Source organism: Callospermophilus lateralis, chromosome X (genome assembly GCF_048772815.1).
Source record: "Callospermophilus lateralis isolate mCalLat2 chromosome X, mCalLat2.hap1, whole genome shotgun sequence".
In the NCBI taxonomy this organism is placed as follows: Eukaryota; Metazoa; Chordata; class Mammalia; order Rodentia; family Sciuridae; genus Callospermophilus; species Callospermophilus lateralis.
The window spans coordinates 110,600,419-110,730,646 of record NC_135325.1 but is presented as its reverse complement, the minus strand read 5'-3'; the positions used below and the strand labels follow the sequence as shown (position 1 = coordinate 110,730,646).

Genomic DNA, 130,228 nt, shown 5'->3' with positions numbered 1-130,228 from the left:
TTGGAGAGGGAGGGCAGACAAGAGTGAAAAGAAAGCTATAACTGGAAAAGCTGTAGCAGTCACTCATATTAGCCAGGAGAGGTAAAATGTTTGGCATCTATGGGCTGCACAGTGGCTTTGTTTTTCTCTGCTTAGACAAACTTATAAACTGGACTTGTTTTGTTTTACTTTACCACCATCTTAGAGTAATCTTGTCTGATACAATTATCTGAGATTATGTCCCACAGAAGAATAACATGTTCTAACTATGACCACCAGGCCAGCTTACACCAATAAATTCAGATCTAGCTATGAGCATGAGACCAGCTCCTATGTGACAGATTGCTTTTCTATCTCTTCTGGCCAAGGAGAGATGAAGTCAGTCAGCAGGGTGTTGCTCCATGATATCCAAATTCTCCCCATTGCTGATCAGGAAGTTGTTTAGAGATAGTATGGACTTGAAATCTGTCCTGCTTGCTGCAAGATGAGTTGTTGTACTCTCTGATATAAAAATGACTGCATGATACGAATTCAATATAAAAAGACTTTGGAAAGATTTCATCAGCCTACTGTAAGATAAGCAATGATCAGAAGCTTACATCATAACATGCCTCAAAGTCAAGAGCCTAGATTATGAAACCCAGGCAATGAAACCAACTAGGTCTGCTTGAGACAACCAGGTGTTTTTGTTTTTTTCTCAGCATACTCACAAACTATTATACTTTCCCTGTAGTATTTGCAAAGATGTAACAAGCAATATTTCACCCTTGGCTGGCTAAGAGGAAATCCAGAGCTACATGATTATCCATAACCACTCCACCTAATGAGTTTTGACTAGTTTCTTCAACTTTCAGAGCAGAAATTTTGCTTTTACTTGTTGGAGACAAGTTTCAGAACACCTTTCCAGTTGTATTATGTCCACTGTGGGAACTACAGATCATGGCGTAAGCATAAAGAGGAAATAGATTATCCCTCTTAAAAGTTCTCTTGAATAACCTGTGTTTGCCTGATTTTGGAGACTACTGGTATTATTCTTAAGAACTATGATCCGCTATAAAGATTGTGATTTTTAAATCCTAAAAATTACCCCCGATATGCAGGACATAGTAGTGTATGACAAAAGGTGCATACAGAGATATGTAAGAAGTAGTACCATTAGTGAAGCATAGAATTTATTAGGGGTGCATAATCATCATTCACTATAATAGAAGTGAGCTCATTGTGTCTCTCAAAATGGAAAAATCCTTTTAGTAGGGTTAAACAGTTCTTCCAATGAAAGTTGAAGAGAGAAAACTGACCACCACAACCAGGATGTCCCCAAAATGACATCATGTTCACTCGTGATTGATTAGATCTTTCTGATAAGATTATAATGACTTCAAGCAGAAACATTTTTGTTGATGTGAGTTCTAGTTTTTACTAGACTAAAGGTTAGGGTTAATGCTGTGAGGAAAAAAAGTACCAGAAGAGACCTGTAAAAGGGAATCTACCTCCTGAAGTGTTTAAAGGAACAGCTATTACATTTTTGTCAGCAGGGCAAGGCAGGGGGTGACATGTTCAGCAATCAGTTAACTTCAGAGTTGTGGTTATGGGAAAAACATATAAGACAGTTTTATTTTTTTTCTTAAATTATAGATAGCAAGGCAAAAATAATAGGATAGAGATAAAAGATGTCACATTAGTATTCTAGAAGGCATATAAGTGGAATAATAGGCAAAATTAGAAAAGTAAAGGAACTGAAAAGGGAGTTTTTATAGAGTCAGAAAATTAATGTTGTTCCTGTCAACTTGGGTGGAAATTGTCCACCTCTAAAAGCAGTAGCTTCTGGAGGGTTCCTAAGAATCTAAAATCCAAGGTCCACAGATGGAATGGATGGATATGCAGTAATGAGCATGAAGTTATGTATGTCTTGAATTGAGAATCACGAATCCAAGTATCACCATGTTGGAGTTTTAAGGCTGTGTCAGTTGGTAACAGTAATAAGGTCTTTTCAATTGGTGTTCAAAAGCATTGTTTCTCTAATGTCTTTGCTAGAAGACCAACCCTCCAGGTTGCAAATCATGCAGTGGCTGTTTAGTTAGAAATTCTGGAAATGCACTTTGTACCTATTAGTGATAAAGTTAGAGGTATTTATGAGTCCATTGTATTAATAAATCATGTTGGCTTATAATAGGGTATAATCTAAGATTGGGGGTGAAATTCACAAATAGATAGGATAGTCTACTATTAATTCATAACTTGTAGATCCCAGAGAAGAATGATCTTGTAGACATGAAAGTTAATGGTAATACTTTAGGCCACAGAAGTTTTAGGGTTTCTGTCAGCTTTGCTAATTTTAGTTTTAGAATTCCATTAATTTCCTCTACTTTTTATGAGGACTGTATACAATAAGGATAGTGATGCTTTGGGATAAAAGATAGAACTTTACAGAACTCCTTAGCAACAGTGCCAGTAAAATGAGTTCTGTTTTGTGGAAGATAATTTGGAATTCCCCGGAATAGGAAAAATGATATCAAAATATTAATTTTTCCACACTTAGGGCCTATTGTATGTTGCATTTTGTTCCCCCCAAATTTATATGCTGAAGCCTAACCTCTATACCTCAGGATGTGACCTTGTTTAGAACTAGGTTCTTGGCAAAGGTAATTACTTAAGCTAAAATGAAGCCATTACAGTGGGCCCTAATCCTCACAAAAAAGGCAAAATTTGGACTCAGGCACACATAAAGGCAAATTGATATAAAGAAACTCAGGAAAAGGCAGCCATCTACAAGTCAAAGAGAGAGGTCTTGAACAGATTCCTCCTTCCGCAGCCCTTTAGAGAAAGCAACTCTGTTGCCATCTTTATTTCAGACTTCTAGCAATATATTTCTGTTTACCACCCACTCCCCAATTTGTGATCCTATCCTACAGCAGTCCTAGCAAACAAATACAGAATTGTAGTCCTCTGGACATAAATAATAACAAGATATATTTATAGCTATTAAGGAGGCATTTGTATGAAGTTCATTTGTTCAAAGTGCCCTTGAGGCTTTGGTTCCTGTCTATGAGCCACTTTTCCTATTTAAACAAGATTGCTGGCAGGTAGGAAATATTCTGGAAATATCTTCAACAATACCTTTAAAAATTACTCCCATCAATGTTGGTTTAATATCATAACAAATTTATTTCCACTATTGTGGATAATATCATGGACAATTTTTTGAATTCCATTTTAAAGCACTTGGTGCTGCCAGTCAGCCATCCAGGCAGTACCAAATATTATTCTTATGCAATAAATCTTCAGGTTTTCCCAATAATTTTTTTCCCAATTAGAGGCTTATCTCTGACAGTACCATAATCTCATTTAATTCCTCTAAGGTTTTTCCCTTCTAAGTGATTATAGGAGCAATTGCCTTGGCAGAAGCTGCTTGTTTAACCTAGTGGTCAACTAAGGCTATATCCTGAGATTCTGGGGCCTTGTGCTTTGAACTATGCTCCACTTTCATTTTAGCTATTTTCCTCAGTTAACAGCATCTCAAAGTTCTTTAATGTATCCATCTTTATAGGTGTTTCTGTTGAGGTCAAAAAATCTCTTTATTTTGAAGTCAGACTAACTAAAGCCACATACTTACTATCACTATAAATATTTATCCTTTTCTTTTGGGGGGGAGGAGTACCAGGATTGAATTCAGGGGCACCCGACCACTGAGCCACATCCCCAGCCCCATTTTGTATTTTATTTAGAGACAGGGTCTCACTGAGATGCTTAGCATCTCACTTTTGCTGAGGCTGACTTTGAACTTGCAATCCTCCTGCCTCAGCCTCCTGGGCCACTGGGATTACAGGCATGCACCACCCAGAAACCCTTTTCTTTTTTTGTCATTTGGTAACTCTACATGATGATCACTAATGAATCCATCTGAACTGATTTAATTTCTGAGTGTATCTTTGAAAAGTGAGTTTAAGTGTATAATAGCATATCCTATTTGTCATTTTTTATTTGGCTCTTTATGTGTAAACAATTAACAAACAATTACATTCAGATTTCTCAAGGGAGTTCCTATAGAAAATCTATGCAATATGTGGATACTTTTTTATTTGTTTTGCTTTTAACAGAGGTGAGCAATTAGGAATTTTTTCCTTTGTTAGGTTAAAGAAAGAAATTAGGTTTATAATGTTTTAGCAATGGACAACATTGTGTCCTCTGATTTGTGAAAGAGAAAGCAACAATGATTGACAGAAAGTTGGGTAACAAGCTAAAAATCAGTGAGTGTTTTGTTTTTGGTTTTGTTTTGTTTGTAGTGGTGGGGTTTGAACCCAAGGCCTTGTGCATGTTAGACACATGCTGTACCACTGAGCTACATCCGTAGCAAAAGGGTTGATTTTCTAATACATGGGTTATCACAGCTTAGAGAACCACTAAACTTAGTCAGAACTAAACTAACTGAAATCTTCATATATTTTGCTATTGCTATTATGACACTTAAATAAAGGTTATGTCTTGCTACTGATTCTAATGAAAGACCAAAATAAGCAATTAGTCTCTGATGATTCCCATGTAACCGAGTCAGTATTTCTAGTGCCTCTTTTTTGTGCTTTATGAACAAAAATGGCAGTGGATCCATGAATCTACAATCTTGGGGGAATTTTGTGATTTTCAGTCTTTGTGTTTATACATGAATATGGGTCTTTTACCTTTTGAAAAGTGTTCAATCATTGACATATACTCATATATAACCTGTCCCTAGTCCAGGTATGTCATAACTTAGCCTAGATCATAGTAAGTTTATTACAGTGCAATAATGCAGTCTGGAAGAGGCCAGGGTGTAAATACAGTCTCACTCCCTGGGACAGTTCAGATACTGCAGGAAAGCCTGAATGAAGATATTGTAACCTACATTCATAAAAAGGCTCATTCCAGAGAATGGCCAACATCTACTCACCTACAAGCATGCAATTACTTGGACATCAATCAAGGCATGTAAAAAGAAATAGATCTGGCCAAAATGAGGTACAAATGAATGGAGTGCACAGAATAAGTAACAAAGAGGAGTCCCCAAGCCAGGGTTTAGGGCTAGAATTATCCAAGAAAGACTATTTATTTACTAATTATGTATGGATTGATTACTTTTCTTTCCAAGAGAATTGGAGAGAGTGTAGAAGAATTCATTCAATGCTGCAATAGAAACAAGTTTCAAATAAACAAAGCAATATAGGATAAAGTGATAAAGGTATTTAAGCAGATAAACTGGTCCAGAAGTACACAAAAATTCAGATCTAGTGTTGCAATTCACTCAAGTAACAAAGGGGGACCATTTAAACTAGGGGGTGGAAGAAGATTTCAATGATCCAGCATGAAACTGGACTTTGAAAGGTAAGTGATACTTTCATAGGTAGAGATAAAGTAGTAATCACTTCGGTTAGAGGGAGAGCACTAGTTCTTACACCAAAGCCTGAGTAAAGCCTCTGAAGCAGAGACAATGGGGAGGAGCCATGGGAAGTGGATAAGACCAATGGAAGAGGCACAGGGACAAGAAACAAGTGGTACAGGATCCTGAACATCTGATACAGAACTGTTCTGGACTCCTTTGCAATCAAAGGAGTTTTGAAGAATGTAAAACTTAGAGAAAAGACTTAGGAAAATATGCTGTACAACAGGGCAAATGTTGTGTTTCAGTGTGACTGTACATGAACGCCTAGGTCTGGAAAGGGGTGCAGGGATGGGTGTTACATGGTAACATTGGTTGCTGTGATGTAAGGAGTCCATGACACCATAAGATTAAGAGGGATGATTGAAGTGGGGACAATTGGGTGGGGACAATTGAGGATGAGGGAGAGAAATGGAATTAAGAGAGACTTCAGTGATCTACTTAAAACAGACTTCTGAGTTGATTTCTATGCCTGTATTAGTATGTCAGGATGAACCCAACTACTATGTATAATTGTAAAGCTCTAATTTAAAAAAAAAATAAGCTTCTGAAAAAAACACTTCCTTCCTAAGGGAAGCTGTTCAGAGGGAGGCACACATTCTTTGGCTGCTCACATGTCATCATAAGGTTCTCTCTAAATGGGAGAAGGGAATCCATGTGAAGGAGGAGCCATAATGCATCCATTATGAGGGGTTGATTGTTCCTTAAATTCAGGTTTCCCATTAGCAAAACGTGAGTCAGTGGCAACCCTCCTACCTTATCAAGCCAATGTGCTGACTTCCATGGAAATACCTGGTATCATGGAACTTGGCTGTTAAAAGAAATACAGGTTCAGAAGAAGCCAGTACTCATCCAATGATACCTCCAACAATACAAACTGTACCATCCCCCCAAGGAAAGGACTTGATATGGTTTCAAAAAAACACCATATCTATTAACAGCACATATCCACAAACATTTCAGAAAAAGATTATCTCTACCTGACTGAAGGACAAAAAGAAGGGAGGATTTGCTACACCTCCATTGGGAAGATTGATGGTCTTTCCATTAAGGTTTCCCATTAGTGGAAGTAAGCCAATAACTGACCTTCTACTTAATCAAGGTCACTGTATGATTAGCGAGTGTTCATGTCTCCTCTACCAGAATGTGAAGTCATAGGGTTGCACCATAAAAATTGATAGGGGTGGTAGGAAGAAGTAATGCTTCCTCTATGATGATATCTGAACCTCCATGTGTGGCACTCCTAAGAGACAGAATTTAGAGGGCCACAGATGTCATCACTTCCATAACCAATACATGCATATGTCCCTCATATTTCAGCACAAGTTTCTTTCATTGGATGAGGAGACCCATAAAAGAGAAGGATCATGATGCCTCCCTTGTGAGCCGTAATATTGTTTCTAAACACTGTTTCCCATTCAGTGTCATGTCAGCCAATAGCTGCCCTCCTTCTTAGTGACATCATCAGTCACTACACCACAATGTGCTTGTCAAACACCCCATATGTCTAAAGCATAGGATCTGGTTATTAAGACAAATATGAGTGGTCTATTAAAGTAGTGTTCCCCACAACACACAGTTACACCCATACCCTGCACTCTACCCCAGGAGGAGATTAGAGGGATTCAGAAAACATCACACACTTTACTTTTCACACATCTGCATAAGGTGATCAGGTGGTCTCTGATTGGCTGAAAGGCCCTTACCAGGAAGAAGCCAAGATGCCTCCTTTATGAGGTATTGATGGCCTCTCCACTAATGTTTCCAATTGGTGGAAGGTGGCCAATGGCTGTCCTCCTCCTTAATCAAGGGCACTTTGTGGCCAGCCAATGTGCTCTCTTCTCACCTCAGAGCTCCAAATTATTGGTGTGTACCATGAAAATTGATAGTAGTGGCTCCAGAAAGAAATGTTTCCTTTATGACATCTGCACCTCTGCACATGGTACAGTCATTAAGGTTCAGAATTTAGTCTTGCATATGCTTTCCTTTCTATTGCTAATATCATTAGTAATACATTACTAATATACTACTATTTGATTTTCAGTGCAAGTTTCTCTCTAATGGGCTATAAGTCTATTCAAGGCACATGTGTCATTAATCCCTTATTCTGAGGCATCAATGGCCCCTTGAACTGAAGTTTTCCATTAATGGAAGGTGGTCAATGGCTTCCCTATTTCTTAGTCACTACCTCAGTATCAGTACCAGTGTGCTTATTTATTATCTCAGAACTCCAAATCATAGGGCCACATCAGTAAGAAGAATACAGGACCTAGGATTCTATGCTCCCCCATGAGGCCTTCATAACCAAATACTGCAATCTATCCAAGGAAAGAGATCAAACGGTTATTTAAATCATCCTCTGACATTACTCTTCACATCTCTGTAAAAATCTTTCTCAGGGTGCCTGAAGAGACACTTAGGAGGGAGGACCCATGTTACCTCCATTGTGAGACATCAATGTCCTTTCTGCTGACTTCTCATTTGTGGGAACTGGCCAATGGCTGCCTTCCTATTTAATCACAGTCTCTATATCACTAGCCATTGTGCTTGATTCCCACCCTAGCACTTGGTGTTACAGACTCAGGTAGCCCCCCTGAAAGGTTTAGGCTTCTATATACAATATCCACTTCAACATAGTGCTTCCTTCCTGGGGAAGGAATTCATTGGGTTGCAGAAGTCATTTCCTAGTATACTATTCACATATCTTAACAAAGCCCTCTATAAAGACTGAAGGACTCATGGTTGGAAGATCCATGGTTTTCTTATGGTGCCAAGTGGCCTCATAATCTACAGACTTCCACTGGTGGAATCTGAGCCAATGGCTGACCTTCTACTTAATAATAGTCTTCTCTTTGCTAACCATGGGTGGGGTTTGTGTCAGATATAAAGGTGAAAAGGTCTCTCTCCCATTACCACTCTCCTGAGTATACAAAAAGCACATACAGGTTTTATGAAGAGATTAGTTAAAAGCTCATAGTCTTGAGACATTAAGTGCAAAATGTCACTGAGAGTTTGTGGAATAGGATAGACGTATTACACAAAATGAGAAAGATATTTTAGAATCTTTCAACCTAATTATATGTAAATGTATATATTATAGGATCTATAGGATTTGCATATTATACAAACCATACAATTTTGATTAATTAATGATGGTGTTGCCAGTTAGAAAATGTATGGGCCTTTTCCTGACCCCTTTTGAATCTTTTGAAATTGATTTTAATTTGCTTTTGGGATATATATGAATTGGGCCATGGTTGCTATGGAGATCTCAAAGCTCATCCAAACTTCTCTGTGGTTATGTCTGAAATTATGTCTTTTGGGAGATTCAAATTATGAGAATGAGGACTGTGGGTGTCTGCCTCTCAAGGTGCCACTTGTTATCAGCTACCATCATCTACTAAACTAGAAAGACTCATAGATTCCCAATCTTAATAGATGATTACATTTCATAGTAGATCTTTTATCCTGTCAACCATCCTGAATAACACACCAAATTAATTTGGGGGCATAAATGGATGTGCTTTTTAGGAGAATTTGGCTCTATTTTCAGCTGTGAATTATGCATTAGTAAGAATTATTTGGACAGCATTCATCATCATTTCCGAAGTTAATGAAATTCCATTACACTTCGGTACATTTTCATTTCACCCAGTGGTAAATTAATTCTCCCTCACTCTTTCTGTCTCTGTCTCTTGCTCCTCTTTTGCATCATTTACAGTAGTTACAGAAAGGGAACATGGAAAGGCTTCACAAGAAGAATAAGTTAAATAAGGGCTAGGAAAGACAGATGTTACTGATTCCATCTATAATGATGATGTGCTTTGTAACTCAATGCCAGGATGAAGGCTGCTTGTTTTCTGAGTTGCCACTGTTGTTTCCACTGATCCAGAATTTAGGGCAGGGCAAGGAGCTTATCTGGGCTACAACTTAGTAGTGTGGTTGCTCATTCCCTTGATACATGGCTCACACTAGTGAGCCATCAGCAGCAGGTCGAACATGCCACCCAGCCACAAAGACTGATGAAAAGACTACTTGACTTGGCGGGCAGAGTTCCTTGAACAAATGAGAGCACCAATGGCATTGCAAAGTCCAGGTTTACCAAGCTGAGAAGCAAGCCTAGAACTCTCCTCGATGCTGGATATTTCTATTACCAGTCTGGTCCTTCCCTGGTTGGCACCCTGTTGACACACCGAATCATGGTGGAATCCTGCTCCCACAGGTCCCCTGCCCAATAAGCAAACAAATGTCTTCTGTCTACTTCCCTAGAAACAGACCAAAGTGCATCCTGGAAGCAACTTTGACCCCTCTGTCACAGTTGTCTCTGTATCTTTCTAGACTTTTCTTCCAGCTAATAGTGTAGGGTTAAAAGGGAGTTCTGACTGTGAACACAGAAAAGACTGGAGTTTGAGTTCCTTGGACTACTGTGGGGACATTGGCAAGTTCTATACCAACTTCATCTATAGTTTCTACAACATAAATACTCTCTCTCACAGACAAATTTTGAGGAAGAAATGAGATAATTTATGCAAAAATATCAAGCACAAAGGCTGCAACTTAGGAAATGTCAGGTATTATTATTACTTGCTCATTCTAATGATGTTTACTGATCATTCCCTGATCCTCTGCTCCTTTTCGCTTCTATTTTCTGCTGTTTACATCTTCCTGCCCATCCTCCATGAGGCTTAGAGAGTTAACTAAAGCATGATACATGCAGCCCCAAACATTACACAGAAAATATGGGAAGTTGGGGTTTCCTTGTATTCTCTTTAACCAAATCATTCATTCCATCACTGAGTCCCATGAGATACTGTGTTAGACAAATGTGTTCGTGGTGTGTGTGTGTGTGTGTGTGTGTAGAGTGAGAGAAGGGTGGGAGAGAACCTGTTCTATTCCAGGTAAAACTAAAAGCCTCTCATTTGAACAGTCCCCTGTATGTGCTGGGAAATGCTAGAGTCATGGAATGTTTTAGGTGGAAAAGGATATAGACACTAAAGTCATCCCATAGATGAAGGAGAACTTGAAATTAAGAGGAAGTTTATTTTCAAAATGTTCAGTGATTCCATTATAGAAGTAATAGAGGACATAGTATAAATTTTCTGCCTTCAGCTGCCTTCTCCTTTATTTACAAAGGAGAATTGAACCTTGAATCATTTAAAGAGGGATGAAGCTTCCAAATTCAAAAACATACAAAACATATCAGTTTCTACAGCTTAAAATGTCCTCAATCAATTGTATCACAATGTTTAGAAATGACCATAGTCAGATGTATTGTTTTCTGGTTTTCAACCAAACGGACCAGAATGAAATCAACGGATGGCAATACAATTGATTGTACAATCACTGGTCATTTTCTAGGCCCCCAAAATGGCTTCCCAATGAGCAATTCAAACTCCTGCTTATATACAGTAGTCATCACTTTAGATTGCTTTTCAGCTTAATCTAGTTGCTATGTGTAATAAAATATATGTTTATTCAGATTATTTAATGTTCCTTATTTCAATTAACTCCAGACAGGTCCCCTCCAGAAGCAAAAGGCAGAGAGTACAAGTTTATTTGCCTATATTAACCAAATTAGCAGGTACTCTAGGCAAACACAACCATAGCAACGTCTGTATAGTAAGCTGCCTGGAGCTCCTAAGCCAGGAGAGTGATTTGAGTCAGGTGGAGATAACAGGGGACCTTGACTGTAATTTATAGTTGTTGGGGAAATGACAGACTTGGGGAAGTGCCCTGCTCTTGCTGAAAGCAGAAGCCATAAATGAGGGGAAGTCATCAATATTGATTGTGAAATGTACAGTGAATCCTGTGACCACATGCATCCCCTTATCAGGAGATGGTCTCGAAGAGTCACCAATCCTGGGAATCTGTACATAAACCTGATAGCTAAAAAGCAGCATGATATAGACACTGCATTAGATTGGGCACCATGGAGCCCAAGTTGCTGGTCTTGGCTACAGGCTGTGTAACTTTAGTTAGGCAAGATATCACTCGCTCTTTCTCTCCACCCCCACCCCTGTCTCTTTCCCTCCCCCTCTTCGCCCCCCCCATCCCTCACCAGGTCCACCTGCAAAAAGGAGACAAACTACACTAGATATCTATCTACCCCTCATTCTACAAACTCTCAACTAAGAGGGAAGTAAAGAAATAAAAATATCCTACATTTGGAAGGAGTAAGTATTCTGTCAATGGTGAAAGTATTTTCCAGAAGTGTGCAATTTTAATAACAATAATGGTAGCTAAACTCTTCTCTTTGCGCAAGGTTTCAGGTTGAGATCATGAACTCAAGTCTTTCAAGTTCCTCATTTTGACTGATTTAGTCACCACACAACACATGGACACTACTATTTTTAGTTCCTGGCCCTGTCAAGACCACTTTATACCTTTTTTTTTTAAGTCCCTGGCAAAGAAAGTTCCACCCAAGAGAAAGATACCAAACTATCCCATATTTTCATTCCACTTTGGTGGAACATTTCTCATCTCACTAAAATATATGAGTGGTTCAAATACTCTGAGTCCTTGCTGACATTTGATATTGTCTTTGTCATTCTAATAGGTATGCAATGGTCTCTCACTGTGGTGATTACTTGTTTGTTTTGTGTGTGTGTGTGTGTGTGTGTGTGTGTGTGGTACTGGGGATTGAACCCAGGGATGCTTAACCACTGAACCACATCCCCAGCCCTTTTTAATATCTTATTTTGAGACAGGGCCTCTCTAAGTTGCTGAGGATGGCTTTGAACTTTTGATCCTCCTGCCTCACTCTCCCACTCCCAAGCTGCTGGGATTACAGGCATGTACTACCATGCTTGGCTCTCATTGTGATTTTAATCTGCATTTTCCTGATAACTAATGATGGTGAGCATCTTTAATGTGCTTATTTGCTAGCACTACGCCTGGTACATAATATATGTGCCTCTATAAGGTTTCAGCTAGTTTTTTCCCTCTTCTTCCCCAAAACATGACTTCAGCAAAATCCACTTAGAGACAATAACCCCAGGATTTTAAGTAGCAGTCACATGCTTGGAGAAAAAGGCATGGGGGAGCTAGGGAGAAAACTTGTCACACACCACATCACAGAACAAACTACAGACTTCTGATAGAAAGAAATACACTAATTCTAAAATTCATTTTCAATACTAACTTTTCTGAATTAACACACATACATACACAGAGGGAGCTTTTTAAAATATTATTTTAGAGTAATTTGTACAGTAAAGGTAGACAGATAGATTGTCAAGGAGCTGTGGCAAGTCACCGAAAAACTGCCCATATGTGCTGCATTATCACAGTTATGACTCATGTAAAATGAGATGAGAACATTTACTATCTTTACAATCTTCCCTTCACACTCTGAAATGAAGTCTCCATAGTTTCTCATGTGTTTTGTTATTTAAAAAAAAACACAATTTGATTCTCAAAGCCTGATACCTGATTACAAAGCTCCTTTTCACTTACCAAATATATATTGAGAACCTAAAACATACCAAGTGCTACACTACACAACATGGAAGAAACTAATGATAAATGAGACATTCTCTCAATTCTTGGAGGGAAAATTGTAGCCTTCTTGTACCCCAGGTATATTTTAGGAAACAACTTAAAATTCTGCTTGTCATCTAGTCTGAACACATGGAGTCTAGGCATAAAATGAGTCTTCTATTTTTTCTTTAACTGGGCCTTTTCCCTTCTGATAACCCTCTGAACATAAAACTTCCTTTAGTCCTGGACTCACTTCCTCTTTTTTTAACAGCTTCTCAGCTTGCATTCAAGTATTTCCTGTTTGCATATTCTAAATGTCCTTGTTTATTATTCTATGCATTTAAAAAAACCACAGAGAGCCAGGTGCAGTGGCTCACAATGGTAACATCAGGAATTCAAGAGGCTGAGGCAGGAGGATCAGGATCCCAAGTTCAAGGCTAGTCTCAGCAACTTAGCAAGACCCTGCCTCAAAATAAAAAATGAACAGGACTGGGGATGTAGCTCAGTGGTAAAGCAGTCATGGATTCTACCCCCCAGTACCTCCAAAATATTACAAAGAAAAAATATAAAATGTTAAATTTGTCTCCGCTTATATTTGTAGCCTAAGGAACCCAAAAAAGTCAAGGAGGAGTGGAATAGGGGCAAGAGTAAAATCACTGTGGTGCATATTTGCTTCATAATAGATTAGATAGATACATACATAGATATATAGATACATCGAAAAATACTGCTTTAAGGAACCTCTTCATCTAATTATAATTCAATAGGAGGAAGAGGAAGAGGGGGTTGTATTTAACAACAAACACCAGAAGGAAGTCCATTCCTTTCAGTGAATGATTCTTTACATGCTTATTTACTATTGAAGAGAATTTTGAGTGTGAAAGAGAAAAATTTGGGTTACTTAACTACACAGTTAATTCTTAATAATCCATGTGAACAGAGAGAAGCAATTGCTCTGATAAACTGAGACAACAGGTAATCAAAAATTATTTTCACTAATTAGTCACCTATCCTCCTACAGTCTGTCTCCTGCTCCACCCACCCCACTCCCCAGACAGCAAAATTTTTTTTGCACATTAGAGAAAATATTTTCCCGAGGTAATCTCTCCCCCTACAGGCAACTAGCCTACCAAGCCCATCTATCATTCCCTGAGAAGAGGCTGTAATGTTGGACTACCTATGCACTCATTTACATCAGGGTCTGGAGATAACAAGGAGGAATCTCCTCCTAGAGACAGAAAGATGCATATTTTAACCAGAAAATACACTCACTTCCTGCTTCTTGGTATTAGGACACCCAGGAAGATTAAGAGCTGACATGATCAGAGAGAGCCATGTGATTTCAGGGAAACTGCTCTGAGCCTCAGTTTACCCCACTGTAAAATGGGTATCACAAAAATCATTACTTCATCAGGCTATTGTCAGATATATGAGATAATGATTGCAAAGCACTAGATACAATGGATGTCCTTGATGATAACAGCCATTATTATTAACTAGGGTTATTGACTGTAAAAGTCAGGATTATGTGGATTATCTTAACTAGGGGCAGCCAGTTTGTTGTTTGGGGTTTTTTTTTGTTTTGTTTTGTTTTGTTTTGTTTTGTTTATTTGGTTTTGGTTTTGGTTTTTGTGAGTTTTGTTTCTTTGTTTTTATTTTGGAAGAGAGTCTCTCATAGGGCCTTGCTAGGTTGCTGAGGCTGGCTTTGAACTCACAATCCTCCCGCTTCAGCCTCCTGAGCTGCTAGGACTGCCAGTTTGTTGTAATTGATCTATTATAATTACAATAAAAGCTTTGTTTTTTAAAAAAATAATTTTTTCTAGAAGAATCTAGAAGAGTCATGTTATTTCACAAAAACGTTTACTTTTTTCATTCTCACTTCTGATATTCTTTCCTTGAAGCAAAGAAAATGGTCAGATTGCACCTGGTGCAATGAGAACCCTGGGAACTCCCTCAGAGGTAAAAATGTATTGCATGAAGTTTGAGACATGCTAACTGCAGCCTTGACATGCGGCCCCAAGCTGCTATAAGTCCAGATGAGCATGAGCAAGCAAGCCCTTCTTCCAGCCAGGCACAGAGTCTTTTAGTACCTGAAGCTCTGCTCATCTTCACTTTCTCCAGCTTTCTAGGCTGACCACACATTCCTCCCTACCAGCACAACATGGCTTCCTTCAAACATGTTCACATCATTGATATATTTCCTAATCATGTCACAGACCCAAGAGCTATATTCTCTTGTGAAAATGATTCGGCAAATATCCAACCTCATTCATTCTAGGCAGATTTTATCAGACCAGTCTTCATTCTGGAAGCAGTCTACAGGCAACTTTGCCTGCATTAACTTTCTGCACAACCTCGGTCAAATCCGTTTTCCTCTGTCATATGATGAAAACTACCCTAGAAATTCCCTGAGGGTGATTCCTTCCTTCTTGGACTCCATAGGGTTCTGGGATTCTAAATAGGAGAGAGAAAGGACCAGTGAGAAAGGACACAGTATAAACAGACGTTTGGAAAAGGCCAAAGATGGATCATGTCTATTTACACTGCCCAGAGTGAGTCTTCTCCCAACCCTGTTAGCTCAAAGGAAAACGTATTGGCTTGAATATGATGAATAAATCAAACACTGCGGTATTTAATGTATCAGTGAAATCCCATAAGTTATCTGCTTAACTAGATGATTTATGGTATTTTTCAATGGGCCTCCACAGAAGGATCTGACCTTGCATGAATGCAATGCTCCTTTTACACACTAGGTGGCAGCAACATTCAGCTTTGCCAACTAGTAGAACGTGGCCTTTCTGTTGTCATTTCTGTGATTTGGGAACACCTCCATTCTTTGTATTTCTATTTTTATTTTTTCTGAGCAACTAAGCACGTCTAATCCCACTTATGAGTGATCACAAATAATTGCAGAATTAGAATGGAAATTAGAATAATTAGAATATAAATCCAGGAAAGAATGAGAGTAGTAATTGCATATGACCCTTTAATTTACAGAGGATGAAACAGAACTAGACTGACTTGCCAAGGTCATACAGGTAGTTAGTGACTCAAAACTTAACTCTCAGTCCCAATATCTTCCCATTTTCTTCTTTTGGGAGGTGAAAAGTCCCAGTAGTTTCACTTAAAGTAACTGCAAGTGTACCCTGTGGTGATTAGTTACCCTCTCTAGGCCTCGAGTTCCTCATTTTTAGTATAGAGATAAGCATAGTATCTACATCATGGGATTTTTACCAGAATTAAATGAGGCCATCCACAAAAGGGTCAGAGAGGTATGTCACACTCAAAAAGGCATTTCACAGGGCTGGGGATGTGGCTCAAGTGGTAGCACGCTCGCCTGGCATGCGTGTGGCCCGGGTTCGATCCTCAGCACCACATACAAACAAAGATGCTGTGTCCGCCGAGAACTAAAAAATAAATATTAAAAAAATTCTCTCTCTCTCTCTCTCTCTCAAAAAAAAAGGCATTTCACATACAGGGATGCCTTATAGCATTTCATAACCCAATTTCCTGCAACACACTACATATGGTTTTCCTTCTTTTCCCCATATTGCACAGTGTATGCATTTAAAAAAAAAAAACATGGTGTCATGTTTAATACCTTTATTTTGTTTGTTTATTTATTTATTTTTATGTGGTACTGGGGATCGAACCCAGTGCCTCATGTGCACTAGGCTAAGCACTCTGCTACTGAGCCACAACTCCAGCCCGCGTATGCATTTCTAACAAACTATATTCAAGAAATAAGAAATGTCCCATAAGAGATTGTCTAAGGCCTCTTCCAATGCAAATTGTGTCTGATTCTCATCCAACAATTAAATTTGCCTAACTCCAGTTTTCTTTACTTAGAAGAGGAAGTCAGAGGGACAGTGGTTCCTTCAGTTAATACCCTGTTTCATCAGTCTCTCACCTACACCAAGATCTGAGGTGGAATAATTGAGTTCCCCCTGACAGTCTCTGAGGGCCACTTCTGGTTCATATGACCCTTTTGAAGGCATGAACAGGACCCCTCATGTACAAAAACATCAATACATGTGAGCCTCATACATGTGGGAACATCACACTTGTAAATATCATAGTGTAACTATTATCAGAGACCCAACAGTCAGAAATTGTTCTTAGGACAGGGTCCTTTCCAGCCACGTAATTACTGGGCCACATTATGTGGCTGGTAGCATTATATAGAATAGCTGTAACTAAATTAAATTCAAGTCACTATATTGCTTTATATTTACAAAATGCTTATACATTTAAATAATATTTTGTTTGTTCTTTACAAGGCACTTTGGGATTTTTATCTCATTAGATCCTTGAAACAACACTGGAATCAGTATGGAAGATAGACACCATCTCAAAAATGAGGAGAGTATGAGAGGCAGGACAAGATCAAGAACAAAGAGGAGCCAGGCACGGTGGTCTGTACCTGTAGTCCCAGCTAATCAGCAGGTGAGGTAGGAGGACTGCTTAAGCCCAGGAGTTCAGGGCCAAGCTGGACAACACAGCAAGAGAGTCAAAAAAAGAAAAGAAAAGAAAAGAAAGAAGGGGCGAGGGAGGGAGGGAGGGAGGAGGGAAGGAGGAAGAAAAGAAAAGAAAGCAGGCCCTCAACTCAGAAGAATTTGAGTTGATATCACAGCTCTGACACTTCTTTTTTAAAATTATTTATTTATTTTAGTTGTAGTTGGACACAATACCTTTATTTATATGTGGTGCTGAGGATCAAACCCAGGGCCTCTCACATGCTAGACAAGCACTCTACCACTGAGCCTCAACTACAGACCCTCTGCCACTTCTTAGCTGTGTAACTCTGGGCAAGATAAATGATCTTTCTAAACCTCAGTTTCCTCCTTGGTAAAATAGGGATAAGAGAGTATTTCCAATAATTGTTATAAGGATTAAATAAGAGTGCATAAAAATAATGTGCTCATCATTTTAAAATGTTTCTTCTTATTATTAACTGATTGACAGTTTGTGACAGAAGTCAGAACAGGCAACTCAAATCCAGTGGGCTAAATGCTCAAATTCAAGGAAATGGTTACACAGATCCAGAGGCAGACTTTTCTTTCTAATTAAAAAGAGCAGACTCATCAGCTGATCTTTGAAACCAAAATACCCTGTTTGTCCCAGGTGGAAATTCACAAACAAATCTCTAACATTTGATTTGGTGAAATACTTTAGACGTTCAAACTTCCATGTGTGTTGCTTTCATTAAATTTTGTCTAGTATGGGTGCAGAAACTGTTCATTCTGTTCTATAATCAGCAGGACCACTTCTGCTCCAAGATTCTCTACAGAAAGAGGAAGTTAGAAAAAGTCCAAGAAAGCATTAACAGTGTAGGATGGGTGGGGGTGCAGAAGGAGGTTTCAGCCAAGAACCCTCAAGTTCCTTTTCTATGCCTGGAGAGAAGCGTTAAGACACTTTTTCCCCAAAACATATAACTCCCCATCACTGATGACACAAAGATGCAATAAACTGGTGTTATTTCCCTGGAAAGTAATTTGATTTGAAAGCTTTTTACATCTCTTCCTGAATTCCTGAGACCATATTCCAAAGATGCAATCCCCCAAGGAGCAGGGAGTGAGATCGTGTAAGATTGCAAAAGGTCATTCCAAGCCATACTATTTATAATGGTGAAAAACTGGGAACAATCAATAATGGTGTCTAAAAAAATTGACCAGATGGAATGCTATTTAGGCATTAAAAGGATAAGTATGTGGGAAGTGTTAAATAAAAACAGCAGACTATAACATGACATAGACAAAAACATTATAGCTATGTAAAACTAAAATATATGTGGACATTAATATGAAAGAAAGAAAGCAGGTGTAATGGGTAGAACTTTTTTTTTTTTTTTTTTTTTTGTAGAGGGAATTGAACCCAGGTGCACTTAACCACTGAGCCACATCCCAGCCCTTTTTTTTAAAATTTTTTTTTTTAGTTGTGGATGAACACAATACATTTTTTATGTATCTTTATTTTTATTTGTTTATTTTTATGTGGTGCTGGGGATTGAACCCAGGGCCTCACATGTGTGAGGCAAGCACTATACTACTGAGCCACAACCCCAGCCCTGGACACAATACTTTTATTTTTTTTATATGGTGCTGAGGATTGAACTTAATTCCTCACATAGGCTAGGCAAGCGCTCTACCACTCAGCAACAACCCTAGCCCCTTATTTTTATTTAGAGACAGGGTGTCGCTGAGTTGCTTAGGGCTTTGCTAAATTTCTGAGGCTGGCTTTGAACTTGTGATCATCCTCAGCCTCCAGAGCTGCTGGGATTATAGGCATGAGCCATCATGCCTAGCATGGGTAGAACACTGTAATTGAGTTTGATTTAGCTACTATGCATGCCATTTTACAAACATTATCTCATTTAATAATCATGTCAACTAACCATCTTGCTAATTCATGCATCAAAAAAAAAAAAAAAAACCCAAAACTTGCCTGGAATATAATTTGGATTGCACATACAGCATTTTGAAAAGGGGACTTTAAAATGAATGCCTTGACCATTAACTAGCTATGTGACCTTGGACAAGTCACTTCATCTATATTGTTTTCTTCATAAAATGAGGGAGAAGTTGGTTAAATGTTCAATCTGGGTGTCTTCAAGCTATCAAGTGAGCCATACTTTTAGCTTTTGTGTCTCTGGTGTTCCTGAGAATGACAACTTAGACTGCCTAGCATACAGGTTTTGAAAAGTAAGGCACAAAATGGCACTAGAGAAAAATATAACTGACCTTCCTATTTTAAAGCAATACAGAATTTGAAACTTTCTATTACTGCCATTTATATTTCCATGAATTCTGGAGACCAGACTGAAAATATTTCCTTTCTACCACACCCAGAGAGTTGGCAGTCACTGCGGTGGAAGGGGAGCAACATATCCAGAAATAATTTGAAACTATGCATAAAGAGTTGCAGTGAAAAATGTTGAAATTCTGTGCCATGGCATCCCCAAAGCCAGAGAAAAACTGGGTTGTTTAGGAAGCATTTAAATATCTTTGTCCTCTAGAAGGCACTATTTCCCCCAGGGCAAGTACCTCCTGAGGTGCATGAAGTGGTTTTAAACACATGATCTGATCTGGTTAGCCCCTCCTTAACCTGATCTTCCAGGCCTACATGCCTCCCTCTTCACCATAAACTGCTGAGGCTATGGCCTCCTAGCTCAGATTCTCACTAAATGCTGATTTGTATGTTTGTTTATTTATTTATTTATTTTTGGTACTAGTAATTGAACTCAAGGCCCACCACTGAACTACATTCCAAGCCCCTTTTAAATATTTTTTTTTCTATTTTGAGACAAGGTTTGGCTAAGTTGCTGACATTGGCTTCAAATTTGCAAATCCTGTGGCCTCTTCAGCCACTGGAGTCGCTGGGGTTACAGGCTGCAGCACCACGCCTGGCTGATGCTGCTTACTCTTGAAAGAAGTTTTCATTTCTTGCAAATCTATCTTCCAATAAGGCTGTTGGCATTTGTAAAACAAAAAAAAAAAAATGAAGGAAGGGTTCAAGCACTGTAGTGGTAGCTATGATCTGCTGGTTTGGAATGTATTTGCTCTGCTTTCTGGAGGGGAAGGATGTGCCTGGGGGAGGGGGCAGATGGGTCTGTGACTGTACAGTGTGCTTTGCCACTACCTTGAGGGAACAGACCCTACCTTGTCCCCTTCTGAGGCAGGCCTTCTTCTCCTCAACAGCTGAGGAAAGTGGAGGAAGGAAGGAAGGGGGTGGGGCAGGAATACAAAGGGTACTGGCCTCTGTGAAGTTCCAGTATTCTGGTTTTTAAAAAGATTTCAAGTATATGAATGACTCCTGTGTTTATTTCCCCCCAAACAAGGTTCTTTGTTAAATAATTACACACAATTATTATCCCTTGCCTGAAAACTTAATGTCTTTCAGGCTGCAAACCCCTCTGCTAACACTTTGCTTACAAAATGCTTGTTCTCTTGACCTCTTGTCTTTATAGGCTGACCATCTGGTGAAACATATTCATCTCTCTGTTCACAAATGAAGACATTTAGGAGCAAGGTGCAGGGGAGGAATATGAGGCTTTCCAGTAACTGTAGTTAGGGCAGGATTAGCAGGTGAGGAATTACCTACTCCAATCTGAGCTATGTGGTATATCATCATTAGTAGTAGTATTAGCATTTTAGGGGATAATTCTACTGACTCTCATAGCATTATTGTCAAAGGTAAGTGAGGTCATGTGAACGAAGTGTCTAATTCAGTAGCTGCCACATACTGCCTCCTCATATTAGCTATTATTACTACTAGCTATGTCATATGGAATCTGTACTATATATTGGATGCTATATCTGATCTTTTATATCAACTGATTTGAGTATCAATAAAGCATTTAGTTGTTACCAACTGTCATTATCCTCATTTTACAGAGGAAGAAAGTAAGGCCTGAGACTGCACAGTCAGTGGCACCCAGGCCCAAATGTATTAAATTTCAAAACCCACATTCTTCTCACCACACTACAGAGGATAAAGAACACATTTGGGGGCCATACAATTTAGCCAGTCGGTTACTCTCTTAGCTAGTCTGTAACTAAAATTCAAATGCTTATATAATGACAGCATTTCTCCCTAACCAATTTCCTCCAAATGTCATTTCCTCCTTCTATAAACAGACTGAACACATCCCTGACTCACATTTGAACAAAGTCATTTCACATTTCAGATTTTCTTTCCCCTGCAGTCATCCCTATGGCAATTCCACAGGCCCAGGGCCAAATTCCAGCTCATAGTGGAAGATGTGTGAATACCATAGGCTAAGAAATTAGCATGAGACCAACTGACAGAGTTCCCCTAAGAGCTCCTTACCCGGCTATTTCCCAGCAGGCTGTGGATTAAGATATAAATGAAACATATGGAGATGGGAGAAAGCATATGTCAGGCATGCTGTGGCCCATGTTCCTGTCAAGCATATTCACTGGGTCATTTTTAATCATGAAAACACCACCAAGCAGTCTACCCAAATATTTCTACAGAACCAAAATTAAAGTTACTGCTTTATTTCTCACACCTTCCTTCTTAAATCACTCTCATCAGCACTATGCCAGTGTACACACATCCAGAAGAAACCAGAATTCGATACACCCACCCCTTCCCCCATACAAAGCAAAGAACCGTTAGTTCCAAAAGACTGAGCAGTTCCTCCTGGATCTGTTTCCATTGAATTAATTATCCCCAGGCATCATGGTAAATGTCATCATCATCAACAAAAACTGTTGAATATAAACCCTCTGCAGAGCACCAGGATGAACTCTGGAGATTACACATACAAGAACTTGCTATAGGGGTTGTGTCTCAGTGGTAGAGCATTCCATTAGCACATGCGAGGGCTGGGTTCAAGTCTCAGCACCACATAAAAAAATAAATAAAATAAAGGTGTTGTGTCCAACTACACCTAAAAAAATATTTTTAAAGGAACTTGTTATCCAGTAGGGTGCAGTGGGGAGTGCCTGCAGTCACAACTACTTGTGGGACAGGAGGATCACTTGAGCCCACAAATTCAAGATCGGCCTGGGCAACATAGCGAGGCCCTCATCTCATAAAAAAAAGTCCTTGCCAGCCAATAGACAGCAACCGCTTACAAAATTCAGTTGGAAGAGCTATTTCTTCCATGAAACCTCCAGGTACTCTTGTGCTTGGCCATGTCTGCATTTCCCACCCTCACTCCCAGATTTGGCACTTGTTGAGCCCTTGGCCTAGGCTGCCAAGCACTGTTTTTACTTGTCCTCTCTTCCTCTGACTCCTCAATCTGCTGGAAAACTCCTGAGCTCCTGACTTTGAATCATGCCTCTGGGAGGCAGGGCGGCGGGGAGGACTGTAAAGATGAAGAGGCAGAGGCTCATGGGCTAAGATGATTGCCTGGGAGGAAGCAGTGAGGAATGTGTGTGGACCAGAAGGCAGAGGCCACCTCACAAGAGCCCTACAGAAAGGACAGTTGCTAAACTGTCTTGCAGTATGCCTTTCACAACTTTGCCACATCTCCATTCGTTTCCCTCTCATCTCTTTTTCAGATTCATCTGAAGGAAGGATATAGGTCAAATTCCAGCTGGATTACATAATGGTCCCCAGCACTAGTTCAGCGATGCTCACTTTATTTTTCTTCCAAAAGATTGTTTGGATGGCCTTTCACATGTTTGTGTAGAGCAAAGAGCATTAGATAGGGCCTCAGGCGACCTGGGTTCCCACAATGGGGACTTGAGTCAACTCCTGCCTCTGAGTCTAGTTTAGACTGCTGGTATTCTGTGATCTGTCCTCAACAGTAACAACTGGAAACTAAAGATGAGCATGTGTCTTTCACCAGAGCAGAGAAATATGATCTTAAATTTATCCACTGCCTTACAGATCACCTTCACTTTTTCTCTTTTCCCTCCCCTTCTTCCCCCAGTCTTCCTCAACACTCTCCTTTGGGGCTTGGAAAGGTTCAGGGGGTAACCTGAGCATTAGAAGTTTTACTGTGTTTTTGTTGAGTCCTTCACCCCAGCTGTGTGCAGAGACAATGAGAACCCATTGATAAAACCTGCTTCGGCTCTAGGCTGCCCAGGAGAGTGTGCCCTAGAGAGTGCACACACAGTTTGCTTTATACTCTTTGGCTCTTTTTTTTTTTTTCCAGAGTACACATTCTCTAAATAAATCTTCAAGCTGGCCATGAAACAAGATGGTTTATAGTGCAGCCTTTTGACTACACAACTCTTTTAGCCCATTCACAACTGAGTTTTGCAAATGGAAATTCTCAAGAAAAATAAACTAAAGTCAGATTTGTACCCACTGAAAATTGTTTCAGTTTGGGTCTCAAAGTCTTAAAGATGGAAAACTTTTTAGAACAATAGGACTTGATGATTCATGAAGAAAAAAATACGAATACAAATGAAATTCCTTCCATCTCCACAGCTTTCAAACATCTAAATCAATACTCAAAGCAACAAACCATTCCCTCTTCCATGGAGGCATCTGAATTTGAAGCAGAATAAACTGGCGATTGAGTGTCATGGGTCAGGGAATGGGGTCTACTCTCAGTCTGGTTCAAATTCCCTGGGAAGGGGCTGGGGGTTGTGGCTCATTGGCAGAGCTCTTGCCTAGCATGTGTGAGGCACTGTGTTCAATTTTCAGCACTGCATATAAATAAATAAATAAATAAATAAAGGTATTGTGTCCATCTACAACTAAAAAATATTTTTTAAAAATTCCCTGAGAAACCTCTCAGGAGTTTCTTCTGCCTTTTGCTTCCTGTGTGCCATCTGAATGGCTGTACTTTCCCCTTGCTCAGATAACTAGCTCATACTAAAATGTAGTTGGGTTTGTGCATGCACTATCCTATGTGAGGAAAAGAAGAGGGAAACCATGTATGTTCTGTATTGTTACAGATGATACTGCAGGAAATATGGTTACAAAATGCCATTAGGCACCTCTGCTACCCCTCCATGTACTGTGATGCTCCTTTCACCTGCCTCTGTGTCGTTTAAGGGCATTCCTTGATATTTTGTGCTTTTTGGCATCCTATGAAGCTTCTTATATTGCAGGCCCATATTTAGAATGAGAAGTCACAGCCCATGTTTGCTCTACTTTATTTGATGTCAAGAAAAAAAGGGACATTTTCTTGCCCTTTAATGATTTAAAATCTGAGCTTTTTCAACACCCTGGAGACCATTCAAAATATTTTCATTTCTTCCTCCTTCAGTACCCAGGGAAGCTTTCAGTACTCTCTTTCATTTATTCAACAAATATTCTTTGTTGGATAAACAGTGTGATAAATGTGGCACACTTTCCTTTTGCACATGTATTTTTTTAATTTGTTCTAATTAGTTATATATTATAGTAGAATGCATTTTAACACATCACACATAAATGGAGTATAACTTCTCATTCTTCTGGTTGTACATAATGTAGAATCCACCAGTCATGTAGTTATTTGGCACATAGGGTAATAACGTCTGATTCATGCCACTGTCCTTCCTACCCCCATTCCCCATCCCCTCCCTTCACTCCCCTCTGTCTAATCCAAATCCCCACCTTATTGTGAATTAGCATCTGAATATCAGAGAAAACATTGGGCTTTTGGTTCTTTGTGATTGTCTTATTTCACTTTGTGATTGTCTTATTTCACTGTAGCTCCATCCATTTACCAGCAAATGCCAGAATTTCATTCTTCTTTAAGGCTGAGTAATATTCAATTGTTACACATGAATTTTTAAAAATTTCTTTTGTGGTTATAGATGAACAGCATGACTTTATTTTATTTTTTTATTTTTATGTGGTGCTGAGGATCGAACCCAGTGCCTCACACATGTGAGGCAAGCGTTCTGCCACTGAGCTACAGCCCCATTCCTACACATGTATTTTTGAAATCAATAATTCGGGAGCTGAGTCTTTCTAGAAAGAACTACTTAAGAGGAATCATATCTATGTCTACTGCCAGACATGTATTAAACTGCCATTTTAAATGGTGTCTTATCCAAAAGTTTGAGTTAATTCCATTAAAGGCATTAGAGGCAGCTATGCTGATACTTAGGTTGGGCAATATAGTTGTGATAAAACTTTACCAATGAGAAAGTACAACTATGTAAAGGCTCCATCATCAGGGTGTGAGGATTGGATCAAGGAAGAAGTGATGACATGGGTTGTAAATTAAGAGTGTACTACAGCTTATCAAATAGGAAACTGAGAGGTAACAGGAAGAGGATATGAGCCCTAGAGTCAAATGTACTCACTCTGCTCCTTCCTGACTCTGTACTAACCTTCAGCAAGTTACTTATCCCCCTGTGCCTGCTTTCTCATCTGTAAAATGGGAATGATCATAGAAGCTAGCTCATAAAGAAACAATCCCAGTCAGACCTTCAGCACTGTATCTGTCATTGAGTCATCTTTGACAAATGACAGCTCTCACTATCTACCAGTAAGGATCCAAGACTTACCTACCACTGCAAGCAAGTCACCACCACTGCCCCATTCTCCCTCCAAGAGCTTTTTATGAATATCCGGTTTGAACGGAAATTGTCTCTTCTTTTTTTCTTTTTTTTTGGCGGGGGTGGGGGTGGTACCTGAGATTGGACTCAAGGGCACTTGGACACTGAGCCACATCCCCAGTCCTATTTTGTATTTTATTTAGAGACAAAGTCTCAATGAGTCGTTTAGCATCTCACTTTTGCTGAAGCTGGCTTTGAACTCGGGATCTTCCTGTGTCAGCCTCCCAAGCCACTAGGATGCCACCATACCCAGCATGTTCTTCATCCCCTCAGAAGCTCACACCTCCTACCTTGGTGAGCCCAGACAATGAAAATCAGGCCCCTACCCCAGGAAAGACCAAAGGCTCCCTAAAAGAAGATGGCACAGGACAGCCTGTGGAAGTTCAAGAGTGAGGTGTCCTGTTCTATCCTTTTTATCATCCCCACCCTCTCAATCTCTGAAAAAAGAAAGAGGGATGCCAAAGTGTCATTTGGGAGGAGTTGCTGCAGTTGTGGTAAGAATTATACATCTGAGAAGGCTTCCATGAGCAAATTGAGAAATGAACTGGCCCTGAGGTAGGTCTGTTCCTTAAGAGGCAATAGATTCAGGGCAAGAGTCGAGATGAAAGCAGAAAAAATTACAAAACCAGAGCTCTGTCTAAACTGGGTGTAATGGATGAATCTGACAGGTAGCTCAGGACAGGGGAAAAAGAGCTCCCACATAGCTGGGAAGCTTACAACTCAGTACAGTGCTGAGGTGGTGGCAGCTTTAATACAACAAATGTGTTGGACTGGAAAGTTCTCGGAATTTTTATTAGATGTAAATTAATTTTTTATAAATTTTATCTTTTAATAGAAAAATATTTGACAATCCCTACACCTGTTATGACTGTGGTTTCTGAATATTTTTCCTGTTGGTGTAAAGTTTTTGGTTTTTTGTTTTTTATTTTTTTTTTCGTTGTAGATGATCTTTATTTTATTTATTTATATATGATGCTGAGAATCAAACCTAGTGCCTCACACATGCCTGGCAAGCACTCTACTACTAAGCCACAACCCCAGCCCTGGTGTAAGTTCTAAAGGGGAAAATGAGCCAAGTAGGAGAGAAATAAGTGAACTGGATTCTTGTTCTCTTCTGCCCTCCCTAGGGAACACTTCTCAGATACCAGGAGGAGACTAGAGGAGAGGAGAGGGAGAGGAGGAGCTGCCTATATTCTTTCCCAGCTCTGAATCTGTTTTAGCTCCTGAATAGATGCCACTCTCCCCAAGCTGGGAGCCTTACCTTCCATGTTATTCTGAGAAATGTACAGACAGTCTGGCAGGGGGTCCTTAGGGAGCTGCTCTAGGCCCAAGGAAATATCTAAAGATACTCAGATATGAATCATTAGCTTAGAAGTCAATGAGATGTGTAGGCCAGGTGCAGGACTTCCTTTTCTGTCTTTTGATCTGTGCCAGACACAGAGTAGGTGGGCAGTAAACGTTTAATTGGATGACTTACCAACAGAATGAAACGAAATCCATCAAAGATGTTAGAGAGAAAGAAGGGTTACCTATACATTAAAATGTGCTTAAAAGGCATATCAATTAAGGCAATTTATGGACTTAATTTGGATTTTTAAAAAAATTAGTTGTTGATTGACCTTTATTTTATTTATTTAGTTTTATGTGGTGCTGAGGATCAAACCCAGTACCTCACACATACTAGGCAAGTACTCTACCACTAAGCCACAACCCCAGCCCCTGATTTGGATTTTTATTCAAGCAGCAAAGAGTGAAATAATTGGGAAATGTGAACACTGGCTAGATATTTGATATTTTTGTTAACCTGAAGAGTGTTTTTTTTTAACTTTAAATGTTGTCATCATTTTAAAGTAAGAGATTTTACATTAAAATCCAGATTCCAAGCTTATTTTTTAAAAATAGGGAGCTCTGATTCCAAATGGACCCATCTCCCCACTCAGTAACTGTGTGCTGTGGTGAAGGCATACTGATCTTTTGAAAGTAAAACAAGGATTATCTGGTTCCCTAGGCCCCCATCTCAAGTCCAAAATAAGTGCTACTTCTTCCCTTGACATCTCAAACAGGACTGATGTCTCATCCTTCTCAACTCTTAGAACCTATCATAATTAGTTAACCAGCTCCTTGTACTTTTGTTTGTGGATGTCTTATCTCCCCTCCCTTTCTCACACCCAGGCTAAAGTTTTAACAGACTCTGAATACCGAAAAGATTGTGTAGGGTGCTTCCTCATATGTAGTTCCCAATCAATTTTATGTTTTCAAGTAAGCTGAAGACAAACTTTCAAGATTAAAAAATGAAAAAGAAAAACCTATAGAATAGTTGAAAGAATGGCAAAATGAACTCATGTGACTGTCCAGATTTTTAATATTTTTTGGTATTTGCTCTTATCTGGTTTTCTCCCAGAACTCCTCCTCTTCAGTGTGTTTCAAATATTATGAGGCTTCACCTCCAAATTCTTTTTTTAAAAAATATTGTTTAGTTGTCAATGGACCTTTGTGTTATTTATTTTTATGTGGTGCTGAGAATCAAACCCAGTGCCTCACACATGCTGGGCAAGCACTCTACCACTGAGCCACAACCCCAGCCACACACCCAAGAAATTTGACTTTTATGCAGTATTATCTATTATACCGTTTATACTCAAAATTTCCAACTATCCCAATAATGAATGTCATTTAGAGTTATTTTTAAATCCAGATTCTATTCAAGGATCATGTGCTGCATTTGGTCTCTTTAGACTCTTCCAAACTAGAACACTTTCTTGATGTTTCAGTCTTTCATGACACTAACATTTTGAAGTATCTAGGACCATTGTTTTGTAGACTAAATTACAGCCTCACTTTGTCCAAATATTCTATCATTTCTAGATTTGAGTTCCAAATTTTTGCAAGAAACCACAATGGTGATGTTGTTTTCTAGATTTTCGATTTGTGAAGTTTCCAATGAATTAAAACCCAATTCATCAAAGTTGAATTTGGGTTTGTGTATGTGTATGTACTTTGCTGGTGTTCTAATCACAGGTGTGTCATAATAATAATCATGGCATCATGATCACTGTGTTTACTTAGAAGCAGGGCTTCTAGTGTTGTTGATTACTTCCTCACCAATACTTACTGTTCAGTCTTTAATTTGTGCCAAATCTGTAGGTGTAACATGATATTTTTTGATGCTTTTTATTTGTATTGACTACTAAAGACTTTGAGCATTTTTCAATATGTATTGGCTATTTGTGTTTTCTATTGAGAGGTGTGTTTATGCCTTTTGCCAATTTTTTGGAAGTTGTTTTATCTTACATACATTTAGATCTTTGAATTCTGAATACTAATCATTTATACATTTTCTATGTCTCAATTCTCATGAACCAGTATCACAGAAGGCATAAGCACATGAATATTGTAATGAAATATTTTGTTCAGATTCCAGTTTTGTCACTTATGTGTGACTCTGGACAAAAGGTTTAACATCTCTCTGCTTTATGTAAAAATGAGGTTGATAATGGTACATATGTCATAGGTTAGGAGGGGGACTAAAAGTTAATACATGTAGTGAAGTAAGAACAGTACATGGATCTGGGTGTAGTGGCACACATCTGTAATCCCAGTGGCTCAGGAGGCTGAAACAGGAGGATCCCAAATTCCAAGCCAGCCTCAGCAACTTAACAAGGCCCTGAGCAACTTAGTACGACTCTGTGTCTAAATAAAATATAAAAAGGGCTAGGGATGTGCTTAGAGTTTAAGTAACCCTGGATTCAATTCCTGGTACCAAAAAAAAAAAAAAAAAAGGAAAGAAAGAAAAAGAACAGTACATGGCACATAATAACAATAAGTGTTTGGTATTTTAGCTTCTTTCATTTTATAGCTTCCATTTCCATTTTTTTTATTTGTTCTTATTAGCTATACATCATAGTAGAATATATTTTGACATATTATACATATATGGAGTATAACTTATTCTTCTGGTTATACAGGATGTAGACTTACATTGGTTGTGTAATCATATATATACACACAAGATAGTAATGTGCCATGTCATTTTGATGTCTGATTCATTCCGAGACTCAGTGGGCTTATTCAAGTGCTGTCCTATAAGTGATCTCCTGCTCCATTTTGAGGGTCTCCTGCAGCCCCAACCATAAACCCTTTCCTTTCAACTATGTGTCATAACACACAGTAATAATACATTAATGCCAGGGGTGAATGCATCTTGTATAGGCAAGTGTCCATGAAGTCATGTTCTTCAAGCCAACTTAGTTTGTCCTGTGAGTGGGAAAAATATTCTGCAACCTCAAAAGCCTCCCTCCAAATCTGGAGATTCATGCCAATAAGTGCTCTGTTTTACTTTAAAGGTACACACATATCCCAGTGATTTTTCACTCAACTTTGAGGCCCAATGGCGTCATCATTTGGTCTGTAACCAGGTAAGATAATCTCTCCTCACAATGGAGCCCCTAGCACCTCACAGCAACGTATCCTCCCATCCTGTCCCTAGGCCTCTTCCCTGTGGTTCAAAGATTAGTAAACTGGTGATACAAATGTTAGTTGGAGGCACTCCGTAAATGTACCCTAACTAAATGAATGGATGGGGAAGGATGGAATGTTAATGCGTTGCTAGTTTGAGATGAAAAAAGGAGAACAGGAATGTTGGATGGGCAAGTAGGCTACTGATTGGCTAGCACCCAGGATGCGCAGGAGTACAGCACGAAAATAGGAGAGGGTTTCTTCAGATAAATTAGTCACTGCCCTGTCGGTGAGGCGACCCGATGTGTGAAGAGCCGCGCTGCCTAGATTGAGGGTTCCACGGCGGCCCGGTGGCTCTCCGGGCCCCGCCCCGCCCCGCCCCCCCGGGGTCCAGGCCGCGGTCCCCTCGGAGGCTACGGCAGCGCCTGCGCATTGCCGTTCCAGAGTCACCAGTGGGTCCCACCTCGCCTCCGAAGATGGCGGACCACACTGTCGCCGGCCCCAGCGGCAGCACATCCTTGCGGGGACTTCGAGAACGTATGGGTGAGCTGGCCGGTGGCTCTCAGGTTAACTCGGGCCATCACGGGAGGTGGGCTTCCCAGGGCCCTAGAGGCCGAAGGAGCGGCGGCGCGAGTTCCACAAAACTTTTCTCCGGAGTCGCCACGCGCGGTCCGGTCCTTCCTTCACCCCCGTGGGAATCCCCTGGGATGGAACTCGGGGAGTCCTGAGCAGGGGGCGGGAGGGGAAACGACTGTCCAGACCTGCCAATGGTTGAAGTCCCGCTGCCAGCGGCCAAACTGTCGCTGCCAACGGCCAAAGTCCCGCGGGCTGGGCGCGAGTGAGCTAACGGGCACTGCCCAGGCGGGTGGGGCCCGCGCGGCTGGAACCCCGGACTCCGCCGTTGGCCGTGAGCCCCGCCGTTGGAGGACGGAGGACACCCGTGCGACCGGCCGAACGGATGCTCAGCTACCGGGGATGTGCGGGAGACCCAGACCCCGAGCACCCGCGCCGCCACTGCGGCTGGGGCAGCGCTTCCAGCCTTGGAAAGTTTTTTCCAGCCCGAGGCGTTCACACCCTTCTGGTCAAAGTCCAGGAAGGAAGGAGCTGTGGGTGGGGGGTTTAAAGTTGGGAAGAAACTTGGCTCTCCGTACCTCCTGATTTGCCTTGCTGTAGCACATGACTTCGACAAGATGTCACCTTCCTGGGACATTTTGCAGTCCCTAGGCTGAGCAGTACTTAAGAGTGCTTTCATCTCAACAGATCCCATCGTCAGAAAGTTTTTCCCTCCTAAAAAAAAAAAAAAAAAAAAAAAAAACGAACAAACAACAAAAACACATTAATCAAACGTGGCAGTGCGTTGTTTGATTCGGGATAGTGTGCTCCTACCTGAGCCAGAGTGTTTCTTGCTCACAGGAGGGTGTTTTAAGCCTGTCCTCAGTAATTATCTCTGCTATGAGCATGAATAAAATGGTTTTATTGTTTTTTTAAAAAAAATCTTTTTTTCATTTGCAATTAAGAAGTTAATTTAGATTGAGATTGGGAGGCTATATGATACTAAACAAGACTTTGAATCAACTTTCCAAAGAATATATCAGAAAGAAATACACTTTCATTGTTCCATAGGGAAAAAAGACTATACCTTCTGCGTCTAGGTTTGGTTCACTCAGAGTTTGCAGTAACTTGTAGTGCTTATTGACACCTTAGGCCCTCTGATAGTAGATTATCAAGGATTGAAATTAACCAGCATGTATTCCAATATGTTGGAAAGAGCATGTGTTCTAATATGTTGTCTGTATGCCCACTAAAAACATTTGTATATTGAGTTTTGGGAAATGTTTTAAAATTATGGAAAGTTGTCTTAATTTACAGCATTCCAAACTTCAAAAATATCATTCAAAAAAACCTTAACCCTTCTAGAACCCTAGTTTACAGCATAGTTTACATCCTTGCTGCCCCTTTCATATTCACAATCAAAAAAATCACATGTTAGACTTCCACAAAGCACTAGCTTGACTAGAAATACCCTCATGGTGTCAGCATTTTCCTGAAGGGGTCAATGAGACAATGGAATGTTTTTGCTAAAAGGTCAATTTCATCTCCTACTGGGAGCCTAGCTGCATGAATTAAAATAGAACAAATAACTTATGTAGGTGCACAGTAAACTCTACACATATTTATTTTATACATTTATACATGTATGCATTAATATATACATTATATAAATGTACATGTATATACACTATATAAATGTGTGTGTATATGTACATTTACTGAGTTACGTTTCTCTATGTAGCACTATGCTAAGGTTGTAGTATTATATTGACAAGAGACATGTTTCACATTTTTATACAGAATTATTTTAAAATAAAGTTTATTTGAATATTTCAGCCAGATGAGCATAAGAAACTTTGCTCCTGACATGTCACCTTTTCCTTCTTATTTTTTAAATCTGCACATGATTTCTCAGTGTGGAGTTTATTATTCCAAGAAACAAATGCAGAAAAAGCCACTGAGACTGAAAGCCACATTATCATAGAATTTGAGAGCTGGAGTAATCTTAAATTTAGTTCAGGAGTCAGTATCCCAGCTAGAAAATTCTGGGCAGGTTCTACAACTGGACCATACACTGTAATGGGGAATTTGCTGTTTTTCCACATAGCCATTCTATTCTAGACAGCTCTAAATGGTAGAAAATTGTCCCTGATTTTTATTGTCTTTAAGATATTGGTTTGGCTTTGTGTGTGTTTGTGTGTGTCGGGGGATGTCTTCTGAAAGTACTTATCCTTAGGACTTTGGCTGTTGGGGTTTTAGGCAAAATTCTGCGATCTACCTTTGTGTGTGTGTGTGGTTCCCTGATTGCAAATTTGTGTTCCTATTAGTTTTTTCTTAATACTTTAATATTTCAAAATTAGTTGCTTTTTAATGTACAGTTAATTCCTGGCTTTATCACTTACTATTTTTCTCTGTGATCTGGGAAAGTTATATTTAGCTTCAGTTTATTCATTGGTGAATATAAAAATGTGTACTTCATAGGATTGCTAAATGAAGTAATACAAATGAACTTTGTAGATTGCAAAGTGATATGTATTATTTGGTATGGCAGTTCTATAAATATTAAGACTCATAATTCAGTTATTTAATTTTTTTAGTTTTAGATGGACACAATATCTTTATTTTGTTTATTTTTATGTGGTGCTGAGGATCGAACCCAGCACATCACATGTGCGAGGCAAGCGCTTTGCCACTGAGCCACAACCCCAACCTTATTTAAATTTTTTTTTACCTCATTCAATTTTAGTAATATTCTTCAATTTCCAGGCAAAAGGTTGCTTGGTCCCTTACTTTGAGTTTAGAGTTGGGATAACAAGTATAGAAATAATACAGTGTTGTATACTTACTGTACCTTGCCATTACTTTTTCTTTCTCCCTTCAGGGCTGGGAATGGACCCCAGGGCCTCATATGCTAGGCAAGCACTCTGAGCTATCATCCATTGCCCTTGCTGTTACACACACACACACACACATACACATATGTGTGTGTGTATATTTATATACATATATATATATACATATATATGTATATATACATATATATGTATATATATACATACATACACATGTATGCATTAATACTTCAAATGAATGTTAAACAAATTATCTCATTCACTGAAGCTGAATGAAGTGAATCTGGAAGGAATTGAATCTGGACATAATCTCTCATTACCTGGACATTTAAAATAATTTTTAAAGCCTGTCTTTTTGTGAACATATTTCTTGCCAGTAGGAATTTGTATACAATGTTCTAAAAATCGGGTTTAATATTATTACTACATTAGCCTTTATATGATTTAGTTCATTAATCCCACCGCAAGTACTTCTAAGGTTATGTGGTATAATATTTTTATGGGCTGAGGTTGTGTGGCTCATGGCAGAGAGCTTGCCTAGCATGTGTGAGGCATTGGTTTCCATCCTCACACCACATTAAAAATAATAAATAAAATAGTTATTATGTCCATTTACAACCAAAAATTTTAAAAAAGATCTTTAGAACCTGGTAAAATTGTACCTTTTGAATGAAATTGTCTTATGGTCAGCTAAATTGTAAAATTCAGAGTCCAATTCTTAAGACTTCTAAGTAGGAGAATTGAATGTGCAGAAACAATACTGTGTTCACAAAAACGTGAGTGGGGAAGTATGTAGGAGGGTTCAATTTATAGACTATTTGTAAAAATTACTGTCTCCACATAATTGCCAGTAGTTGAATTATCAAGAAAGAGGAGAAGAGTCTCATCTTCAAATTTAGCCAGGTCCTAGATTATCTGAGCTGTTAGGTCCATGGGTCAAAAAATATCCTTTTTCTCTCTTGAAATAGTGATCCCTATGGCAGCCTTTGTGATGTCACTTTCAAAGTTACCCTGTAAAACAACTCCCATGTAGCTTAAGTGCAAGGAAAGCACCTCTTTTCCCTTATTTTTAATATTTTTTAAACTTTTACTTATTTTATATTGTGCTGAGGATTGAACCTAGTGCCTCACATGTGCCAGGCAAGTGTTCTACCATTGAGCCACAACCTCAGCCCCCTTTTCCCTTATTTGTTTTGATTGCCCATCTTTGTTATATTTTTCCTATACCTAACAATCAGACTTGTGTGCAGTTTCAAAGGTGCATATTTTCTGTGCTTTTATACAGAAGTAAAACAGTTTTCAGTGTTATTCTCCATACCCTTCCTAAAGAAGTCCAGGATTGTGGAGTATTTTAGATACAACCATCATGGAATTAAAGGGTTCAGAGATCCCCTATAATAACTCTCATATGTATCATTTTATAGTCTTTCTTACTTTCTCTCAAGTTGCAGTTTCCTCATCTTGCACATAGTCCTTACTGAAGTTTATTTTCTCTCTTTTCTGCCTGTTGATATATGTTAGCAACTTTGCACAATTTGTATTGCTTTGCTTGACGTTTTGCTACCTAGAATGATATGTCACTGGAAATTCCTTCTACACATTGCTGTTGCCTCCACCTTCCTTGTAAATTAGAATAGACTTTGGGAGGCCTGGAGGTGTAGCTCGAGTGCTAAGAATACTGGAAAGCCTGGATTAAATCCCTAGCACACACCAAAAAGAAGAAAACAAGAAAGAGAATCAAGCTTTTTACGATTGCAGATGCTTGTGCCCCACCTGGGGCTGGATTAGGCATTGCTGATATTTTTAAATTGACTCAGGTGATTCTAGTGTGCAGCCACGATAGAAAGCCCCTATTCTAAATGACTTACAAATGTACTTCTTGATATTGGGCCTAAGCACTGAGGATTTCACTGTTCATACTCTGCTTCCAGATTCAGATCCATAAATTTATATACATATATATACATATATGTGTGTGTGTGTGTGTATGTGTGTGTGTGTTTGTGTGTGTGTGTGTGTTGTATTTGGACACAATAACCTGTATTTTATTTTTATGTGGTGCTGAGGATTGAACCTAGCACCTCACACGTGCTAGGCGAGCACTGTACCCTCAGATCCATTCCCAAATTATGGTGAAACATATTTTTTCCCAGTTCTTGGTCAGCTCAGTTTTTTCCTACTACTTGGTGTAATGTCCTTCTCACACATTTTGAAGAGCTATCAATCACTGGTCCCCCATTGATCCATAAACTTGTGCTGCCACATACAATACAGTTGTCTTTATGTCCACAAATACTTTGGCACATCCATAGTAAACACTTTTAACTCTTTAATCAGGTATTGTTGAACAATATAGGTATTCAGTACATCTTTATTGTTGACCCAGATTAAGCAGTCACAATTTTACCTTGAAGAGTGACCCAGTTCTTTATCATCACATAAAATTGACTGTGGTGATCCCTCTATTTCCTGTTTGTGTTTTGATATCTAATCCCTTTCCTTTATCTCCTAATATTTTAGTTGCTGCCGCTCAAGCAGTTGCAAAAGAAAGGCGAGATCAAAGCGGAGTTAGCTCTTTTTCAAGTCAGTCTCCAACTATAAGATCAGCATTTAAGCCAGGTATAATTTCTTTAATGCTTCAAGAACAGCAAAGTGTTGTATCTTTAAGATTTGATAGCATATTAATGTCTATATTCTTTTTTTAAAGTAATAGATGGGTCGGTTCTAAAAAATGACTTAAAACAAAAATTAGCAAAGGAGCGCAGAGAAGAAAGAAAAAGACAACAAGAAGGTATATTTCAGACTTTTATTTATATTAAAATGAATAAATTTTATGTAAAGTTCATATTGGTTTTACTTGCTTTTTCTCTGTGTTTATATGATAGATAATAACTTTTGTTATATAAAAGATTATTATATTGGATTAAATCAGTTACCAAATCAGATAAAAAATCTTTGACTAAATTATTCAATGTCTCAAGATGTAGTTTCTGTTGTCTGTAATTTTCTGAAAAGTAAGGTATGAACATTTCTTCAACATCTGTAAAAACAAGCAGAATGGGATTTTAGTAAAAATGATTTTAAGCCAGGTGTGGTGGCACATGCCTATAATCTCAGTATTTTGGGAGATCGAGGCAGGAGGATTTCTAGTTCAAAGCCAGCCTCAGCAATTTAGCGAGGCCCTGAGCAGCTAATCCCTGTAATCCAGGGTTTACAGGTGTGGGCCACCATGCCCAGCTGATTTGTTTTATTTTTGCTTTTGTTTTAGGTGTTGGGGATGGAACCTAGGGCCTTGTGCATGCTAGGCAAGAGCTATATCTGCTGAGCTATATCCTCAACCCCCTTAATTTGAAATTACCATTTGGACAGGATGACGGTCATCTGGCTCAGACACTCCAAATCACCAGAGTTAAATGAGCACCCAGTGAAAAATGGTTCTTTAGTGTTCACCTTTATCTACTTGTTACATAAATCTTTAGTTTCTAGCTAGGTTATGTTGTTTTGAGAAAGACAATGAGTAATATTAGCTGTTTTCTTTGTGTGTAATGTAGAAAACAAATTTTTTTCTTGGCTCTTAACACCTTGAAATTGTGTTTGGACTATTTCAGCCAGTAAAGAAACACAACTACTTGAAAAAGAAAGAAAGGCCAAGCTCCAATATGAAAAACATCTGGAAGAAAAGCAACGAAAACTAAGAGAACAAAAAGAAAAAGATGAGCGGCGAAGAATATCTGCAGAAGAAAAAAGAAAACAAAAATTCGAGGAAGAAAGGGTATCTTAATTTTATAGCCTATTCATCAGATGGTACCATATGTTGCCTGAATCTGAAATATGTTTATTCTTAGCCCTTGTCTGCTTTACTCCCTGTGGAAAACGACTCAGTCCCAGCTCTTTCCTCTCTTCTTCCCTTTTCCTTCCCTCAGCAGTAGAGGCTCTTGCCCTGTCCTGATAAGGTCCTAGGAGCTCAGACCCTAACCTCAGAAAGGAGTAGCCTTGCAGATGTAGGAACAAAGGATATGGGATATGGCTCATAGGATACCTGTGATTTGGGTTGTGCTCTGAGCAGTTCTATCTATCATCAAAAACCATTCACTATTGTCCCATTGCCTAGAGACTGAGGACAGACCCCAGTGCCTCAGCTCCCTGACCTGCCCCTATCTGACTAGATGGTTTCTCTAGATTCCTAATTGTGTGACTCTCCAGTCAAATCTAAGCACTTTCTCTCCCCTTCCGTGTACGCTGGCTCTCTTGTGTGTGTGCCTACTCTCTCCCTCCCTGTCCCTGTCCCTTCTGTGCTTCACAGTCCCTTTTCTGACTTGGCCCCTATGGACCTGTGGTTCATGGTCAGCATTCTTCATTTTTTCTCTTGTCTTGTGGCACTCTTCCTTTCTGGGCTCTTTTTGGTGTGTGACATGTTAGTGTGAGCCGGTGGCTTCCTTATGCCCCCTTTCTTCCTCATGTGTGCCTCTGCAATCAGTTTGTCTTTTGTTATTTATACTGTGCATCTGGCTACCTGTCATTCTCTATGATTTTCCTTTTTTTTAATCTTAAATTTTTGTCTCATAGGTCATTTCACTGCTTGACTCCTTCTGAATCTGGCATGTTCTCTGTGACATAGTCTGTTTGTTCCACTGACTATTCAGTGTCTCTAAATATGTTTTAGACTCTCTGACCCTGACTTTTTCTTCCTGAGACCACTCACTTTTCTTTTTATTTTCTTTGTCTTAGAGTCTCCATGCTTTTCCCCATCTTCTAGCTCTCTGCCTGTCATTCTCTCGGTGTGTATGCATCTTTAATCTCCCTCCTTATTTTCGGTTGCTCTGATTTTTGTATTTCTTTTTTTCTCCTTGTCTCTTTGGTTCCATTTCTCCCTGTGAAACTTCTTTTGTCTTTCTCTGTGGTACATACTTGTCCTCCTTTCTGGTGGATGCAGGTGCTCTCACATGTGCTTCATGCGCAGCCCTGCACCCCATCTGGAGATCTTCAGTATTTTTTTGTGCCTTTTGTTCCCCATCCATGGTCTGTTACCTTTTCCTCTCTGCCTTACTGAACGTTTTTTTTTTAGTAGTGGGGATTGAACTCAGGTGTGCTCTACCACTGAGCTCTATTTCCAGCCCACACTTCTTTTTTAATTTTGAGATAAGTTCTCACTAAGTTGCCCTGGCTGGCCTCAAACTTACAATCCTCCTGCCTGAGCCTTCAGAGTAGCTGAGATTATAGATGTGTACCACCATACCCAACCTGAACCTTTTTCTTTTTTCTTTTCTTTTTTATTTTTTGGTACCAGGTATTGAATCCAGTGGTGCTTAACCACTGAGCCACATCCCCAGCCTAACCTGAACTTTTTTCTTTGGATGTTTGTGATCTGCAGGTTTCATGTTCCAGTATTTAGTATAATATCTTTCATAATTTCTTGTCACTTCCCATTGTCTTCTGTGAAACATGTCCTCATGAAAGCCAGAGAAAATAGTAGGAACTAAGGAAAGACAGTTCAAGAACCAAAGAATGTAAAATAGAAAACTGTGTTCAGATTGAAGGAGGGTCCTTGGAGAAGAGACAGTCCCAGGGAGAGAGAGATAGAGAAAGGACCATCTAAGTAAAAAAAAAAAAAAAAAAAAAAAAAAAAAAAAAGCTGAAAGACAGAACACAGAGAAGAGAATATAACAAAATGACACTGCAGACAAAAGGGGAGCCAAAGGCTAGGTGTGGTAGTGCATGCCTGTAATCCTAGTGGCACAGGAGGCTGAGGTAGGAGGATCATGAGTTCAAATCCAGCCTCAGCAAAAGTAAGGCCCTAAGCAACTCAGTGAGACCCTGTCTTTAAATAAAACATAAAATAATCCTGGGGATGCGACTCAGTGGTCAAGTGCCCCTGAGTTTAATCCCTGGTACCATAAAAGAAAAACGAAACAAAATAAAAAGAACAAAAGAAAGAAAGGGAGCCAGAGACATAACCAAAGGGACAGGAAGGAAGAGAGAACTCCAGGGAGCTAGTGTGAGGGAGTCCCAGACAGAGTAGGGGACATGGGGCACTTTAAGTAGGCTTGGCTATAGGAAATGAGAATATAATTTTGAAGAGTAGAGAAGGAGAGGTGAGTATAGAGAGGAAATATATATGACACAAGATGAAAACTACACATAAGCTATGGGCAGCCACAGATTTGAGAAGGAACCTGAAAGACAGCACAGAGGGTCAGTACATTTAAAAACAGTGGGATACAATTCTTATGGATCAGAAATATTTTCATAAGGCAAGGTTCTTCTCTGGTTTTAGTCTATTATAGTTCCAGGGTTTCTAAGCAATTTAGAATAACTTTACTTTCTGTTAGAAAATGTGATTTTCAAATATTGCCATTACATAAATTCTCTTTCATTTTCCTGGCATGTTTATCTTTGCCCTCAGAAATGGTGGGGACATTAGAAGGATGATGTTGCTATGAAACGGTTGTTAAGGAAGAACAAAAAACCTCTGGCCCTGAGGTTGATTTGCTTACTCAAGTATAGTACATGGTATTTTACACACAGAAATGAGAAATATCTGAGTAAAGATCTCCTTTCTGGAGTGCAGATCTTCTGCCACAGCATGGCAATTGTGAGTGGTGATTTGACTAGTTTAATGAACAGTTGAGGTCAAGACAAAGACATCACTTATCTTTTTTAGAACACTATTAGTTGACACCAGAATTAAGCTGCTATAGGTGTGGGTATAATAGATGACTGTAGCATAGATTTACTGATATTCATGCTGTTATTTTCTTGCTTCATTTCACAAAAATTTAAGGAAATTTAAAAAATACATACCACACCAGATATTAAAATTAATGGTTGAGAAAGTAATGATTGAGGGAATCAAGCTGAGGGGAGAATTTAGGTAGATAAAGGTATTGAGATAGGTAAGATATGATTAGCACTCAGTCTTTGCAATTGCTAAAAATAGACCACAAACTAGGCGTGTAGCACATGCCTGTAATCCCTCCAGCTTAGGAGGCTGAGACAGGAGGATCTTTTGAGTTCAAAGCCAGCCTCAGCTATTTAGCGAGGTCCAGAGCAACTTGGCAAGACCCTGTCTCAAAATTAAAAATAAAAAAAGGGCTGGGGATATGGCTCAGTGGTTAAGCACCCTTTGGTTCAATCCCTAGTACCGAAAGAGAGAGAGAGAGAGAGAGAGAGAGAGAGAAATAAACCACAAGTTTGACTCTAAATTTCCTAAGGATATAAGCAAAGAGGAAAGCATGGTCAGTTCATTGATGCAGGGTTCATAAAACAAAAAAGAAACTATTCAGAAGAAGCACTGGTATTGATTGGTACCTGAAACATGTCTCCAATTATTTTAAACTTTTATTTAATAAAAACTTAACTTCTGATAATGAAATTTGGTGATGAGGTTTGCTTTGTAAACCACAAATCAAAATTTTACTAATATAGTGAATGTAGAAAAATGTGTTGGCATTTATTTTAAATAGGAAAGATACAGAGCTGTTCTTTCTCGCACTTTGGAACGGACTAACCGTGTTGATCAACGGCAAAAGAGATGGTCGTGGGAAGGCTCCGCCATGGCAAATTCTGAAAACAAACCTGGTAATGAACACAACTATCAAATTTTAAGTTCACTAATGTTCATATTTAAATGTTGGCTATTACTATAAGGTTGTATTTATAGCAAGATTGTAATCTCTATCCTAAACAAAAATGCTATACACAGTAAATTTATATTTAAATTTGTGTCATATGCCAGTGTAGAAGAAACAGGTAAGTTTTTATAATATATTTTAATTCAGTATACCCCAAATCTTAATTAAATTTATAACTAGCATGAAATTATAACTACACACTACTTGTTTTAAAAAATAAACTATTTTCTTTACTATTTACTCACCATAAGTTTTTTATATGTAGGTGTAATTTTACGCAGTTTCATTAAATAAAATATTAAGTTTATATAGTTTGGAAGGAATGACTGACAATAAATATTATATTCCTAATTAATGTAAATCTGTCCTCCATAGAACTACATCTATGAAAACTCATTTTTTCAGCTAATATTATCTTGTAAAAATATGATTACAGTAAATATATCTTTTCTCAGTTGATAAATGATCTATATTTACTGAAAATCTTCAGCAGGGCTTATCTGCTTTAATTAAATAGATTCCTATGTCATTTACAGGTCTTAAATTCTATTGCTAAGAATAAGTAGTTATGTCATGAATTCTGCTGATTTTCAACTTAAGGAAATCAGTTATTTTTATGTATTTACACAGTGCCACTTGTTTAGATTGTAGAACATTTTAGATTTATTTCAGAAAAACACCACATTATTTTACAGTAGAATAAGATGGCCATTGCCATTTTGTATTTTCATCAATATAAATCCTTGTTTCATGATTTTTGTGTTAATCATATTAGATGGAATTTTGGGGCTCAAATTTGAAATGTTTGAAACATATTTTGCCAAAAGACATTGGCATTAAGTGGCATAATAATTTATTTTACTTTTAAATTAATTCACATTCTAGTCAATTTCTAGAATGTAAATTAATTTAATTTACTTTTAAATTAATTCACATTCTAGAAATTTTGTTTTCTAAAGTCTGGTTAGACTAGTCATTCAGTTTACACTGTCATTTAAAGAAAATAATAGCATAAATATAGTGGTGGACAGATTGATCTGCTTTACAAATATCATATTTGTTATCTACAGTGAACTTGTGAAATAGATCGGCAAGTACAATTGCCTTCCTTGTTTCATAATTAAGACATCAAGAAATTCAATGATTTCTACCTTAACATGCTTTATTTTTATTTTTTATTTTTTGGTACCAGGAGTTGAACCCAGGGGTGCCTACCAATTGAGCCATATCCCCAGCTATTTGTTTTACATTTTATTTAGAAACAAGGTCCCCCTAAACACTTTAATGATAAGAATATTTCCAAGTTCACTTTACAAATCTTCATAAATAAAATGAAGTTATCTGTTATGAATATTTTAAATACCTTTTTTGTTCCTGGTGTTTTCCCTTTTCATTACTATTTTCTGTTTTTATACTTTGTACCTTATGCTTGCTAGGCAAGTGCTTTGTCACTGAGCTACACCCCAGCCTAGTATTACTTATTTTTTAAAAAAATCTTTACTTCAGTGTGTGTTGGTGACCATTTCTGACTTTTTGCACATGTGTTTCTCACTGAAACACCATGTATTGAAATATATTAAGCAACCATATCTATCAATCTAAGAGGAAAAATACCTTTATCTTTCCAGAGGAAGCAGTAGGAATGATCTTGGCAAGAAAAACATTGGGAAACAGATTCTGCATCATTCCCTCAAACTTGGCCATTAAAAAAAGATAAAGATAGCTGGGCATGGTGACATGTGCCTGTAATCCCAGCTACTCAGAAGGCTGAAATGGGAGGATCACTTGAGCCCAGGAGGTTCTAGGCAATATTTTGAGACCCTGTCTTAATAATAAGGACAAAAAAAGATGAAACAATATCATTTTTATGCCTGGAATAAGACATCATAATAGTTTGAATTTATAATGTGTCCTTGTTGGGCTAGGGATGTGGCTTAAGCGGTAGCGCATTCGCCTGGCATGTGAGGGCGCTGGATTTGTCCTCAGCACCACATAAAAATAAAATAAAGATATTGTGTCCACCAAAAACTAAAAAATAAATATTAAAGAATTCTCTCTCTCTCTCTCTCTTTAAAAAAAAATGTGTCCTTGTGTTATTAGGTGCTTTGACATTTTTTGAGCAATGCTGATGACTTTAAAATTCTAGTACAGCAAAAGATTCTGGGTGGTACCATTTAAAGAATAGTGAATTGTAGCAGTGACTAATCTAGTGGATAGGATTTCTGTTTTTTGTCCAAAGCAATATTATACTTGTGATAGGTTCAGGGGGAAAAAGGATTTTTATTTTGTTAAAACTCACCTGTTATTTGTCTTAGAACTATAATTTCAACTATGAGCTTTCATTTTGTCTTTTGTTTACTTTTGTTGACAGTCTTAGTCTAGCACATTTTCTCTTACAATAGACTGGGAAAAGTTGGATCCACATACCACCTCCTCCCTCATTGTTCTTTTCCAAAGCACTTTTATGTGTAGCCTGGGTTCATTCATACACTAATGTAGGAAGACTTTTTTTTAGCACCTTGCTTATCTCATGGTAAAATTAATGTATTATTTACCAACTAAATCTATTAGAAAAATTAGAAAGCAATAATTGCAATAGCATATTTGTGTCCCACAAACATTGTTCTACAAGTGTTGGCTATGTTTTATTACCTATTTACTTCAAGAATTAGCAGAGATTAAATATAATATTATATAAAACTATGCTTTCATTGATATGTCCACTTGCCATATTCATGAAACATGTAAAGAGAAGGGACAGGTGATGACTTAAAAGGTAAGGTAATAACTAGTTAAACTACACTGAAGGAGCAATACCAAGTTAACTTTTTAAATGATTTCTTTACTAGTTTTTAATAGAAGGTATGTATGGAAGATACTTTGTGAAGTAACCTACTTAAAGGTACAGTATGATATATACTCCAAAGTGATGAATGCTGTAATTGATTCCAGAAAATCTCTTTAAATTGAAATGAGACCTATTCAATCCAGAGAGATCAATATTTCAAACTCAAATGAAGTTCACAATTTAATATGTAATATTTTAAATAATCTTGTTTTAAATCTTGGTTGATTCAAATAGTCTTATTTTTCTTCCACTCATTGCTGACTCATAACTATTCTCAGTATTTTGTCATTTCTTGCAGTCTACTAATGAGGAATTATGTAACTTAATCATTGAGTTGCTTACAACTTTGTAGTTCATGCTATACAATCACATTATCAATTCAAGAAATTTTCAAATGATGCTAGATTGTCAATATGTACTTTAATTTACAGATCTCCAAAAGAGAAATTGTTTTTTTCAAACAGACATTCCTCAGTATTCTGAACTAGAATATTTGAAGCAAAATGAAAAAAGTGTCTATTGGAAACAGATTGTTTTCCCTTGTGAATGGTTGGGTTGCTTAAGTTGTGACATCTATTCTAAACATTAATACTTTTGTTTAAAAATACTAGTTATAACTAATATATAAATCACTTTTACTATTAGACATCATGGATTGTACCTAAAATCAAAGGTTGTATACTCCTAATTTGGGAATTTTGATGTTGTGGATAGTATCAGACATTTTACCTCTTAAATTTTAACATTTTCTAAATTACCTTATTTTCATTTCAGTAACAGAGTAAATTAGTTTTAAGTTTGGGGAGTAGAATCTCTGTATTGTATTTGAAATTAAATTCGTATAAGCAAGGGTAGACAAGATAAACAAAAATATGTAAACATGAGTGGCTCCTAAAATAATATATTTATGTCATTTATGAAAAGTAATATTTTTTTGCTTTTTACCTCTAGGAAAAACAGAAAATAAAAGAAGCTCATCTTTGAATAGAAGAGAAAACAAAGTACATTCATCTACTGACATAGAACACATGGAGGACAAGCCAGGTGATTAGTTAGTGGTTAAAACAGGCATATTTATGTCAACATTATTGGTTAAAAATCATTTCTGAAACTGAAAAGTGAAGCATCCTTTTTTTTCCTCCTTGAAGTTCTATGGATGGACCTTTTCATATGTGTTTTGTTGCTTTTTGTTTCTCACCATTCACTTATGGAAGACTTTGTACTTAATTGATTCAGGTTCAACCCTATTGGAACAAATGCCATTTCATAGGAATCTTTAAGAATACAAATACTTATTGGAGCAAGATATTTATATACAACAATGGTCATTTTGGTAGGAGGTACTGGGGATTGAAATCAGGGGCACTCGACCACTGAGCCACATCCCCAGCCCTATTTTGTATTTTATTTAGAGACAGGGTCTCACTGAGTTGCTTAGTGCCTCACTTTTGCTGAGGCTGGCTTTGAACTCATGATCCTCATGTCTTAGCCTCCTGAGCTGCTGGGATCACAGGCATGCACCAGCATGCCTGGCACAAAGCTCATTTTTAACAAAAAAAGTTCAGTCAATTCCTGGGAGCTTTTGGCAATGCACTTGATCATTATGATTGTCAATGACATATATCTGGGAATCCATGTAAAGGTTGTTTTGTCATATGCAATTCTTTTTCTCCATGTGCGAGTTCCCATAAGAACACCATACTATGGGAGGTGGTTATGTCAAATATGTTACCTGGGTTTCTTCTTTGGGGTTATTGTGGTATGCTGAGGCCTTTGCTCCTTAATTCAGGTAATCTTGTCCCTAACAGTGCAATCTGATTAGATTAGATTAGCAGTGTCCAATCCTATTATACTATGTATTGTTGAGAAAGTTACCATTTTTACAGCAGTTTACATTGATCATTCTTGCTTTGTATTCATTCATGTGTAAGACCTCAAATTGAATGCTTTTTAAATTTATTCTCATCATTTAGCTCGTCGATTTTATAGCAATCCCTCAGAGAATAATTTAATCAGTCGCCTGCTTATCCCAACAAGAGCATCAGTAGCCAGAAGCAAGACTGCTGCTTCATTATCCATCCCAGGAAAAGATACTCCAGGTAACAGGCACATGGAAAAAAGCCTGAAAGTACTCGTGTTTGCACTTAAAAAGTAGGCTCTAACACTTAACTTTTTGATTTTAGGTGTCAAAATAATTTGATTCAATAGTTACAAAATTTCTAGCATGGTAGATTAAACTGGGTAATGGGTAATTAATAGGATGAGATGACTAACTTGGTGATGGTTGTTAAATTTTATTTTGTTTATTCAACTATTTTTTATTTATTTATTATTACATGGTGCTGAGGATGGAACCCAGGGCCCCACATGCACTAGGCAAGTGCTCTACGACTGAGCCACAACCCCAGCCCATGTTGGTTAAGTTTTAAAGCTCTATAGATTCTAAAAATATAGAAGAACTTCACTAATATCAAACAAGAAAATTTCCTACTACCTTTTTTTTAAAAAAAAATATGGAACAATAACATTGATCAAACTTTCAGTTTTCAATTAGGGACATAAAGATTGTAAGTACAACAAAACAAATCTTCAGGATTATGAGGACTTTCTCATTTGTAGTTTACATAGCCTGTGGACAGCAAGATATCCCCAATAATGAAAAGGTCTATTGCATTGTCCCTATTATTTACTCTCTCTGCTTTTTCCTTGCCAGAATACACCCACCTCTTTTTTTTCTGTCATTTTCATGTGATTAGTAAAATGAATCAACATTGTATCAGTCTTTCTTCTAGTGCTCTGATTCCTGGCATGCTTTATGCATATATATATATATATATATATATATATATATATATATATATATATATATATATATATATATCAGGTTAGTTTCTGCCAGTTTCCCCCACTACCAGTCTAGATATTTCTGATTATTTTTGTTTTAGTTTAATAGATCACTATCATGAAAAACTCAGTATTTTGTCTTAAATTTCTATAACGAGCTAAGTGTAGATTTTAGCACACCTAAAATCTCAGCGATTGTGGAGGCAGAGGCAGGAGGATGGCAAGTTCCAGGCCACCCTGGGCTACAAGACCCCATGTCAAAATCAGAAATAAAATGGACTGGAGCGGGACTGGGGTTGTGGCTCAGGGTTAGAGCGCTTGCCTAGCACAGGCGAGGCCCTGGGTTAGATCCTCAGCACCACATAAAAATAAATAAGTAAAATAAAGTTATTGTGTCCAACTACAACTAAAAAATAAATATTAAAAAAATGGACTGGAGGGAGATAATGCTCAGTGATAAAGTGACCCTAGGTTCAGTCTCTAGGATCACACAAAAAATCTTATACCTTATACATTTTCTATAATACTAATTTTTGGTGTTAATTAATGTAACTGTTAGGCACATATAGATGTGTAAATAAACTGCTTTCTTTATCAAAAATGAGGAACTAAAAAAATAACAACTTTGTCAATTTTTTTTCATAAGTAGTCAATTGGTAATTCTATTTTAAATATTTGAAAAAATCGTGAAAATTTGCCACTTAAAGTTGATGTGCCAAATAATTGTACCAAGTGTTAATTAAGCTACCATGGAAGACATTTTTTAAAATGTTTACTTTATTATATAAGCAGTAAACATTTAGCATAGAACAAGATTTTAAGTGTAATCTCCCTACTATTTCAAGGCACACTGGTAATTTAATATCTCTCCACATATATATTTTTTCACAAAAGGAGATAGTAGCCTGCCTTTGTTAAACTCAATAAATATCATTTTCTGTATCCAAAAAATAGCAAATTACTTTTTTTAATGACTGCCTTCCTATAGTGCAAGTTTTCTTTTGAATATTTGGATTATATTTTCAACTATCCCAGTATTTTAAACAATGGTTTAGTTAGCAACAGTGTGAATACATTTTTACATATTTATCTAGTTTTTTTTTCCAGGGCTAAGGACTGAACTCAGGGCCTTGCTATGCTAGGCAAGTGCTCTGCCACTGAGCTAAATCCCCAACCCCTTTATCTAGGTTTTTTATCTTTATTTTTTTACTAAGGATAAATCCAGAGGTGGAATTGCTAAAACAAAGAGTATATACTACTTAAATGGCTTTTGATACGTATTACCAAATTGCTCCTCAGGAAGCATATACAAATCTATAATCCCACCAGCAGTGTATGAGGTTGCCTGGTTCCAAATATTGGAATTACCATTTTCTTCCATACAAGCTGACATGGAATATTAGCATTTTGCTCCTTCCCTAGGCAAAAAAAAAAAAAAAAATATTTGGTTTGCTGAAGCTGGAAGAGACCTTTGAGATCTAGCCCACACCGAGTAAGTCTTAGTACAGTTTTTAATATGGCTGAGAAAATGCTTTTCTTAATTCCCTTCTGCAATAATCAACTATGAAGTATCTTATGTAATCACCTGTAATGGTTAAAATCTAGTCCTGGTGAAGATGTTCATATTACTTTTTAAAGGTGTTGAAGACCTTGCAATTTTCATGAAAATAATTCTGAAGTGCAGTGCAGTTAAAATATAAATGGCAGGTCTGGGGCTGTAGCCCCATGGTATAGCCTTAACTGACATGTGTGAGACACTGAGTTCAATCCTCAGCACCATGTAAAAATATAAATAAATAAAACAAAGGTATAAAAAACAGAAATGGCAAAAACTTTGGAAAAACATCTTATTTTCATCTGTAATAAAGACCATTGCTTTCACGGTGACTGTTGTTGGCGAATACTTCCTGTGATGTGTGTAATCTCTGATTTCCTAATAAACAGTTGTCTCTTTTCTCTGTTCCTGTTCTTATACTGTCTTATCAAATTTCTAACTTTAGAGCATTTTACTCTCCATCCTCATTCACTTATAGGTGTAACCAGTCACTTCCTCCAATATGTACATATGCCCTTGCGTAGCCACAGTAGTGACGAATTGAAAAGTTCCATCATGTTCAGTAAGCCAATAGTGAAGACACCTCTTCAGACAAAATTAGAAATGGCTCCTCTGGAGAAAGTAGTAACACCCTTCAAGGTAAATGTGGAAGCTACTCCCAAGGCGAAAATGGAAGTGCCCTCTGAGGTGAGAATGGATGCCTTGTTGAACATGGAAGCCTCCCCCATGGAGAACATGGAATTGTCCCCTGTGGTGAGCACAGAAACATCCCCCTTGGTTAGTGTGGAAGTGTCCCCTGTGGTGAGCATGGATGCCTCCTCTGAGGTGAGCCTAGATACATCCCCTGAGGGGAGCATGGACTCATCCCCTAAGGTGAACATGAAAGCTCCCTGTAAGGCAAACATGGAAGCATCCCAGAGTGTGAAAACACTTCCTGAGGCCAATGTGGAGGTGCCTCCCGAGGCAAATGTGGAAGTGCCTCTTGAAGGGGAAGTGGAAGCATCACCCAAGGAGAGCTTGGAATCATCCCCTAAAATGGTGGCAGAAGTGTCCTACAAGGCATCCCCCAAGGTGAGCATGAAATCATCTTCCAGGTAAAAGTGAGAGACTCTTCAGAAGTTTGTCATGTTTTATTGACAAGTTTCCTATTAAAATGTGTGTATTTGATTGTATAGAACATAATAGGTTGGGTTTTACAACAAAATTTACATTATTATAATGTTCTGCAATAAAATTAACAAAATAATTCACTAAGTAATTTAAAATCTCTGATGTTTGTTACTCTAGTGTAATATTTCCCCCAAACTGTGGAATATTACTTTTGGTTGAAGGGAGAAAGTGTAACATTCCTATGAACTGTTTCTGAACTCTGAAGAAAAGATTTTTAAGAAGTCTTTCAAACCCTTAATTAAGACTTAGAAATGGAAATAGGTTTTGAAAAAAAGATTTCTCATAAATTAATTATTTCTGTGATCCATTTGAATTGTGTAATATAATTGTTAGTCTAGAAGAAAATGTGTCTGAACCTGATTTCAAGCACTAAAGGAAATTCGTGGATTTAAGGAACTATAATTGTACTTTATTCAGAATGTTTTTCTTTTAGAAAGCTAGCTGCAATAAAATACTTACTAATATCCTACTGCATTAGCCTGTTCAGAAACCAGAAATGGACAGACAGACCTCCAACCCTGTTATCAAGAAGCATCCATCCTCAAACATACTATCTAATATGCAGTCACCATCTCCTGCCAGCGGGTGTCATCCACCCTCTCCCGTAAATACTATGTAAGTAAGTAGCCTACTTGCAACCATTCTGGTAGGTGTTAATTTCATGTCAGGACAAATTTCATGTCAGTGTTTGATGATGAAATATGATTGTATGCGCAGTAACACAAATGTGAAGGAAAAAAACTTTTAAAATTGATTTAGCTTTGTCTATTATAAAAATTCCCAGATCATAATCTTATGATCATTATCTCATAGTGTTGAGACATTATATTTTATCAAATTGTATACTAAAAATTAACTAACACACATTTGTTACTTTTTCTCAGCAGGCACATTCAAAAGAACCGCCCACCATCACCTTCACCAGTCTTGTCAAAACAATCAGTAAATGCTCCTCTGCCCTGTAAAATCATACCTGTTCAACGTACCCTATTTGTGCCAGATGGTATTGTCAAAAAGAAAAGAGAAACGGTTTCTAAATCCCCAAACAAATGTGAGCCTGTGAGCCAAAAACAGATGATCTCTGAGGGTAAGTTCTCTCATTAAGAAGTGTATTTTAAGCCAGGTGTGGTGGCACATTCCTCTGATCCCAGCTACTCAGAAGGTTGAGGCAGGAGGATCACAAGTTTGAGGTCAATTGGGACAAGTTGGTGAGGCCCTAAGCAACATAAGAAGACACTGTCTCAAATGAAAACTAAAAGGGCTGGGGATATAGCTCAGTGGTAAAGCACCCCTGGGCTCATTCCCCAGTATAAAAAAAAAAAAAATTTAAGAAGTTCATTTTAACAACACATAAAATCTTGAGGTACTTTGGGAATGGTCAATATCATTTTATTCCCCAATGGAAAGAACTTTAGGGAGTGATCTTTCTTTTAGATATTAAGAGAATTTAACTAAATCACTGGTTCTCCTGGAATGTAGCTTCTCTGCTTACTTGTCATTGCCAAAGCTTCGTATTCACCCCACCTCTTTGTTTTGGAAAGTTCATTTTGAAACTACTGCTAAAAGCACAGGTTGGATGAGAGGATTGGTCTAGGAGATCCCTGTAGGCTCTCCCAGCTCTGATGTTAGATGATTGCTGGAGAGAGCACATCTAGCCATTCCTGGATGAGCAGGTTTCCATTAGGAGATGTAGGTCAGGTTCCATATATAGGTCAGACCATGTGGTGTGCCTTAGTTTGTATTGTATGCAGGTTCCTGAAAATTGCCACATGGCTGTTTTGCCTGCCACACACATTTTTACACCTACAGACATTACTTAATTTTAAATACATTAGGGAGTTTTGCTTTTTAAAGGAATTTCACAGTAAATTCTTTGTAACAGAAATAATCTTTTTATTGCATATTGTTCATTCTTGATATGTCTTAAAATTTTCCTTTTCACATGTGACTTGTTTAAAGTAAAGCAATGAGTTACACAGACTAAAATATGATAATAGGCCTCCACATCTTTACCTTACTTTACTGATAGTCTTGGTTTCTTTGGTTATCATCTATAGTTAGCCACTTTATGATAACCAGATATACACACTGTTATCAGAGTTTAACTGGAAAGTAATGAAAACGTGCTACAGATCTCCAGATGTATGCCTAATGTATTTTTGGGTTAATCAGGTATTTAAGATTTATACTCTTCATTTGGACCAGGCTAAACCTTGACTTTCCCTATAATCAGTATATCTTAATCTTTTCCTATACAGTCATTTGATCGAGTTATCTCCAAATAGCTAAAACAAGGCCAAATGTGGTGGTGCAAGCCTGTAATGCCAGTGGCTCGGGAGGCTGAGGCAGGAGGATCCTGAGTTCAAAGCCAGCCTCAGCAAAAGCTAGGTGCTAAGCAACTCAGTGAAACCCTGTCTCTCTTTTTTTATTGTGGTGCTGGGGATTAGAACCTAGGGCCTTGTGCATGCAGGGCAAGCACTCTACCAACTGAGCTATATCCCCAGCCCAAGACCGTGTCTCTAAATAAAATATAAAATAGGGCTGGGCATGTGGCTCAGTGGTCGAGTGCTCCTGAGTTCAATCCCTGGTACCCACCCCCCCCCAAAAAAAATATAGCTAAAACAAAGTAGAAGTATAGTATTGCATTTTGGAAAAAGTATTTATTTAAAAGAAAATGCTAATTCTCTTGTCAGGGAACAGTTGAGGCTTTGAACAAATCACCTATAGTTTTTGCTTATGGTTTATAAATTTGGATCTATGCACACATTGTTCATTTTTTAATGTTTTGGGTTATATTGTACTTATTTATTGGACTGAGAGACAATAAGTTCCCTAAACTAACTCTTTTACATTTTCATTTAAACTAGAGTCTGGTAATAAAATTGCACCAGGAACCATGAGTGCTGAGGAAGCCACGAAAATTTTGGCAGAGAAACGCCGTCTTGCTCGTGAACAAAAAGACAAAAAAGAAGAAGAGAGACTCCAGAAAGAAATGGAACCAAGGTCAGCACAAAATCATCATCCTTTCTATACTAGTCTAGGCTGGGGCCCCAATTTTGAAATATTACCCACAAGTTATAATTTCTCAAAAATTGAATTTTTCTTCAGCAAGAATCAAAATTTCCTTGTTACCTTCTAACCAAGTGAGTGGCTGAACATAGAGGACCTCTCTGTCCCTTTTAATCTCCATACATTGTGTGCCATTAGGTTGTGCTACTGTATAAAAAGACCAAACTCATGCCCAGAGTTCCCATCTCTAAGCACAGTAGCACTTGAGTGATCACATGACATTTATATTTGTATTTTCTGGTGTCAGACCCTTTAAGACTTGTAACTTCAGTATTTGTAAACCTGGAAATTATACATACTCCTGTTTCACTTTGGGTACTTTCCAAAGACCTTTGTGATACCTGAATCTCATCTGGCCAATGAGTCACTGCTTGTAGGATGTCTTGTGGGCAGCAAACCTCATATACAGCTATATGCCTCAGAACTTGAAAAGAAAGGTTCCTTGCTCTTCCATTTACGGGCCCATTTTAAGTTGAGCCCTGTAATGTAAACCTCTGTCCACTGCCTGCAAGGAATACCTACAGCGCTGGCTTTATTTTCTGTGAAATATAATTTTACATGTTCTATGCAATATAATTTCACACTTTCCATAAACTTTATATGGGCTCAGAGAAAGAGGAGAAAGGGGATATTGTGAATACTAACAAATTATAAGTGGAAGAATATTATCACCTAATGTAAACATGGCTAATTTAGCATTTGAAAGCGCTGGATACTGGGGCACCACTAGACCATCCTCTACATTACCCAGGCGAGATTGGGTGTAAGCATGTGTAAATAAGGACTTTGGGGAGGATCTCTAAAACAGTTCAGGAGTGATTCTTTTCTGTTTTGCATGTGTGCATGTGTATGTACAGTTTTTAAGATTCAAAGTACTTGTACTTGAGAGAAGTCCTTTTCTACTCTCACAGGCTAGTTCCCCCACTTTTTAAAAAAAGGGTGAAATTGTGTAAATTTTGTGTAGTAATAACACAGTAAATGTAGTGAATATGGTGTAAATGTAAACTGTATTAGTGTGGGAGCAATTTCATTATAAAAGGTTGCATACTACTGTAAGCTGTATATGGTAGCAACTAAGATAAATACTAAGAATTATTTGAATACTCTTGTTTTCCTAGGAAAGTGGCAGATGTGATAGAGAAGGTGGACAAAGGCCAAGCAGAAGAGCTATCAAAATGTGAAGATGGGCAAGAACAAGAAAAAGAGATTAAAAAGAACAAAGGATGTCAGCATCAAGACCAGGAAGTACTACTACAGGTTTACTCTCTTAACATTTTAGCAGCAATTAAGAACCAGCTAATAAAATTTAGTTGAAACTCACAGCAGGGCTGGGCCTGGGGCTCAGTGGTAGGGTACTTGCGTAGCATGTATGAGACTCTGGGTTCCATCCCCAACACCACACACACCAAAAAAAAGGCAGCAATCTTTGTTTCTTATTTTTGGTACCAGGGATTGAACGCAGAGATGCTTAACCACTGAGCCACATCCCCAGCCCAACAACTTAGAGCCTTGCCATTGCTGAGGCTGGCTTTGAACTCACGATCCTCCTGCCTCAGCCTCCTGAGCTGCTAGGATGATAGGCTTGCTCCACCGTGCCCAGCTGAAATTTGTCTGTAAGGAGATGTAGCATTCCCTGTGGCACTTTAACATTACAGTTTCACTATAACCCATTACCACTGCAGGTCATCTTCAGCCATCCTTGGCAAAGTCCCAAAGTTTCCCAAGGGCAGCTAAAAAAAAAGCAGAAAACAGTATATTATAGATTAGTAGTCCTTTAGTTTGAAATCCAAACTGCTTGCTCAGATTAGATATCCCAGGTTGATTTTCCCCAATTTTGCTTTCTGTGGTAACACTAATGGCATTCACAGCTGCACCCCACACCTCCCACACCAGGCAAAGTTCAAAATCAGATTCACCAGTAAGAATATATCACCCTTCTAAATTCAAGCCACTAGGAAACTAAATTCCTAAACTGAGGTCAGACTATACTCAGTTTGAATTATTACCATAGTCTAATTTCTAGTCCCAATTTTAGTGTGTGATTCATCAAATTTGGTAACATGTAAATTCCATAAATGATTGTGTGTGCTTGCATTTCTCTAGAAGGAACCTTTGTGGATTCTCTCAGTGACACTGGGAGAAATATGACTTTTCACTCTTGTTGCTATGTTAATGGATAGCTCCATAGTCACCTACGTAGTTTTAAAGTAAGATGATGTGATGTTCATAATGATACTCTTGACATCCTGAGCCTTCCAGATAACATTTCACCTAGTTCTGTGTATTATAACTAATGGTTTGAAAACTGATAATCCATGACTGGTCATAGATAGGAGTGCTCAGTCAAGAGGTTACAACAGTTGACTTTTTAAATGTGCTATCATATATTGAAATTAAATGATATTTTTACACACTTTTTCTAGAAAGGGGATGCCAAAATAAAAGCTCAGGAAGAAGCTGATAAACGCAAGAAGGAACAGGAGAGAATTATGTTACAAAATTTACAAGAAAGATTAGAGAGAAAAAAGGTAAGTGTTTTCTGTTTTAGGGTGTTTGATTTTGTTAAACACAATTGGGTGGCATTTTTGAAAATCAGAAGTCAGGTGTGTATTAGCATCTGGCTTTTTTTCCCACTATACTCTCCTCTTCCTTATCCAAGGAGCTGGTTTATATATAGAAGGTTTTTCCTCTTCATTACCACTTCCTCAAGAACCCTTGGTAATGATTACAGCATTGCCACAATATAGCAAACCTGTGGGAACACAGCTTCTTTGAACAGAATGACTAGTCATAGTACGGGTTGTCAAAAGTTAGAATTTCTTCTAAACTGGCTAGCATTTGCAATAACTATCGTGGGAAGAACTGCAGGCATCTTTGAGAGGCCAAGGTGCAGGCCATTTGTAAGGGTGAGCCACATTTTATGTAACTCACATGGCTCATCTGGGAACCCCAACCTGGGCTGAGGTGTGCAGGACCTCCCTGTCCATAAATCATCAGGCACCCTGAGGTGGCCAGGGAGTCACAGTTCTCCTCACCTTATGCATGGTAGAGAATTCTTTTTTGTTAAGATAGATACAATATTTTATTTGTTTATTTTTATGTGGTGCTGAGGATTGAACCCAGTGCCTCAAATGTGCTGAGCTATAACCCAGCCCCGTGCATGGTAGAGAATTCTTAACCCTCCCTAAAATATACCTCTTGTCAGCTTCTTGTCTATTTTTAGTAACGAAATCTGTTGACAGTGCCATGACTGAGGTGCATTATTTTCATTTAGCCTCAGGAAAGGTCCGTGAAGACTAAAATCCTACTAAAAACTCCAATTTGTCTGCAATAAAATATGCTTACTCTAATTAATGTCTATGTGAAAATAGAAGTAAGAAATTGTCATTTGGGTATCTATGTTGTAATAAAAAGTACAGCTGTCACCATTCATGGCATATTATAGCTGAAACCAGTTCAGAAGAACAGAGAGGCCAGCTGTCCTGCCATGTCTTTTGTGTGTGAAATCTACGGGTTTTGGAGCATACATTGTGTGCCATTGTCCACCTGTGTAAAATGGAGATAATCAACTGCTTTAGGACCACTGGTTTTTAAATCTCTTTTCATGTTTGACTTTTTGTTTTCCTTTTAATAGAGAATTGAGGAAATAATGAAGCGGACAAGAAAGACAGATGTGAACATCACAAAGGTAGTCTCCATTCTATTGCCAGCAGTATATAAGAATTCCTCTTAAAAAAATAAAAATCATTGAACACCACCTGTATTTTAAAAAAAAAAAAAAGAAAGAATGCCTCTTACTTCCCATCCTTGACAACTTTTGCCTTTTTGCTGATCTTATGGCCATGGTATAAAGTATAAAGTTTACATTTCCCTGATCATTACAGAGGTTGAACACGTTTTCCTGTCTTTAATTAACTTTCATGTTTTCTCTCATGTGAAATACTTTATAGGTCTTTTTACCTAAACCTTTTGGTTGTTTTGTCTTTTTCTTGCTCTTTAAATCTCCTAGATATTGCTGCTTTTTTGGTTGTGTGTTGTAGATATCCTCACCCTCCAAATGGTTTGGCTTTTCTAATTGTCATCTTCTGCTAGGTAGAAGCTCCTAATGTCATTGCTGTTGAATTTATCTATACTTTCTGATGACTAATGAGGTCAAGTGCTTTTTGATATGCTTCCTGGCCATTTGGAGATTCCCTTTGGTGACATGTCTTTTCAAGTCAATTGCCCATTTTCCTATTTTGTCACTTGCCTTTGTAGGAGTTTTTGCCTACCCCAGTGAGGAGTCCCTTTAGATGTATGTACTGCAGGGAGCTTCTCCCACCCTGGTTTGCCTCACATAATATTAGTTTAATGGACCAGATATTCTTCAATTTTAGCAAACTCCAGTTTTTCTCCCCTTCATGGTGGAAAGTTTCTGTGTCTGTTGCATCATTATTTGCTTCCCCCAACAGTGTGTCTTTTGATTGAACACATGCCTTTTTCCTAGATTCTGTGCTGCTCTTTACATCCTGTGTTACAAAACTTATATTTTGCCTTTTTACAATTGTTCAGTTATAGTCGTTTATACTATTAAGCCACCCTGTCTTTGGTAAAATTCTAAGCAGAGATGATGAATACCAGTTCAAGGCTGTAGTGTCTGTTCTTGTTCAGGGAAATCTTTAATGCTTGAGGGTCTTTCTCTAGCTGAAAGACACAACAAGGGCAACCTGCCCCTTTCCCCATTCTTTGGACCACTTAATGTTGTTAGAATTTTTTTTTTACCTTGTAGTTGAAGTATTGAAAATTAGCCATCAATCCAGTCTTGATATCTAAATTCTCTGAAATTCTAAGCCAGAATGATTGAATATTAAATATAATATTGATTTTCTTTTTTGACCATAGGCCTCAGAAATATCTGGCAGTAATACATCTGAAGAGGATGAAGCTGATGATGAGGATGAGACAGAAAGTGATGAGGACTCCCTTGATACAATGTTCCCATCAGGTTTGTTTGTGCCTAATGTTCCGTTAGTTGCCATGTAGGAGCTGGACTGCCTTGTTTTATATTTAAGGGCTCCTTCACATCTGAGCTTTGTGGCCTTGGGCAAGTCATTTAACCTCTCTGTGCCCAGCTTTACCATCTGCAAGAGGGAGAGATAATGTCTCTTTACTAGGGTTGGGCATGAGATTTCAGTGAGATAAATCTGAGTAATGCTGAGAATAGCAGCTAACATGTAGTAAACTGTCAATAAATATTTGCCACTGCTTCTGTAATTTTACACTTTATGCTATTAGATTGTAGGTGGTAGCTCTTTCTCAGTAGAATATGAGTACTGCTGACATAGCTCAGAGCCTCAGAAGGCAGCCATGATTAACTCTAGGTGGGATTCGACTTTCTAACTTATAAGGAAAAATTGAAATTGTGTCATGATGCTCATACCCTCCTGAAATATATTGGTGACTCCCTCCAAGTAGGAAATACTTCATAGTAATGGGCATTTGAGAAAACACTATTGATCCATTTTTACCCTGAAAGCAGACATTGAACAGGTAAGCAAGGTATTCTCAAGGTACTGAAAAGCCTTGGGGAGATAGACACCACACATGGACTGGGTTCAAAGAAGTCAGGTGAGAGTGCAGCCAGTGTATGGCATTAGGACAGAAGCCTTGGGTCGGCTGGAAGGAGGAGAGCCCACAGGAGAGTCCAGTGTGAGAAGTAGCATTTGGGGGCAAGACAAACTCAGGGCCAGCCTGTTCTAGATGAATGCCAGGTGTGAGTAGCAAGAAGTAGCCCTACCCACTGGTCCACCAGTTTTTCAGGAGACAGGACAGGTTCCTTAAAGGTGGCCTCTTTGTGCATGGAGGGCAGAGTGAGTGCAGGTACTGGGCAGCACTGACTGTAGCTTAAGCACCACAAGCAGCTGGGGTTGGTAGGCCTGGCTCCCCAGAGTGTTACCTGCCTGATGCCCTCTGTGTCAGGCACCCGCATCTCCTCAGGATTGCAGCTTTTTCTTTTTCTTGTGTTGTTTGAAACTCCAGTTTTAATTTTGTTCCTTTCTCTTCCCTAGCCAATGGAAATGGCAGAGAGTCACCTAACAAGCCCAAAATGCCTTACAAAAATGCCAAGAAAATGCCTCAGAAACTGGTGTTTTTACAAGCCACAACTGGTGAGACCGATAAAGAAAAGAAATCATATTTTAATGGTGATTTGAAACCTTTCAGGCAAAAAAGCCTGAAAGAGTCTTCGACTCAAGCAAAAGGCTTAAAGTAAGTCACTTTGCATCCTATTTATCTGAATAAACTTGGGGGGATTATGATTGACCTTCTTAGAATGCCAAGCAACATTATTTCTTGAGCTCTTAGTTTACACATGCCAAACACTCAACTTTATAGAAATAAGCTAAGCCCCACTATAGCCTTGCTTGGTAAGGAGCCTCCTCCTGATTAGACAACCAAACTGAGGTGCAGTGAGCTAAGGGGATTTCTTCAACATCCCACTGCTAAAGGGTAGAGCCCAAATTGCTTTTCTTTACACAATGACTGTTGTTTCATAAAATCAGAGAAGGGGCCATTTATTGAATGCCTGTTGTAAACCAGGCCTTTTACATGGCCTCCTTTAATTCTCACAGTACTTGTGAGATTGGTAATAATATCCTCATTTTTTAGATGGGGAACCAAGTTAGAGGTTAGTTTCTTGGGAAGGAATAGTAGTTGGGTGATTACCTGAAAAGATGTTTAAGCTATAAGAGCATGTGGAAACACAAGGCTGCTAAGAGGCTCAGAAACAGTTGAAAAGAGCTCTAGAGTTACAAATCCTGCTCTGGTTCTCTAACTGAGCCATAATGGACATTTCCCTTGACCAAATTGAAGGAGGGGGACTGGGTTCCTATGTGTTTATATGCTCCCTAAGTCCTGGTACCTCTGTGGCACTGTAGGGCTTTCAAGAATGCAATTTGAAAAGCAGTGTGTGTTCATTAATACCCAAAGCATCGCTTAGAAGTTAACTAAAAAATAATGCTTTTCTCAGGGTACAGGCTTGGTTTTGGAACTATCTGGACCTTGTTTTGTTTTGTTTGTACCAGGGATTGAACCCAAGAGCACTTAACCACTGAGCCACATCCCAAGCCCTTTTTTATATTTTATTTAGAGACAGGGTTTTGCGGAGTTGCTTAAGGCCTCACTAAGCTGCTGAGGCTGGCTTTGAACTCACAAAGGCCTCAGCCTTCCTAAGCTGCTGGGATTATAGGGGTGTGCCACTGGGCCTGGTACTATCTGGATCTTAACCAAAACATCTCTCTCCAGGTCATCTACCAAAAGATCATCTACACGCACAGCAAAAACTGGAAAAGCAAAGGAACTCAGCACCACCACCCAATCCATCCCGAATGTCAGCACACCTCAGGAGCAGACGTATGGCAAAATTGACAGTAGTAGTCACAACACTGAATCACCAGACACAAATATCACCCCTGATAGCCACAAACAAAATTTGAAGGATTCTGTGACATCCCACCCAAATCCTCAGATGCCTACAAACCATAAGAAAAAAAGCCAATCTGTGCCTGCTAATTCCAGTAAGGCCTCATCCCATCTCTGCTTTGCTCCAAAGGCAGTTGACCTTGAACCCTCTCCTACTTCTAGCAGTAGGGCATTCTTTGGAGGAGAGGAAGAAGATGGTGTTGAGTCTGCAGGAATGCTTTAGAAGAGTCTTCCATTAAGTTAGTTTTGAGAGAGTAGGTGGCTTGCTTCTAATTTTTATATCCTGCATTTCCTGTCAGATACAAAAAACTAAGTTCTTTTCAAGATCCAGATTCCTCAGAGCTCTTGATCCACCAGCAACGTGACAAGCACATAATTTTCCTTTAGGTCAGAGGTCCAGGAAGGTCTTTGGAATTAGTCCCTCATCCTCTGTTTCCAAAACCAAAAGACCCAAAAGACCATTGTTTCTCTTGAGAAGCTCTCTTAGAAAATCAAGTGAGGCAGTGTGGGCTCCTTTGGGGATCTAGGAAGAGGGGAACATTTTAAGGGCCCCAGTGTGTCAGTCTAGGGGGTCCTAGGCCCACCCCAAAAGGAGGCCAGGGACAAGTTGCCATGAGACCACCAGCATCTTCTCTACTGGTATTTCTTTCCTTTTCCCTCTGCTTAGATACATAAACCTCATACAGCCTAGAAGATTGATCTGCCCTCCACTCTGGATAACTCCCAGGCCTATGCCTCAGAATTCGCCTGCTTCATACTTGAACCTCGCAAAGGAAATGACCATTAAAACAAAAAAGAATGGATACATCCGAAGGTCACCCTGACATCTGTCTTGGAAGGAGTTCATATCATTTTTTTCTCTTGTGAGAGTTCTGAGTTAAAAAGAAATGCTTTGGTTTCCCTTAAAAAATCATAATTGTCTTTTGGGTGTATCTCCATGTGTGTTGGAATGTATATATCCAGGGTGCTTTCATTAGGTGATAACTATTGAGTTTCTAAAAGAACTCTATTAAAGGAACGATGTTCTTTCAGCATATATTAGAAGTCTTAATGATTCTTGCTTGACCATGACATCAGTTTAACTACTAGAAAATTTGATTTTGTGGAGAACTTGATAGAAGATGTGAGGCACTCAGGATTGCTGGCAAAAGCTATCAGATTGTCTCTAATATACAAATGCCAAAGGCTGCATGATATAGTAAAATTTGAGCATGATATATGCATATTTCAGTTCTTCTATTGTCAGTGCCCGGCATTGATACCCACAAATGCTAGCAGTCTTGGAAAGCATAAACTTGGAGCATTCAGCATCTCTCACACTCCTGTCAGTGTTTCCTTTGAAGTACGTATTGGGGCTTATCTACCAAAAGATGGGTTATATTTGTTGTGTCCATAAAGCAGTACTTGGCCATTGTCTCACGGGGTATGTTTAATTCCTCTAAATGTTGAATATTTATCATCTTTTTCTGTTTGTGCTCCCTAGTTCTGTCCATCAGTATAGGCTTGGGATATGTAACCAAAATATACTTGCCTTTCTCTAGGCACTGGCTGCAGGTGAGGACAGCAGCAGTGTTATTCTTCAGTTCCCGTGATAGACACACAGATGCACGTACACATACGTACGTACGTACACACATAGGCTATATGATTCCATAAAACTTGAATGCAGATTCCTTGTCCTAATGGTAATGAGCTTTTAGTGTTGAATCACAAATAGTTTGAAGCAGGCCTGTGTTCCTTTTGGCCACCAGTCTTGGATTAGTCAACGAAGGTAATGATTCTTTCTGATTGCCTGGTTCTTTGCTACACAGAGTACTGTACCTTTGTTATAGATTAGGCAGGATGCCTTAGGTTTAAAACTATTTTTATACACTAGCTTTTTTGTATAAAAGGCAAAGACAATCATCTTAAAATATGAAATGTTATTTTTCTGCACAAATGTCACATGCTGAAAGATTGTTACCGTTCCCTGTAACTCTGATCTGTATGAAATAAACTTCACAGATAAAGCAATTTTTGTTTTCATTATAATGGCAAAAAATGTATTGGTACTGGTCATACCAAATTGTTAACTAAACTATGAACACAAGGAACCAGCAAGATCAAGAACTAGTAATCAGATCTTCTGCTTTCCCTCTTCATCTAGTTGGTGATTAGACAGAGTTACACTTCTAGGACAGTAAGAACTCTTCTTCCAACTCTTAACTTCTTCCTACAACTCTTAGGATGCTGCTTGTTGCTCTTCCTGTGATGGCTTGCACTTATTATCAAGGCCCATTGTTAAAATCTGTTTATTGTAAAAATCATAATCTAACAGTCACCATTTTCTTTTTTCTTTTCTTTCTCTTTGAGATGGGGTCTCCCTGTGTTGCTCAGGCTGGCCTCAAACTCCTGGGCTGAAACAGTCCTCAGCCTCCTGAGTAGCTGGGGCAGCAGGTGCATACCACTACATCCAACGAAAAGTCATTGTTGTAATTGAAGTGTACATTTACAAGGTTGTGTAGGTGTCCCCACTATCTAGTTCCAGAACATTTCAGAAAAGATATCTATTCCCCTGGCCTTTTAAATCTTGAATCCTTGAATTCAGTGCTTGACTCAGAAGAGGAAACCTATCTCTACATTTTTTAATTTCTTTATTCTTTCTTTTGCTCATTTTTTTTTTGTTTGATTGATTGATTGATTTGATTTTTGGTACTGAGGATTGAACCCAGGGAACCAGGGACACTTACTTAACCACTGAACCACATTCCCAGTATTTTTTTTATTTATAGACAGGGTCTCACTGAGTTGCTTATGGCCTCACTAAGTTCCTGAGGCTGGCTTTGAACTCACAATCCTCTTGCCTCAACCTCCGAAACCCTTGGGATTATAGGTTTGTGCCACCACACCTGGCGATACTTGCTTGTTTTTTAAAGTCTATACTCAGGCAGTTTGTGTGCTATTTTATATGTACATTTCTTTATTACATTACTGTTAACTATGAATGATAAAGCAAATATTCTGATATACCCACAGATGTTTAGTTTGAACCTTTTTTGGGGGAGGGGTAACCTAGGATTGAGCTTAGGGGCACTCGACCACTGAGCCACATCCCAAGCCCTATTTGTATTTTATTTAGAGACAGAGACTCATTGAGTTGCTTAAGGCCTTGCTTTTGCTGAGGCTGGCTTTGAACTCATGATCTCAGCCTCCTGAGCCACTGGGATTACAGGCATGTGCCGCATCCGGCTGTTTAATGAACTTGCTTTCCTCCACTAAGTTTTTTGAAAAGGCCAGGTACTTGTTACCCCAGGTATTTGGGGTCTGGCAGTTATGTAGCCATTCCCCACTGACCTTTCAAGAGCATTCTATGTACATATGTATCAACACAAGCAGACAATCCCGTTCCTGCCAAAGGTACCACCTCCATGTATTTATCTGAGGAGTTCTTCACTGCCAAGTCAGGTACCAGGTACTGTTGCTTCTTCTGTTGGAACTGCTGAACCAGGGTGTTCTGTTTACAACTCCAAGGTAACAGAATCCCTAGCCTTCTCCCTGCTTATCCCCTCATGTTTCCCTCCCTCTATAGCTTTTAGGTGCCCTCTCCCTGAGACACAGATCTCTGGCCACTACCAGGTTTTACAGACGAGCACATTTCTTACATCACTATTATCATGGGCACTGCATGTAGAATGAAGCTTTATACAGCTTCAGTGCCTAGAAAACACAGCAGTGCAATATGGGATCCTGTCAGTGCTCCACAGTACCCTGAAGACCTGAATCCTAGCCACAAGGATTGTGTGTGTGTGACTTTGTGCACACTGCCTCTCCTCTCTGAGCCCTGTTCCTAGTCTATCAAATGAAGGGGACTCTGGACCCTTTTGGTTCTGTAATTCTGACATTCCTAAATGCCACTCATTCTGGTCGGGGCCAGAACATCAGGAGATATGAAACAGGAGTTACTAAGGAGCCAGAGGTGGAAGGCAAACTGTCCATCACTTAATCTTATCAGGGGTCAATTCCCTGTTGTTACTTGTAGTGCCCCTCCCCTGGCCTGGTTTGTTTAAGCAGAACATCTCCCTTCCCAGCAGTCCAGTTAGTGTTTCCAGATGGGACCTAGCTGCTCCTCTACTTCTCCAATTCTGTGGTATAATGGTGGTCAGCTCTCCATGTACCATATGCCAGATCTTTAGAGACATCATTTTAAATCCTCACAAAACCCTATGAGGTGTGGTATTCATTTTTACTTACAGAACATTGCCATTTATACAGGTTGGCATTTCTTCCAGGTTGCACAACTAGAAAGAGGAAGAGCTGTATTTGAATTTAAGTCTCTCCAACTCTGAAGATACCCCCATACTGCTATGGGAGTAAAATTGTCTTTTGGCTTACAGGGTAAGTCAGAGACACCAGAGCAGTGTCTTTGGTGCTGGGGAGAAAATTTTTGCTAACATTGATTACATTTACTGGATGCCAGTCACCCCACTCATTAAGCATTCATAATCATGTCATCTGCATGTGATTTGGCAAAGTAGGAGTCTCATTTTAAAGGTGAAAAAAAAACAAGCTCAGAGAGGTTAGGGAACTGCCAAAGGTCTCATCGCTAAGAGATGGCAGAGCAGCCAAGGTTTGAACAGGCAGCCTGGCTCCCGACACCATCCTATTAGCCATAGTTGGCCTGTTTTGAGATTCTGATCCGCTTCGAGGATGAAAATGCCTCTTTATTGACAATGTGGTAAGTAGAAATTCACCCTCATTCCTCCTGAGCCTTACAGTTGTTGCTTTTTCAACACACACAATTGCCTTCTAAAGTATTGAGCATAGTGCATGGTAGTTTCCTTATTGTGATGCATTCCTTTTTATGACAATGCAGTGTCACCATTGATAAACTAGAGGGTGTGGCTTGTCAGGCAAGCTTCTCAACCCATCTGAACCTCCATTTTCTCATCTAGAAAATGGAAACCATGGGCCTAGCATGGGCTGGAGGAGCAGATCCAAAATGTATGAAGTATTTGCTTCTGAAGATGTTTAAGTACTAAGTGCTGAGCAATTGCTGAAGGCAGACACTTAATAGGCCTCCATGTCTTAGGTGAAGAAGGTGGTGGGGGCAATCTGTTGGGAATGTGACCAAGTAGTGGAGTGGCTGTATTAGGAATGTTAGGCAATGTGGCTGTTCCTCAGTAGAACTCAGGCCACTAATTCAGGTTTTGTGGACTGGGGGTGAAGGTAACAGAATGGAGGCAAGAAAAGAATGATTGAAGTGCTGGGAGCAATCTAGGACAGATTTGGAGGGGAAGTAAGGGTAGGAAAACAGAGGAGTTTAGAGCAATGAGCAGACTATAGAGGCCAAGGAACCAGCAAGGTGAGTGCCAGTTTCCAGAAGGACAGGAGTTCTGGGTAAAGGAGGGTGAGCTTGGGTGTGGAAAGGCCCATCGCCTGGCCCAGGTGGACCTTGCAGAAGTGGAGATCACTGGGGTGCTGTCATGGGCTCTCCTGGGGAAAAGGGCATAAGCCAGGTTCCAAGTATTCAGGTAAGGGAGTGGCTTGTCTGTCCCAGGCCCATCTCCTTTGTTTTTTTTTTTTTTCCTTGCTGTAGTTTCAAGAACCTGCTCCCTTGAGAAGCAGAGAGAACAGCTGCTCTCCACTCCCTAATCCACCACCCCTGCTCCCTGGGGTCCCCAGAAGACTGGACAGACTCTCTGTTGGTTTAAAGGTTTTTGATCTAGAGAAACACAAGGGGATGTTCCATGTTCTTAAAAACGTTCATGGTCATACAAGGCCCATGTTCAATCTCTAGCACCAAAAAACAAAATAAAAACCCCAGTGTTTTTGACAGGTTTCTATCCTCTTCTGAGATAGTAAATGTTAGCTACTAAGGGATTCTGCCCTAGCCATGGAGTCCATCAAAACCTAACACCCTCTCATCCCTCCAACCCTGCCTGTTAGCTGAAGTGCAATGAGGAGATGCCCTTAGGGCCTGTTAGACCCTTCCATGCCAGAAGGCAGGCACAGTAGCTTTCTGATGCCCTGGGACTCCTGAACTATACAGAACCCACCACAAGGGTATGGGTGGGATGTGTGAACCACTTATGTCAGTGTGTGGTGATCTGAAAGCTATAGCAACTGGGGAGCTGTATGCTGGACCAGCCTCTTCCTCTGCCCACACTTCTTCTAGCCCCTCAGTCCTAACAAGAGACATGGGCCCAAACCTCATAGAGGAAACTGGGTCTCATTAAAGTAGATGGCAGAGACTATGCAGTTGGGCTACAGTAGTGCTCAGCATGGATCATGGCCTCCAGAGGGCCCAAGAGGAAAGGAGCCAAGAGGAAGAAAGATCCTTCTGAAACAATCAGGGACCATGATTACTTCTCAGTGACATGCCTCATCTGGGATTGCCTCCCCACCCCACTCACACCACCCTGGCCAAATAGAATCAACTCATCCTTTTTAAGAGATGCAAACCTGGGGCATGCTATTTTGGGGTCAGAATGGTCACTAGGTTTTATTTTTTAACTAGATCAAAGTGGCATTATAGGCTTGTTTATAATCTTTATGTTCAGAGTAATTGCACTGAGCTGAGGAAAATCTCTCAGAAGAAGTTACTTGGATTTACAGTTTAGTACTATCAGGTTATAGTGCTTCCTCTGCGCAGAATTGAAAGACAGGAGGCAAGTTCTTTCTATGCTGCTTTATTTCTGTAAGGATACACTGAAACGTTAGATGATAATATCTAATGACAAAATGTAGAAATGAGGCATTGGCTTCTATAACCACTTCTACAAGAATGTTAATGTGTATTGTCATTACATTTTACTTTTGATATTGTCTCATTATACTATGTAATATAATAATGAAGAATACAGTAAGTAGGTGATCCTGCATTTCAGGGAAGCAGGAGGTGGAAATCTGGTTTCGCTGGTAAGGACGGTGGCCTCCCCACTCCCCCAGAGATCCAGCTAAACTCTTAAGGAAAAGTCTTAGTAATCACAAGAGAAGGGACTTTGCAGTCCTCTTGAACACACGGACAAAGAGCAGACAACTACTATGTTACAAGGAATTCAACTTGTCACGGTTTTGAAATGTCACAACCACACTGATGACAGCCCTGGCGCCTGCTCAGCTACCCCTCTATAGTTTTATAGTCACTTTTGTAGGATGACTCTCAAAACTGCAAGTATGTCTGAGGGGGCTCAAATATTGTCATGCAAGTTTCCAAACCAATAAACTATTTTACTATTCATTAAAACAAAAATATCATTAATTAAAAATATAAAAAGGACAACAGGGTTAGTTTTGATAAGCTTCCATAAGTACTCGCTGTGACACTGTTGCTCTGAAACAGGCTCGTTTTCTCAGGTCTGTTTACACTTCCCAAATCACCTGTATGTTCCATGTTTTAAAGTAGGAACACTCAGAAAACATGCCACACCAGGAAATCCAATGTTAGTATGGGGAAAGGTCAGGTGAGAATTACCATTAAGTTCAAATGTTAATTTTCTGGAAATTCTTGTTAGTCAAGTGAAAGCACAAAAGAACAGAAGTCAGAATTTTGATGAAAAAGTTACACCATGCATTCCAGCAAGTTCTTTTTTTGCTCAAAGAATAGAGTGAGCAGTGAGTTGGAGCAGCCGCTGCAACTCTTGCATATCATGTCACTACATGGTGGGTCCCAGCTGAGCCACAAAAGATAACTCAGTGGGGGCTTTATCACGTATGCTTCTTGCTTACATCACGAAGGAGCTAAATGGTTAGCACTTTTCTGCTCTATGATAAACATGCAGAAGAGTCAATCTATCTAAGTTTTTGTGTTTTTTTTGTTTTGTTTTTTTTTTTTTTTTGTTTTGTTTTTTCATTGCAGCCATAGAATAATGAGCTTTGCTGCAAGGTTGCTTTTTTGCTAAATTCTAACATGATCACTGTGTGCCCTTATGTGACAAATACTGTAAAATGGGAGAAAAGACAGAAGGAGCAACTTTAAAGAGGTGAAAGGCCACTCTTCCCCTACAGATGGTGTTGGGCAGAGAGGGCAAGGACACAAAGAACATGATGCAAATTCCATTTTACAGGACAGGGGCCCCTGTCGATTTACAACTTTTTGGCACAGTCAGGGCAATACACTTGCTCCCCATGAAAAACAAAGCGCTTGTTGGCAAGATTCACGGAGCATTTTTTGCAGTGGAAGCAGTAGTCGTGCCAGGATTGTCCTTCATAGGCCACCACACTGGAGCCTTTACCAAACCCTGTGGAAAAACAAAAGAAAACAGAGAGACAGCTGAATGAATACAGGTGAGGAAGCTGCGGTTCAGAGATAAAATGATGACTTGCCCCATTCACAGAGCCGACAAGCACGCAGAGTCAGTGTCTGGCCTGCTCCCAGCCCCCCACCACTCCACCGCGCACTGGCCCCACGCCGCTGCAACCCTGCTACGGCTCTCAAGGACCTGAGAAAATGCCGGAGCTCAGCCAAAGGCTTTCCTGATTTAAAGAACCCACATTCCCATGCCACTGCTATCGCCCTGTGACGCGCACCGCACCGGACCTCCCAGCATAATCAGTTTCTTTTGATTTAGGTCAGGGCCATGGCATCAAAGTGGCCACCAGGAGGCAAACTTGGGCTGTTTGTGGGGTGTGCACTTACCGGGCCTCGAGGAGCTGCTAAGCTTCGATTTTTTCTATAAAGAACCACCACCCACGAGGGACAAGTCCTCTCTCCACCCGGATGCCTGCCCCGGAGGTTGGCGCTGGGAAACAGGGTGAGAGGCAAGCGTTTCCCGTGGCACACTGGGGGCTTCCTAGCTTTAGAGACTGGGTGGCTCACTCTTGACACAGTCCTTTTCCCTGAGGATGGCAAAAGTCTTCTCAAATGTACATTTCAAGGCTCCCCCGGGAGATGGGATAATTGGAGGCAGGGGAAAGGGCCCGGGGCACGTGGATCGCGGCCGCGAGATGAGGAATGAAGTGATTAGCTTTGCTTCTGATCGCAAAAAAATAATAAAAAAATAAAAAAATAAACCCTGCCAGCAGGTACCTCTGCGCTAGCCTTCAACTATGGGGTGTCCCCATCCCAGGTTATCACTCCAGCCTCCCTGGCCCTCCCCCTCCCCCAAACCCATCCCCACCAGCATCCCTCCCTTTCCCTCTCCCCCCAACCCCCCTGTGCAGTGCCTCCCCCCTCCGCACCCCCCCACCCCGCCCCCCAAGGTCTCAGGCTTGTGAACTCCTGGCGTGGTTGACTATTCAGCAGTATTCAGGAAGTGTTCTGTATTGCAAATGCTAACCTGACCTGGGGGAGAATCCAAACTATTGTGGGACCTTTGGGAGCACAGTGGCAGGGGCAGAAGGGCATTCTTTGGGGCCTTTGCGGATGAAACCGACGACATAGGAAAATGAGAGATGGTTACCATGCGTAAAACCTAGCCTGGCAGACTTAGCAAGGACTCTTTAGCCTACCAGTGATGGGGTTCTTGCATCCAGCACACTTCTTGGCCACAAAGTTCTTGTAGCAATCCACGCAGTAATACTGGTCCTCCACAGCGGTGAAACGCTGCCCAGCCAGCTTCTTAGAGCAGGTAACACACACAAAGCACTCGGCATGCCAGGGCTGATCCTGGTAAGTGATTCCTCCAGTTGTGATGGCCTAGACCAGGGGGTGTAGCACCGGATTCAGATTCAACAACCATTTTGTTGAATGACTACAACATGCCAGGCACTGTGCTGGGCGCTTTGGTATACATAATCTCCTTCAATCTCCACAACAGCCATGGGAGGCAGGTGCTATTATTATCCCCAATTTACAGATGAAGACACCAAGGCCCAGAGAAGGCAAGCCCCTCTGTGAGATTCCACAACAATTAAGCAGCAAAAGCAGGCCTCTGGAGCCAGGGCTTCCCTGGCTCAGAGCACAGTGCCAGCCGCCGTGCCACACCACCACAGTGAGTGCACACACGGGGAGCCTGACTTGGTCATGGCACTATTTTCTCATCCCATCCCACAGTCTCCTCATCTGCAAAATGGGCATAATAATTCCTACGTCACAGGGCTGTCGTGAGGATGGAATGGGATAGTGTGTGTCCAAGTGCTCGCAAACTGTGAAACACTTCTAGAAACAAAGGTCAGTGCAGAATTCCCTTGACGACATACCTTCTTGCACTTGACGCAGTGCTTGGCAAACTTGGTCTCATGGCAAGTCACGCAGTAGAAGTCTTCCCCTTTAGGGAAGAAGCTTCCAGTCCCGATGACTTGCTTGCAGCTGCTGCAAGTGAAGCAGTCCTTGTGCCAGACGGTTCCCTTGTACTCCACATTCTGGTCTCCTGCAGGGAGAAGCAACCGGATAGCCCCACTGACAGGCACTGCAGGGGGCTGCATCCACTCATCTCCCCTCCTCTGGGCCCTACAGAGGTGAGGGGATGCAGGCCCTGCAGTCACTGGCCTCACGCCTCCAACTAGCCTATTGGTGTGCTACTTGCAGTTGTGCCAACCCAGGATTTTGTCATGAGTAGGGACCCCAGCAGTATTAATTTAGGATGAGATGCCTGAATGCCCAGTCTCCCGCCTCTACCCCCTACATGGACTTAGAGGTTCAACAGGGGGCTGCCACATCCAGAATTACACCCCAGAAAGAAACATGCTTTGATCACTTACTACACCCAAATGAGAAAGCGCTACATACTTTTCACTTCATTGTCTTGCCACAAGCTGTTCTTGCCAGTGTTCTTTAGTCTCCGAGTGTGTGCGTGTGTGCGAGCATATATGTGTACGCATATATACGTGTATGTATATGTGTACATATATATGCTAAAATCTCAAAGCAGCTCACAGCAACGTTAGCCCCACCGTGACAAGTAAGCCCGAATCACGACTGCCCTCAGGGCCTCCTCCCTGGCAGCCCAGGGTGGGAGAGAGATAGTACCTGCCACAATGGCCTTGAAGCACCCTTTGCACTTGGGGGAGTCCTCCCGAGTGACACACTTGTTGCAAAAGATCTTGCTCTCCTTGGACACAAAGGTCTCATTGGCCAAGGGGTGAAGGCATTTGGCACACCGGAAGCAGGTGTCGTGCCAGTAGCGGTTCTTGTAGTGCACCTCCTAGAAACAAAGCAGAGTGGGGCAGGCCACTGTGAGGGATGTCAGGGGCAATGGAAGCAACCTCCTAACAAGGCCACTTTCCCCAGGACTGACTGTGACTACTGAGATGCTGCAGTCCCCTATGCCTTGGGGATGCCCTGGGGTAAGTATTCGTATCAATAGCAAGAGAAACACTGAGGTGAGGATGAAAAACTCACATTTCTTGAAATATAGAGGGTGCAGGTTGAGCAGTCCTAATCACAGAATCTGAAATTCAAAATGCTCCAAAATCTGAAACTTTTTGAGAGATAACACGATGCCACAAGTGGAAAATTCCACTCCTGACCTCATTTGCCGGGGGGAGTCAAAACCCAGGCACACGGCACAGTTTATTTAGTGACCCAAGGGGAAAAAAGATCTTCAGAGCCCCTTCCTCTGCAATGCATACAGTAAGCTGCATGTACACAATTATTTAAAAATTTGTATAAAATTACCTTCAGGTTATGTATGCAGGATGTATATGAAATTTTGTATCTAGACTTGGGTCCCATCCCCAAGATACTCATCATGGGTATATAAACATGGGTATGTAAATATTCTAAAATCCAAAAAATATCTAAACTCTGAAACGCTTCTGCTCCCAAGCATTTCAGATAAGGGAGACTCAACCTATACAACCAAAAGAGCTAGCAAGGGCCTTGGCATCCCTCTAGTCCAAGGCACATTTTAAACATCTCAGGACACCAGAAACAGTCTCAGGGACTGGCGAGGCCATCTCAAGGTCTGAAGATGGCTACCCTGATGAGAACTCACAAAGAAAGCTATTGTCACAGCTGCAGGAAAAGTACACTCCAAAGCCCAATCTGTCCTGCTCACACATGGGGATGATCATTACCTTGGAGTCGGCACCAATGGGCTTGCGGCATTCCACACAGGTGTTGGCGCAGAACTTGTCAAAACACTTCAGGCAGCAGTTGTGGCCATCCTTCTCCACGTACTTCTTCCCCTGCAAGGGGTCCCTGCAGTAGTGGCAGTCGAACTTCTCAGCCATAGTGCCCACCCTATAGCTGGAGGGACCTGTGGAGGCAAGCCAGAAGAACAAATGACCAATGGAAGAGCTAGGGCACTCTACAGAAGAGGGTCCTAGAAACATCTGTGCACTACTGTGTGACCAATAAAACCCTCTGAGTCCGTGGGATCTGGGGACCAAGGCCCAGCTTCCTCTGGGAACCGGAGCCCGGCTTCCACTGGAGACTGACTGGCCATCTGGTGCCAAGGCAGCAGATATTTCACTATGATTCCCAAGAAGAAAGTGCTCTGAGTGGAACTCCCCTGAGTGCCAGAGGCCAAGGGCCAGCAACTCCCTAGGGAGATGGCAGAAATCCCTGCTGGGACATACCATTATGCTGAGTCTCATAGGAAATTGAGGAGGATAAGGGGATCAGAGCTTCTGCTGGCTGGGATTACCACACAGGGATTTTGGAAGATGAGGTCATAGTGAGCAGTGAATCTGAGAGATTGAGGAGTGTGATGGAGCAAAGAGGAGGAAGAAACAGTTTCACACAAAAAAGAGCAGCAGGCATACTATGTGCACACAGCAGCTTCTTGGGGGAGATGCCCACACTGGCAGCCCAGTCCACAGGAGGAGACGGGGGCCAGGCCCTATGCTCCAAGGACTGCCCTGGTTACCATATTACAAGACAGAAGTCTCCCTGCCAGCTGTTGCCCCTTTTCCCATCACTTTCTAGGTAGAAAAAAGTATTCTCTGCAGGTCTTACTATCTTCCTATCTGTCCAATTCTATTTGTCGTGAACAAAACTTAACTGCTAACTCTGTACCATACTAGGTATAGAAGTTCCTCAAGAATTCATTTTAATTTACTTGAAATCTGGCAGAAATGTTTGTAGTCCCTGAATAGATCCCTAAAACTTTTACCCCTGACAGTTTACTGACTTTTGAGGCCTGAGCAATAGGGCCAGAAAGTATTTATCAAAATGGCATTCTTGACAGGCACCAGCATGTTTCACAACTGAATACTTTTGTCATAGTGATATGTGGTTTTGTGACATACCAAAATCAAATCCCCTTTGGGTCAAGCAAGTGAGAATCAGTATATTCACTAAAGTATATTCACCAATTGGGACAATTGCTGTTTAAAACACTGCAAGTTTAAAATACAATGTGGAAAAAATGACTTTTTACAAAGGTTTTAGCTGATTATTCCAAGAATCTCAGAAGTCCCTTCTCATGAACAGTCTCCACTTATTCCCCCAGCCCTGCCATGGCCAGCCGTAGCCCTAGACAACAGGCCAAAACAATCCTAAGCACTTCCAAGGCCTTTTGTGGCCCCTTTGGCAAGTCATTTTCTAAGGAATCTTGTGCCCGGTAAAGTACCAAATTATAAGTTTCTATTTAGCTCTCAATTTCTTTACACATATGCTAATTTTTCCTCTCCTTCTGAAAAAAGAAATCTGTACAAGTAAATCGAGAGCAATTATCTAATCTATGCAAGGAATACTAGAACTCAGAGTATTTTATTTCAAACTATCCACATACATGGTTATCAAGCATCCCAAGTATAATTTAGAGAGAAAGGAGGGAAAATAAATGAGCAGTTTCCTGCTACTCACCGCAGCTCTCCCATCAACTGAATGGCCCCAGACTCCCACTTTGGGTTCCATTCCCAGGTTTTTTTTTTATACAACCACATGTCCAAGTTGTTTGGATCCTGTTGCCAGTGGCAACCAAACAGCAGAGAGTGAGCTAAGGAAACCACACCCTGTGTCTGGGAACCAGCCTGGGTCCAGGCTGTTGAACTCTCACTCAGACCCCAGTAAGTCTCTGCAGCCAACCTTCAAACAAGGGAAACTGGGTCACTGAACACACACAACACCTTCTGCCTCATAGGGACATACATCCAGGCCCCCCCCATCTCCAGAGAGCTGGCATGCGAAGTAAATGAGTGACATTCTTGTGTAAGGACAGTTGCTTGGACAGGTGTGTCACAGTGAAAAGACAAGGAAGACAAGAGAATGGTTCTTACTTACATATTTCCCTAAAAGGAATATGGAGATGTTCCCTTGTGTGACTGGGTTAGAAACAAAATGTACACACACAGTGAAACCAGGGCCAATCTCCTTGAACTATGCATTGTTTATGTAAGACAGCTGTTCAACTGTCTGTGGCTCCATGCCTAGAGACAAAAGTACCTGTCACTGTGACAGCATGTGGAAAAATCACTCTCCCTCATCCACTCTCATTGGTCTTTCCCATGTCGTGAGATTTTTGTCTTCCCTTTGCCACATTGAAACTGTGCTCTCAACAAAGATTTGCTTTCTTGTTAAGAAGCTGACTAGTGAGACCAAATAAATCTCCAGTATGAGTAAATGCCAAGAAATTAAATTATCAGTGGCTCCTAGGTGCCATTTGGCAGAAAATCAGATTTTGTAAGATTAGCCAGCAATGGCTTCCTACACGGCTAGGAAGCATGACTGGGCTCGCCTTTCAGAGACTATCTTCTTGGACTATATCTGAAAGTCCCTCTTGCTCCCTTACTGAGGCCTCTATTAAGAATACAACTTTGAACCTGCTCATTTTAGACTCTTTTAATGTCTATCAAAACAGAAATTGGATTCCAAACATTTCTACATTAAGGTACCATGCACAACCCCACTTAAGGGGAGTCCTACCTTTTGGTAATTTCAGAATCCTAGCTTTATGGTATAAGTATCAGCATCATACAATAGAAAAAGAAATGCTAGGTGCTGGGGTTGTGGCTCAGCGGTTGAGTGCTCGCCTTGTACATGCAAGACCCTGGGTTCGATCCTCAGCACCACATAAAAATAAATGAATAAAATAAAGGTATATAAAAAAATCTTTAAAAAAAAGAAAAAAATGCTAAAAAACAAAGAATTTCATTTAGAGTTATCTAGAAGTTTTCACGAGAAGGAAAACTGCAATAGGAGTCACAACACCAAAGATATAACTGCCAAGCCTTTCTCACTTTAAAAGCAAATGCTTTCTGTATTATTCCCAGTGCCAAGGTCTTCAGTGCTTACTTTCATAGTTTTAGAACACAACTCACTCAGTTTCTAGGCACCCCAATGATGAAATAATCCATGGCTCACCAATGAACAAGGAAGTACAAAAGTGTGTTGAAAACATCAGTCAAGGAAGCACAGTATTATTCCTATATAACAGGGTCTTAAACCAATCAAAAGTAACAATAAACGAGTCAATCTCAAGTTAATGGTACCAATAAGAGGAGCTTCATTTGTTGGCATTTTGAATCCTGGCTGTTCTCCAAGTGTGAGAAATTTAGGGTCATATGGCATAATGAATCTTAATATTATGTATAGTTATAATGCACCAATGGGAAAAAATAAGAAACCCAGGGTCACTTGATATTCCCACCAAACTCTGTATCCAGATAGACATAAAGATTTCCAAGAGCATAATTTAGAATTCATTTTGACAATTGTCTTAAGTCATTTTTATGTGTGTGGAAACATTTATTAATCAAGATAAAACAGGTACTTCTAGGAATGTTGGCTTTATTGCCTAATAAGTAAGAGGCCTAGAAATACCTAAAGTATGTTACCAATGTCTATGTCAAATTCATGAACTTTAGTACTTTTTGTTTTTAAAAGAAATCTTAAGTAGAACTTTGGGAAACACGAATTAGCTTACCTCATGCATTTCTTTTTGATCATTTGGTATGAAATTATTTCAAACCCTCACACAACGAGTTTAGGGTGTATCTGGAGTACTAGCTATTCCTACTGGCAGGATAGTTACCACACTAAAACTTTCCAATAAAGGAGGGGATAATGTGTACAAGATCAAAATGTTTTGCTAGGAATTATCTTCAAAGGGGTCCACAACTCTAAGACCCAGCTGATAAGTGACAATGCTGACAGAAAAGTTCCCAAAGGACAGACTATCCCAAGTGGTGGGCACCATCAGTGTCTGGGACACAGTTCAGCTTTATCTTCATAAAGAGAGAAAAGTCTGCACTCCCCCCTTTAGCCTTTATTAGACATGCTCAGAGAAGAAAGAAATACTATGATTACATTTCAGCTTTTCTTTAGGGCTCTATTTATTCTTATTCAATTGACAAATTCTTATTTCCCTAGGGAATAACTTTTATCCCCTTAGCAATTTCTACATACGTGAAATGTGAAGCCTTTTAACTTTTTAGAAGGCAGTTAGAAATGTGGCTAGGTGATCAAATTTTAGATACCAATTCCAAAAATGGCAGGCTTTCTTTTTATCCTTCTGCTTTCAAAAGACACATCATTCTTCACTTTAAAATTTTTTCCTGAAGAGAAAAAATTTGTTATCTACATCCAACATGTAAAAGGTGTCTACACAAACCTTAATATTGCAATAAAGTTTAAGCTTTCAATTTAATTAATCATGTATGTATATGAGTAATATAATATTGCAAATTTGGGTTTTTTTTTTTTACTATAAACCTCTCATTAGAAAAGCTCCAGTCTGTCTTTTATATGTTTTTTCCCAGGTGTTTCTTGCTAACATTCATTTTTTTTCTTCTTGCCCAAGTGGCTCAAAATAAGAATATTGAAGGAAAAAGTGAGTATTATGACTAGGTAGTGTTTTTCTAACCATTCCTTTCCCTGAGTGCTATAATGTACAGTATCAACAATGAACAACAACACAAATGGAAAAAAATTCAGGTTATTTCTGGTCTGTTGATGGCTAAGTCCAACATACCAGCACAACAGTGACTCCATGTATAAATAAATGTTGGCTTCCAGAGAACATTTGACAAATGGAAGGAGCCTCAGCTGATGAATAGGACATTTGTTGTCACAGACATGCTAATGCACCTGGAGGTGTCATCAAACATTTGGGAATAAATACCCAAATAGCTACAAGGAGCTGGAGCTCGTGAGTCATGGCTGAAAAGTGATCTTTCATAGACTCTCACAGAAAAATCAGAAAGTATTTTTCCCTTAAAAACAACATGTACAGGGTGATTCTATATTATTACTATACTGCATTTAGAAAAAAAAATCCCCTTTGGGTTACCGATACCTAGAGAACACCATTTTAGATTGTATCTGGTGTCAGGAGGGTTGGATATAGATCATTAAATTAAAAGTTATGTGCCACTGGGCTTGCAACAGGCCAGATTCTACCTTAGTACCATTTTGTCAATATATGAGGTTTATCTTAATGTTGTACATACTACTTGCAGTATATCCCATCTTTCATATAAGAAAAAATCGATCACAACCTGGCAGCAATAGAACATGTGTTTTTAGTTTACCCAGTTGTAGACAGTCATTTGGTGGTCATTAAAAGTACAAAACGCTCAGTTCACCCTCAACCAAATCTTTTGACTACCATTTTTCATTGATTTTAAGAGGACAATCCAGTTTGATTGCTCCCCTCTCACCCCACTCTATCATTTTCCAGCCCTTCTCTGAGAAAGGACTAGTGGGTATGAACAGCCCACTGGTCAGAGACTGGTAAAGGGACCTAATGACTATATAATATGGCCAATAATCTTATTTCCCTTTCCAGACCCCATTCTGGCCTTGATTTCAAATGCCAAAGGGTAAAAAAAAAATCAATCTACATTATTTTGCAGTGTTCAGGGTCCTTGAAATGTTCTCTTGTGGATTTGCTCACAATAAATTCTGATCCAATGATCTGAACCTCTATTTTTGTCCATCTGAAGCACATTTCAGTGTAACACTATTTTTCCTTCTGTGAGGACTTATCTTCCTTTCATGGACCTAGTTATTCTCTGCATTCATGGAACAATGAACCTAATGAAATATAAAATGCTATTTATTGATTTTAAAAATCTTCTAAAAGATTTTTAGAAGGACAGACCCCAGATTCAGATAACCAAAAATAACATGATTTAGTGTAATTTAAAACCCAAGATTGGGCATGCCATAAATATTTCACCTTTTAAACTTATTTTCCTATCTGTCACTTAATTAGTAAATAAAATGGAAAGTCACTCTACAGTTAATGTGCATTCAAGGTTCATCATAACAACGGGGACAGCTGCCCAATCTGTCTACACCCAGAGAATGAAAATGTTGGTCAATAACCACATTCTTGGGCATGCAGTACCATGTTTTTAAAACAGTTTCTAGGGATTGGGGGAAATACCAAACACCTTCTGAACACTTAGAGACAAAGAAGATATTGCATTCTCATTAATTAAAGTAATGAATTCCATTGCAGCATATATGCTTTAAAAACCAAAAGGATTACCATTGTTGAAATATTGACAGACATTTACAAGTTTTCAAAAATAATTTTCCCCAAACATTACCACAATAATTACTTTGGCCCTTAACCTGAAAGCTGGGAGACAGGACAAAGTGCTTGTTTTCTTCCCAACTGTCTTACTTCACCAGCTCCAGGGCAGAGGGCAACAAGAACAACTGCCACATTCCTGGCTTTGGGGGAGAGACACAGGGAGCAGGCTAACTTCACAAAACTGGGCTTCTGTCCTTTAGCCCCTATTCCATGGGTTTCTTGCTTGTGGCAAAGGGCTTTCATAATGCCAGGTTACAAAACAAGAGGATGAGTTGTGTGGTCATCATAGACTAAGGGACCCAAAACTTCGACCTTTTTTTCAAAAAAAGAAAAACTAATAACATATTTGTCATATCAGAAGAATCTGTAGTTATTTCTTTAGGAACATTAAAAATATTATTTAGGGCTGGGGTTGTGGCTCAGTGGTACAGCACTCACCTAGCACATGTGAGGCACCTCAGCACCACATAAACAAAGTAAATAAAATAAATGTATTGTGTCCATCTACAACTAAAAAAATATTTAATTTTTTTTAAAAGTTTTGTTCTGAAAAAGGGAAGATATGGTAAGTCACTATTGACTTTTGTAGTTACAAATATCCCTCCTTCTTCTCCATGTTCATTTTATCTTTTTCCAACACTTTAAGTTATATTTCAAACACAGTCAAGATGAAGAGTTATATATTATAAATAACTAAATACTAAATAACCAGTCTCCCCTCTTTTCTCATAATCTCTTATAGTTTCATAAGACATCCTGAAAAATGTAAAATATCATCACTTATATTTTTAAATGTCACTCAAATGGCCAATTCTATTTGAGTAATAATCTTTTGTCTTTGAAACAGTATGAGAAGGCAAGCACAAAACAGATAAAAACTATGATTTGTGTACTATTTCAATAAGATTAAAATCTTTTAATTGAAAGTTATCTTTTAGGCAAATAATGAGTTCATTGCCCTAACAAAATTGTGCTCAAGAGAAAAGAAAGAACATGAGGTTTTTACCTGAGTGTCTATGAGAAGCCATGGCTTAAAGACCAAGTTCAGCAGCAGCACCTAGATCAGTCTTCCCTCAATCCCAGCTGATAGGACTGTGGCTCATTTGCGAACATACATTTAAGGGGAAGCGGCTCACAAAAATAACCAAGAGCAGATGTCCCACCCCTCCTCAGAGATCACAACCTTAATCCCACTAGAAAATTCTTAACCATTTTAGGTGATCCAAGGGAGAAGAATAGGACCCAGTAAAAATACCAAACGCTACATATAAATACCTGTGGGGCGACTCAGCATCCAAATTAGCTCCAGAGCCAGAGAGGCCACATAGAAAGTCATCCCCGTACCGGAATAAAATTTGGACTCAGCTCTGACATAGCTTAACGCTGAGCCAACCTTATTAATCTACTTTATATGCCTCAAGAGCTTGCATTTGGCCCTATAAATAATGCATTTTTGTGCTGTTAATGATAAAAGTAACTAAGTGATAGACTTTTGTTACAAGTGTAATTAAAGAGGATTAGACACTACGACTATAGAGATTAAGGGTATTATAAATGCTTAACTCTATGTCCTCCTTGGTATGTACCAGAGATCAGCAGATAGCCGAAGAAACAATTCTAGCCACCCTATCTCCCCAACGTGAGATAGAAGAAAACAGAATGGGGATGCACATGCATATCCCTGCTACACACACAAAGAAGACTGTCCCACCAACTCAAATCTCTCGCTTTTTATTGTCATTGGATTATAAATGTAAAAGCATGAATGAAAATAAAGACATGAAACCTTACATGTTATAATGGCTCCACAGACCATCAACTGGCTGGAGACTGGCCAATCAGACAGGAATTTTAGCAAAAGCCTCCAAGTCCCTCCAGGACCCCCTACCAGCCACTCCTCTGCCCTCATCCCCAGACCCCTGGCACTGGTACACTCTTCACTGGCCTTCTCACTATTCCTTGCACCTTCTTGGTACAGAACATCTCCTGGTTGCTCCTCCAACCACTACAAGTCTTTGCCCCAAGCCACTGTCAACAGAGTCTCCTGTGACCACCCTTAAGGTTCAAATTGCAACTTCGCTCCCTGCCAACATACTCCTTCCCTTTCTTCTGCAAGTTCTTGTCCACACGATAATTTTCCGCAACTCTGTCTTCCCCTTCTAACACAGTAGGCATCACACTGATCTCTCTCACTTGTCTGATTCGCCCCTCTGCTCTAAGAGGGCAGAGACTTGGTGGTGGTGTTCATTGCTGTGGCCCCAATACCTACAACACAGTGCAGCTCCCAGGAGGCTTTCAAAAACCATTTGTTGGAAAAATCAAACAAAAGAAGCCAACAAGTGTCATGTAACCCTCCAAAAACATAACTGCTACCAAGAATTCTTAAAGTGGCTACTAAACTTCAAGGATAACAAGATGAGTTTTGATTCTGGGACCAGCCCTGGGATGAGTACCTTTATATCCAGTGTCTTATCTAATAGTGCATATGTCACTGCTTTGGCCCTATTCAAAAAGCTCCCCTACCAGGCTGAGGGCTCACATAGTGCTTTGTTTTGTCTCCACATTCCTACAGCACATAATAGGTAAGTGCTTCACAGATAAATGAATGAATTGAGTTTCCCAATTCTCATGCTCTTCAAGCAATCCAGGAAAAGTTATTCTAGGAGATAGCTGAAATTGTCATTACCTCCTAGTTAGCTGGAAAATGGCATAACAATAAACACCTGCAGTTTCAGGCAAATACATTGCATGTTAGGGTAAAAAAAATAGACCTAAGAAAAGATAGGAAGTGGCAACTATGCTCTCCCCTCCACATTTTTCTAGCCTTTTACTCATCCAGGCTGATTAAATTATGGCAGAGGAATTGGCCAGTTGCAACAACACCATGCCCACAAAATGAACTTACACTCTTCACTGAGGGGAAATGCTCTTATTTTATTATGTGACTAACATTTACAAAATCAAAATTTTAGATTTCCATGAGGGAGGCATATTTTTTTTTAGGTAGAGTAAGTGTATTTTTAAGCGCTTCTCTTATAGTGGTGTGAATAATAAGCTTAGTGTGCCACAAATGCTTTCCTTTAGGAAGTCAATTTTAGTTTCAAGCTATTCATCAGGAGGTAGATCGTCATAGTGAGTAGAGTAGTCCTTTAGGGGTCAATTCATTTTGAAAAGCAATCACAGATAAATATGAATCTATTTTGCCTGAGACATAAGAAAATACAAAGACAAAACACCACTTTCTGAACACTAACTACTCAAATATGACAAGCCACTGAGCTGGGAGTGCCATCCTACAACTAACTACATTTATTCCAGCTGAAGTTCACATCAACCAGATAACTCTGCCTTCCTAAAAACTTTATGAAGCATGACCCGTGCCTGCTTGGACATTACTCCCTACTCCTACTGTCCTCAGGTCACAAAACTAGACCTTTCACAAAACCAAAAAGAAAAAGGCCATTTGTAATGTAAAAATCAATTTCTCAGTAAGAATAGTTGGTAGCTTTGTCCTGTGGTTCAGAAACCTTGATGGTTATTTAGCAGATACCTGAATAGTCAACTGGCTTTACTGGTGTCTGAGCTGATCTTATTACACATTAACAGTGTGATGTTTAATAATATCCTTGATAATCACTGTGCTGCTTTCAAATGCCTTAGTATAGTGCTGCTGTAGCTGCCTGCACTAGTGAACTAATCTTGTTAGTGTCTGAAGGCCACATTTCAGGTCTTCAAGTCTCTCCTGGGCTAACAAAATTAGGATGACTTTTTTTAGGGGGTGCTAGGCATCAACCCCCTGGCCCCCAACTTGGTCTTGTATGTGATCCTGAGAATCATTCATATCAGAGTTTATCTACATATCTTTGTATTCCAACTACCCATGGATGCATTATGCCCTATCTTGGGGTCCACCTGTATGTGACACTGTTCCATCCATTCATTTATTGTATATGATAAACACTGAGCAGATGTCCTATTATGTAATGTAAGACATTTTACATATCCCTTACTTTCAATGTTGCTAAGATAAATATACAAATGACTTCCATTCAAGGCAGAGCTTGGTGAGTATTACAGGGGAGATATAACATATTATCGAGATTTATCACAAAGATCATACCATCTTTGGGTATGATCTCTTTCAAGTGAGAAAGACTTGGTGAATAGTTATCATGGCACTGGAGTGGTCCCTGAAGAATGGCTAAGACTGTAGCATGCACATAATGGGGAGGGGCCATTCCAAGATAAAGGTATGGTGAGGTCAATTGTGTGAGAAGAACACAGAGCTTATCAAGAAGCAGGATGTAGCCTGTAAGTGGGGAGGTGACAGGGCATGTGATAAGTGGTAGGACCCGTAGAGAGAGAGGTGGGAAAGCCATAGCAGAGGGCTTTTTATAAGTGGTACATGGAAAGGGTGAGATCTGAGTGATGCAAGCAGCTAAAAGAAGGGTGGATCTCACAGGAAGAGTCTGGAGGCAGGGAAAGGGCCTACAAGAGCATTACACTTATTAAGGAAGGGCTACATGAATGACACTGGCTGTGGGCCTGGAAAAAAAAAAGACTAGATAGAAAGGACACTGTGAGACAGGACTGAAAAGACTGAGTAGACACAAAGGAGGGGATGGAGCCAACGAGCTTGGGAGATTGAGATTCTGGCAAGCAGGAGAATCATAGGGGATGTGAGAGGCAGAGCCAGTGTGGGACAGAGTGGCACTCTGGACTCCATGATGAGGTTCTTTTACGATGTCAATAGTGAACCCCTTTAATGAGATTCAGTTGTTAAGCAGAGAGAAAGTAAGACTAGTTTGTGGGGATTCCCACACTGCAATTGGATCCTACCCTCTACCTCAGAAGCACCACTGGGAGGATCACACTTCAAAGTTCAAAGTGGTGCAACCATAGAGTCAAATGCTGCATATTCAGTGACCCACTTGGCTCATGCACACCTCACGAATTTCTCCTTCACAGTGTGACTTGTGGTCACACTTCTCCTTTATTTTCCTTTTATTAAAGACTTTTTCAAATGGTTGAAAACTTATTCAGACAATTACTGGTCATTAGTCATGGCCAGAAGCAAGAGGCTGAATAACAAGGAATGAATTCTTTGTGGATTTATCAGTGGTTTCATCTCAACATTTTTTTTTACATTATTCTTCTCCTCTTGTCTACTACTAATAAATTAATATGCTACAAGTTTTTTCTCAATATAATTTTGTCAGGCTAATAGTTCCTCTGCCAACAATTTCTCCTGAGTGACTCCAACTGCAAGATTAAAGCATCTAGTCATGTACTATGATATGATGTGATTCAATGTTGAACTCTCCAGAGTATTTCTTGTCCTATGTACTCTTGCCAGAAAAAGTCAAGTACAGCTTCAGCCATCTCAGGTTCCTGTCAATCTTTAAGGTGGGGAGAGTACTTTTTCCTATTCACAAGTCCAATTTTGCAAAGTCACTGCTTAAATGTCACCATCCCCAGCATAACTATGAAAGAGCAAAATGAAGGAGCACTCCCAAAACTACATAAGGGGTGATTTTCTTCATGCAAGATGCAAATTAAAGTCCATAATTTTGCCTCTCCAAAGGGCCTCTGTATCTCAGAGCAAAAGCAAAGGTGGCTATGAAAAGGGGAAGATCTATTACAAATGAGATAAGATACATGAAATAAAAGACCCTGTAAACAGCAGGGCACCTTTAAAATGCTAATTATCCCTACTGAGGACCTGTTCATTCTACAATTGACCAAGGCTCAGAAGGTTTCCAAATAATATTCACTGAGGGATTAAGAATTGAAAGATATGCCATGGCTCCTGTCATTTGATTTTTGAAAATGTCATTCCATGATTAGTAACAGTTTAAAATGTCTCCTGTTCCCAAAGTCTGCCCCTTCCCATGTTACATTTAGACCCTCATCAAGATGTAGAAATATTCTACAGATATTTTCATGGCCCTCTAATCAGAAACCATTATCAGGACACCACTACACAAATGATTTTCAGAGCAAGCCACTATGATGAGTTCAGATATAAAAAACAAAGGTGGCACTTAAAAGAGAAATAAAGAAAAACCAGAAAATAACTAGAAATCAGAATTTTAGAAGGAAATATATAATACACACATAAAATATCACATCAAGGGGAAATGGACATTTCATGAAACTGAGAAGCTGGTAGGGATAAATCTCTGTCATATTTTAGGTGTTAAAATTCTCTTCAAGTCTATTTCTACCAACCACTTGTGATATATCTGTTTTATTTCCATGTTGCCATGTGCCATGACTCAAAACACCCTTTCAATCATACTAAGTCCTGGCATTCACCAAGCCCACCTGTTATGGACACTTCAAGCCTCTGATGGATGCTTGAGGGCTAAACATTCCATGGCCCTCTTCTATAATTTACCCAGATGATTAATATCCATAACAGGAAAGAAGAGCAAGTCAAATAAGCTACCATCCATACCTGTACTCTTAATGCTGATAACTAACAACTGACTGCTTGGGATTCGAAAGAAACCCTAATACTTCATGAACCCTTCTTCTTAGTGTGAAATATTAAGACTATTAACATATAATCTGTCTTCACTTACCAAAGGACTATGTTGAGTATATTACTGTGCTATGCACTGTTTTCAAACACCAAACAAGATAGTCCTAGAATTCAAGGTCAAGGTTGAAGAAACACAAAGTAGTTGTATGGGATTTGCTCAGTAGAACATCTGAACTTAACGTACCCCGAAGTGGGACAGTGTACATAGTAGAAGGAAAGAGACCAAGCAGTGATCTGGATGTCACTCAGGAAGTCATATTTTGTTAAGACACTAGAGCATCTTAAAAGCAATCTAGATTTCTGGAGGGATAACTATAGTACAGAAGGTACTTGGCCTCCATATGCTAGTTTTCCTAAGGGCCCTGGTAAGTGTCTCAGCAATGCCTCAATCTACACTCCACCTAGGAGTAGTTAGAGGTGGACTCAGGAAGGTGGTAGCCCACAATGATCTATATTGAAAGAGCTCACAAGAATAACTTTCTATGGAAAGAACTCTTCTGTTGTGCCAAGACAGGCACTATTTTGTAAAAACTATGTGGCAGTAGCAGAGTGATCTGCATGTGTGGTCTGCCAAGACATTATTACCCTGAAGCGTAGCTTGTATGCCCTTGGTCAGTCTGTTCATGGTCAAAACAGAGTGTAAGTAGGTCCCTCCAAATGTGGAGATTCTAGGAGGACCTAGAAATGAAGTGGACCAGGTCTATGGGTGTTTCCACTTCTGTAAAGATTGCATAATGACAGAGCTAGAAATCATCTTCAATACCATCTAGTTCAACTCTCTCATTTTGCAGATGGGAAAACTGCAGCTCCAAGATGGGGAGATGACTTACTTCCCCCTGAGTTACCTGCAGCTCCAAGTCTGGAACCTGAGTGTCTGTTCCCTCAAAAGGTACTCTTTCTTGCTCCCTGTCAAGCTACTTCCACCAAGGGGTCCTTTACTCACGACAATGCAAAGCCTAGGAATGTGGTTTATGATAAATGAGGTTCATGATCACTTGACTTTGGTAATTACAACATCTAGTCTGTAATATGGATCACAGACTCCAAGACTAAAGGATAGTTATATGACTTACAAGTGAAACAGCATAGATTCTCTTGTGCTACACCAAGAGTCTAGTCAAAGAGACCACACACTGCTGAGATAATTTGGAAACAGTTGCTGATATAGAGCTGTGGGAGACAAGGTCTAGGTTGAACAAAGAAGCAAAGAGTCTATCCAAAACAGCTAACATTTAAAGAACAAGAGTGTGTGAATTCAAGGATCTCAAAGTCTAAGCAATATGTTTACTATGTTAGGTAGCAATGAGAGGATATAAAGCCAGCAAATTGGCTTCACAAAAAAGGAGGATCTTAGGGCTGGGGTGTAACACAGTGGTAGAGCACATGCCTAGCACAGGTAAAATTCTGGTTTCAACTGCCAGCACCACAAAAAAAGAGGGTCTGCAGGTAGACCCAGAGTGGCAGAAACCACCAAAGGATACATGCTTATTGCATCACACTGACCTCAATTTCAGCCCTTCTTGTTCATTTTCAAGCAATGTGATAAACAGAACATGTGACATATGTACTTAGTATAATAAGACCAGATTATGTAAAGTACAGAAAATGAAACAAAGAGTGATAGTGATTATTCTATTCAGACAAAATTGATGTAGGCTGGATCAGAACTATTTTGAAAGTTTCTGTGAAAGAAATTCAAAGTTCAATTATATATAAGATTGGTTGAACAACTAGCATTGTTAGTTCTAAGATAAATAATAAGGAATTTCCAAGATTAATATGAGTTTCAATAGAATACAGTGTACTACAGTGTCCACTTCCTGGTTGTATGACATACACAAACTAACTTCTCTGTTACGCCATTTGCTCATCAGTAAAATGGGGATAATTGAAGCTATGTAGTAGGGTAACTGCAAGGATTGGCACACAGCAAGCATTATATATTATTATTTATTCAACTGCACTCTAAAAATATAGCTGTTCCGAGCAGCAGATTCCTGCAAGTACAATTTATCTTCAAGTTTACCATTTCACAAGAGATATGTTAAAAAGAGATAAGAGCTCAAGATGTTGGCCAAGAGCCCAGCTGTAAAGACCATGGGAATAACTATAGCAGAGAGCAAACCTCAAAGTCCTAGGGACTTAGAGGTATTGGCCTCTGGCCTAGCACAGAAAGATGTATAAGCAACATGGGCAGAGAAGGGTTTATGAACACAGAATGGGGTCGTGGGAAGAACAAAGCTCTTTTGCTCCTCAAGGAAAAGGCCCAATAATCTAGGTCACCTGCCCAGTTTGCAGGTACATAAGAGCCTTCCTACCAAGAAAGGGTCCAGGTAGCACAAGAGAGGATTAGAACCTTCCTGGCTGGAGTTAATTGGCTTTCCAGCATAACAAAGAAGGGTTTGCTCTTATGAATGCTATTTAATAAAAAGACTATACATGCTTCACATCTTGGAGCTAAAGTTGGTCCATAAAGATCAACAATGCATAGAAACTACTTATATTCATTAGGCAGCTCCCATCAGAATGCAGATTAATTTTGCATCATGAGTTAATTATGAACGTATGCCAAGAATATGGATCTGAAACATCCTATCTCCACCCCTTTTTGTTTATTTTGAGACAGGGTCTTGCTAGGTTGCTGAGGGTCTCACTAAGTTGCTGAGGCTGGTCTTGAGCTTGTCATCCTCCTGACTCAACCTCCCAAGTCACTAGGATTACAGATGTGTGCCATCTTATATGTTCACACTGACTGTTAAAGCTTTCATTTTTTCACTTTACCAAGTAGCTTTTTATTTCTAAACATCTTACTTACATACCATAAAATTCACCCTTTAAAAATGTACTATGGTTTTTAGTATACTCAAAGTTGTACAGTCATCTCCACTATTCAGAACATTTTCATCAACCCCAAAGAAACCCTGATTATCTTAGCAGCTACTCCTCATTCTCCTCTTCACCCCTAGCCCATCCCCTGGCAACCACTAATCTACTTTCTATCTCTACAGATTGGCCTATTCTAAACATTTCATATAAACAGAATCATAACAACATATGGTCTTTTGTGTCTGACTTCTTTCACTTAGTGCAATATTTTCAATTGGTACATGTTGCCACATGTACCAATACTTCATTCCCTTTCATGGCTGAAAAATATTCCATTATATAGATAACATTCCCTTATATAGAGGCTGGCATTGTAGCTTAGTGGTAGAGCGCTTGCCTAGCACACATAAGGCACTAGGTTCGATCCTTAGCACCACATGAAAATAAATAAATAAGTAAACCAAAGATATTGTGTCCATAAAAAAGTATATATAGATACATCATATATTGTTTATCCATTTAGAAGTTGACAAATATATGGGTTGTTTCTACATCTTAGCCCTTATAAATAATGCTACTATGAACATTTTCTTTTTTGTGTAAATTTATCTTACTTTGAAACATCTTTTTTAAAGGTACAAAAAAAGTACATAGGGAAAAGTCTTCCTCCTCCTGCCTGTCACCAGGCATCTACTCCCCCTCTACATTCATAACCAATGACACCATGGTCTTCTTGTGCTTCCAAAGATACAAGTATATAACAATTAGGTAGTTATATGTCTTCTTCTGTGCCTTGCTTTTGCTATTTATTCTACTGCTATTTGTATTTATTTATATTTAGAGAACTCTGTATGCCAGAACAAAAAAGAGATTCCATTTTTTAACACATATATCCTAATTCAACTGTGTATATATACCACAGTTAACTTATGTGGTTCCTTGTTGACATTTAAATTGTTTCTCATCTTTTGTTGTGACAAACAGTACTGTAAAGAATATATGTATATCTTGGTTGAGAATATAGCTCAGTTGGTAGAGTGCTTGCTAGCATGCGTAAGGCCCTGGGTTCAGTCCCCAGCACCACACACACACACAAAAAGAATATATGTATATCTAGAAAGGATGAAATGTACCAACTAAAAATATTACATAATGAGTGAGTTTAACCAGATTGCCCTTCTCTAACACTCAAGAGGCATCAGCTATGCTAAAGGAATGGGAATTTTGGTTTACAAAAAAAGGGAGAACAAAAAAGGAAAAGGATGAGCTTGGGGTATAAGTCAGTGGCAGAGTGCTTGCACAGTACATGTGAGGCACTGATTTCGATCCTCAGCACCACATAAAAATAAATAAATAAAATGAAGGCACTGTGTAAAAACAAAAAGAAAAAAGAATGAAAAGATCTCAAGCAGATCAGGAAGAACCACCATCAAAGCTTACTGAAATGACAGATTATTTTTGTTCACAAATTGAAGATGCCATCTAGAAATCCCATGCCAACTAGGCTACAATTACCTTTAGCATATCCACCCAGAGAGGAAGTGGCTTTTGATTCCAAGTCTAATGCTCTTTGCACCCAACCACAATGCCTTGCCAGTGAATTTAAAAACAACAAACTTAGTAAAATGCTTATGCTGACAATGTACACAACATGTGCTCATGCTACACGACATCATGGTGGATTAGTGGCAACAGAGGATCTACTTCTCAAAATTAAGGACAGTCAAATCTTAGTATTCCTCAAATCTTAGGCTAAATAACTATATAAAGTACACACATTACTTGACTTTCAAATATTCATGTTGTCTTCTTTATCTATTTAAAAAAAAATGAAGGGTGGCTTTTCAGCTGGGGATTATAATGGAGTAATTTGAGCTGGGCACAAGCCCTTTTGGAGGATAAGACTGGCAACATGTCACTGATGCATACCACCAGGGAAGTGCACAGTTCTGAGTCACAGGTCTGACCTTAAAACTGCATGCTGGGAAAACAAAACAATATCCTCATTTGTTATATAAGTCTTTCAGGGATTTTCCAAGTGTATCTGTGTCAGTTTTTTCAATCCACCCTATAATTGTTCCCACTTTCAAAGCAGAGTAATACCTTGATGTCTATAATTTCAAAAGTAAGTCTTTTCTGAAATAAGCACTTGGATTTTTAAAGGTCACACAATTAACTGAAGCCAAGTAACCTAGTCTGTGGCTAATTGTCACTGATTTACCAACTTGTAATGTACCTCTGTATTTCTACAAAAAAAAAATGCAAAGAAAAAGAGAGATCACTGATACCCTCATTTCACTCACACAATGAATATTTTAAAATATTAACTCTGGAAAAGAGTTGATGTTTATAAATAAGCTTAAATGTGCAAACTATTTTTATTTATTTATATATAGTATAGTGTTATAGTATTATATTAGTATCACCACACTATTATATATATTATAGTATTTATATGTGCGTGTATATATGTGTGTTTATGTGTGTGTGTGTGTACACAGGGGATTGAACCCAAGGGTGCTCTACCACTGAACTATATCCCCAGTCCTTTTCATTTTGAGACAGGGTCTTAGGAGCTAAGCTGCGGAGACTAGCCTCAAACTTTGGTCATCCTACCTCAGCGTCCTAAGTTACTGGGATTAAAAATGTATACAACCATGCCCAGCTCAACCATTTTAAAAGTATGGATAACAATTAATCTTATTAGATGTCAAAATGGGGATCCACAGTTATGGTGTTGTGGCACTTCTGCATGGCAAACCAGGAGTATATAAGAAAGGCAAACCTAGTTACTTTTAATTATCTTTAAACTGTCTCATTTAATATCACAAATAAATGTTAAAGCCTATTTAAATTATCATATACTGGCCCAGGAAATGTTCAAAAAGAGATTAATTCAGGAGTTGTGAAATAGGACATCTAATTTTCAAATACTTTTAGGGAGTTCAAAATCAATTAAAATTTACTTTGTAGAATTTAAATTGAGATAACCATTTAAAAGTTAATTTTAAGCTTTGATTTAATGAAGATAACAGTGAAATTTTGTTGACTTTATTGTGTTATAACTCAAGGAAAGAGTTCTAGACTTGGAATCAAATACCCCACATGTAGTCTCTTGATTATGAGCCTCTTTACTAGCAAAATTAATTTACTTTTCTCATCTATGAAAACAGGATATCAACATCTGTCCTGCTTTCCCCATAGAACTATTCTTTTTCAATAAAGAATAGATGTTTGTTTAGCTCACATTTTAGAGACTGGGAAGCCCAAGAGCATATTCATGACATCTTGAAAGTACCTTCTTACATCATAACATGATTGGGGGGTATCACATGGTGAGACAAAGCAAGGGAACTGGAAAGAGCTCTCTTTTTTAACAGTATGATTCCCATGATATTAATCCACAATACCTAATAATTTCTAGAAGTCCTACCTCTCAACAAGTTAGCTGTTAATGTATAAATTTGAGATGGATGTTCAAACTATAGCAGTTCTGAGTAAATATTAGTTCTCTCCTTCATTTCCTATCATTTTGTCTTCAAGAGAGTTGTTGTAAAAAAAATAGAGTGTTATAATTATACATAGTAGTATAGAATTGTTTTAGGAACAAAATTGAATGATATCTCCAAATATTGCATGAAATAAAAGGTAGCAAAATATTTGTAGAAGAAAAATATAAATACATATGTACACTGTAGGTAGTATCTTCTTGGTTTTCAGTTGGACTTAAATTTTCATGACTCACACAATTTCTATAATAAGCACACACACATTTATTATACACCACAAAATTCAGAGGCAGATCATTGTGAAAAGATTGACAGTCTCTGTGACAGAGATTTTCTCTTACATGTTAGCCCAAACTTTCAAGGATATAGAATTTAGAAAAATAGTAATATGGGTATTTTAGCTTTACTTAGAGTCAAGCCATTTAATCCTCTTGTAAATAACTAATATGGAATTCTTTGCAAAGGGACAAGTAGTTGGGAACAAATGTATAATAAGCAAGCTCCACATAATCTTGGGTCTTTGCTTTGATCTAAAATCAAAAGCATACTACTGTGCATATTTGTATAGGGTATTTTTAGTAGCTTTAAGTAACTGACATGGTTCATCCTTCATTCTTTACAAAGAAAATAATTTGGAAAGCCATCAACTAAAGAAAAATTTCAGCCAAGATTAGTTATAAGACTTTCACTTGGGAAAAAGTAAATAAAATAAGGAACACTTTGACTTCTGTTGTTTAAGGGCTGGAACTTCAGTAACAACTTGAAGAAGTGAGTTAATCTCTTTGTAACCCAGCCAGGACAGGGTTTATTTTCCTACTGTTATGATGGTAACTTAGAACACACAGGACAACAATATCAAATATCAATTCCCTCCAGAGTGGTAACTTTCTAAATGTAGTAATTAGTAATTTGTCAAGATTATCATTCAGCATACAAATAAATACTTTCTACATAGTAATTTGAACTTCTGTGCCACTTTTCATACCAAGTCCTCAAATGCTAAAATGTAAACTAGAAACTGTTTTCATGAAATAAGATTACAGGTGTTATAGGTGGATAACTGAGACATTAAAAGATTAAGTGTCTTGCCTGAAGAGAAGGGGGCAAGGACAAACTAAGAATAGAATCTCAAGTACTGTCACCTGTCCTAAGCATAAATCTAGAAAACTTTCCACCTTCCTACTTAAACCATAAGTGTAATCAATTTGTATTTATATTTTAAACATATGTTTAGCAGTTAAGAAAATCAATCTTCTCAACTAATCTGTGGAAATATAAAATCAAGGATGGTACTGTACACATGAACTATAGAAAATAACATTTACATATAAAATAACATTTATATAGCATTCCTATATAAAATAACATTTACAAATAAAATCAAATCTGATTTGAAAGCTTAATATCATATCTAAATCCCAATAAAATAATTCATAAATGAGCTATTAACAAAAACTACATATGGTTTTAAACTGAATTCTTACCCTATATACAGTAAATCAGTTTTATTATGGGTGATTATGAAATATTCACAGGACAAGTCAGTCACATTCTAAGATCAAAGAGTAAGTCAGTGGTAGACAAATCAAAATATCTGCAACCCAAGTCTCTTCCCAGACCAAAGTGCATGCTATTCTATCATGCCAAGGAGTTTTTATGGGTTTTAAAGGGTCATGTGCTTGTCTGAAGGGTTGGTAAGTTTTTTATAACTCCTATATATAACTTTTTTAAAATTCATGCTCTACTGACACATTTAAAATATATGTAATTGCCAAATTTCCCCCACCTAATGCCTGTCCAAGATTTTCTGTTCTTTTTGTTTTTATACACTAAGTTTTCATGAGCCATCTAGAGATTGGGAACATAGAAGTCTGTTTCTACCCAAGCAACAGCAACTGGAACTGAAGTAGAAAGAAGAGCATTATCCCCTATAGGGAATATGAAAAACTGCTTGGAAATGCTTTTAAGGGATCTCCTGCCAGCTAACTCAAGAGTGCTAGTGAAGACTTCCAGAAGGAAATATACCCAGCCAACCCCCTGGGCCAAAGGGAGACTGTTTGGACACAATTCTGGGGACTGAGAATAAAGGGAACAACTACTCAGATTTGCAAGAACATAGGGAGTGTTTTCCACATAAATAGGGGCAAAAGTCTTACCCTGGAACCTTTTAGCTCCATTCCCATTCTCTCTCTTTTCAAATTGTTTTAATAATTTGCACTTAACACCTTGACACCAGGGTTTGGGACTAGATCCAGCATAGACCAATTTATCCCAGGGTTAACTGTTCCTCTGCTTTCCAAATGCAATAGCATCTGTGGGCGGGACCAACACAATGTTTATAACTCTTTTAAAGATGATCTTACCTCTCTATTAAGAACTGGAAGCTATTTGGCTTCTACCTCTGATGAAAATGAAATTTACAAGCACACTCCAACTTAATTAGGGGTCAACAATGTCTGAGTCACAAAAAAAGTTCAGATTTAAAAATAAGACAGTATTTTTTCCAACTCCATGCCAGAATTCCAGAAAACCTGTTACTTTTAAAATAAGGCTCCTAAATTTTTTTCCTAGTAAAATTGGGACATTTATTTTATATCTTCTTTCACAGCATCTATGCCAATTTAGGCACATTAGTGTAATGTTCAAAAAGCTAGACTTGAAGTATATAAAATACATGGAAGTTAAGAGTGGTGAAGATTTCTTCTATATTCACTTTGCAATGCATCCCAAAATAAAATGGACTGGTGGGTGGATGGATATGTGGTAAAACAAGTAGAGTAAAATGTTGTTAATGGCAGACTATAGATGATGAATATACAGTTGGTCACTGAAAAAACATTTCGGCTTTGAAAATCTTCATAATAAAACGTTAGGAGGAATTAATATATAAATAAAATCTTAAAAATTATCAACTGCAGCTACACACAAGCAGGTATTTACTTCTAAAAGGCATTTATAACCCCACACACAGAACATGATACAATCTGAGCTGGGTATGGTGGAAGACACTGATAATTCCAGCAACTCAGGAGGCTGAGGCAGGAGGATCACAAGTTTGAGGCCACCCTTAGCAACTTAGTAAAACCCTGTTCTCAAAGCAAAAAAAAAAAAAAAAAAAATTAAAAAAGGACTTGGGATGTATCTTAGTGGTAAAGCAACCCCTGAGTTCAACCTCCAGAAAAAAATCACATAAAAAATGAACATAGTATAATCTGTAGTGAAGGAACCAAGGTGAGTACAACTGCCTCTAATGCAATGAATCTATCAAGCCCATTTGAAGGTTTCTCAGGGATAATCAAGAAGTCCTCAAAAAATCCCACAATAAACTGAAATATTACATACATAAATTTTCAGACCTGTCTTGAGTAGTTTGCTTTCCTAAATTCCCTAATCCATTTCCACAACCTCATCTGAGGAATGATACCATAGCCAGCCTCCAGCTTCTTAATCATCTTTCCCCTTTTATGGTCGTTTCAAGTTTAAAGGATATACTCATCTGTTTCCAGATTCCTAAAGGTACTAGAAAAAAAAAATCTAAATATAACAGATGGATAAGTGCTCATGGTAACTGGAAACCCAAATGTAATTTCAGCCTTCACAGGCCAATGTCTTAACACCCATGGCTTTAGTGTAATGGCCCACTGTAGACCTTTTGTCTTTATTCCCCCAACAGAAATATTATCCTGACTTTGATGGATGACAGAAAAGTGCTATTCAAAGTTTTATTTTAGGCTGACATTAATAACCTTTACTTATTTTAAAGTCAATCAGTAAATATTCTCCAGTATGTTAAAATTGACTGTACAACACAGATGAGTGTGTCTGTCATTTTTATTACTTTTTAAATAGTTCAGTGCGCTTTTAAAATCAAATTCAAACTTGGTAAAACCTCTTAAACACAGCTATGAATTTTACATTTCCATAAAATATAATACAAAACCCAGTAGACTAGAAGCACTATTTTTGTACTCTTAGTGCTTATTAGATCTATGACTTTTGAGTAACATTAAACAGATACTAAACCCTCTCTAGACTTCACAGACTAAAGCACTATCAAGCTGGTAACTTCTTGATTCTCAACCTGTCCATTCCCCTGCCCATAGTATCTAAGTCTATCCCCATCCTTACAGTAACATTGCACTACTATCCTCAACCCCAATTCTTTGGTTTCATCATATAAATAAGACCTTCAATTGCATTTCCTAGGTTAACCTTCCAAGTTTCAACAGTATAAATAATGCAATCAGCAATGTGGGGGAGAAAGGGGCAGCAGTATGTATGTTTGTATACTTGCCTGTAGTTAGAAACAAATGGAAACTTCCCACAGTCTGAAAATGGAGTATATTTCACATTCAAGTTAACACTTCTTCTTGGCCACCACCAAAATAAATGTCAGGATTTCAGCAAATCTGATAATAGCTCTAAGAACATCAAAATCAAGGCCACACAAAGATATTCATGCCAAATTGTTAGAGGTGAAGTGGATATATGCCTGCAGCTTACCATGAAATGAATCTAAAAAAATCAGAAAGGGGGCTGGGGATGTGACTCAAGCGGTAACGCGCTCACCTGGCATGCGCAGGGCGCTGGGTTTGATTCTCAGCACTACATAAAAATAAAATAAAGATGTTGTGGCCACCAAAAACTAAAAAATAAATATTAAAAATTCTCTCTGTCTCTCTCAAAAAAACATTTTTTTAAAAACCAGAAAGACTAATGGATCAATGGATATGTAATAAAGCAAATATAGAAAATGTTTAATTTTAGATTATGTAGGAATATGAGTGTTCACTGCACAATTTTAACTTTTTATGCTTAAAACTCTTCATATTAAAATGTTGAGAAAAAAAATGATGCCACCCTATAATGAGGTAGGAAAGACTACATTTGGGGAAGTTCTCCAATGATGTCAGGAATATGGCTATTAAAGGAACAGAGCGTCAAATAAAGATTCTGCATTATCCTGTGCAATTCCAGATAATGCTATGGCTTGCAATATATTCAATTCCTTTCATTCAATTTATTGTATCTCTAGCCAATGCCTACTAAGCCTCTGACACTAATAAATGATATAGAAGACCTAAGAGGAAATATGAGGATTCTTGCTCCGCAGGATCTTCCCATTTCCTGGAAAACCAGGGTACCATTTAAGATAGTAACCTCAACCAAATCCTTTTTTATATTTTAGATTGTTCAAGTAGAAAAAATGGAAAACATTCAGGAGAGGGCCAAAAAAGTCAGATAAAGATCCTGTGTAAAGTTTTGGGGCCTGACAGTACAGACAGCAGAACTGGGAATATGGGCTAAAAATATTGACACACGTTATACTGTCACTCAGTTCAATCCTATCGCATGAGTCCAATGCAAGTGGTAGAACTCTCCCTCTCCAATTACCAAGTGGATGAAACACTTGAGGCACCAAAAAAAAAAAAAAAAACTATGTACCCTGACAACGATGTACACAAACCCTTACCATCATCCACAGAAAAGGCTGTACTGGTTCTGGGAAAAAAAAAAGTGGAATACCTTAATTAGCACATTACAAATTCACAGCTTTAAAGAGTGTATATTTAAAGAAATGGTCATATCATCACATGCATACATCCCATGGTTTAAGAGATGTCCACAGACTCAACAAACAGCACAAATTTTTTACCAAACTACCTATGGATCATTGCTTTTCTCCTCAGGTGAGAAGAACTGTTAAAGAAACTATCTAATAATTGGACATCCTCAGTAAGAAATGCTCTACAAAGTGGGAAGTCTCTCTGGCAGACAGACAGTGAGGTTACTCTAAAAACATTTTTATGTATTTCATCCAATTCTATTTACAATGATTTGATCCCTAGTGCTATTTACACATAATTCAAGTATTAACAATGAAAGAAATAACAAAATTCACAAATTATAACAATTATTTGCACAGTTCTCCACAATGGCTTCCAACATGTGATATAAAACTGATAATAATGATAAGAGTTATGATGAAGACAAAAGTACTATTCATCCTCAAGCATTATTAAGGGCTATAGGCCTTAACAGTGATTTCTGTAAAATGCTTTCACCTAAACTATAACTATACCAGCCATGACAAAATTTATATGATTTACATATGATCTTAACCTAATAAATTTTCTAAGTTCACGGTTATAAAACATGTGAGTCAAAGTTTCAAAGCAGAAATTAAGAAGCATCCAACATCCATCTCACAAGTGTAGCTCTCTCTTACAAGTGAGCATCTGTTGTTGGCTTCTCAAGTCTTTGTCCTATTAATAGAAGAGGTGATGATGGACAAGATTCCACATCCACTGTGCTTTTATGATTAAGTATTCACAAGTTCCTATTGTACCCGAACTGAACTTGATGACAGTTCTTAATATTTTACAACTGGGGAGTAAAGATAGGACACAAGTCATTTCCCTTGCCATAGCCTTTGTGCAATCCTTATTAATCATTTTCTGATTCCTTGGTTTTGGTCTTAAGAAAAGTTTGTGTATGTGAGTGTGTTCCTAAGAAAGTGAAAGGTCTTGCAAATTATCCATGAGTAAAGTGACAATATGCACTAGCCTTAAAGAATTCTGACTTGATTTTGAATAAATAATTTAAGTTCCCTAAAACTGGAATCTTTTTAAGTCTCAGACAAACCATATGGGAGAGAATAAAAAGTACTCTGTCATCACACAAACTAACTGAGGTCCAAGACAGTGTGACTCTAGCTATGTTAGAAACCAGATATGTATTCTCCATTTAACATCAAGTGAGTATAGATGAAATGCTAGATTTGAATTTCAGTGTTCAAGTCAGATTTCTTGCATGAGAATCCTGATCAAATTCAACTTTTATTTTGAACTTCCATGGCATAGTTTAATACATTTGAACTCTGACATATAGTCTGAACACTGATACAAATGCAAATATATTATTCCATAATGGATAAAGTATATTCTTTCCAAAAATAAACACAAATGTAATATCTAATCAATGTTCCCATTGAGTTACCATCCTTACAAAAGTTCTCTTACAGAAAGTTCTCATAGTTCATTCACATTAAGAAACAAAACTTTATTTCTCTGAAAAGAAAATTATTTCCTTGGGATATTAGTGATGCTGCAAGTGTGTGTAGTGCATGCGCCTGTGTATGTACATCTCTGTGTGTGTGTGTGTGTGTGTGTGTGTGTGTGTTTTCTTAGCTTTTCTTTACAAGTACAATGTGTAATCTGATCAAAGACTGTATAAGAATCAAAGTCTCTGGAGATTTTATTTTTCATGACTCTTAGTTGGGACCCCTTTTATAAATGAGGCAGTTTCTCTCCTTAAGTGAAAATGAATTCCTTTTAAATCAGAGGCTGGGCAAAGTTAGGAGATGTTACAAGAGGTCAAAATTAAGTCCATTAAATCCCAGGCCCACATTTAGTCACCATAGAGACAGGGGAGATAAATAAACCAGTAACCTTAACAAATGTGCTGCACCTTTGCCAGGCATATCTCTGACTTACCATTATTTTTACTTAAGTATCTCTCAGTCCAAACATAACCGACTCTGAAGAATACAAAACCAAACAGGACTAGGCCCAAAAGAAATCCGAATGTTCATTCAAGCAACGGGCAAGAAAGAGAGTCAAGAACTAACCCCCCCCCCCGCCTTAGCAATGTGCTTTCTGTTCCCCTTGAAAAATAATTGCAACATGAAGCTCCAGAGGCAATGACATATGGGGAAAATATGTGGTGCCAAAGCCAGAGGAAACCATGTCAAAAAAGAAAAACAGACATGAAGTAACTGACCTAATTAAAAAAGAAAAGTATACTTAGAGCAGGGAAACAAGTATATCTGAAACAGGAAGAATAGCTGAAAGGGAGGGGGCACTGCGAGAAGGCTTGCAACTTGAAAGTGAATTTCTATGCCTTATATGAAGGAAATCAGAAGATAAAAAGGGTCTTGCCCTCAAATTACAGATTCATTAAGATTCTCCTTCATGGGACTGGGGTTGTGGCTCAGTGGCAGAGTACTTGCCTAGCATGTGTGAGGCACTGGGTTTGATTCTCAGCACCACATATAAATAAATAAAGATCCATTGACAACTAAAAATTATTTAGAAAAATTCTCCTTCATTATACACTGAACCTTTACATATGAACTCATTCCCTGGCATTGCTACACATCAGTTAAATGTTCTGAAGCAAACATTTGTACCTTATCATGTGGAACAGCAAGATGCCTTTCTACCAATCACAAAAACATAGAAAAAAGAAAAAAGGGGCTCTTGGGATGAAGGAACAAAATAAACAAGAAACTGTATCATTGAAACTCCATAGTTAGGCTCTAAGCAGGAATCCTCATCAGGTATTTACTAGGCACCTACTGTGTGATAAGCAGGAACGTCCTACTTGCAATATGGAGTTAAGTAGTCATAGTAGAAGATTCTCAACCTTTAAGTGAACACAAACTTATGGTAAAATATATATGCAACATAAATAAGACCTCAAAGTGATACATTTTTATCTATGTGCCTTCTAGTTCTTGTCCATATGTACATATCACTTTGCAAAGTTATAATCACAGCATATACACCATTTTGCATCCTGTATTTTTTTTACTAAGGTTCTATTGCACAAATTCTTTAAATTATAACTTTTAACAAATTCATGGAATTCCACTGCATAGATGTGTCACAATTAATCAAAATACTTGTTGAGTAAATGAACCATTTCTCTCTCAGACATTTAAATTTGTTCTAATTTTTATTCTTACAAATAACATTGTGATTAATACCTATAACGTACAGCATTTTTTCTTCTTTGCTTGGGAAAATTTGTTTCATAGAATATATCCCCCAAAATAGGATCACTGGATTAAAAAGTACTAATTTGTGACTTTTGTCATATACTGCCAAATAATGCTTCAAAAGGCTTTGTGCCAACCTATAAAGCTACGAGCAATAATTATATGTGTGTCTGTCTCAAATAATCATATTAACATTGTTTTATTTTTGTTTTTGTTGATTCAATTGGTGAAAAGTGTACCTTACTGATATTTGAGTTTACTTGTCTTTACACCTAGTAAGGCTAAACCTTTTTCCAGGCATTTATTTTTGTGATGTAATATGAATATTTTTTACCCATCTACCTCCTAGAGAATACATTCAGCCAACTGGTATGGAGCATCTACCTCACATCAGGCCCCTGTATGCCTTTCTTACTATCAGAAGGAGTTCTGCATAATATAGAACTTAATTATCTTTTCATATGTACAGTAAATTTTTCATGGCTTACTTTTCATTTTAATTATACTTTTTTATGATAGAGTTGTATATATTTTAATGTGTTGATTTATTCCTTGCTGCCTTTTTCTATCATCATATAGCTTATGAAATTACTATATATCCAGAGAGTTGATAATAATTCTATTTTCTGTGAACTTTTTTACAAGCTAAGACCCCATAAGTATATTGCCTTATATAATAAAATTAAAGGGGCTGGGGTTGTGGCTCAGTGGTAGAGTGCTTGCCTAGCATGTGCGAGGCCCTTGGTTCAATCCTCAATACCATGTAAAAATAAATAAATAAAATAAAGGTAATATGTCCAACTACAACCAAAAAATAAATATTAAAAAATTGCTAAAAAATAATAAAATTAAAAGCTCTAATCTCTACTTCACCATTCTTGAACTTTGATGTAACTGGCTTCTTTACTAGGAGCACATAATTTAGAACAAAATATTCAAACAAAATTTTGATTTATCTTTCACATATGCTATATTATATTCAAAATAATTGATTTTTCACCTAATTTGCTACAAGTAGAAGTGAACCCAAAATAATTTTGATAAGATTACTTTCCCTTTCTCAGGTCAAAGGAATAAGTCACTGCCTGTTTTTTCTTTGGATTGTTAAAGGGTTAAAGTCCCCAAACTACCCAAGTAGAAGCAGACCCTTAGACTAGTAGCAGTGTAAATCTAACATTCTGTGGAACTGCAGAATCTCAAGTCCTACTCCAGACCTCCTGCATCAGATTCTTTACATTAGAATTAGAAAAGTACTGAGGGAGTCCACAGGAATCTTCCAGAATGAACTAAAACACCTGTATCTACTGATGTTCCCTCTCTTAATCAAAAGTATCCCTCCCTTGAAATGCTTACTTTCAAATCTTATAAAGCACCCCCCTTATAATGAACATCACTCAACATTGTACACCTGAAAATCAGCAAGCCCATCTTCTGAGAAAAAGATGACCTTTTCTTTGCAACCTCAATTTCATCTATACCTGGGGTTGAAAATTCACATGCTTGCATGAGTAAAACATTCCCTTAATGACACCTGACCCTTATCCTTATGGAGACTGCAAAGAATGCTGGAGATTGTGGCAAACCCCAGAATCTGTGCAAAAATTAAAACAGAAGCAACCTGGCTCCAGCCTGATGCAGCCAAACAGGAAGGCAGGCTCAATACTGCCAGATCTTCTGATACTGAGAAGAAGCTGAAAAATCTGAATTTTTAAAAATATGAAATCTCTCAATTTTTAAATTCTGGCAATTCAGTTGAAATTTTAAAAGAACACCTCAGTGTGCCAGATCCAGCCCACCAGTTTGAGACCTTGGCTCTAGACTGATAATTTCCAAATTGTTTAAGCCTGTGTAACCCATCTGTGCCGATTTGCATGCTTACTACCAGTGCTCCAGGAAGACAGGTCACATCAATATAAATGGCACACATAAAATCACTATGACTACTGTCTTTTAAAATTTTGTGTTTTGTGAAAATTAAAAACTGCCAAAATCAATAATGAAAAATGACCATATGTCAGTGATACAAATATTTCCTAGATGTGAAATACGTGTCTAATTAATTAACAATATTGTCATTACTAGAGTACAAATACAGAGTACTCATATTTAGCCCAGCTCATATATGTGTTCAAGTCTGTGTTCCAAATACTTTCATAAACTAAAAGGCAGCCAAATGGAATAATTTCAAGTTTCTGAAATATAAAGTTTATCTAAGATAAATGCTGTTAAGCTTAAAATGGGACACACAATTATTTTAAAAATATATCTTCCTGTGGAAACTGCAAAGTTCACATTCCCCAAACTGTTCAATTATTCCAAACAAACTTTTAAAAAATAGAGTGTGAAAGGCACAGTTTACATTTATGTTCACTTGGGGCATACGGATCCCAGGCACAACTGCATCCCCAATCATCATCACATACTTTATTATTTTGCACATGCTTATAATAATTGAGATGGCATAAATCAAAGGCTCAAAGAGCCAAGTAGAGACAGGGAATATTGGGCAATGTAATAAAGAAAAAAATTCAAAAGCAATTTTCAGTTTCCTCATCTGCTAAAGGGAAAATAATGTAAGGATATTCTACACTGGAGGAAATATCAGAACCAAAATACATTATTCTTTTTTGTTTTGAATACCACTACATTTCTAGCCTGGCACAGAGTAGGGCTGAATGAATGAATGCATAAAAGGAACAATGAACACAAGAAGCAACTGCATTACTTTTATGTATTTCTGACACCAGGAAACAGAATTTAAAATAATCCATTTAAGTGACTCATCTGGGAAACTCATTGCTCTAAAAGAAAACCCAAAAGATACCGAATTTTGGTCAGAGTGAAGATGTCATTGACGTATTGTCGGTATTAGAAAACCACTTTAAACACATGTTGAAAAACTTCAATTAAAGTGTTCCATCTTAAGAACACAGCCTTGTACACCTATATCAAAGTTTTCTACTGATGAAGATTGTCAAAGTTGCAGATTGCCATGGAATTCCTGAGGGCAAACAATGAAGGTGAACTGCCAGATTCCACTAGCTGGCACTTTCAACTAAGTTAACGGGAGGATGTTTTACTTACGGAAACTAGTTTCTATTTCTGTGGGAAAACAAAAAATTAGAGCTGTGAATAGAGTTAAATCTCTGTAGGGCTCGGATTGTGGCTCAGAGGTAGCGTGTTTGCCTAGCATGCATGAGGCACTGGGTTCGATCCTCAGCACCACATAAATATAAAATAAAGACATTGTGTCCACCTATAACTAAAAAATATTTTTTAAAAAATCTGTGCTCTTTAGAACACTGTGGGATTCCTCAGGGGAAGGGTGGCAAAGTCACAGACTCCTGCTTGAGCCAAACCATTTCTAGTTTGGTTTTCTTCACTGGGGTTAACACTAAGATTTTTGGGGAAGATAGGTTTCTATAGTGTTTTTTTTTTTAAATTTGGAAACACTGTGCTGGGTAAATAGTCATTTATGAAGGATATGGCAGAGTTCAGAGGCAAGGATGAAGAGTCCACTTTGATTTTTACTATTAGCCACTTTAAAGCCTCAGACCCTTGGAAGGACTTCCCACTACAACCAGAATTTAAAAAATAAAATGGGTAAAATTCAAATTAAACATACCTCAAAATTTGCCCTGTTTTTCACTTTTTCATGTTTAATATATTGGTGTATCTGAATAGATATACGGGTTGAGTATCTCTAATCTGAAAAAATCTTAAAAATCTGAAATCTTCTAAAATCAAAACCTTTTTGAGCATCAACATGATATGATACCACAAGGACAAAATTCTATACCTAACACCTCATGCTATGTGGGTCAATCAGTGTAGTAAAAATATTTTGAAAATTACCTTCAGGCCATGTGAATATGGTGTATCTAAAACATTAATTATTTTTAAAAATATTTTTTAGTTGTAGATGGACACAATAGTTTTGTTTTATGTATTTATTTTTATGTGGTGCTGAGGATCAAACCCAGCACCTCACATGTGCTAGGTGTGTGCTCTACTGCTGAACCACAACCCCAGCCCCAAAACATTAATTAATTTTATGTTTAGAATTTGGTCCCATCCCTAAGGTATCTCCAATACTCCAAAATCTGAAATCTGAAACACTCTGGTCTAAATCTTTTCAAATAAGTGATATTCAATCTGTATTTTACAAACTGAGATAGGTTCCGCCAGTAGACATAACAAAGGCAACCTGACAAATATCTAATATAAGTACGTACACTGAATGTCTGATAGCTGCATGGGGAAGGGGGAGTAGAAAAGGCAAAAATACAGCAACCTTTTAGTGGATGAAACTGGAAATCCTGAATGGTACAATATAGGCAAATGCTACATCCCCTCTTGTAAATGCCTGGGGCACAAAAAAAAATGAGCAACTATTCCTGCATTGTGCTTGAGTGAGTCATCTTTAAGATTTCCCTTTTTCTGGATCATCACTGAATGTAACTAAGCCACTGTGGCTAAATGAAGAGGACAGAGGATACCTAGCCAATGTATAGTAAATAAAAGTTCTGGGCCATCAGGCTGCTCACACCAATGCAGCAGGGCTGCTCTGAACTTCAGGGCAATTTTTTTTTTTTTAATTTGCTGGTGCATGTTAATGTGACCCACCAGAAGTACTCTTTGGTGTTTCTATCATGAGATTTTTCAGTGGAAGTCCCGCAACTTGCCTCTTTCCACCCAGGACAGAAATATTCCTGATGGTTGATACAGTCAGCACTGGTCTCCAGCAGGAGTCTGCTCCCTTCCATCCTGGTATTTGCTCCATGAAGCTTTCCTGCTCCCTACTGTTCATGCTGCACATAAGCAGGTCATTATTTTTTAACTAACCTTCTAACAATTCTGTTGTGCCTACCACACTCATTTTTCATGCCCCCAAGTTCAAAGCAAATGAGATTTTTCCCTTGAAAAGGCATTCCCCAGAGAGCTGATATTTAGGGTAAGCAGTGATATTGGTTGGGCCAATTAAAATAAACCTCTTAAACCTCATGTACAAATAAAGCTCTTCGTACAATGCTGCCCCTAACACCACAAATTGGAAGGTTGGAGATCAGCATAAGAACCTGTGGCAATTAGTAAAACTTACCTCACACTGGACGTGTGGAGAACAAGATGTATTCAGCAAGGACTGGATACCGTTGGGAACAGCTTCCACTTGCCTAAGTTAGGGAAAAAAATGAGAATCAAGAGACAAAGTTACCTTTTTAGAATAAAAGTCAGAAATTCTAAAAAAAATAAAGTCAACTTCCTTTGAATTGGCTCATGATAACACATTCTACTTAGTATTTACAACCCTGAGAGTTAACGGAAAACTGCCAAGATGTTCTGCATATTTCTCCAAATGTCTGTTTATCATATAACATTAGCACTGGCAGTGGATCTGGCTCCCTCATTATCAAGCTGTATTAGCTCAAACACTCAGCATTGTTAGGGGAGTGAGCTCATGGCCTATTTCAGTTTTAAATTAACATTTGGCAATCACCCGGGTAATCAAAACAAATGACTCAGTCGTTTAGAATAGATTTATTAGTTGAGCCTTTTTTTCTCTTTTAACATCTTTAGAATATTTTGCCACAGGAGGGCTCTGATCCAGCTAGAATGTAGAACAGAAGTCACCAGAGGAATATTTAGAGGTGTTGCCATGGAGACGAGGTGCTGTGTGACCACTGAAGTTATCTCCAATCAACAACAGGATTAGGATGCAGGCTAGCAGGCAGGCTCATCTCAGTGTGGATGGCTCTATAGCACTAGGAAACAGGTGTGCCTTCTGTTGTTCCCATCCCTGACACAAATACAGTCCACCATGACACACTGCCCATAAGCTCATAGACATCACCACTTTATGTCTTACACTGCCTAGTGATCACCTCCCTGAGAGCAGGACCCATCTGTTTTTTCACTGTTCTGAACCCACGCCCAGAACAGTACCTGGCACACAGGAGGCTCTCAAGAAGTATCATGGGAATAGGGCAAATATAAACCAAGGATTTTTTAACCAGGCTTGAAATCCCCACCACCTCACACCAACCATACCCAGGCTGAATATCAAAAAGGCAGTAGTGCAGTAGCTATAGCTATAGATTTAAATAATTTAATAAACTGTAAAATAAAGAGTTGGTTCCATTCAATAGGCTAAAGGGTTCCTCTGTTTAAGATATCCTAATGATAACTGTCACAATTAAGAATTACTCTTCTGAACTCACAATATACAAAACTATTAACTATAGGGACAGGGTTCTTGTTGCCAGGTGAAAAGCCCAGTGGAAGACAAATTTGTGCTGATGGTGATTAGCTAACATTCAAATATGTTCATTAAAGAGAATGTTTAAAAGTGCCTGTACTCAAAAGAAACACCTTCTAGTCTTCCTCCCACCTATACTTAGAGATAATATTTCCATATTCTATCATATAAATAGGCATTATTTGTTTCATGCTATAACTCATTTCTACTACATGACTTTTAAGTGTTTTGGTGGCAGGGACACAGATCTTCCTTTTCTACCTCCCAGTACTCAGCATGGAATGTATAAACAAAAGCCCTGCTCAGTCTCCTGTCCCATCACTCATACTTCTCTTATATGGAACTTACTGTTTCTAGAAGATGCCTCACCCTTGTATGCAGCTGCGACAGGAATGCAGCATGGCACAGCTGTTCACAGCCTGGGTGCCAGAGTCACACTGCCTGAGTTCATACACTGGTCCCAACTCATATGACCTGCCAAACCTCTATGAGCATCATAATGGCAACCTACCTCACAGTGGCAAAGAGGTAAGCACATTCTATGCCCTTGGCAGTGCCTGCCACAAAACAGGTTCTCACTGAATATTAGATATATAATTATTGATATTCACTGAGTATTAGATATATAATTATTACTACTAGTATAGCAGGCAAAGTATCAAAATGTTATCAAACAGATAATAATTTCATGTGCTTCCACAAACACTTGGCACCCAACTTAAACTACAAAACAAAACTGAATCCCTCACATTCTAGCCTTAGTATCGTATTTCAACTTATTCTTGTGGAATTGATTTTTCCTGGGGGTGGATACAATTTGTACTGGGTTCTACTTGAAGGAATCTGGTTCTCTGCTTAAAGAACCAGCACAACTTCCTTCCTAACATCTCAGCCATGCTGATGCCTTCCCTGCTTTCACTGTCCACTCCCCAATTCTACAAGTTCTGGTTTGAAGTTGGGGATTACAAGTGGAGAAGGGGCAGGGAAGCTGTCTTCTAATAACCAGACCAGGACTCTGCTATCCCTTTCAAAGGAGTTCCTTGCATCTCCTGTTCCCTGACACCCTCCAGAGGGCAGAAGAGGAAAAGATCCAAAGGCTGAGGAGGCAAGGCTCTCAAACTGAGGTCCAACTTAGACCCCTGCTAGGGCAGCCTTCCATTCCAGTTTATGGTTTTCCATCAAGAACCAGTCCAAAGGACAAAAACCTACAGTTAGATCTGAATGCATTTTTGTCTCTGTATCATTTTACTGTCTATATTAATATTAGTTAGGGTTGTGACGTTGAAGACACTCATGGTAGGTATATTTGTGCATACTTCTTAATTTGTAGTATACAACTTTGGTTCTGACCAGACATAATACAAATTGTGTTGTTAATACTGCACAAGTCAGAGAATAAAAACAGAAAAGCAGTCAAACACACTGGGCAAAATGTGATGACAGCAAAGTAATCCAAAATAAAACCCAAACACTTTAGGGTCAGTCATGCTTTAAAATAAATCATGTTAATCTTATCCCACCCTGACAAAACTAATAAGTGAAATTAGAGAATTTATATTATTCCAGCATAAGTCTGTAGCTACTTTTAGTAACCATACAAGCTTAAATGATCCCCAATCTCCAATTAATTGGGTGAATTATATGGAAAAATAAAATCAAAACAACAGCTATTTGAGTGAACTTTAAAGACCAGTTGAATCAATCAAAATGGATGATCCCCACAGATTCATTGACTCCTCTAGATTCTTTGAATGTGATTGCCATGGCAACCATTCCTTAATCAGGTCCTTCAGAATATTCTCTCCCACCTAAGAAATCAAAGAATCGGTGAACCCCAAAGATCTTCTTAATTAGGTACACTTGTGATGGTAACAGGCGGTTCAGACTTCTCATTTACCCCACTTTTATTCATTTACCTTATTTGATCTACTATGGGAATCAGAAACACTGGCGAATGCACCATTAAAATGACATTTTCAATGTTAATATAAAATGCAATAATAAATACACCTGAGATGGTCACAATTCCTTTAGCAGAAGAACTGACAAAATGGTTCTCACTTAGCTAAATAATGTATTCAAAATAAATGACTGAGGTGAAAGATGCCCCACTTAATTTTTTTTTAGTTGTAGATAGATAAAATACCTTTATTTATTCATTTTTATGTGGTGCTGAGGATTAAACCCAGTGCCTCACACAAGCTATGCAAGCACTCTACCATTGAGCCACACCCCAGCCCAAGATGCCCCATTTTTAATAATTCCAAAACAATCAAGATCAGCAACACAACCAAATTTTTAATAACATATTGACTTAGTAAGTAAACAAAAACCAAAAGGATATTACCACTAACAGAAATAAAATAAAGTACAATTTTGTGTTTTTATACTAAGATAATTTATTTCACACAAGCTCCTACACTTATTTTATATGACATACTCACAATATTCTTCACAATTTGGAGACAGGTTTTATCCTTATCTGGTTTGGGAAAAGACCGGTTATATTTTTAAAAGGTATATACTAGATACACTACACATTTAAACTGGTGATTAGTCCAATATTTTTTCCATGGATTTTGGCAGTTCCTTAAGAAAACTAAAATGTGCACAGATTTGCCATTTTTCACTTTGCACTGTTATCTTTTAAAATACTGAATCTGCTTTTGTAGATTTTCAAACTAGACTTTCCTTCTGGATGTGGCATGATCTATAAACTAACAAAAGGTGGAAGGGTGAGCAGTGCCTCCACCATTCCCCAAATACTAAGGGACCCTTTTCCTGGGCCATTTCCAAATAAAACTTAGAGAAATTTTTGTTCAGGGAAATATATTTGCTTATTTTTGCCTGGCATAATAAAACAGTAAGAATACTTATGAATAAAAAAAATCAATCAAAAATAAAATAGAAAAAAAACTAAAATTATCAGGCATTAGGAACAAATGGGAACAAAGCAAGAACCCAAGTCAAATGGTGAAATCCAGCAAGAAAAATGGAGCGACAAATATTTGCTAAAGTCAAAAGGTAAAACTGAAATTCTTGTCCTTTGCCCTAATGTTCAATGATGTTTTTACTTTGTTTTAAAAATAAGGAGATTGATGTTCTTTCAATGACTATTGCAGCAGCTCCCAAATAAAACAAATGATAAAATAAAAATTCACTTAATTGACTGAGAGGCTTGAATTAATCACTGCCAAGTTTACAACTTTCCCACAACTCCAAACATTCTTTCCTTAAGAAAAACAGCATTTTTCCTCCTGACATGACCATGGGTAGCTTTTTAGGTGACTGCAATTCTCTATTTTTATATAACTCATTGTGGACCCCCACCCACAAATTAGAACTATATCAAAACAATAAAGGACAAAGGATTGTAGAGATCCATAAATGACAATTCTGACAGATGCATCCAGAGAATAGTAGCCCTCCCTGAAGTCTGAGATGAACTCCTGAACCAAAGACAGACCCATCATCCCCACAACCCTCACCAAACCCTGCCCATTTTTTCTACAAAAGAACTTTCATACTTTTTTCTTCCCTACAAACTATTTTCTACTGTCTAGGTGTAGTCCATTTAAGGCATAGAGGATGAAGCCCTTGTGAGTGGGAATAGGTACCCTTATAAAAGAGCTAGACTGAGAGGATGCAGAATCAAGGCACCACCTTAGAAGTGGAAAGCAGCCCTCACCAGACAACCAAACCTGCTGGTTGATCTTAAGACTTCCCAGCCTCCAGAACTGAGAAATAAATTTATGTCTTATATAAATTACCCATTCTCAGACATTTTGTTATAGGAGCATAAACAGACTGAGATAGTGCCTTCCCCCCAATAAAGTTTCCCCAGATGAATCTGATGTGCAGCCCAGGTGAAGAACCACTGACCCAAATTCCTATAGTTTATAGTTGCAAAACTATAATAGGCATCAGAGTTTCCTGAAGGAGGGGGGGATCTTGTAAAAATACACATGGCTGGGTCCCATCCTCAACATTTCTGCTTCAAAAGGTTTGGAGTGGGGCTCATGAATTTGCATTTCTAATAAGCTCCCAGGTGATGTTCATGAAGCTGGTCCAAGAACCCCATTTTGAAAAAAAAACTGATCTATACTCATCAGTTGTATAATTATACAGTATAAACATATGTACCATATACATATAATAGTAACTATTACATATACAGTTTGAGTATCCCTTATGTGAAATCTTAGGGCCAGAAATATCTCAGATTTAATTTTTTTTCAGATTTTAGAATATTTGCATACACTTTACCATTTGAAAGTCCTTAATCTGAAATCTAAAACACTCCAAAATCCAAGCATGTAGGGATGCTCAACCCATACAATCCATTTGGCAAAAGAGAATGGGCCACCTAATAGAACCTCTTCCACATTTTTTATGAACCAAGCTACAGGGTATCTTAGAGATGATCTAGTCCAATTCCTTTTTTATAAACTGAAACCCTGAGTAGAGAATTGATTTGCCCAGAGGATCAGATGGTTTGTGGCAGGACTCTGGCTAGGATTCAAAATTGCCAATTCTCCTCACTACCATCACCCCACCCGGTTCAATATTCCCTCTACTACATCTTTAATGCTTTTCTAACAGCTTCTCAGGGTGAGCATTCCTTGCTTGAAGTGATCACAATGTTTTAATATTCCCCACAGCATCTAGCCCACCCAACAACGAGCCTTGAACATTAGGGTGAGTACTTCATAAACATTTGTTGATTAGATTTTATGAAGTACTTAGCCCTATACTTGTCAAAGCTGAGTCTGGCACTCTGTGAACCATTCCATTATGCCATGCCAAATGGGCAGCTCTGCTTCAATCAAATGGCCATAGAATAAATCCTTCACATCAGCGTGCATGCTGCCATTATCTGCTATACAGACAATGATAAACACATCAAGAAAAATTATGGGGGTTTTAAAAGTAGCAGGAATGATAACCAAGTTTATATGGTGACACAATTCAACTTTCATGTTATATATGTCAGATAACCTTCAAAAAGTACCTACAGACCATTTTATACCTAACAAACCACAGTAGTAAAAATTTGAATGTTAGAAAATTATGAAGTACAGTGTGAAGCTCTGGTAGTTTGAATACTTTGGTCAATGTTTTTCCAAGCTGAGGCCATCCTTATTCCTTAACAGATAATTAAAAATATAACTGGAATAATGTTAAAAAAGTAGAGGAAAGGGAAAATTAAAAATGACAAAATGGGGTTGGGGTTGTGGCTCAGTAATAGAGTGCTTGCCTAGTGTGAAACACTGGGTTTGATCCTCAGCACCATATAATAAACATAAACAAGCAAAACAACAGCATTGTGTCCATCTACAACTTTAAAAAGTGCCAAAATGTAAGCAAGAAGCAGGTTGGTGAGTATCAAGGGGGTAAGATGCTGCTGTCATATACCCGCCCCCAAAACCATCATCACTATGCCTCCCCAGTCCTTCCAAGTACAGTCAGCCTTTTATATCCATAGGTTCTATGTTTACCGATTCAACCAACTGTAGATGGAAAATATTCAAAAAGATTGCATCTGCACTGAACATGTAGACTTTTCTTATCATTATTCCCTGAACAGTATAACAACTGTTTACATAGCATTTACACTGTATTAGCTACTTGAAATTATCTAGGGATGATGTAAAATATACAGAAGGAAATGTGTAGGTTCTATGCAAACACTGAACCATTTTATATAAGGGACTTAAGCATCTGGAAATTCTGGTATCCAAAGAAGGGAAGGGGGGTCTTGGAACTAATCTTCCAGAGTTGCTGAGAGATAACTATACTTCCAGCAGCCAGGGAATATGACTCTGCTGTGCCTCATGTGTAACTTAGCCTATCTCTACCTGTGAAACAAATGCATTCTGAGTTGGCCAGATCATTAGTTTTGCCATAATTCCAATTCGCAGGAACTGCTGTCAAGACAAGTCAGCAACAGAACTTGGTATCAGCTGTGAAGGTGAGTAAAAGGAATGTAGTGGTTTCGCCACCATTTGTCTCACCACTGCCATAAAGTGACTTGCTCTTGGCTCCTGAACTGGAACCCCCAGTCTCCATCATAGACTGTGACTCAAGGCAGAGGCTATTTTGGTCACCGCTTTGTCCTTCTCCCTATTAAAATCTGTTGCTTCTAACACAGGTAGTGCCACATATAGTAACCAGGCAAGCAGTGAAATTAAGAAAAAAATAAATAAAACTTTGTCTAATAACAGATATAACAAGATTTTATATATTATATATACACCTAATACATATATTATGCATATATAATATACATACATACATATGATCCATATATAAAGAATTACTTCCAAGGTACAAAATAAAATTTAATAATTTAAACAGAAGTGTACTCTAAAACCAACTCCTCCATTTATTAGTATATTTTCAGACAAATATATGAACTAAGAAGTTTTCTCCCCTGGGTCTTACCACATACCTGATGGGGTACATTTCATGGATACCTACTTTAAATGCTCATTACTTTCTTGGCTACCCCTTTGTCTTGTGATGACAACTTGTCATTTTTTTTCTCTCCCTCTTCCAGGGATTTTAACATCACCACAACATCTGCTTGTTTCCTTTCTCAGTTTCAATGGCCCTCATAGACCCAGTCACCGTCCTTACTACCATCTACCACAGAATGCTGGGGTTTTTACAATATTTTTTTAGTTGTAGTTGGACACAGTACCTTTATTTTATTTATTTATTTTTATGTGGTGCTGAGGATTGAACCCAGGGCCTCACACATGGTAGGCTAGCTCTCTACTGCTGAGCCACAACCCCAGCCCTAGAATGTTGTTTTTATAGCCAACTCAGAAAAGCAATACATACTTGTGGTTGCTCCTCAGAGTTACCCAGTTCAATATATAAAAACCATTTACATTAGCACCTATAAAATCTTAATCTTGTCACACACATTTACAGTAGAGCTGGCGATACTAACTGCATAGAGGTACTTGTGTCACACGTCACACAACAGCTTTGGGCCCAAAGCAATCAAACTGACCTGGATATTAGTTCAGAGATACTGGATACTGCTGCTAGTGATACCACAAATGCTAGGGTCAAAAAAAGGCTCACTGGCTTGAAGGGCAGGAAAGTGACCGATCAACTGTGGGATTCCACTTCATTGCAAAGATGGCATAATGTCCCAGTGGGTGGCAGACAAAGAAAGTCCCAAACCAGTGTTCACCACAGTGATACATCCACTGAGTACTGTACCACTAGGCAATATCTGACAATACTGGCTAGCTCTTGTGGGATCTCATACCTTCCCCTTCCAGGAGCCTATATCATAAGTTAAGTCACTTATACTGAAAAACAAACACCAGACTTTACAAGGCAATAAGAAAGATGCCTTACATGTTCTTTGTATTCCTGAAACCCAAACAAATGGAGGGATATTTGTTTTGTTAACATACTTTACTTTTTGAGAAGCTTTTGTGTTACAGAAAAACTGAATACAAGGTACTCACAGTTTCCATAAATCTCCTCAACACTCCCCTCTCAGTTTCTCCTATTATTAACATCTTGGATTGGTGCAGTACATTTGCCACAAATGATGGGCAATATTAATGTTATTACACACTGAAGTCCATAGTTTGCATTAGGGTTCAATTTTTGTGTCAAACATTTTCTGGGTTTTGACAAATGTTAAAGGGGTTTTAAATACCTGTACAGGACATTCTGGGGAACAATAAATCCCCATGCCTTGAGACCATTTTAATTGCTTTCGCTTTGTCAAAGGAAGTTATCATGTAACCATTCATTTATTTTTAGCAATCTATGGTGTCAGAGAACCATGATAACATAGACATGAAAAACATTCTACTTTGATTATTCAAAATCTGGCTTTTCACAATTCTCCAACTTCTAGTATGTCTCCAAACTTAAAAGGTATCTGAAAATTTGATTGGATCACAAAATGAAAAGTAAGAAATACAGACACCAAGATGCTATCTGACATGTTAGAATCAGTTTGCTGCCCAGTCTGGAAACGCTGATAAAAAATGGATTTGTAATTTAAAAAAAGCAGAGCAGTCTGAGAAAAGTAGCATCAGGAGACAGGAAATACAGAGGACAAAAGTTAGGGAAGGAAGAAAGAACAAACAGAAACAGTAGCTATCAGGAATGGCAGAATGAAACTAGATAGAGGCCAGAGCAATAGCAATGAAACAGTCAAGTTTTAGCCTTTTAATTTTTTGAGGGGTGAGAGGGAAAAGGACAAGCTGTGTGTGTGTGTGTGTGTGTGTGTGTGTGTGTAGGTGGAGGTACAGATACACTGCCATGTACCGCATAACATTTCAATCAGTGATGGACTGCAGCATATATGATAGTGGTCCCATAAATTATAATAGAGCTGAAAAATTCCTATTACCTAGCATTTTGTTTTCTATGTTTAAATTCACAAATACTTCCCATTGGGATATGATTGCCTATAGTATTAAGTAAGTAAAATGCTGTGTGGGTTTGTAGCCTAGGAACAACAGACTTTACCATATAGCCTAGTAATCAATAGGCTTCACCATATAGCCATGTAGTAAGCTGTATCATCTAGGGTTGTATCATATGCTCTTGTGTATGTACAATGTTGAAATCGCCTAACAACATGTTTCTAAGAAAACAGACCCTTTATTTAGTAATGTATGACTTATCTTAAAAGCAAGCATAAAGCAAAATTGAGAGAATTTTATTTTTTCCTGCTTTTAAAAAGATTTGACATCTCACGGAACTTGAGAATTACATATACTGCTCTCCTGTTTATCAGAATTGTTTCTTTCTTAGCTGTAATTTTCCTTCAATCCAAGTATGTAATGAGACAATCTGCTAAGCAGTTTACTTGAAAGCAATTAGGAAAAGATTCTAGAAAATCAACACCTAAAAATCTTTTGTAATATTATTTTATTTTAAACATAGAGAATAATATTGCGTTCTGAAAGCCATGCATGATGGTATACAACTGTAATCCCAGCAACTTGGGAGACTGAGGCAAGAGGATTGCAAATTCAAGGATAACCTCAGCAACTTAGTGAGACTGTCTCAAAATAAATTTTTTAAAAGGGCTGAGGTGTGTACCTCAGTGTTAGAGTACCACTGGGTTCAATTCCCAGGACCACAAAATAGTGGTATGTATTTTTGTATATGTGTGTGAGTATTTTAGACATAAATCCAGTCCTTGTATAAAGGAGAATTCACAAAATTTTCAAAGCTAGTTCGGAAAGTGACTCTCACACAAAAGCAGATCAGTGGGATCCTGAGGACAAGGAAAGAGGGAAAAATATACTACAAAGGGGGCACAGGGAAATTTTGGGAGACTAAAAAACTGCATATCCTAACTATGGCACTGGTTTTGTGGATATATACATCTGTCAAAACTCATCAAATTGAAGGCATTAAATGGACACAGTTTATACATAAATGATGCTAAATAAATATTTTTAAAGTAGCTCTAACAAAGGCCAGCTGTTTTTAAGTACAAACTTTTACCACTTCATATTAGTTTGACCGCTTGGTTTCTTTCTTTAGTATGATTAGTTGTGCTTACTACATTGGAAAGTTCCTTTCCATTTATTCCTTAAGAGGTAGAGCTGGGCTGGGGTTGTGGCTCAATGGTAGAGCACTTGCCCAGCACATGAGAGGCATTGGGTTCGATCCTTAGCACCACTTAAAAATAAATCAATAAAATAAAGGTATTGTTTCCATCTACAAATATAAATTTAAAAAGAGACAGAGTTTCTTGTGGCCCAGAAGGCAACTGGTCTAGGGTTTGATAACTTGCAATTATCTTAGTATCTGGAGGTATAGGATTGTTAAGACACTTTATTAAAGGACCTTTTTGGCTGGGTGCGGTGGCACATGCCTGTAATCCCAGCAGCTCTGGAGGCTAAGAACAGGAGGATCATTGAGTTCAAAGCCAGCCTCAGCAATGGCAAGGTGCTAAATAACTCAGTGAGACACTGTCTCTAAATAAAATACAAAAAACAGGGCTGGAGATGTGGCTCAGTAGTTGAGTGCCCCCGAGTTCAATCCCTGGTACCAAAAAAAAAAAAAAAAAAAAAAAAAAAAGAGGGGTGGTCTTTTTGGCTTCTGACTGAGGACTTTGATTATTTTATCATTTTCAGCATTTAAAACTACAACTATTTATGGGGTACTTCTTAGAAATTTGTGTGAAAAAACATACATTTTGTTAATTTGAAAACCTAGACCCATGACTATTGACTTATCAATATAAAAAGTTGTGGGCTTTATAGTTTACACGTGTGCCTCTCTTTGTGCGTATAATCCTTAAGTCTTTGAGAAACCTTGAGGGGAACTCATTATTTCAGTTCTACTGGACACATGAAAGTACATATGATTGATTATACTTATAGGCAGATGCTAGCAATCAGCTTCATAAACAGGAATGGCATATAGAACTAGGCCTGTCAGAGTTCACTGAAAGACCAACCCTTAATGTTATCCTAATAAATCAGACATTTTAAATCTGACAGGAGCCAAGTAGCCTTAACCACACTCTAAAATTGAAGGCAAGTGAAAATACTTATTAACTAATCAAGTGGACAGATTTAGTTTCGTACTATCCTTATCAAAACAACTCTGCCAATAAAACCTCTGCATTCCTAGCTATCCTTAATATAGAAAAGTAAATTTAAAACCTTGTGGCTATTACAAATATTCTGGTTAGGATGTATATGGAACACTTTGTGTCTTGAAATATGTGAAACATTTTATGTGGGTAAATAAAATATAAATTTGACAAGCAGTAAAGTGATGATAAGAATTATTATTTCGATTGTTCTTTCCTTTCACTAGCTTTAACTGAAAAAAAATTGTCCACATCCATCTTTATCTGTGCATTTTATGTATAAAGTAGTTCAAACATGAGGTACATGTACATCTCAATGGTTTAAATCTGGAGGAAGATTCATTTTTAGTAGAAAATAGAGTACACCATAGGAAGCTGAGAAGAGCTGACTACTTACCGGTGATGTACATATTTATTAGCAAGCAGTAATGATGAACAGGGACAAAAATTGTTTTCAAAACACACCCCCTAGGCAAAGGAACAATGTTCTCATTTGTTCAAATAGTAAGCCCTTATCAGTGAGTATCCTATTCATTATTCCACATAGCTTTAGCATTTCGGGGACCCTGGCAGTAAGAAAGAAAAAAGGCAAAGTAGACAAAAGAAAAGGACCCAGAGAGCTACATAAAGAAATGAAGAGGAACAAGGCATAAGGGAAGGAAAGCTAAGGAAGTTTTATTAAAAGAGTGTAAGATTAAAATAAGTGTTATGTGTACATGTGTATGTTTTAATGACACTGTACTGCCAGCATTTGCTATAATTTAACTTTCTATCCAGATTTCCAAAAATGCAATCTTTAAAACCCCTTTCCCACAATTTCAACAGACATCTCATTTTATAGAGCAATAGTCCAAATAGTGGTTTTCCAGGTTATCATGTCTAAAGACTCTTAAAGTCATCTTTCATTTTCATACTTGATATGCCTTTGTACTTGTCCCAGAAGCCAGGGGAAATTAAAGTGAGGGCTAGATGAAGGCAAGAAGTTCACTAACACTAATGTTCAATTTCAACTCAGCAAGTGATATGAAAAATTACTGAACAGCTCACAATTGTTTTGATCATTTTCTAAAATTAAGATGTATTGGGGCTTTGGGTATCCTTCAATATAGTTAATATACTTCCACCACAAAACTTATTCTTTTTGAGGGGTGGACCACCAGAAAGTTCTTGTTTATGAAAAGTATTTAACTGGAAAACACAAACTGACCTGTGTATAGAGAAGACCAAAAAATCCAAACTGCAAAAAAATTTAATCTGGAACCATGACACATTATATGACCTTGATTCAGGTGCTTGACCTCATTCAGTCTCTTGTTTCCTCTTCTGTAAAATGAAGGAAAGGATGGGGACAACCCTTCTAGCACTGTATTTCTATTAATCAAGTTGAAAGAGGAGAAATGTGAAGAAGCCAACCTTAAGCTTCTTTAGATAGATGTCAAAAGGAAGCCATAGTGTGGTTCTCTACCTCCTTGGAAGCTTTTCCATTTCACTCACATTATGATCATGATTCTATCTAGATATGCAGCAATGATTTGAAAACTCTTTTGGTAGTCTCAAGAAACCTTAGAATACATTTATAAATTGGATACTTTGTAATGATATTGAGTCCACCATTAAAAAATGACTTCATTTTGAAGATATACAAAATATTGTCACTAATTTGTCACTAAGGGTGTAGATTATGCCTGATTTTCCTTTTCTTATTTAGGGTTTTCTACACTTTCTGCATTTACCTACAATGAAAAGTACTACTATTATCGTTGAAAAATTAGATTTTCCAAAGACTGTGTTCAAGTTTTGCCAGATCCCATACTCGAAAATCAGTGGGGGGGTAGGCTTGGGGATGAAGTTCAACTGTACAGAAGTGGGCCCTGGGTTCCATTCCCAGTGTCAGAAATAAATTAAATAAATAAATAAAGTAAATCCAGTGGGTGGGGGACACAAAATCAGGCAGCATCACCACGTGTGTCTATACACAGCAGTTGATTACCCAAATAGCTGATTGCTACAGTCAGAATCAGGACATTATTATTATAATCAGAATCTATAGCTCACAGTCCAATGTGGAAATCAAAACATGTATTTTATCTAAATAACAGTTTTTCTTTGCAGCATTCTGGCCCTTGAGAATCATGGTTAAAATTCCTTTCCTATTTAAAGTAAATGAAATGAAACATGAGGTCCATTTTTTGCATGTGTTATGTGCAGGCACGCGCGCGCACACACACACACACACACACACACACACACGCTTTCCAGACAAAATGTGATTATTATTGGACTCTTAAAATTTTTACTATAGCAAATACGCACATTTAAATTGTGTAAAAAGAATTCAAAACAAAATACTGTCATTACTGAGTTCTATATAACAGTTCTAAGGAAAGCAGAAGGTGAGCTGCTGAAAGGATATAAACACTGGTAACTTCCAGATTAAAGGCTATCAAAGCACTGCCTGAAATTTTCAGGTAAGAAAGAAAATGAAGATCTCTTAAAAAAATTCCATGGTGAATACAATTCTCATCAGTTGAGAAAAGTACAGAAATTTACCTCTCTAGTCTCTATCTGAATACAGCAAAATCCATTGTTGACTACATATTATCTCTGAAATTACCTTTTACTCCACTCTCACCACCAGGCTCCTCAACTCACCACCAATCTTTACAGCAAGTAGCAAGGCAATGACTCAGTCATGGGACATCAATTCAAATCCCAACTCTGTCACTTATAAATTGTGCAGTCTAATCTTCCTCCCTCTCATCTGTAAAATGTGCATCATAACTACCATGCAGAGTTGCTATGACGATCAAATTAGATAATTGGTGTAAATTCAACCAGTATACTTTCTGGAACTACAGCAGGCATTCAATTAATGTTGATCCCCCTTTACCCCTTCTCCTGCCACTTACTCCAAATTGATCAAATTTAACATTCATGATTTTAATTACTCTCAACAAAGCTCAATGGTATATAGGACATGCAGCAATTTTCACTTTAAGTAAGATTTTGAATGGTGTATGCCACAAGGGAAACAGTATGAAATTGTGCTCAAAACCGTAACTTGAGAGGACTAAGTAATCTTAATTTTGATCTCTATTTCCAAACTTGAGAGCTGTGAGACCTAGGGAAATTAACTTTACCTCTCCGAACCCAGTTCTTCACTTGTAAAATGAAGAGAATAGACAATGTATACAAGCTTCTGGCACACAGTGCCATAATTGGTAGCTGTTGTTATTCTAATTTTTCAGATCAGTGTACAGGACTAGTCACTTTTAAGACTAGCCAAGTGAGCTCAGCCAAGTACTCAGTCACATGAACACACTGTTATTGTTCTCTACTCTCCTGGAGTTATGTTTTACTGCATTTTGTAGAGGAAATTACATCAACCTTGGCTTCATTGACATTTCATTACTTCTTTGTTGTGGGGTGCTGCCCTGTACATTCTAGGATGTTTAGGCAGCATCCCTGGCCTCTACCAACTAGATGCCAGTAATTGCATCTGGCAAAAATGTCTCCTGGATACTGTCCAAAGATTCCTGTGTGGCCCAGTCCCCCGGTGGAAAAAAAAAATCCCTGGTCTAACATGATCCACACACAGGGGTATTCTCCAAGATCTCAGGAGGTAACCTTGCAGAAAAATCTAAGGTTTAATTGAGCTATTACTTAGTACTATTTACTCTTCTGGGCTTCATCATGTATTATTATCCATAATTCAACCTTGCCACAGAAAAATAATTTGTGGGGGGCGGCTCGGTCTGAAATCAGAACATGCTTTAAATCACAGGAAGGGATGCTGGCTATTCACTTTTCACTACTCTTATTCTATATAGTGACACAAAGCTGAATTTTAAAAAAATCTGTTATGTCCATTTGCTTTATATAAAACTTATCTTTACACACACATTGTGTATGTAAATCAAATTACCACTCTATACCCCATAAATATGTACATTAATGTGTTGATTAAATATTTTAAAAAGAAAGAAAAGAGCATACAATTCAAGATAACTTATACACCATTTTACAGTTTTCCCTCATTATAAACATGGAATCAGTTCCAGAACACCCTATGTATACCAGATTCCAGATGCCCTTGTGTAAAATGACATAGTATTTGCACATAACCTATACACATCTGCCTGTATACATCCTGTGTGCATCAAATCATCTCAATTACTTAAAATGCCTAATATGATATATATTCATGTAAATAGTTGTTATATTGTATAGGGAATAATGACAAGAAAAAAACTGTGAATGTTCAATAGAGATGTGATCTTTTTCCCAAATATTTTTAATTGTTGGTTGGTTAAATCCAAGGATACAGAAGGGTCAACTGTATTACCCAAAACAAAAAAAAAGTATGTCTTTGTTGAGAAGGTGAGGCAGAATTTATGCAGTGAATAAGTCGCTAGAAAGAAATGACTTCACTATTTGCGTGCTTGAAGCATGTTAAATGATATACAATTACTACATTAATGTCCAAATGACCCCAGACATCTCTCGATTACTCACAATAGATTCATTGTCCATTTTTCGTTTTAATAAACACACCAGAAAGGCAGGAGCCATTTTTTATCCACTGTGTATGCCCACACCTAGTACAAGAGCCTCCACCAGAGGTAACTCAGTAAATGTTTGTTGAATAAACGAATGGTCATACATATACTCTTACTTAATTAAGTACTCTGTTGACACACACACACACACACACACAGAAAAAAAAACAACTTTCTTTGCTTTTGTGCAACAGGAGCTGAAAGATCTCTTAAGAGGAAATAATTACAATCTACTCCCTTTTACCCCAAATCCAAACTGAACAGTTCAATTAAAAAAAAAAAAAAGTGTAGGCAAAAGTTGGGGAAAGCAGCCAAATAGATAAGGCCTAAAGTTCAAGCAAGCAGGAACATTTGTTCAACTCCCACAAGGTTATAAAAGCCAATGTTGCTGGCACCAGGGGGAAAAAAGGGAGGGGTGGGGCAGAAGGGAACCCAGAGGTGGAGAGAAGGAAAACAGGGATCAGTCTCAGGAGATTAGTTGCCATCCCTTCAATAAATGGCTATATTTTTAAACTGTTCAAACTTCAGAGGTGAGGGGGATTTTCTCACACAAAGCCTTGACTTACAAATTACTTTTCCAACGGACATTGGCAAAATCTTTGAGAATGTTTAGAAAGATCATTTGATCATACTTTTGCTAATTTCTGAAATTCCTTTGTATTTTTCCCTCATATCCCACGGGGAGAGCAACAGGTTCTCAAGAAAACAGGTAAAGACATTCCCTTTACCCCTTCTTAAGGCCCACTTCCCACCAACATGTTGGTCTTTGTAAAATATCTTAACACTTTCAGCATTTTATTCCTCAGAAGGCAAAAAAAATGGACCTGTATTGCAAAACCATGTTATTTTTCAGATGATTGTGTTTGTACAGAATGCAAATCAGACTAGCAATGGTACATACAACAGCATAAATAAATGCATTTTCACCCATCTTTGTAACCCAAACTCTATTTCCACTTTAATGTTTTTAGAAAATTATCTTTTTCAAGTGACCTATTGCCCCGATATTGTACAAGAGGAATTTTACCAATTTAAATTCTTTTTCACTCAAAGATCTAGACTTGCTTGAAAAAATATTTTCCTTTTCCAAAAATTAAATATTGGAATGGTAACCTAGAATTTTAAAGCACCATATATGGTTACAGAATCTATATGGTAGTCTTAGACTATGTACTTACTGTGAGGTGGTTTGGGAAAATCGTGACCTAAGTAGCTGATCAATTTCCTGTTGCATAAAAATTATATTTGCCCTTAAAAATGTTAAATAAGCAATTTTAAAGACCGAAGGTAAAGACTAGATTGGAACCTTATGTAACCAAAATGCAAAAGCATTATTGCTCCACCACATTAAAGGCCGATGTCTTTTTAATATGGATTCTTCTTAAGTAAATATAAGCATGGGTTTCCAAAGGCAAAGCTACCATCCCAGAAGCCCTTGCTTCTTCAGTATAAGGAACCAGGAGGACCCCAATGCTATTCCTGAGGATGAGCTCGGGTGCTAAAAAATTCCAAGGGGCCTATAATTCAAACTTGGGCTATTCTGCAAATGCTCACATTTCCAAAACTGTCTTAATCAAGATATCGAAAAATATTCCTAGTGTTCTATAAGCTTGCCATATATTTGATAACCCAGAGAAGAATTACAAGCAATTACAAAATGATGGCTTCAATTAGGAAAACTGGATCTGTTCCAAATTCAAATCAAAGGGGGCTCATATAGTCCCGATGGAATAATTTAAGTGAATAATACAGGGGATTTCCAGCAAAGACATGCGTTTATCCTACTATTTCTCCTCTTCTGAAAGCCAAGAAAAATGCTACAACGATGTACCTCTTACCCTTCAGGAAATTCAAGAACCAAACCTGCTATCCCGTTAATAGAACTTGTTCTCTCCTTTTCCCAAGGGGGTCTCCCTAGTACAGGGTTTTTATTGTAAAGGGCAACCAAAACAAACCTGAGAAACTCGCCTGGCCCCAAATGCAGAAAATAATATAGCACTGAACACGAACCACACACAGCGTTTCCCTTAGCCTCGCTGATTTTCAAATCTCTACCTACTCCTGGAAGACTAAGAGGCCCAGAAGAATGGAAGAGAAAGAGAAACTTCGAAAGCAGAAACCTTTCCCCCAGAACCTAGATTAGATGGCACCTTGTAGGGATTTCAAGCTTTTTGAGACTGAAAGGTCACACCCTGCGGTTTTGCAAACCCACCTTCTAAGGCTCAATCCGGTGACACAACCTTCCTCTTGGCTTCTCTAGGTTCCACGCTGGATTTGAAATCCCCCACTCTTCCCACCCCCATTTCCCCAGCCCCTGCCATCCCCTTGAAGAGCAGAACCACAGCGGGCCCTCCCCCACTCCTCCACGCTCTCTGCACCCCACCCCCACTCCTTCCACCCCACCCCCAGCATCCCCAACGAGAAAGCCACAGCTAGCCCCCTCACTTCCATTCCCTCTCATCCCCACCCGTTATCCCCATGGAACAAACCAAGGGAGGTCCCCCACCTCCTACCCCTCCCAACAGCCGCCATCCTTGATGGGGAAACCAAGGGAGCCCCCACTTCACCCTCCCCCCACCACCCGGTAGCTATCTTTGAAAAAACCAAAAGGTGCCCCCACCTAGCCCAACTCCCACTGCCCGCCAACCTTGGTGAGAAACACCAGGACCACGTTCACTCCCTCCCCATCTCCACCCCCCAGAGGAAAACGTGGAGAGAGCCCCCATTTTACTCCCGCCCCCCATCCCCGTTCTACTCCTTCCTCATCTCCCAGTGGCGAAAGCCCCAAGGAGGCCGAGGCACGCACCCCAGGGGACCTCCCAGTCCCTCATCCCGCACCCGGCAGCACGGGGTGCCCCAGATGCGGGAGGCCGCCGAGGCCCGAGGCCGCAGGTACCCAGCCCCAGAAGTCCAGGCAACCGGGGCCGCGGGGACCAGCCTGGAGCGGCGACGGCGGTGGCGGGGCAGGAGGGCAGCCGCTCCCCCGGGACGCGGGCGGGAGGCACACACGCATGCACACGCGGAGAGAAAGCGGGCTTACTGCCTGGGGATGCTCGCCCGCGCAGCTGTCTCGGTGGCGGCGGCGGCCGCTGCCTGCACCGAGGCCGAAGCGCAGCGGCGGCGGCGGCGGCTGCGGACTGAGCCCCCTCGGCCGGGCGCTGGATGTAGGGCGCGGGAGGGGCGGGAGGGGAGGGGCGCGCGCAGGGAGGCGGGAGGGAGGGGGAAGAAGCGCGCGCGGGGGCGGGTGCGGCCGGCTGGGGCGGGGCTGGGCGCGCGCCAGCCCGGGCTCTGCCCGCGGCGCGGGGGCTGCGGTGCGGGGTGCGCGCGCGGGAGCCGGCCAGGCGGGGGCGGGGAGGGGGCGCTCGCCACGCACCCGGCGCAGCCTCGTGTCCCAGGCTCAGGAGAGGCCCGGCTGCCTGCGAAGCGCGCGCGCGAAGAAGCTGCAGGGAGGTGGTGGCGGGCGCTTCCCCAGGACCCGCTAGCGGCCAAAGGCGGAGAGGAGGGTGGGCTGGGGGCGCCCGGGACCCCCTCCCTTGCGCCTCAGGCCTTCGTAGGCTGGCGGGGAGTCACGAGTCACTGCAGGCAGCCGCGGCCAGGACCGGGGAGGTGGGAGCAACAAAGAGAATCGGCGAGGGTGGCGTCTCGCCTCGCCAGGGGCCTCAGTAACCTGCGCACCTCCTGCAGAGCGGCGCGGGTCTGGAGTGCACTGGTCTCAGCCCCCTACTGCGCAGCCCCGCGGTTCAGAGCCTGGCTAAAGGACTCACCGACTACCCCTCCCTGTAATAACTAGCTGGAGGGAATTAAAGGAGCCAGGTCCTTAAGCCTAGTGCCACCACCCTGAGGGCTTTACATCGTTCAGAAACACTAATGGCCGAGCTGCGCGTGGCGACTCATTCATTCATTTCGCTGAGCCCTCACCGTGTGCCAAGCGATGTGCCTGACGCTGAAGATACAGCGCAGTCAGGCAGACACTATCGCCTTATCCTGGGATCTTGAAATCTAATTTGGGAGACAGACTATAAAGAAGTGAGAAGATAGTCACATTTGTATAAAGCTGTGCATGCAGGAAGAGGGGGGTGCAAATAATGTGGTCAGGAAAGGAGGAGGTGGCATTTAAGCTGAGCCCTGAAAGATATGAAAGAAGCAACCATTTGAGGGGAAATCAAGGAAAAGCTTTCCAGAAAGAGCTGATGTAAGAAAGCCAGAAAGGGGGCAAATCTCGATAACTTGTAACTAAAAGGTGGTGATTGCGGTTGGTGCCAGGAGAGCTGGGGAGAGTAGCAGAATGTAAGGCTGAACAGGTTGGCAAGATCAGATTGTGGACTGCATCCTGGTCCTTATTTGAGGCCGTTTTATTCCAAAATCAATGAGAGGCCATTGAATGGATGGCTTAACCCTGGAACATGATATGATCTGATTTATATTTCTTTTAACTGTTTTTTCCCCCTTTGGGGATGATTGTAGATTTTCATGCATTTGTAAAATAATACCAATTCCTTGTGCCCTTACCCAGTTTTCCTCAGCTTAAATTGCAAAATGAAACTACAATATCACAACCAGAATATGAACACTAGTACAACCTTCAGATCTTATTCAGATTTCCCATTATACCTTAATTCATTTGCATGTGTCTGTTCTATACAAATTTATCACTTGCATCAGCTGTGTATCCACCACCACAGTCAATAAAACAGTTCCATTTTACAAAGATCCCTTCAGTTGCCCTTTTATAGCCACAGCACCACCCCAGTTTCCTGGGAGTCCTTTACCAATATCAACCACTAATCTCTTCACCAGTTCTGTAATTCTGATATTCCAAGGATGTTACGTAAACCAGGTGTGGTGGTGCACTCTTGTAACCCCAGTTACTCAGAAGGCTAAGGCAGGAGGATCAAAAGTTCAGGGCCAGTCTCAGCAACTTAGTGAGACCCAGTCTCAGAATTTACAAACAAAAAAAAAAAAGTAAGGTCTGGGCATGTAACTCAGTAGTAGAGTCCTCCTGGGTTCCCAGCACTGAAAAAAAAAAAAAAAAGAAAGAAAGTTATGTTAATGAATAATAATACTGTATAGTCATCCCTCAGCAGCCACAGGGGATTAGTTAAGGATCCCCTTTGGATACAAAAATCCACAGATGCTCAAGTCACTTATATAAAATGTCATAGTATTTGCACATAACCTATGCACATCATCCCATCCACTTTAAATCATCCCTAAATTCCTTATAATACCTAATATAATGTAAATGATACTATGGTTGTTATAGTTTATTGTACAAAGAATAATGGCAAAGTCCATAGATGTTCAGTACAGACACAATTACTTTTCTGCAGATGCAGAACCCACCATAATGGAGGACCAGCTGTACACATTTTAATATTGCACATATCCACTCAGCTTGATTCCTTTGAATTTCACCCAAATTGTTGCATGTATCCATAGTTCATGTTTTTATTGCTGAGTAGTATTCTGGGTCAGATTTATCTTTTGAAGTCCTCCTTGACTACTGTGTGAAGAATGGTTCAGAGGAGATTAAGAACCATAACCAGGAAACTAGCTAGGAATCTTTCCAATAATCTTAATGAAAACTGACAATGGTTCAGATCAAGTTGGTGCCAGTGGAGGTAAGTGGAAGTGTTTGATAGAATAGGGCTGAAGAGGAAGTTGGAGTTGAAGTAGAGACAGTATAGGGGAAGCAACGGTTTTGAGACCTTTCACTGTAAAGTGGAACAGAAATAGAGTAGAACTAAAGGTTTAGTAGGGATTAGGGGATGTTTCCATTCTCTCTTTTGAATTTCAAAAATGGAAGTCTGTTTATGAACAGTTTATGGACAATCAGTTGGGAGATGCTGGTGAGGTATGAAAGAGAAGACTTTACTAAAGGAGTCAAGTCCAGATGTAGCTTAAGAGTTGAATTCAAGGAGAGGATTGGCCGTCAGTCTGGAAAAAGACTTTCTCAATTGTAAGGAAGACCATGGAGGTGGAAGGTAGGCCAGCAGTGTGTTTAGATCAAGCTAATAGGGTCTGTTGACTCTTCTCTTCCCACAGCTCACAAACTGGGTGGTGGCTTCTTTTACCAGAGATAAGTCCCCTTCTCTATCCTGGACTTCTCTTTTCCCATTCTGAGCATTAGAAGCACTCAAGTTCTGTCTTTCCTGGATCAAGAGAAGCCCCATTACACATTGCCTAGGAAAAGAGGAGCCATCCATGCCTCCCGCCATTACAGAAGATAATGAACAATCAGCTGTGCTACAGATAACTCCCCTGAATACCAGCCCTGTGCCCAGCCTAAAATAAATGGCCAAGGATCACCCAAGACTCTCTGTCAAGGAAACTTCTGGCCATTGTTTAGCACTCAGTCAGTATTAGTTGTGGTTCATTCTTCGAAAATCCCCTTCTTTTCTTCCTCCATACCTTCCCTCCTTCCTTCTCCCCTACCTCTCTGCTCCGCTCCTTGCTTCCTGCTTTCTACCTTTCCCACTTCTTTCTAACCTTCTGTAAACAGTCACATTCCTTTACTAGGTACAAGGTCGCACCTCCCACATTGTCCAAGACAAGGACAGTCCTGTTTGCCTCTTAACACTTGGTTTCCTTGGATTGGGATGCAACTTCTGGAGGTCATGGAAACACATTGTTTCATTTAAAGCATGCAGGGTACTTGTGGTATGTGTTGCCAAATAAGCAAAACAGATAAAAAGAAAGGGGTTGCACAGACTGAGAGCTTGTATGCTATATTTTCATAATGTTTTCAGCATTATAAAGCAAAAATAGACTGAAATCAGTATGATCTCAAATATGATCATTTTAGTTTCCATTGGAGCATGGAAATAGACATGAGGAGAAGGTCTTCAATTTTTAACAGCATTTAAAGCACCTTTGAAAGGAAATAATGGAACATTTATCTAGCCCACAAAGCAATCAAGTCCTTTGCCTCCTCTTCAAAAAGTAACATTAAGACCATTAATTCTAAGTTATTGAAAATGTATTTCATACCAGACAGTTTGCATACATAATTTTATTTACTCTCATGCTAAGATACTATTATCCCCATGTTACAGATGAGGAAACTGAGGCTTAAAGAGGTTAAACAACTTTGAAGTCAGGATTAAAACAAAGCAGTGTAACTCTAGAGCCCACAGTAAAAGTCAGTATACTATACTTCCAAAAAGGCTGCTTCTTAAAGGTAAGTGATTTGTTTTTTCAAAGTGGCACAGAGTCCTTCATCTTCTTTTTCCTGTTCCTGAGCATCAAGCATCCCCTTCTACAAGGGACCTCATGCTGTCAAACACGTGGTTCATTTCATGATCATGCAACATACCAATGATGGAATCCAACATAACTCTCGGGGAGTATATCTATGTCTCTGGCCAGCCTCTTTCCACTCAGATCCTATTGTCCATGAACCTGGAGTCTAGAAGGATCTTGTAATACATCTTGTATATTTCCATCATGAAACCTTTGGCACTGCAGTTTCTTCTGCCTGGAAACACAGTTTCAGTGACTTCCTGACCATCTCTGTATTTCACAGGTAGCTTAACCTCAGGAGATACAAAGATAAACTGCCCCACACACCACCTACCCCCATCATGACCTATTTATTTTCTGTCTCCATTAATGGTATAGCATCCTTCAGATGCCCAAAGTAAAAACTTCCATTACTTTTGACTCCTTCACAACAAATAGGCTACCAAGTCCTATAAATTCTACTTCTGAAATAATGAAACCTTCCAACTTGTCCCTGAGCAGCTCAGGCAGAACCCATTGCTCTGATGGCACTTGATAATCATGATGTATTTGTATATTTCGTATGTTTATTCCCCCCCACCTCCAGATCATAGGTTTCTTGAGGACAGACAATATAATGTGTCTTTCCTGTTTATGACTCCAGTTTCTTAGAACATGGTAGGCATTAAATTAATAGTTACTTTTAGAAATATTTCATCATAGCCAAACGCAGTGGTGCACACCTGTAATCCCAGCAGCTCTGGGGGTGGAAGCAGGAGGATCGAGAGTTCAAAGCCAGCCTCAGCAATTCAGCGAGGTGCTAAGCAACTCAATGAGACCCTATCTCTAAATAAAATACAAAATAGGGCTGGGGATGTGGCTCAGTGGTCGAGTGCCCCTGAGTTCAATCCCTGGTACTAAAAAAAAAAAAAATCATCATGACAAAATGGAGAAAATAGTGTAATGAACTTCCATGCACCAAATACTCAGCTTTCACAGTTTTATCAACACATGACCAATTTTTTAATAGTCACCCTACACATTCCATCCAATGCACACACACACACACACTGGGCTACTTTAAATCAAATGCAAGATCCTATGTGTTTCCATTAAGAAATACCTCAGTATATATTGCTGAAAGAGAAAGATTTTCTTCTACTTTTTTTTTTTAAACATAGGTACAACATAATTATCACACTTAAGAGTTGTTAACTGAAGTTCCTTAATACCACCAGACTCAGGATTCAGAATTCCCTTGAGTAGCTGGGATCATAGGTTTGTGGATATCTCACA

The 130,228-nt window shown here is 38.9% G+C and overlaps 2 protein-coding genes across 9 annotated transcripts; one reads left to right on the top strand and one right to left on the bottom strand.

Annotated features, from left to right (window-relative positions):
• The first annotated feature begins 30,754 nt into the window (after positions 1-30,754).
• Positions 30,755-62,245, top strand: Map7d3 (MAP7 domain containing 3). Of its 5 annotated transcripts, none has more exons than XM_077107073.1 (18): positions 30,755-30,846; positions 36,228-36,326; positions 36,415-36,498; positions 37,316-37,479; positions 41,171-41,285; positions 45,138-45,230; positions 46,160-46,285; positions 49,064-49,656; positions 50,234-50,370; positions 50,640-50,842; positions 52,623-52,758; positions 53,943-54,081; positions 55,248-55,352; positions 56,459-56,512; positions 57,706-57,808; positions 58,872-59,070; positions 60,106-60,213; positions 60,950-62,245. In XM_077107073.1, exons 1-18 carry the CDS (start codon positions 30,780-30,782, stop codon positions 61,104-61,106), a joined length of 2,682 nt encoding a protein of 893 aa, XP_076963188.1. In that variant the 5' UTR covers positions 30,755-30,779; the 3' UTR covers positions 61,107-62,245. The 5 variants fall into 5 exon arrangements, with proteins under 5 accessions (XP_076963188.1, XP_076963187.1, XP_076963185.1 ...); XM_077107072.1 differs by having other exon boundaries at positions 60,106-60,377; positions 60,950-61,039; XM_077107070.1 differs by having other exon boundaries at positions 50,643-50,842; positions 60,106-61,026.
• A 4,689-nt stretch (positions 62,246-66,934) lies between these two features.
• Positions 66,935-124,848, bottom strand: Fhl1 (four and a half LIM domains 1). Of its 4 annotated transcripts, XM_077107665.1 has the most exons (8): positions 124,752-124,848; positions 105,398-105,470; positions 72,220-72,401; positions 71,171-71,345; positions 70,402-70,571; positions 69,712-69,898; positions 68,900-69,099; positions 66,935-68,501 (listed from the first exon to the last, which is right to left on the bottom strand). In XM_077107665.1, exons 3-8 carry the CDS (start codon positions 72,373-72,375, stop codon positions 68,418-68,420), a joined length of 972 nt encoding a protein of 323 aa, XP_076963780.1. In that variant the 5' UTR covers positions 72,376-72,401; positions 105,398-105,470; positions 124,752-124,848; the 3' UTR covers positions 66,935-68,417. The 4 variants fall into 4 exon arrangements, with proteins under 4 accessions (XP_076963780.1, XP_076963778.1, XP_076963779.1 ...); XM_077107663.1 differs by lacking the exons at positions 105,398-105,470; positions 124,752-124,848 and adding an exon at positions 79,639-79,862; XM_077107664.1 differs by lacking the exons at positions 105,398-105,470; positions 124,752-124,848 and adding an exon at positions 73,955-74,026.
• Positions 124,849-130,228: the final 5,380 nt, after the last annotated feature.

Excerpts from the sequence above, each read along its gene's own strand:
- Map7d3 (XM_077107069.1), top strand. The coding sequence starts at position 30,780 with ATGGCGGACCACACTGTCGCCGGCCCCAGCGGCAGCACATCCTTGCGG. Across the intron at positions 54,082-55,247 it reads ACCAGGAAGTACTACTACAG|AAAGGGGATGCCAAAATAAA; the intron begins GTTTACTCTCTT and ends CACTTTTTCTAG. Across the intron at positions 57,809-58,871 it reads TGATACAATGTTCCCATCAG|CCAATGGAAATGGCAGAGAG; the intron begins GTTTGTTTGTGC and ends TCTCTTCCCTAG.
- Fhl1 (XM_077107663.1), bottom strand. The coding sequence starts at position 79,660 with ATGGCTTCTCATAGACACTCAG. Across the intron at positions 72,402-79,638 it reads GGCTTCTCATAGACACTCAG|GTCCCTCCAGCTATAGGGTG; the intron begins GTAAAAACCTCA and ends TTGCCTCCACAG. Across the intron at positions 68,502-68,899 it reads TAGCAGCTCCTCGAGGCCCG|GGTTTGGTAAAGGCTCCAGT; the intron begins GTAAGTGCACAC and ends GTTTTTCCACAG.